Consider the following 144,179-nt stretch of genomic DNA (forward strand, 5'->3'; position numbering starts at 1 on the left):
TGTTTGGGTGCACAAGACGACTTCTCGTTTCTTTATCTTCGGTAACTTCCAGTACTCTCCATTAGGTTGTGGTGTTCTCAAGCTTTGGTAAAGAAGTGAGCTGCAGAGGAGAACACGAAAAGTATGTGTCACAATATTTGACTGGAATTCAGTCTGCATCATCAATATATCATTACCTATTGTTACGGGGAAGAGTCGGGAAATCAGATATTGAATCTGAGGTTAGGGGAGCTTTGACTCAAATAATATGCTGAAAGTGGACTCATTTTATGGCCTGGCTTGACAGGGTAGCTGTCGCCAAACAATTATTGTGAGCATCCCTAAAGAGGTGCTCTGGTTCCGCAGGGGAGCTAGAAATACATATTTTGATTGGCAGAAATTGTGTGCTCCCACAAAAAAAGAGCTTGCCTTCCACACAACTGTGATCATTCTCTTTATTCAGCTGCCTACGTTTGAACATTCAGGGGCATACAGATGACACTGGAATGCTTTATTAAAGTGTCTTAGATCCCTAGATAATTCAGATTGTTGTCTTCGGTAGCAACACAGATGGGACATAGGCAGCCATTAACTAACATGGAGGATTTTTAGGTCTGGCTGGAAAGTGCAACTGTCACCTGACATTTTACCCTACACCAATATTATTCTACGGTTCTCTGCTTCCATACAAATACATATCTATTCATGCTACTTACTTGCAATGCTTCACATTACCATACAGCATTCCATAAAGCCAGACCGTCTTCGCATTGCCAATGATTAAGGCTCCCAGTTATCCGTTTAAACAGATTTTTACATATAAATGCAGACGGAAAAGGCAAATGCTACTTACCAGTATGCATCTGTTCTTGGCATGTAGAGCTGTGGATCTACACACTGTGCATAGATCGCCATCTGGCGTTGGGCCCGGATGTTGCAGTTGTTTTTCTCTTGGAAAGTCTTTGGAAGTCACGAGGTATGTGACTCCTCCTTTTGATCGTATTGCGCATGGGCTTCGGGTCCATCCTCAGATTGTTTTTCGCCAGCAGGGAAATGATGGAGCGTAGTAATAAACAGTGAAGATGCCCATGTATGTTGTATCTGAATAAGAAATACTGGAACAGATAAAGGTAGCCGGGTGGGCGTGTGTAGATCTGCAGCTCTACATACCAAGAACAGATGCATACTGGTAGGTAGCATTTGCCGTTCGAGGCATAGGAGCTGCAGATTACACACTGTGCATAGATTGTATAGCAGTACCCATCCGTAGCGGTGACCACCAGTATCTGTTGCAGTGGTTTGAAACAATGTTTTGAGTACAGCCTGGCCCACGCTAGCCTGTTGCTTAGCCTGCACATCTACACAATAGTGTTTAGTGAAAGTATGCGGTGTTGACCATGTTCCCTAAGAATGCCATGGAAGCCCCTATCTTACGTGTAGAGTGGGCTTTAGGCGGAACAGATAGCGTTTGTTCTGCTTTGTGGTAGCAAATCTGAATGCATTTGACAATCCACCTAGCTATCCCAGATTTGGAGATAGGGTTGCCTTTATGTGGTGGTGAGAAGGAAACAGTTGTTTGGTCTTACGAAAGGGTTGTGTTCTCTCGATGTAGTAGAGTAGGGCTCGTTTGACATCTAATGTGTGGAGAGCTCTTTCTGCAACGGTTTGTGGTTGTGAGAATACAGGTAGCTCCACAGATTGGTTTAGGTGAAAAGTAGAAATTACTTTAGGGAGGAATTTTGGATTAGTACGGAGAATAACCTTGTTATGGTGCATTTGCAGAAAAGGTTCTTGAATGGCGAGTGCTTGTATTTCAGTGACCCTTCTGAGGTAAGTGATGGCTACAAGAAAGGCAGTTTTCCATGATAGGAATTGAAGTTCACATTTGTGTAGAGGTTCAAAGGGTGGCCCCATTACTCTAGTGAGAAAGATATTTAGGTTCCACACAGTTGAGGGTGGCACTCTGGGGGGAATTCTTCTTTTGATGCCTTCCATGAAGGCTTTTATGGCAGGTACTCGAAAGAGTGATAGATGTTGCCTGTTTTGCAGGTAAGCTCCTATGGCTGCAAGGTGCAGTCTAATAGACGTGTAGGCTAGATTGCATCTTTGGAGGTGTAGTAAATAGCCTATTATGTGTTGAATGGACACATCTAGGGGAGCAAAGTTATTGTTGTGGCAATAGACCACAAAACGTTTCCACTTGGCTGCGTCGCAAGCTCTAGTGGTAGGTCGCCTAGCTTCTCTAATGACATTCATACAGTCAGGAGGAAGATTCAGATAACCGAATTCTAGGATTTCAGGAGCCAGATCGCAAGGTTGAGCTGAGCTGGGTCCGGGTGTCTGATCTCTCCATGGTTCTGGGTTAAGAGGCTTGGAGAGAGAGGTGTAACTTTTGGTGCAGTACTACAGATAGTTCCAGCAGCGTGGTGTACCACAGTTGTCTGGCCCACGTTTGAACTACTAGGATGAGAGTGAGGGAGTGTTGTTGTAGTTTGCGCACCACTAAGGGAATGGGTGGGAGAGGCAGAAAAAAAGTACGCAAATCTGCCTGACCAGTTAATCCATATCGCATTGCCTCTGGACAATGGGTGTGGATATCTGGCGGCGAAGCTTGGCAATTTGGCGTTTGTGGGTGGCGAAGAGGTCTATCTGTGGATGCCCTCACATTTGAAAGTACGGGTGAAGAACTTGTGGCTGGAGTTCCCACTCGTGGATTTGTTGTGTGTGTCTGCTCAGCAGATCTGCTATAGTGTTCTGGACTCCTGGGACATGTTTGGCTAGGTCAAAGATTTTTTGGGGTATGGCCCATCTCCATATGCTCTGTGCTAGTTGAGAGAGCTGCAGAGAGTGTGTGCCGCCTTGTTTTTGTACATAGTACATGGCGGTCATGTTGTCTGTGCGGACTAGGACGGCCTTGCCTGATATGTGTGTCTGAAATGCCTTTAGTGCTAAGAATATTGCTAGTAGCTCCAGATAGTTGATGTGGAGCAACTTTTGCTGAGGTGTCCACCTGCCCTACATGGTGTGATGTAGTAGGTGAGCTCCCCAGCCGGAGAGCGATGCGTCCGCTGTCAGTACTATCTGAGGAACAGGGTCCAGGAACGGTCGCCCTTTGGAAAGGTTTTTGGTGGTCCACCACTGCAGAGAGCGATGGGCACGACCTTCTACCAACACCAGATCTGTTAGTTGACCCTGGGCCTGGTTCCATTGGCGCGGTAAGCATTCTTGGAGAGGACGCATCTGGAGTCTTGCATGAGGTCCTATGAATATGCAAGAGGCCATCATTCCTATGAGTTGCATGAACACTCGAGCTGTAAGAGAGTGTTCTGGCTGAAATTTTGCACGTAGGGCCTGAATGTTTGCTATCCTGGCAGGACTGGGGTAGGCTAGCGCTCGAGGTGTCTATCGTGGCACCTAGGTATTGCTTTCTGTGGGATGGTTGCAGATGGGACTTCGTGTGGTTTACTGTGAAGCCCAGTTGGCGAAATAGGTGTATAGTTGCATGAGTGTGTTGTACACACTGGTGGTATGAGCTGGCTTTTATTAGCCAGTCGTCCAGGTATGGGAAGACGTATATGTGTTGTCTTCGCAGATGTGCTGCCACGACCGCTAGGCACTTGGTAAACTCGCGGTGCTGTGGTGATTCCGAATGGGAGCACTTTGAATTGATAGTGTTGACCGTCCACTACAAACCTGAGATATTTTCTGTGAGCTGGGTGAACGGGAATGTGGAAATAGGCGTCCTTGAGGTCTAGGGTGGCAAGGAAGTTGTTTTGGGAGAGCAGGGGAAGTACCTGCTGAAGTGTGAAGTGGAAATGGTCTGAATGTATATAGTGATTTAGGGGTCTGAGGATCAGGATGGGCCTTAGAGTGTCGTCCCTTATTGGTATGAGGAAATATAGGGAGTATACTCCCATATTTTGTTGTTGGGTAGGAACTGGCTCTTTATCACTCTTTTGTAGGAGGGAGATTACCTCCTGCTTGAGAAGTGACGAATGTTCCTGTGATATTGGGCAGTGTTTTGGTGGAATGTTTGGGGGGATTGATTTTAGTTCGAGGCAATAGCCTGACCGAATTATTTGTGTCACCCATTTGTCTGAGGCGATAGTAGCCCAGACATGAAGGAAATTTTGTAGTCTGCCCCCGACTGGAGTGGGATGGTCTGGGGGGAGTGAAGGGAAGTCATTGGGTAGGAGTGGAGGCAGAGCGGGAGGTATTAGTTTTGCCTCTGCCTTTATTGTGGTTACCCCTGTAGCCACCTCTCTGGTAACCCCTAGAGAAGGTGGATTGTGTAGGGGCTTTATATGAGGTAGAAGCGCTGTCGGAGGAGTAGCCTCTAGATGTGCTTCGAAAGGAAGAACGGCGAAAGAGGCATCTAGGAGGGTGTGACTGTAAGGTTCCCATAGATTTTGCCACATCTGTGTCTTTCTTCATCCTCAAGGGCTACGTCTACGTTTGGGCCAAAGAGATGTTCTTGGTCAAAGGGGTGGTTAAGGATGGAAGCCTGTACCTCTGGTTTAAAACCGGAAACGCACAGCCAGGCATGCCTACGGCAGTGTCGGCAACATCGAGGGCACAGCGTATGGAGGGGTTGGTGATGGTTTTTCCCTCCTGGATTAGCTCGTTGGCTCTATTCTTGTACTTGTCAGGGAGGTGCTGCATGATTGCTTCTAGATCATAATGCGCCCTGTCGTATCGTGCTAAAAGCGCTTGTATGTTCGCAATGCGCCATATGTTGGCCCCCTGAGATGCTGTTTGCTTGCCAGAGGCATCTAGAAGTTTGGACTCTTTATCGGGTGGTGGTGCCTCGCCTGATGCCTGGGAGTTTGCACGTTTCCTTGCAGTGGAGACTACTAGGGAGTCTAGTGGTGCGGGCCCTCTGATGTAGGTGGGGTCTGTAGGGGCGGCCTAATATTTCTTTTCGATACGGGGGTTGATGACCCTGGCTCTGACTGGGTCTTTAAAGACCTCTGGCATGTTGTTTGATAACACCTTTAAGCATGAGCAGAACAGAAGTGGCCCTGTGGGTGGTATCGAAAGTGTCTAGGAGGAAGTCCTCCTCCACGGGGTCTGTATGGAGATCAACTCCGTGGTAGTGTGCAGCCCTATGTAGCAGCTGGTTAAACCCCATAGTGTCTTCTGGGGTGGGGGGGGGACGGTCTTGAAGGGTAAATGTCGTCCTGCGGGACGTTAGGGACGTCTGGGATGTTGTAGTTGTCCCATGGGTCTGGGGAGCCTGTAAGAGTGGGGTCTCCAGTGGGTTGGTCATGGGGACCCTCTCCTATGTCTTCATAGACATCGTCATCATCCTCATCTGGAGAGGGTGTGGGGGAATGATGAGGTAGGGGAGGCGGAGGAGATGGAGGAGGGGGTGAGGGTAGTCTCAATGGGGCGGTACCACAGTCCCTTTTCTTTGGAAGTGGAGCCGGGGAAGGCTTGTCCAGCGGCCTCTTTTTGATGCTGATCACCAAATGTCTAGTTTTAGGGTCTTAAGTAAGAGTTTTTTGGAGCGGATCGGGCCGAAACAGTTTCTGTGAGTGGTCGATCCGTCGACGCCGAAGTGGTCGGAGCCGGTGGTTGTTTAGTCTTGGAATCATCAGTTCGTTGTTTTGAACTGTGTGGTTTAGACATGTCCAGTTGTTTCCTCGGTTCCGAGATGGCTTTCGGCTTCGAGGTGTGGGTGTCGATGGGTTTGGCTTTCCTGCTCAGTTCCGAAGATGGCGTGGATACCGAGGAGCTAGTGGGTGTCTTCGGCGCTGACTGTTTCGGTGTGGAAGTCGGCGTGGAGGAAGCCATTTTCTTTTTGGGTGCGGATTGTTTTTCGGCACCGACGACAGGCTGACTCGAGCCCGAGCTGCCAGAAGGCTTGATGGGCTTCTTAACCGGGCCCGAAAGCGAGGTATGGGAAGCAGTGTCTTTGGTCGTGCCTAGGCCCGCGGGCGAAGGCGTGACCGAAGCCTTTTTCGATGCCGTCAAGGGTGGGGGGTGGGGATCGATAGTAGTACTCACGCCCCTCTGTGCCAGAGTGATGTCCTCGACATCTGAGTCATCTGCTTCGGAGGCGCTGACGAGGCCGTCTTCGGGAACATCGACGCCTTCTCCGAAGATGTCGTCGGGGATTGCAGTCGACACGTGTGCCATGGTTCTCCTGGCTCTTCGGTCTCGAATAGTCTTTTCGGACCGGAAGGATTTGCACGCCAGACAGTTTCGAGCCTCGTGTTCTGGAGAGAGGCAGAGGTTGCACACCTCATGGAGATCGGTGTGGGGAAATTTGGACCCACAGAGGACACTTCTTAAATGGAGTCCTTTCCATGAGCCAGGACCGGAGCGGAGGTAGGCCTGAAGGCCTGCGTCGACACCTGGAATCGAAGTTTCTTGATGAGTTGCGTCGAGTGGGGAGATCGCGATCAATACCACGGAAGGGAAGGATTGCACACCTATGAGAAGAACTGTAACTGGAACGGTTCGGAACCGGAGCGCGAAGAACACATCCGAGCCCGATGGCGGAAAAAAACAAGCTGAGGATGGAGCCGAAGCCCATGCGCAATACGATCCAAAGGAGGAGTCACATACATCGTGACTTCCAAAGACTTTCCAAGAGAAAAACAACTGCGACATCCGGGCCCAACACCAGATGGCGATCTATGGACAGTGTGTAATCTGCAGCTCATATGCCTCGAACATATTTTTCTTCCGTTTATATTTATACATAGAAACAGAATAATACGACCAAATTGGATTCCGAGAATTGTTCGACAATCCGTGCTCCAGCCCAGGGTTGCCTCCCCACACCCCTCTTCCTGATTGCCCTGTATGCCTGCCCACATTAACACCTGCTGGGCCATTAATCTTTGGTAGGCGCTGGAGCGTCTTGCCTCTGACCTGCCGACCATAGCCCTGATGACATGCCGGTTACATCCTTTTAGCCAATCAGCTGATCACTCAACATCTCCGGAGCTCTGGCTCTGTAGTGAGCACTGCGCCAGCACAGCAGTCTGTTTTAGGTCAGAGTTAAGTGAAAAGGTGGGGGTGGAGGTGAACTTGTATTCCACGGTTTGCACCACTACGGCAGTTCAACTTTGAGGAGTCGGGGGATGGTGTTTGTAGCGCGAGTATTTGGCACCAATGTAGGACTGGCAGAAATGAGTGTGACCCAAAAAGGTCAGAAAGACTGGTGGCATAAACACAGGGAAATTAGGTCGCATTAGCTTTGGGATACTTTTAGGCCTTCAATTGAAATTTTCCTCCCTGACCTGGCACCACACGAAGAAAAACAAACATTCCTGAGAGACCGAGACAGCAGGGGCACATCAACAATATTGCCAGAACGCCCCTTCGTATGCTTTCCTGGTCCTGGGTGCTAGGCTAGTTGCCACGAGGTCCGGTAGATGGGGGTACCAATCTGCCAGTCATTCTGGGAAGGGAGTGGTGTGGACCGCTGCTGCTGGCAGGTGCACCCTGAAAACCTGCATCTTAAAGCGAGAAAGTGCATCAGCAGCATGATTAAGGACACCAGGCACATGTTTAGCTCTAAATTGTATATTCAGCTTCATGCAGCTGAGAACAATCTCCTTCAAAAGGCGGAGAATCATCTTACACCGGGCTGCTTGCTGGTTGATGCATTCGACGACGGTCATGTTGTCGGACCAGAAAACCACTGATTGATTACGCAGTTGCTCTGGCCATACCATCAACGCCACCCAGATGGGGAAGAGCTCCAGGAAACCGATGTTACCCGTCAAGCCAATCTCCACCCACCATGTAGGCCACCGTTGTGCCACCCACTTGGTACTGAGTATGGCACCAAATTCCTCACTGCCCGCGGCGTCGGTCATTAAACCCAACTCCGCGGAGGCAGCGGGCAGACCGGGCCACACTACCCTGCCATTGAAGTCCTGCAGGAATGCCTTCCAAATTTGCATTATATGGATACAATGGTTCTGTCAGGGAATTACAATTGCTTTGTTTTGGAGTGTTCACAATATCAATACATTATATGTGACACGTATGCATGATTTAGGAAAAGAAGAAAAAATAAATGAAAACACCCAAGCAATACTTTTTCATTCAATATTTTTAAGAAAGAATAATAAATCAGTTGGGCTACAACAATACAGTTGAGAGAATTGTGAAGAAGAAGTGACATGTAAACGATACACTCAATACACTTATAACAAAAAACGATTGGGCAGATGCAGTTGTTTGATGATTGAGTCTATATGCTTGATCACATACGCTTCATGTATGAATTGATTATTGAACTGAGACGTTGTGTAGACTCATTAATGTACGTTGACGTTTCGACCCTATGCTAGGCGCAAAATTTAGTAAGCGTCGCGGCGGGTCTTCCTCGGGACGAAGGGGTAGATGTGTAGCCCTGCGCAAAAGTCAATATTCACTGAGCGTGCATTTAGGCTTCTAATTGCAGCAAAGGTCGTTATCAATTGACCTTCAAAGAGGCACGAGTCGTAGAAGTCTGGGAAAGTTACCAGGTGATTAATCCTTTAGTGCCAGTCGGGTATTTTACCTGATCTGGTGGAAAGGAAATCTCTCCAGCTCTCAGTCCGAAGTAGTACTACCAAATTTGCATGTCCTGCAGACCCTCAGCTGACAGCCTTGTGTGATGGTGTCTCTCCCTGAGCCCCACCATGGCCTGTGAGATGGATCAGGAAAATGGTCTTGCCATCGGAATAACCCTTAAAGCAAAATTTAGTTGCCCCACTGTCTGCTGGAGCTGGTGGAGTGTGACCTTCTCTTTGCTCAAACATAGCTGTAAAGCTGCTCTGAACTTGGTGACTTTGTCCATGGGCAACCTAAAGCACCTCTGAATGGAATCTAACTCGATGCCCAGGAAGAAACAAGTTACTTACCTGTAACTTTGGTTCTCCAGTATTGGTAACTTTCATAGATTCCCATAGCTTGTATCATTCCCCGTCGTCGGAATGGGAGTCTCGGTATCCAAAATAACATAGCAGTAGGTACAAAAGAGAAAGAAAAAAGGCCCAGGCCTTTTGTAGCATATCTACCTTTTTTTGTAAAAGAGACCAAAATAAAGCAACAACCAATCAGATTAACCTCACCCCACAGAACCTTCCTGAGAGAACCTCAGAGCCTCAGATTTTCGTAGCCGTTGTGTAACAGTACAACCAAACTTGCCGAGGGCTGAGCTTTCCCAGGGGAGGAGGGTGGGCGCATGGGAATCTATGAAAGTTACCAATACTGGAGAACCAAAGTTACAGGTAAGTAACTGGTTTCTTACTCCAGTATTGGAACTTTCATAGATTCCCATAGCTTGTATCAGAGTAGCAGTAAGAAACACATTTTGCTTCCCTTGAGACATCTCATTCTCAGTAACCATATTTCACTTTTTTTTTTTTAAATTAAGAAAACGTAAAAGTACAATGCAATCACATAAGAAAACACATAGCAAAATGTGCAAGAACCATAAGAAAGGAAGGAGGGAAGAAAGGAAAGCTCACCACTCAATGGAAGAGGTTCCTCAGAACTGCCTGGCCCACAGCCGTGTCTTCCTGTGCCAAGGTCTCCAGGCAGTAATGTCTTGTAAAGGTGTGCATGCTGCTCCAAGTCACAGCCCTGCAGATGTCTTTAATCTGGACCCCCGCAAAGAGCTGTAGAGGAAGCCATGGACCTTGTCGAGTGTGCTCTAATTCTGCCCTCTAGAGGCTTGTGCGCTGCAGAATGACAGAACTGTCTAGCACTGGAGATCCATCTAGCAATACCCTGCATGGACAGGGGAAACCCTTTGCGGGGAGCACTGATTGCAATGAACAATTGCGAAGATTTTCAAAAGGCTTTAGTGCGGTCCAGATAAAATTTCAAGCACCGCTGCACGTCCAGCGAATGAAGTGCCCTTTCCGCCGGTGTAGACGGCTGAGGAAAGAAAGCCTTTAGAATTACCGGCTCATTTAAATGAAAATTCGAGGGCACCTTTGGTATGAATTTTGGATTAGTCCGTAGAATAACTGTATTCCTTAAGAACTGGAGGAAAGGTTTCTGGATTGTAAGAGCTTGTAATTCTCCAATACGTCTTGCTGAAGTGAGAGCAAGAAGGAGTGCCAATTTCCATGAGAGGAATTTCAAATCCACTCGATGAACCGGTTCAAAAGGAGGCTTCATCAGCTGGGTGAGAACCAAGTTCAAATGCCATGTGGGAGGCGGAGGCCTCACGGGAGGAAAAACTCAAAATAGGCCTTTGAGAAATTGCTTGACAATTCTAGAGGACCAAAGAGACGGCCCAGAGGCAGTGTGTCTGTAGCGAGAAACTGCCGCCAAGTGAACCTTTATGGACGAATGAGCCAAACCTGCCTTAGCCAAGGACAGGAAATAAGGAAGAACTTGATGAGGCTGAGACAAGAAAGGATCCACACTTTGCTGATGGCACCAGATGCAAAAGTGTTTCCATTTGAGACGGTAAGTCGGGTTAGTGGAAGGAGCTCTAGCCTGAGAAAGAACATCCCTTATTTCGTCCGAGAGAGGAAGATCTAGGAATTCTCGCTGCTCAGGAGCCATGCTGAGAGGTGTAAGGAACGAGGATCTGGATGCCAGATCTGGCCCTAGGACCTCGTGAGAAGATCCGGAATCATCCTTAGAGCACATGGAGGGACCAGAGAAAGAAGGTGAAGCTCCGTGAACCAAAACTGCCTCGGCCAAGCGGGGGCTATTAGGATCATCTTGCATGGTTCCGTCTTGATCTTTGAGTATCCTCGGTATTAACGGAATGGGGGGAAAAGCGTACACAAATGCGCTTGACCAAGCTATCGAAAGCGCATTCCCCAGCGATCCGCGATGGTGAACTTTGCTTGCGTAAGACTGTCATTTTCTGTTTTCCGGGGTAGCAAATAGATCTATTGAAGGTTTGCCGCACTGGTCAAAAATGTACTCCAAGACCATCTGGTTTAGTTTCCACTAGTGGCTGACTGATGAAAGCCTGCTGAGCCTGTCTGCCTTTTTGTTTAGGACTCCTGGTAGGTGTTCCGCTGTGAGCGATATTCCGTGTATGATCGCCCATTCCCAAATTCTCTGGGCCTCCTGCGACAACGGAAGAGATTTGGTACCCCCTTCTTTGTTGACGTAATGCATGGCTGTGGTGTTGTCCGTGCGGACGAGAACCGCCAAACCCTGCAACCGCGGAAGAAATGCTTGAAGAGCCAGATTAATCGCTCTGAGTTCCAGGAGGTTGATATGAAGGAGGCGGTGCCTGGGTAACCAATGCCCGCTGACCTGCAAGTCCTGAAGCACCGCACCCCAGCCATCCAGCGAGGCATCTGTTGTGACAACTTGAGGAGCCGGATTGCTTACGAAGGATAGACCTTGGAATAAATTCTCCTCCTGTGTCCCCCACAAGGCAGCTTCCCTCATTGCCGCAGTAATCACCACTTTGTCGTCGAAAGAGCCGTGAATTTGTTGCCACTGCATGTCTAGTTGCTCTTGAAGAGATCGCATCCGCAATCTGCAGTGGGGTATCAGAGGGATGCATGAAGACATCACTCCTAGAAGGGATTTGTAACGGCGTACTGAAAGACACTTTACTTTTCTCAACAAATGAGCCAAAGACCTCAGTTTTTCGTGCCTTTCGAAGGTTGGAGAAGCCTTGTTGAGAGACATGTCCAAGATAGCCCCTAGGAACCGTGCTCTCTTGGTTGGACAGAGCGACGATTTCTCCTTGTTGAGAGTCAGTCCCAGATTGCTGAACAGAGTCGTACACGCCCCGACTGTCTCCTCCGCTATTCGCCTGGACGGAGCCTGCCGCAACCAATCGTCCAGGTAGGGGAAGATTTGAAAATGCTGCTGCCTGAGGAAAGCTGCTACCGGTGCCAGCACCTTGGTAAAGATCCTCGGGGCAGAGCGAAGTCCAAAGGGTAAAACCTTGAATTGTAAGTGGCTCTTGGCTACTGTGAATCGTAGAAACCTCCTATGGGCTGGATGAATGGGAATGTGAAAATACGCATCTTCAAGATCGAGAGTGGCCATGAAATCTCCCGGGTTGAGGAGACGCAAGATATCCTGGAGAGAGACCATCCGAAAAGATTGACTGATGTGATAGGTGTTGATCTCCCTGAGATCTAAAATGGGGCGCCATTTCTCCGGCATCTTCTTGACCAGGAAAAACCTGGGAGTAGAAACCGTCCCCCCTCTGAGACAGGGGAACCGGCTCCACTGCTCCCTTGAGGAGCATCTGATGAACTTCGAGCCTTAAAGAGACACAGATGTTTGGAAGGCATAGCGACAGGGGGGCTTCGAAGGTGGTATATGAAGAAACTCCAGCGTATGACCATCTCGAATGATGTTGAGCACCCAACGGTCTGATGTTATCCGGGTCCAGTTGTGGAGGTATTGAGACACCCTGCCTCCCACAGGTGTCAACAGGGAGGTGGGTACAGTAGGCAGAGCCAGAACGCCGCTATTGTCTCTTGGAGGGGTCCCGTCCCTGGCGATTGTTTTCCTCTGGTGTTTGAGCGAGAGAAAGACGAGGTCTGGCCATGCCATTGTTGGTACTGTGGGCAATATGCCTGAGATGTCGAACCATAAGAAGAGTACCATTGATGTTGGTACGAGCCTCTGTAGGATGTGGTACTCTTCCCTCTGGCCCCACGGAAAGGACCCTTACGATATTGAAGATTGCCTAGAGACCTCGCCGTCTCCGTATCTTTTTTAATGTCCTGGAGGGCATCGTCGACATGTTTCCCAAACAATGCCTCACCATCAAACGGAGGTCCAGGATCTTGTTCTGAAACTCCGGTCGGAACCAAGTCGCCCGGAGCCAGCCCTGCCGACGAAGAACAGCTACACCTGCCAGTGCACGGAAAGCTGTTGTGGTGATATCCATGGCACAGTCGATCACCTCCGCCGACGTAGCCTCCCCCTCCTGTAGAATTTTCTTGGCCTCCGTCTTGGCCTCCGGTGGGAGCTGGTCCAAATAAGGCGAAAGGTCGCACCACATTTGGCGATCGTACCTGCCGAGGATCGCCAACGCATTAGCTGCCCGTACTAAAAGACTCGCCATAGAGGAAAACCGTTTCCCCGCATTATCAAGGCGCTCGTCTTCTTTATCGGGAGGGGTGGTCAGTGGTGCAGAAGGATTACGTGACTTTTGTTGCGCCGCCTGGGATATTACCGAATCCGGCTTCGGCTGACCAATCAAGGACGCCGGACTATCCTCAGGCGCCTTGTACTTCTTTTCGAGGCACGGCAAAACCGGAATAACCGTAGACGGGTTATTCATCGCCTTCAAACCCTCGTCCCAGACATGGCCAACAATGGGAATGGAACAAACCACTTTCCTGTAGGGCTCCTTAAAATCATACAGGAAGCATTCCATTTGAACTGACGGCATAGGAAGCTGGAATCTACTGGAGGCTCTTTCCATCAGCTTGTGAAAACCCCCAATATCTGCCGGGGGGCGAATCCACCGGATCAGGAGTAGGTGAAGCAGGATCCGGGATTACATAGTCCTCCCACTCAGCACACTGGTTAGACGTGTTGCAAGTATCCTGATACTCGTCCGAGGAATCATCATGAACATCCGGGACCACTGGAGGTAAACCTGGACTGGAAATTTGCGGTTGTGAAACCATCCGAGATGGTTGTCACAGTGAAAACACCGCAGGAGCCGATGGAGTAGGCACAGTAAGCACTGCAGAGAAAGTCGAAGATGGAGGAGGAGGAGGAGCATGAGAAAACCTCTTCCGATAATCCTGCAACATGCCCTGGAGATCTGCCAGGAGCAAAGGAGGAACCGCAACCATACCCTGGCCTGCGCTGTCCTGACGACCATAGGATGGTTGATAGGAGTACCCAGGAGTGTAGTCGCCCTCTGAATCAGTGTCCTGACATTTGACCAATAATTGTGAGGGACTATGGGCATAGCCACAAGAATCCTGATCATCCCCATCAGAGTCCTCTTCTTCTTCGAGCAATAGTGCGGGAGGCAAGGGGGGCCACCCTCCTTGGTGACGTCATATCAGGCGTTATTCGTTTTAATGATATTGTAATCCTGTCAGTCGACGAGGTCGTCGACGGTACCGTCGGCGTTGAAAGAGAAACCATCGTCATTGACGGAAGTTGTACCGTCAATGGCTGAATCGTCGACGAAGAGATGGGCGTCGTCGACACTGCCGTCGACGAGACAGTCGACACTCCTGCCGGCGTCGTCGTCATAGTCTACGTCATCACTCTCGTGGACAACACAGTCGTTGCCGCCACCGTCGTCGACACTCTAGTCGCCGCCGTTATCATAGTCGACACTCCCGTCGACGTGTGAATAGAAGGCACCGTCGATGAGCCCGTCGATGGTGAAACTTTCTTCACTTGAGGTTTTGGAGTTTGTCGACGGAGTCTTCAGCGTCATAGTCGACGATCTAGAGACTTTTTCTGACTTCTCAGAAGATAGAGAAGAGGGCTTCTTAAACACCTTAGTGGCTTCCACCACTGCTGGGGCAGCAGATGGTCCTTCACTCTCCTTTGCACCGTGGTGAGGAGATTCACTCGGACTCCGGCTCTCAGACTCACGGGGGTCTTTTTTGAGGCCTTAACAGGACGTTCAGAGGATGGTGAAGGGGAAGCCCTACCCGTTTTCACTGACCTGCGAGAGGATGAGTCCTCACTGTCACTGGACAGAACACCCTTCCTTGACTTCACCTTCTGGAGTCAAGTGAGAAGGCGACCCTCACGGCCCCGGAGGGTCTTCGTAGAAAAGGTGCGGCAGATCTTGCATTCCGCTGCCTTATGATCCGGGTACAGGCAATAAATGCAGTCCTTATGCCTGTCCTCCACGTACAGCCTCTTTTTGCCACAGGTGGAACAAGGCTTAAAAAGGGCTTTCTTCTCCTTGTCAGACATTCCTGAATGAAACCCCAACAATTTTGAAGAAAAAATGTAGAAAAAAAGCAGTCAACAGAGTTGAAGTGAGCAGAGCTCAAAGGGGACTCCCTAAGCACAACGTGCGGTAGAAAATCTGAGGCTCTTAGGAAGGTTCTGTGGGGTGAGGCTAATCTGATTGGTTGTTGCTTTATTTTGGTCTCTTTTACAAAAAGAGGTAGATATGCTACAAAAGGGAATGAGGCCTAGGCCTTTTTTCTTTCTCTTTTGTACCTACTGCTATGTTATTTTGGGTACCAAGACTCCCATTCCGACAACGGGGAATGATACATGTTATGGGAATCTATGAAAGTTCCAATACTGGAGTAACTATCGTTGATGCTGGCCCAACTGTCTTCCCCGGGGTCAAAGGAACCCCAAAAGCCTGCATGAACGCGCAAAACTCCTGCAGCGCCCGCCCACACTCAGGGGAGCCCCTTGCCCCCAAGATAAGAAAGTCGTCCAGGTAATGCATGACCCACTGATGCTCTGTCTTCTGTCTGAACACCCATTCCAAAACTGAATCTTTAAAAATATGCGCATGACACAGAGCAGCCCATTGGCATACACATATCCATATAAAAACTTCCCTGAAACTTAAAACCAAGCAGAGGGTAAATCGTCCGGATGTACCGGAAGTAACCGAAAAGCAGATTCAATGTCTGATTTCACCATCAATGCTCCAGGGCCCAAACCCCTGAGCATCTCCACTGATTGGTCAAATGAAGCGTATTATACACTGCAAAACTCATCATCAATTGCATCCTTCAGTGAATTTCCCCTTGGGGCTGACAGGTTGTGTATGAGTCTGAATTCTCCTTCCACCTTTTTGGGCACTACCCCCAACAGGGAGCAGACAAAATTCTCAACAGGTACAGACCCAAATGGGCCCGCTACTCTACCCAGGCGCAGTTCCTTGGCAATTTTTGTGGAAACTATACCTGGATTGGCTCTCGCAGAGAGTTGATTCTTGCACTCTGGTGATCCTACATAACCTAGAGCTGGTATCCTAAAACCGTCCCTGAAACCCTCCAAAAAAGTTCTTGCAGTAAGATGGCAGGGGTACTTGTTGAGCCATGGTATCAATGCCGTTACATCAATGGGAGGGAGACCGAGCTTTGAGCGGGGTCACTGATTCACTCCTGCTTTTTCTTACCCTTATCTCTTGATTTTTTGAAGCATTTGGATTCGGGGTGAGATGGGTTGGCACAAATGGAACATGCATGCTTGAACCTGCACATTCCCTGGGTTGGTGCAAGTCCGTCTATTAAAATCCCAGCACGTCCCCTTCCTCCCCCCCGTGCCGTTCAAATTATTGGTGTAATTTGTGTTACCCTGTGACCGAAAGGAATGAAAAGGCTGAGAGGACTGGCTATTTGGGTTACTATGTCCTTCACCCCCAAAAAGACCCAACCATGCTATTGTGTCGATTCGGTCCCATGACAGCGATGGGTCGGATGCCTTAGCCACCCGGAAATTCTTATCATATTCCAACCACCCCCCCACTGCAAATTTATCATGGGCCAGACCTATCCTGTTTTGGTAGCAAGCCATCTGCGCCTGCAAATTTGGGAAACGCTCAGCCGTTACTGCCATAAATATGGAAAAGGCTCTGATCCAGTTGACGATGTTCTCTCCCACCCTGTATTTCAACATCTGACTGGCCCATTCCCTGGGAAGCATATAATCTTTGTTTTTTCTCGCTTCCTCCCGGTCTCTTTCGCAAATCAGCAATGAAAACATATTGATATATTCACCAGCCCAAATTCTATAACTCCAGAGAGACAGGTCTGCCTAAGAATACACGCTCAGAGCGAGACTCACCTACGTCCAACATTGGCAATGTTGGCAGCTTACCTGCTGCGGTGGTCCCAGGTGCCTCTTGCTGTTTCCCTGCTGCCGCACTGGAAACTGGCAATCCCTTGTTCTCCAGTGTGGTGATACTACCCCCTGTAATGATAGGTAATGGTGCAGCTGGCCCTTCAACAGTTTTTTCCACAGGCCCTGCATTAAACTGAGACACAATTCGCTTCGCCTCTGCCAAAGCATCGGTACCCAAATCCTTAGCCCCCACAGTTGGAGCGAGGATGCATGCCTTCCCCAACCATGGCAAGATTGCCGCCAAATGTGACACTACGTCTTGTGGGATTCCACCCACCCCCCGGTGGTGTCTCCCCTGTGGGCATGGGCTGTGCAACAGGGACCGGGACCCCCGTGCCAGTGGGAGGCACTCCTGTGGGGGCGGGTTGGGGCACTGGAGTCACAGGGAGAGCTGGCAGTGGTATTGGGGAATGTGGCGCCACTGGAGGCGCCAGTATTGGCACTGGAGTCACTGGGAGAGCTGGCAGTGGTGTTGGGGTATGCGGTGCCACTGGAGGTGCAAGTATTGGCACCAGGACGGGTGGAACAGGTAGCGCTGGTACTGGGACCGGTGCCATCGGAGTCTCCGGTACTGGGACCGGGGTGGGTGCCGGGCCATGAGGGACCTCACCCGGAGGCACAAGTGGCACCTGAGGAATGTGGGGGTGGGCATTTCCTTGCTCTAACCCTTTTTGGGATTGGGGGAAAAGCTGCCTCAGGAGGCACGTTGGTGCACCTAGCCCTCTCTTCTGGCCCCTCTTGCCCCTCCACTTTCTCCCTAAGGTTAGCAAGGCCATGTACTAGCTCATCCACCTTTTTCATCATTTCCTCCATCAGCCTCTCCATACGAGAGTGCTGATTTCCCCCCCCTTCACTTTTCCTGCCATTACTTACCCCACTCACAAAGGTACTCTGACCCGCAGTACACTGACCCCACACTTGTTTACTCCGATTGAAAACTATAGAAGAGTGGTGGGTTTATCACAAAAAACAACCTTGAGAGTAAGGGTATCAGCGCCTAGCCTACAAGCAAACCGTGCTATCACAATGCCCCTTGCCAGACCCTACGCAAGAAAACAACACCGTCACAGATTAGCAGTGTTATAAACTAAAAACACCAACTGCAATTAAAATGCCCCCCAAAAACAATCACTTGAGTACATGCAAGGAAACAACAAAGTAATAGATTAGCAGTGTGATTAAGATGCCCCCTTATTAATGGAGGCAGAACCTCTAAGATCCCGTATTGTTAGCACCCCCCACGTGGCGCCGACACACAAAGCTCAATTGTAATTAGATTTGGCCAAACAATGTATAATGGAACTCTTAACATGCCCCTTTGCTCTATCACCGGTGAATTTTTTGCTAGCACAAGCTCCGCCGCGCACGCTACGTTGATGCGTGCATCAAATTAACATGCGGGTATGACTTTCACTTTCCACTAAACTCATTAGACGCGCGTAGAACAATACTCTTTCGCGGCACACGGGATGTCTACGCACCGCGCACGCTAAGCAGACGGTGCGCGGTGACCGATACGCTCAGTATAATGCTACCATTGAGTCAAATTCCTGTTGCCGGCACACTCCGATGCTTAAAAACACCGTGCCCGCTAAGGTAATGAAATCCGAGAAACAGGCGGTGCGCGGTGACAATTACAATGCGGGGCTAGCGTTAAAGTGAAACCGGGGGGTGAGCGCTCTCAAACCGAACCTGCGCCACCCCAACCGGGTACCTGAAGGATACGTAGGCAACACGATGGGCCGCTTCTCCCTGGCAACCTTAGTCCCCACAGCCAACCGACGATCACCCGGCGCTTCGTCCGTCCGATCCGACAGCCAGAGATACTCTGATCCGCAGCTCGCCACAGCACAGTAACCGATGAAACGGACACGACGTGCCGTTTCTCCTCTGCAACCTTCGTCCACTTTGCTCCCAGCCAACAGACGATCACACAGCCAGAGATACTCCGATCCGTAGCTCGCAACAGCAACCTGGAAGATATCAAAACAAAGTTACAGCCTCCTAGCGAGGCTTGGGGGCAAGCTGGGGAACAAGGAGTGAAGATACAGACTCCTGTGCTCCCCAGCCCTTTATACCCCTTTGTGTGACCCGGAAGTGATACTAATCACTTCCGGGTCACGCCTCCGGGACGGGGACCTATGGGAAGGGGGCCCGCCTATCGCGTCACTACTCTGTGCGACAGGCCCGCCTCCTGTTCCGGAGGAAGCCGGCTCGACCGCCATACTTTTGGTGTGGCCGATGCCGGCCCCGCCGTTCTATCTGTAAGCCCTTTTTCAAGTTAAATCATTTTTTTCTCCACTGTGTCAGGAAGAACTGTGTCCGCATCTATTGTGTGGGATTACAGTTAATCGTTTAATTGCATTTAATTTTTTTCTGAAATGAGAGCTCCTTGCTTCAGAGGAGGTAGTTTGCTCTCTCACCTGTGGATAGTCAGCGCGCACCACAGAGAGGAGCATGGAACTGACAATAAGGAGAACGAGGTATCCAATACCTGTAATATATGAAGAAAGTAGACCGCTCTTTCATGCTGTCTTTGGCCAGGTCACTGAAAGTGCACAGGTGCACTCATCTAAATTCTAAACGTGTTTATCATGGCTAGTGAGAGTGTTTTCAATATTGTAACAGCAGCACCTGACACTAATATTACTGCAAGTAATCTCTGTGACACCCTCCCATTTCTCATATGCGAGGTCCTGTTTTGATCTAACAGAAAAGTTTTTTGTGGATGTTGCATGAAACCTACACAACATTGGCCTTCCAAATGTCTGTAATAGACTCTCACACATTGTATTGCGTTTACCTAATTTGGAGCATATATACATATAGCTAAACCTATAACCGTGTGCACTGTCTAAATAAATGTGGAAAAATACTAGTTGCAGCGTCTTTCTTTGCTTACGACAAAAAATAAATGCGGATATATACAGATAAAATGAAGAAAAAAAATATGGATAAATACAGACAAATGTTTTAAAAAAAAATTTTTAAGATACCATAAAACCGGGAGCCCTACCAAAGATGGTTTGATCTCTTCCTTACTTGTAAGGTCAAGTAAGGGTTTGTCAAAACTTAGGGGCGAATCAGGGAATTAACGTAACCATATTTTATGAAGTCCTGGAAGTGGCCTCAGTGATGGATACATGTTACAATAAGCTAAAGGAGATCTATTTTAATATGATCCTGAACACGGATATACTCTGCACAGATTCCTATCATCTGATATATTGACCTTTATGGTTGACTTGAGGTCTGGGCTTTGGTTGACCTGAGAAAGTCTTTCATGAAGCCACTGTTTCCACAGTGAAGGAGTACAGAGCTCTCCGCCAGCATTACATGTGTTTCTAATGAAGACGTTACAGGTCCAGAGGAACCATTGTATTAGGCAATTTGCCCCGGTTCACATGATGTCACTGGGGAAGCTGGAATTGGAACCCAGACCTCCTCGACCTACAGTACAAAACTACTACAATTACTCAGTAGACCACATCCACTTGTCTTCAAAGGAACTTCAGATAGAACTTTCCATTATCACTATGAGACATTCAGTACACTACAGCAACCACAAATGACTCAAAATAGGCACATTTTCTCGGTTTTTAACTATTTTATGGTTATTTATTTTAAAGAAACATTGTACAAAAAAATGAAACCTAGAGTCTGGTCTAAATCCGAGGTCATTGCTAATGGCGCCAAACCTCATTCGGCGAGTCAGACGCCCAGGATCTTCAGTCTCTGCTTTTAGTCTGTGCACCTTGGCAGAAAATAAAACAACCTGTCAATCAGCAGCATTTCACAGTACAAGATGGAACAAGGGTTACAGAAGCTCTTCCTGCAGTTAAAAGCCAAGCCTGTGGTAAGAACTGGTGACAGGCGGAGACAACTGCCACTGCCACTACCACCCACTTCCACCCCTCTTGTCCCAAAGGCATTACTATGTATACAATTGGCTTTCTAGTCACTTGAATTGGCATATGATCTGCCATCTGTAAACCGATATATGTCAGAGCATTCTCCTTGGAGTGTCTACTACATTTGACAGAAAGGCCATTTTATATTTGTATTGACATCAGCATGATGAACATTTGAACCTGGCCCTACATGAATTGAAATCAGTGGCTACGACATTACAGTTCGATCTGAAACAGATGGTTTACACGTTAACCTGTCTTCAAAGCAACATTCTCAGCAAGTCCAAAACTGGACAGAAGTCCCCATCGGTCTTGGGAATAAGAAAGAAGATGTAACAGAATCAGAAACCCATCTGCAAAAGAGGAACGGGGGTGACAGGCCTTCTAAAATGGTGAGACACGACTCCTCAACAATGCTTGGTGATGGATGGGCAGACCAGATAGATGAGTGATCCTCAATCGAAGGAGCCACAAATCGAAAGAATAAACTCCTCGGACAGTGTTCAGAACTCAAGCATCTTGAACCAGGAACAGCCATGCACGGAAGTACAGCTAAAGGCGGCCTCCACAAACACTGAAGCGGCGTAGTCATACCTGCGGAGGCTGCTGGTGCAAATGGAACTGGAACTTATCAGACAGAACAGCCCTCTGGCCACAAGCTCAGACACTAAAGGGACACCAACCCTCTGGAACCCCATCATAAGGCTACGAATTGTGGGCTCCTGTGCAAACTGCTGGACAATATAATGGAGTTCAGGCCCAAACAGCTTGGCAACAAGAAAAGGCAGACGATCACCCAAAGCCTGCTGACTACCTTCCACAGTTTATTCAAAAGGTGCCGCTTGGATGCCAGAGATGACCCAGAAGCCATGGAGGAGGACCAAAGAAGATCAAAAGTGATGCTTGATAAGAGTGACTTATGAGTACTCTAGTGCCCAACCGGGTATCATCAGCCTCACACTTCTGGATGCAATTGAAGAGCCTGGATTCCTTCAACAGTTTGATTGGTAAAGGCAGGGCCCATTCTGCAGCTGCGTTTTCAGCTTGATTAGGAATTTTCCACTTTATCCTTCATCTGCTGCATAATCTGCAGATTTTAACAAACAAAATGTGTGTAAGTCAAATGCATCAAAAGTTACGAAAATATGGTAAAATGTGTTCCTGCACAAAGGTTGACTGGTCATCGTTCAGTGTATTGCTGCATTTGGTTCTTAAACTTGCACTACTGAGGTGAAATATTTGTCCAGACAGTGTGACCATGTTTAAAAATTACAAAATATTGGAAGCAATACCATCACAAAATGTGCCACATTACGCTGCATGGTTTGCCTTTTCTTGCAGCATAATGTAGCCAAGCCTGCTGCATTAGTTTGGCCTCCCTCACTGCACACATCCAGTGGGCATGTGGATAGGTCACATAGTTCTTTGTCAGGATTGCACAATTGTAAGCCCCATCTAAATTCTTTTTGGAATCTGGTAGGACAGTGTACTCAGAAGCCTGAGGGGGCATGGCTCCAATTAATTTTAGGGACCTGAGTAAAGTGCTCATCAAAGTCTATTATAACGTCTACTCAAAAAGCAAAATATTCAGTTTTTATTGGTGTCCTTCCAGTCCCTAAAATGAACACCTCCAATGATTATGTGGAAAGTCGAGGAGTGTAAGCAGCAGATATGTTATAATATGTGGAGCCATCTTCTATGGCCTCCAGTTTAGGTTTCTAGAATTCTAGCATGTCATGACTACGTGAACCACCTCCTGCGGCTGCACCACTTGCACATCTTTACCCTAAGGAACTGGGTTCTGATCACCAGTAACAGTGTGCATCAAGCGCCGTCATGTTAGGAAAAATATTAGAGACACTTCGAGCTTCAGCCTCAGTGAGAGCAATCGTATCCAAAAATTAAGACCAAGATAGGAAGAGCACCTCAACTTCCCACGAGCAACTGGGTCTGGGTGCTTCTCGGTGGACTTTACCCTTCAGTGCTGCAGGCGGCAAAATGACAAAGAAATTAAACCAGTGGCTTCCTGTCTATAGGCTCATTGTTAGGCAACCCTACCACACACTTCACAAGGAAACGCCACTAAGGGGCCAGGCACTTGGACATAACTAAGTTTCCCTACAGCAGAAGACCGCTGGCATGAGTGCACGCCACGCTTCTTCCCACCCCAGCTATAGAATTAGAGCGGGAAAAGCCTGTGGAGGAACAGAACTCGCCGAATCTGGCTGCCAGAGGGTAGAGTTGAAACATCTCCCCCTTGCTTCGGCTACAGCACCTAAGTGGTTCAGCCCTGCCCCCAGAAGCATGAAATTCCCAAGAACCCATTAAGGCCAGGAACTAGATGTGGAACTTAACCATATTAACACCGGGTCCCAACAGAATGGTGTGGACTGGCGAGGTCTGAAACCAATGTGCAGCTAAGCTGGACTATAGGTAACCAGAGGATTTAAAACACACAAAAATAAAAATGGTGCTTGTAGAAAAGTATGGAGGAAACGGTCAGGCGGCTCCACAAGGAGTGAGACAAAAGTTGCACTTGGAAGGGGAGAGAGCGATGAACATTGGTGAATGGGTCAGTTGTAGAAAGAGAAGAAAGGCTTACTTCAAAGAGGTGATCAGAAATTAGTAATGTTCAGACCTATTGAATAGAGGGTTACCTGTCTCAGGGGAGGGCTCCTTTCCCACTCATGCAAGGTTTGGGACAAGAAGACCAACAAGGAGGTAATGGCCATTTTAGAGGTTTAGGGTTTTACAGTTCGCGGGTCTTCAATCCATGCGAGTCTTACTTGTCCCAGACTCCTGCTGCTTTGCCGGTCTTCCACTATTTGAAGAGTTCAGTTCAAAACAAAAATGGAACGCTCTCAAACATTCTACACCATTTGAGAAATAACACTGAAAAGGTGCATTCTATGTCACCAAGCTGCACGGTAATTTCAACCGATCAGAAGAATTAATCCATTGGTTTGGAGTACCAGGGGGGAGTTGCCTTATTGTATGTCTGCTGTACTAATAACACTTTAATCCAACTTGTCTTCAACAAATGGGCAGAACGAGGGTGCCGCCACAGGAAGTTCCTATTAAGAAGAATTGTGTTTGCGTATTGAATTACACTTCGCTGCTGCTAAAACTACTAATCACATGCAACAATATATTGTTTTCTTACTAGAATTTTGAAACCCGCACCACCCTATGCTGGGAGAAATTTTTGGGGCTGTGCCTCATAATGACGAGAAATTGCAATGCACGGCCTCAGTCTTCTCATAGCCGTGAGCGTTACATCTTATGTTAGAATGAATTTCTAGACCCAAACTTCAAGGAAAGGGCAACGGACGAGAGGGAATGTGGTTAAAAAAAGACCTCGTGCATAATGCACTATACATTACTTCTTAGTAACGACCGTACCGTTTAGCTCTACTGGTTCAACCTTTGAGTAAACCGCTCAGGAAAATTATGAAGGCGTTTAGAATACTTTTTAAGGGAACACTCATTTCGGAAAATGACCATACTCTGCAGGGTCTCCGATTTTGCATTAGATAGTCGTCTTCAGGGACATTTATCACCTTTGGGTGACTAATTTTGGAGGTGGCAATACAGTTAAAAGGTTATGAACGTGCCAGGTACCAACATGGTCGGGGACATCAGTTAAGAGGCCACCGCACTGCTGAGTGTCCCTAACCTTTGTAGAAGGCAGCCATTGTGTGCATGCTCACACTCCCAGAGTGGGGATGTGAGCCAGTAAGGTGATTATAGCCATCAGCACCAGTCGAGAACGCACTGTCGTTGGCCTTCGGTTTCATCATAGAGCCAATGAGCTATATGTAGTCCTTATAAAACTGTGTTTTATTATCCTTGCTCATTGTAAGCACGGACGTTCAGCAAGGCTACCACCAAGAATACCTCAGTTAAATAGTAATCGCAGTATAAACATACCTGTTGAGGCCAGTGGTTCATAGTGTGTGTAAATATTATGGTTGAGTCAGAAGGATGTTCTTCAGGAGAGGCAGACTTTGCGGAAAGACTGGTTTGGACAGAAGTTTTTTCCAAAAGTCTGGTGCCTCAGAGGTCAGTAGAACTGGGCCAACAGTGCATAATGTGCACGCTGAGACCGACAGGCTCGCCATTATATGTGCCAGCCCTTTAGGAACTCTGCTAACTCATGAGCAATGCCAACTTGCATAGATGCAATTTCGGCTCTGACATAGGCGGGTTCGCTCATTTTCTGGCGGACAACGTGTCCATAAGGGATTCTCTTGCTCGTTTGAACACGACGCAATTGGATTGTCTCCCAAAATTAGTTTATACTATAGAATGGTACAGTAACAAACTGCTGCATCACCCCGACAGGGCTTTTCCCGAAGAGATGCTGTAACAAGGGATACCCAGAAGAGAGACAAGCTTCAAAGAGACACAAAACTGTGCGGGGAGCTCACTAAGCAAGCTTCTGGTATTCTTTCATGGGCAAAAGACTGCTCAGGAACTCGCTAATATATGTCAAGTTGAAGTTTTCAGACATTTCCCACTTTAAGAAGTGAAGAATTCACTTTCAGATGCAAAATGCCCTTTAAGAACTTTTGCTCAACTCTAGTTTCACAGGGATGTGAGTGTCCACAGGCTAAAGTACAAGAGTGTTAGGACGAGTCAGACGCAAGGATTGAGTGTGATCAGAATGTTGATACCCAATACACAGCCACTGACCCAAAGAGACAACGGCAAAAAAAAAAAAAAAAAAAAATTATCTCCCAGGTTGGATGGGCTTTAGAACTCTGAAATTCAACTGAAGTATACAACGCCAAACTCTCTCTCAAAAAAACATAATGTGTTGGTGCTCTTAATGATCAATTTATGGCACCCAGCCTCCTCTCGGTACTCCAGAGCAAGACCAGTGTCTTCATCACGGACTGGGCCTTGTTCGGTCTTATGGCACTGTGCAGGCAGTGTGTGACAATTTTAAGGAGTTATAGGTTTTTTGGGTGAGTATGTACAAACAAGTCCCAGGTTTACATCAGGAATCCATAAACGTTAAGAACATTAGCAACACGGAATTAGCTGCAATGTTGACACTGAAAAAGCCTCAGACCTTCTTCTGCTGTGTGAAATGTTTGTGCTTTTTTAGCAGTCAGAACTGCTGAAGGAAGGCCTGGATGTTTCGACAGCATGATCTGCACTAAGGGTGGGCGTAGTTCGCGAAGTAGCACTTCGCGAAGCTACGCAAAGTGAAGTTCGCACTACGCGAGCTACGCGTAGCACTTCGCGAACTGCGAAGTAACATGTTCGCACTGTGCAAGATGTTGTTTTCAATGATTGCACAGTGCGGACAAGCAACCAGCACTGTGCAATCATTGAAAATGGCATCTTGCACAGTGCGAGCTGTAGTTTTCTGCTGCTCGAGTAGATTTTTCCTCGAGCTGCAGCTTTCTCAACGCGAACTGGTAGTTTCTCATCGCGAGCGGTCGCGAGCATACGCGACCCCTCGCAATGAGAAACCTGACCTTCTCGCGTTGTGAATCTCGCCGGGAGGTTTATTTTCCATGCTCGCGAACAAGGAAAAAGTCTCGCCAGGATGTCATTTTGCTTGCTCGCGGTCGCCAACTTGACGTTGAGGACCGCGAGCAAGCAAAAAATGACCGCAGCACTACGCAACACTACGCTACGCGTGTTCGCACTGTGCTACGTGCAGTTCGCGTAGTGCGAAGTAGCGCGAACTTCGCAAACTACGCGAGCGTAGCGTAGTGCTTCGCCCAGGCCTAATCTGCACCAGTTTTACTGAAGAGGACAGTAAATGAAGGAGAAGCCGAGTTATCCTTGAAAAGGTCCACTCTGCATGAACATTTAGCCTTTAGAAATCACTGCTCAGCCAGTTTCCAAGCAGGCCCAGATTTGGAAGATGAGGAAACTGGGACACAAGTGCTTTTGTGAGGCATCACGCAGTTTGGTCACGGTCTCTTGGTGCTACAGATAAAAAATATATACCACATCTCCTGACAAAGGCATGCTGCTGGAGGGTCCTTGCTCGGAGTCTGGTGGCCAAGGTTGGTGGAAGGCCTCCATGCAGTTAAAGAGGGTCTCTTAGTCACGCAGCGTCTATGGAAGCATTCCCCTGCCAATGAGGACTTAATTTGAAGCCAGAACTCTGTGCACAAACAATCACCGGATGCTCACAGATGTCAACATCAAGCTCCACTCATCTGAATCTTGCAAACTGCAATTCCACCCAGCATTCACCCCACACGAATATATATATATATATATATATATACACACACACACACACCTCAAGAAGATTAGTCAACCAGCGCCAAAGTTATTGGGAAAACAAAAAAACGCTTTTCCTATGGAAACTAGGCCCCAACTATGACGACCTGCTGGCGACCGCCAGTAGGAGATCTATATATATATATATAGATATATATATATATATACATACATATATACACACATACATATACACACATACACACATGAAGGATGCACAATGGGGTATGGCTGTACAATTCCATCGAGGGGAAGTAATAAGGTAAGGATTTCTGACAACCAAGTGCCATTCTGCCTTCTGCTATCCTGACAATGAGGACATAGTTGATCTTGAGGTCAGTCGTTAGCTAAACTTAGTACTAAAAATGTTCAAGTATTATACTGTCCAAAATATTCACAATTATATTTTCCATGCATACCTTTATGTAGAAGTGTATTTATATCATTTTAAATATATATAAACGTACAGTTTTAATTTAAAACGTGTAGTGTATAAAACTGTGCACGCTTAAGCTAGATTTAAACATACACTTTATGGATAAGTCAGGAATTAGACAATGAGTTCATATTTTAAAATGTTTATTTGCACTCCATTAAAAAAAAAAATTGATTTAAGTGGTCTCTATTAAAATTTCACCTGCAGCACTGCTTTTAGGGGCAATTGGCACCACCGCTGAAGGGCCACAGGTGACTGCCGAGAAGGAAATTGCTGCAGCCGCAGTCCAGAGAGCCACTTTAGTTTACATAATAAACACGGAGGCTGTATGGTATGAACATTTCCAGGGCACAAGGTTGGCATCAAATGAACCTAGTAAACGATTGTATTTTTTCTGTACTTCATGGCGCAAGCGATTTATGTCACAATGTTGCAAATTGGCACCTTATACTTCAATGGTTTTCATATTGCTAAAGGCACTGTTACTGTAATTCAATGGGTTAGTCTAAAACATTTGAAAAGCATCTCAGAAGATTTTATTGAACACATTGAGTTTAAAAGGTTTTGATACCAGGGTAATTTACAAAAATAATATTTGTAAATGTTAGTCACAATCTATGGTTTTGACAGTTCCTTTGATTAACGGATTTCGAAACATTGCTAATTGTGAAATAAAATCGCAAATTATGAAAAATGTTACAAAAACCCTTTGTGCTTTATTACGTTTCCAAATGTTTTAAAACTAGTCACCAGCTATAGACCATAATTACTCAGAATTATGTTTTTTCAACCTTTGGGAAAGGTGGCAATAAGAGCGGAAAAAAACACATTATGAAATATATATTTTCTGTTAGACCATGAGATATAACAAATATATAATTCTAGTATATTCCTTTCCAGAATATTGTTTAATGGCTCCTGTGACATTTACAAACCTTTCTACAATGTGTCTTGTCATTCGGACAGATCACGCCACCCAAAATGCTCCTCGCACATTTTACTCCGATTCTTGACTCCGAGTTTTTATGCTATCTTAGGGTGAGGAAAAGCACTTTATAAACTCCCATGGTAGCACAATAGCTACTCGATGGAATTTTAGAACCATCCATTTTAACCCATTACACATCTTCCATTGTGTATATAGGAACACATACAGACAGTTTGTACAATCTAATCTAAAATATATATACACATACATATATATTACACACGTTTGCCAGGAAAAATATATGAATTTCTTTGGAAACAGGGTAGCAATGTTCTCTGTAATTTCGCTACATATACATATTTATATAAATACAAGTCTTGTTATTTCCCTGTTTGCAGAGTTCAGTCCCACATCTGGAGCGCAGTACTGGATGACTATTTCTCAGGAAGTTATCAGGCAGTCTTCCACAAACTCTGTCTGGAACTTAGTTTACACAAAATAGGCAGTCAGCCGGAGAATGCACCCCTAGCTCCTTATGAAGAGATGGTTATTCCGCTTGCATGGGGAAGAACCTACAGGGGAAGCAAGCCAAAGGGGAACTTGAAGCACACAACAGAAAAGAGATGCCAAAATAATGCACCAGTAAGTCTGGTCAAGAGCGGGTTTTGTTCCAGCAAAGTCCATTGGCTGCCAGAAAGCTGCAAAACACATACAGGAATGGACCGAGAAAAATAAAAAATTAAGCTAAGCGGATAAAAATGAAATAAAATAATATACATATACTAGACTGTATTTTGTTCCATCGTGCGCCTGTTCGCCCACGGCAGTGTCTCCACTTTACCTGCTTCCCGTTCAAGCAGCAAATATTCTTTAAGACACGCAAAAAAAATAATCAAATAAGCAGAAAGTAATGTTTGAGTCTCAAGCATGGGCCTAAAACCACTGAATTTGTCGTTTCATCACCAGACAGAGGCATGTATCCAAGTTAGAAAGTACCGTGGGACCAACAAAATAAAATCAATTAAAGAAAAATAGATATGTACACTAGAATAAAAGTTTTTTTTCTTTAAACTCTAATTTCATCATCCTCTTCGTCCATAAAAGAGAGATCTTTCTCCATACGTTTTACTGGTGCCCTTTTGGTGACGTTGTTGTCCCTCCGAACTGGCACATCCCAATGCCGGTCATCAGGGGCCCCTGAGGTGCAGCTGGATACAGAACTGCTGTCCCTGGTCACGTGACTGCCGATGCTGCGGCCAGGCCCGGGGCTGTAGGCTGAGCCCCTACTGCGATCCACAAATGTGAGGTGCTCCTCCCTGGGCTTTCCAACAAGGCTCGGCTGTTGGGGAACCACAGTGGAAGTAGTGCAGAACCTTCCCTTGGAATCAATGTCGTCATGGTTGTCGTCATCACAGTGCAGGTCCAGGTCATCTAGATCCCACTCGCTCTTGTCCATTATGCCCAAGATATCACCGAGCATAGAAGGTCCAAGGTCAACATGGAAGGACATAATAGATTCAGCATGCTTCATGCCATAGCTGCCTTTCGGAATAGTCACAGGCAAGTCTGTAGGCTCCCCAAATTCCCGCTCTTGTCGGATAGGGTCTGGGGTACGACTGGCTGCATGCGCTGATGCCCCATTGGATTGCTTCTCGTGCCCAGATGCCCCATTGGATTGCTTTTCCTCGACAATCTTCTTTACTGGGCTCGAAGACAAACTTTTGGGCATTTTGCTCTTTCCCTTCTCAGCGTCCTTCTCATTGAGTTGAGGCAGCGATACAGCGTTCTTGACAAAGAGAGCAGAGTCCCTCAGGGAGCCTAGCATATCGCGTCTGTCACTGCGGGTCACAGACTGCGAACGCTTGCTGCTGCTACGAAACTTGCGCGAGAGCAGGCCGGGCTTGGGGTCTGGCTCCTCGGGCTCTGCATTGTCCCCCTTGCTGCTCAGGAAAGAGGTGTCCCCAAAGGCGTCACCTGCCCTCCCCACATGCATGGTGTGGCGGAAGTCACCCATTGGGGCACTGATCATCTCGGCCGTCAGGTCCACGCGAGAACGGCGCTTGGTACTGGCCGAATTGGCCACTAGTTGCTTCAGGATCGGCATTTTGGGTTGGCTGTATTTTTGTGCTCAGTCTCAGAAAAGGAAGTTTGAAGGTCTGAAAGCAGCCAGAAATTCTTGAAATATTTTGTAATGTCACAGCAGTTAAGAGTCCAAGACTAGCAGATCATGCACCTCTGGTCATCACCATTTCCAGATATTTCTGACAGCAGAAGTCTGTAATTCTTTTCAGGCCTGAAAGGAAGAGAAAACAGAGGTTTAGAGACAGATTCCATGTACCTCAAGGCAAGTTATTCATCTTTAAAAAAAAAAAACCACGTAATAAGCACACAGAGGGAAAAAATCATAAAACTTTTGAGAATTCATATACAGAAATGAAAATCTAGCTTTTCAGCTGAAGCTACGGTAACACATGCTCTTGGTTGCTATACCCAGTCATCAAATAGGTTCAAGTTTATGTTCAGTTATATGCGTATTGCTCACACGGACATCCTCAGAGCTCGCGGGTAGATTCCTTGCTCTCACATCAGTGGCTTTCTACACTCCAATGCGGTCTCATCTATTCCACAAACACCACCTCACACACAAAGGGATTTCATGTATTCCACTGCACTAAAAGGCAACCAAAAGTATACCCCCATCAGTAACTCAAACCACCCTGGAGCAGTCTTCACTTCCCATCACTGACTTAAGACACAACCAATGAACTATTGTTTATGGTCAAAGATTGCGTTATTTCCCTCCAATGCTTCCAAGGAATCTCGTTTATATGCTCCAACCCCAGCACTGAGCTCAGCACACTAACTCCATGACGCCCACAAACCCAAACAAAGGCATACGGCTTATTTGCCCAATCCTCCCACCATCTAGAAACAAAGCTTTCTGGGTTTACCTTGACCTCCCACTGTCATCTGAACAGTAGCCTATGCGTAGCGGATGCCCACCTAGCACAGTTTTAGAAAGCCTGACGTGAATCGTGCATGCTCTGCAGCGGCCACGCTCCTCTGGAACAAGCATCCCACCAGAATCAAAAGATGCTGCAAGAGAGCATCAACGATCTGCGTTTTCTTAAACCACACATCTCATGCAGTCCCACCTACTCTACTTCCACCGTGTCAAGAGGCCTCACTTTAGCAGATGTACAGGACAACATTAACATAGAGGCCTGTGTATATTACATGAATCCCACGCGCCTCCAGGGTACCCAAGTCATTTCAGCCCACGTGCCTGGTCTCAGTGCAGTGAATTACCACTGTACTTTGAATAGTAGCCCGCTGTGGTGGGCCTTTATCATTCACAGGGATAACCACCATTGTGGCCTTCGATCACTCAAGATGGGTTTGGACGTGGACAGGGCCCTGGGTGTGGGTAGGCCCATATTCAGAGAATCCAGCGGAGAGCACAGCCACGTGCAGCACTTCACACAACCACTGGAATCATGTTTAGCGCATAATGAAAGCTCTGACAATGCTATGAGTTGACGGTGCTGGTAATGGCAGGCTTACAGTGCTGGGCAGTCATTAAAAAAAAAAATATATATATATATTGCTTTCTGGTCGTTCTAGCCTTGCTTAACTCCAATTGTATGGACAGAACTAAAGGAACAATTTACAACTTTCTCGAAAAGTTGAGGCCAGGAATGGAAACCTCGAACCAACCTGGTACAGGGTTTTTGCATTCCTTGAACGGTGGTGGACCAATCGGGATGCATTTTGCATCCTGTGAGTTGCTGTAATCCAGTGCCAGTCCAAGCCAGGTTCCATCATCTCCCGAGCACAACAGGAGTATCAGGGCGCACCTAGGCTGTCTTCATTTTGATTTAAAAATCATTTTTGCTCGGTCTCTTAGGTGAGTTTTCAATTAAGATTAAAAGTGTGACTTGTGTGTTTACGAGGAGTGAAGGCGATAAGCAGCATGCAGCACGCCAAGAGTCAGGCCCATCCCAGTTCTTAAGCCCATGACTTGCTGCAGGGTGTTGATACTAGGGCAGTGCGTTTCAAACATAGAAAAGAAAAACAAAAGGAGAACTGGGCCGCAGCTGAGGGCGCACTAACCGTTCTTCTGGCCGCTCTCAAGTAGTCAGGGGCGGTGCCTCCTCGGAGCCAGGATACGTGCCCTCATCCTCGACCCAGGCTCCTAGAAACGGGGCTGCTTGTCGAACCACTGCTCCGTTTCCCGGAGCTAGAACTCTAATGAGGTGGCGCTGGGCCATTGGGCCGAGGTGCCTCTGGCAACAGGACGTCAAAATACTTTTTCGGGTCAGAGCCGATCCTATTGACAGCTTCATTGCGCCTTTGCCTTCTTGGCAGCAGCAGAAAGGAGCTTTGTGCGCAGGAGAAAGGCCTGCTCCAGGCGCTGACCCCCTACTGTCATCACCACAACACTGCGCCCATTTAATCCCAAGCTAAACAGTCGGAGAGGCGCAGTGACCGGGTCTTTGAAGGCCGCTCTCCCAATGAAAACAAGTGCTCTCTCAGAGTCAGCACGAGCAGGAAGACGAGCCGCGCGCCTCCCAGCTGGCCTCTCGCATCAGCATCCAGCAGGATGCTGCCGCTGCGCGGGTTTTCACTGGAAAACGGAGACGCAACCAAGGCACGTATGGCCTGTAAGAGACGTGCACCTAAAAGGTTCAACACAAGGACTACATTCAAAATATTAAGACATAGAAAACGCCCCCCACGCAGTGCGCTAGAAGTATAATTAATGTACTATTTAATTCTAGTAAATAATCGCGTTATTGCCTTATTTGGACCAATGGATGGTGTATTCCCAAGACTATACCTCTGCAGTGAGATCTTCAAGAACGAAACGGTCATTTACGGTTCTCAAGCTACTGAATACATCACTACACAAGCGAGCACAGTCGTGCACTATCATGCTGTAGCACCTCATACACTTGGTGAGACCCGGATGATGGAATGGAAAATGTTTCGTTCTGTGAAGACGACTAAAACGGCTGGGAGTTTTGAAACATCACTAATGTCTATGAGGCAAAGCAGCACCGTGAAGCGTACCTTCCGAGCCAAAATTGTTAAATGCACAAGAAAACAAAAAGGGAGTGGGAGGACTTTCTTTTTACACATTAAGAGTTTGGCACTCGGTGTTGGTGGAGCATGCCTGGAACCAAGAGGTGCAGGTAAAAGATAGATGGATTAAGGGAAGATATATACACATGAAGTGGCGCCCTGTGAACTTCTATAGGTACAAGTTTAGGGTCGATAAGGATAATCATGGGAGATCGTACTATTAAAAGTCACGTCAATATAGGAAAGAAATCCATGTGCCTGGAGCAAATATGAGGCCCTTGTGTGACGGAATGTAATCAAAGGACCTGAACGCGACCCTTTATGGAGGAATAATACACACCAATTGGGTTGCGGTTTAACAAATGAATTTAGCAATCAGAGGATCGATCTCTGGGTGAGCCTTTAAAAGGGGTTGAAGGGGCAAATTTCAAATGTGAAAACAGAAACCATAAAGCAGAGAGCCACAGTTTCTGTAAGCAGGGGGAAAGGGGTTAATATGCAGAAATATTATTTTTTTGATAGTGACGGATTTCTTAATCAAGGACTGAAAGATATGGTCTAATTGTAGATATTGGAGAAACTTGAGCCTAATCAACAATTCCAGGCTCTAAATATTTTGGCATGCAAGAAAAAAAAACAACTCTGCAAGGAATTTGGGAGATTTAGCGAACCTATGAGCAGTTAAGGACTTAAAGTATACTATACATCTTTAGGTACGGTGTAAAGTCCTCAAGTACTACTGAATGAATGTCAGTATGCGGCTTGGTGGTCTGCTCAAACGGGAACTTCAGTTGTGAGGTATGAATAAATAGGTCATTGGTAAGCATATAGAATAGGTGGTAGAAAGAATGTCAAAGCGTTAAGAAAAACATTCACCAAACGTTCTTAATAGGTGATTTTTTGTGGCCTTATGATCAAGTACAGTATTATAGCACCAGAAGAAAGAACATGAATGGATGGCACTACATAAGGAAAACCGGTCCCAAAATACTCAATATTAAGGCTTGAGATATGTAATGAATTATGTGAATGTGATTATATGAAGAACGAGGGAGAGGTGAAAATCGTAAGGGGTTATATTTCTGTCCGTGCAGGTAAGGAACTTGCCTTAAAGAAAATATTGATTTATAATAACGCAGATAAAAAAGTAATTTTAAGGTTGATATTAAGTGCCCCTAATCTGAAAAATTATGGAGTGCACAGGGGTAGCACGGGATAGGGAGATTAAAAATAGAGTAGAGGAATTGTTGATCTTATAAAATAACAATAAAATAGAGGCATATGTATCAACCAATTATAAGTACAGTAGGATTGACCCAATGATCCGGAAATATAAGAATGATCCCCAAGAAGAGGAAGCCACAGGTGAATGATTTGAAACCAAGTATGGAATAAAATTAAGGGAGGAAAAAACCCACTAAACTGTCTCCGTAGTAATGTTAATATCAAAAGAAGACACAGTCCCTAATGTGAAATGGGACACTACGTGATTACTGTTCTTAATCTCTATAGAATATCAAGATGAGGACCAAGTATGAGTATATATGAGGACTGAAAGCTGGAAGTATAAGATTCAGTGTGTATTACAATATTTTTGTTTTTAACAGTGCACTTATTGGATTCTTTATTAAGAGATGTATGTGCAATTTATGTTCAGAAAAGGATGTGGTAAACCTGTAAATCCCCCAATTAGGTGTTATGTATTTTATGTCAAGATGGGATGAAATGTGTTAATGTTTATTGTCTGAATTGCATTTATATAGCGCTTAATACTTCCGACGATGTGTTGAAGAGCTACACGGCGAGTAGCATACCCGGAAGCACAAAGTATTCTCTCCATCAGTTACTAGGGTTAGTTTTGCATGTTCATTACATGCATTTATTCTAATTTCTTTGTGGAATGTCATGGATGTAGATTTGGGCTATGCGAGTGGCAATTGCTTGCTGGAATTGATGGATCTAGTTATGCTTTCCAAAAAGAGCTTAAGGAGGACAGGCATCGGATTTAGAGTAGTTTATATACAGGAGATGCATGTAAAAAAGAAGAAGGGAAGCTGAGGTGCATTAAAAAAATATAGAAGGGATCAAAGTAAGTAAGTTTCATTTAGGTAGATTTTCTTCATGCAGGATTTTAAGGAATATAGCAGATTAAGATTTTTTGCATGCAATTTGTGGACTTGAATCTGTTGAAAGAAACAGTTTTAAATTTTGCTCCTAAGGAATGTAGCTACAATCTTTCTAGAGGCACTTAAGAGGTGACATAGAAACTTCCTATAGTGAAAAGGAAGCCCAGTGCTTGAAGTCACCCTTTTACTGTCCAGCAGTGTAACAAATAAGTATATTCTGTTACCTGCAATCACATTTTGAGACCACCCGAACACCCCAGACAGACCCATTTTACATACATAGTACAGCAGTATATTCAATAGTACTAAGTATTGTTACAGTTTATCCACATCATGCATAAACTACACACACAACATAAAACATGTTAAAAACATTTCAGCAATTGTTGGTATATTCAGTGCATGTCTGTGACCCATTCAATACCTAGTTCGGAAGGTACGGTGTCAAAACTTGCCTGGTCAGGTCCAGGGTAAGGAGGAGAGCGACAATGAGTTTCCCCCCCTTATGTCTTTCCTCTCCTTTATTTCCAGTCTCCCGTAGATGCGCCTGTGGGTCAACTGGATGATACCTTTAAGCGACTCGACTTCCTGGAATACGGGCCGTCCTACGTGACAGGGTCACATGGGCCAATCGGAAGCCCCGAAGACCCTGCGAAGGACTACATATCCGGCTCCCATCCTGAGGAACACGGGATCCCGAGTGCACTTACTTACCCCAGCATAGACAACTGGAGGAGCTCGAACTTCCGCAACGCGACTAACCCAGAGATGCATAGGAGGACTGAGGTAACCACCACAGACCCAGCAGGGAAGACTTCAGGGTGGGACACCGGACCGAGTCTTTGTCCCGAAGTAACAAGAAGGGAGCCGGACCCAACCCGCCAACATGAGAGACCCAGCCGTATTCCTGGAGAAGCGTGGCTCACTGAGGTATGTGACCGCCTCAGGGGGTTGCTCTATAAGGGCGTTTCAGATGCTAGGCCGTCTGAAGTGGAGAAGTGAGGGGGTTGAAGACGTTTTGCGTAACAGGAGCAGAGAGCATTATTTTTTTTCCAGAAGTCGATGTAATACTTTTAAAACAAGCGCAACACTGGTGGTGGTGAAACCGGGTGTTATTTTTTGTTAACCCCCACTCCTTACCCCTCATAATTCAAGCACTACAGGTTGTCCTAAAGAGTCTCTCTCTGTTTTCTCCCGTGGGACCGGCCCTTGCGTTGGACATGAAAGACCAAAGCTCCCCACACCCAAGGACAGAACAGCCGACGATAGAGACCGCATGATGTAAACTTGTGGAACAATAATGTTTTGCTTTTAGCCCCTGTACCTCTTCTTGTCATTCTTCAAGTGCCACATAGTCTCCTGCACCCACCTCAAGAGCACCCCCACAGAACAGACACCATGTGTCCAGCCGAAAAATTGTGTCCAAGGTCACCTTCACCTTCCCGCATCCACTTGGTCTCATAACACACCTGGTCCTAAACAGCTGTCTTTTAAATCAGTATATCTATGATAAGTGATGTAAAGTAGATAATTTCTAAAAGGAATTTGGAATTTCGTTGTATTGAAATAAATATTTGTTGTTACATCATTTTTAAAAACACAGAAGGGTTATTTGTAATACACAGTGGGCAAACATCAAAGTAAAGGAAAGTTTTACTTTGTGTAGGGTCTTTTTAGAACTGGGGTGGAGGGGGACTATTTTTGTTGAGAGGCCTTCCTGTTCTGGCCTTGGACACTCCTGGCAGAGGAAAGGTTCTCCAATTGCACTGCCCAGCGGTCCAAAGCTGGAATAATAATATGCGCATCAAAAAAAAAATCTGGTACACAGCCCATTGAGATACTTTAGGATTTAGACCAGGTCTCTGGCAAATTATTTAGAGGGGATTTAGAAAGAAGAGGTCTTTTAGACATTAGAGTATAAACCAAGAATGTGAACAATGTTAGCTTCTAGAATGAAGGGGGGAAAAAAAAAAAAATCAGTCCGAGAAGCAGGAAGCACAGTGGGCGGGATATTAAATTCAGTAGACACAACAGAATTAAATGACAGGAAAAGACAGGCCTCGGGAACAATCATTGTAGCAAAATAAGTGCACATGACCATGCATAGCATGGAGTCAGTCAGGAGCGCTTAGCTCTACCTGGCTTTAAAGAAACTGCGTAGGACTTTAAAAAGTCATAAAAGAGGATTCATTTGCAAAGATTCAAGGTGACGACAGTACTAAAAATGAGGGTCTCCTCTGTTTTCATTAACTCCTGCGCTCTTGGAAAAGTTGCAAAAAACAAATGCAGCATCATTTGTATTTGCTGAAAGAAAATAATGATTAGACAATCTGGTGAGATGAACGTGGTCTGTACTAGACATCGTAACACACACAATATGGAAACGAAGGCACATAACATTTGATATAATTCAGGGGACCAGTCTAGAAAGGCAACCTCCAAACCTCCTTTGGGAAGCACAAGTTGGGGAAGGTGCACCTTCGTCCCCCCAGCTCACAGAACAGCCATTTCCTTCCATGCCATGACTACAGATGCTTGAAGGAAACCTGTGTGTGCCCTTGTTCAGAAATGAGAGACAAACAAGGCAGGGTAAAGAAGCCATGACAATACTCGATGGATGAGAATTTGACATGATGGAAGCCACCCTAGAAGCATACCAAAGGGTGCCAGAGTAGCAGCAGTGCAACCAAGCACCCCTGAGCAGGGCAGGGCACCTGTGAATGGATTATGAAAGCAAAGGACAATATTGGGAAGACTGGGGAATTTGGAGGCCATACGAGGGGTAGTAATGAGCAGATTGTAGGACCGCAGAACCACCCGTCCCACATTAACAAAAACAGGCAAAGGAGGCCAACAGGGTAATTTTGCAGGCTAGAATAGCACTGAAAGGGGCAAGTCAGTTATTTAAAAAGGCAGCTGAAGCAGCACTTCTGCCTTGGTGGTCTTGACTGGTGACGCAGCGGTGTGGCAGTCTTTAAAAGTGGCCACCTTGACTCGTGCCTGCACATATAGCAAAGGGCGGTGCATTTATGTGGTCAGAAAAAGGAGGGCTGTTAAGAACTGGAGGAAAAGAGATAACTTCCCTACATTGGCCTTAATACAGGCCAGTGAAGGGCCAGCAGAACAGGGGTCCTGCATCACAGGCCTCCACATTCACAGGGTCTCGACTGGACCCAAAACCCATAGTTGCCAGGTGTCTAGAGGGCATAAGCATACCAGGTGAAGATCACACGCTGGCTCCGGGTCTCTGGAAAGGATCCACCTCCTTGTGCTCATCATTGTAGTCTACAAAATTAATTTTTGAAACCCTGCATCACTCGGAGGTTATGTTCCGAGTTGTGAGAGTTTACATAAGGAGAACATCAATAAAAGAATGGTGGTACTTACTTCCAATGTCGCAATGTGGATCATAAAGGATTTTAAAAGAAACATGAAAACCGAAATACACCTCAAAGTAAAATACAGTTCCTTTACTATTTACCGCACCAAACATTACAAACCACTCACTAGGACTTGGGACCACAGGGCACTACTTTAATCGACACGAAATACTTACTTTATCATGTATTATATAAAATACTTAATGGGTAAACTCTGCTTATATGGTGCTAAAGACGTCTGTGTCTACAGTAATAGTCAACTAATCAACATAAAATGATAATAAGCATTGGCAAAACCAATGGGTCTCGCCTTTGAGGCATATTGACCTAATTGTTTAAGTCAGATTGTACAGAATCCCTGGTGCTGAGCAGCATGGCAAAACAAAAAGCAACAGAGGGTGAGGGGCACCAACCAGAGGGCACAGGGAAGTGAAGTAGGGAGAGAGAAGAGTGTGGCGCAGAGTAAAGCAAACGGATGACAGAGGGCAAGGTGGAGCTGAGGGGGGAGAGCTACAAAGGGCATGAAATCAACATGGGGAGAAGAGCATGTTAACAAGTGCTTCATGGGGGGGGGGGGGCTAAGAGAAGCATGCAGAAAGAGAAAAAAACACACAAGCAGGGTGGAAGGTGGCATGGGGGTGGAGGGGGTGCACCAAGGAGACAGCCGAAAAACGCATATGCTCTCATGGAGGGCTTAAATAAAAAGAAGAAATAAAGTAGTTAAAAAGTGACAAGTTGAAGGACACAAGTAACTAGCCCATGCTCAAAGGGAGTGAAACTCATGAAGAGGAGCATAAGTCCACACAATCTAACAAATATCAAGCAACCAAGCAAATGAGTGGTATTAAAACCAACCAATGGTAAACAATGGACGTGTTCTAAGTTCTCTGTAAATTAAGATGATATCTAGCAACAGACCGTGCATGCGCAGTCTCCGAGGCGAGAACTAAAAAGCAGTGTCTGGCACCCGGATTCTGACCCTGGTGCTACATACAGTGTTCTGAAGCTTATGCTTGAACCCGAACCCACTCAAAGTAATCTTATCATCTGCAAGACTGAACTTTGACCCCTGTGGAGATTTGACCATAAAGCAGTGCACGCCTGCAACATATACCACTGTATGCACAGCACTGCTTACCGAAAACAAGGAGCTATGGTTCAGTCCACAAGTAAAAGGAGTAGACAGTCGCTTACCCACCTGACGCACACCACACAAACACCTGTCAGATCTACACGGGCCACGCCGTTCCACTGGAGCGGGTGACGTTTGTAACAGTATTTATAATTTATGCAGCCCACTTCACTCGGAGGGGGGTCTCCACATTTAACCAACCCCCAAGCAGATGAACGGAGGAGCCAAATATGCACGTACCCACACATGCCCGCAGGAGTGCAAGTCCACTGAACCATACATATTACCAACTAGATGGAACGTGTTAATAAGTTATCCGCAAGGCACACTGGTCCGAGATGGATCTTCGCTGCTGGGTACATTTCCTTCCTTACTGCAGGCTTTGTTAATCGCGTAATTCTCTGGCAGTGGCTGCAGGGCTCCCGTTTACCCTCTCCAGTGGCGTACATGCTCCACTTATGACTTGGGTTTTACAAAGTGCTACTGTATCAATGAAGCTTTGCTTCTTTTTATGCACGCAGTTTTTCTGGATAAGTGAATTTAGATACCAGGCATTTTAATTTAGTTGCAGTTTTGCATACCACAAACCCTACCCACCAGAACGCTTTATGCAAGAGGAAGGCAAGCACGGGGTACAGAATATGTAAGAGTTTGTGTAAATTTCCCTTTTCCAGTGCGGATTTAGCATATATCCCTACTACTGGGTTTAAAAAAATAAATAAAAATAAAAATATTAGAAGCCTTGGATTCATTTCCGAACTGTACAATGCTCGTTGTCAGTTTTGTGGTCCGTTCACATCCACTCATAATTGGAAGTGTCTTTCGACCAGCAGCATCTTTATTTTTTCTTTAAAATGTCATCCATGGGGCTGCTCCTTATTGCCTGGTGGACGGAGTTCCAGATTTTTGGAGCGTTGCCTGAGAAGGCTTGACTGAGAGTGGTGGGTTTATTGAAGACTGGGTTCCAGACAGAGAATTCGCCACTTTTCTGTGCATGACTATGTTCAAACCGGCCTGCATATTTAACAGACCTCTCGATTGAATGGGCAGCCATTTAAGACCAGTCAATATTGGGGTGCCATGCTCTAATCTTTTGGTGACAGAAACTAGTTTTGTGGCAGAGTTGAGCTTAGTGTTGAGTGGGGCCAGAAGGATCTTTGGGAACGCCAATCAGTGAGGAGAGTCTAATCTACCTGCAGAACCACCAGGGACTGGACTACGGCTCTGAAATCCTTCAGAGGTATGAGAGAGACGTGTAGCTCCTTGGGATCTGATCTAGTACAAGGCTCTCTTTGCCGAAGCATCAGTGCGAGAATGCAGATTTACTTTATTGAGTAAAACCCCTCAAGATTATCCACAACGGAGAGCTTGCAGCTGAGCAGGTTTATTGCAATATCCAGGTTTGAACTGGAGCGTTACTGCAAGGTGATGATATTAGGGGTCATTCGGTTTTCTGGGGGACTAGTTTAGGTGGTGTTGAGTCATCCAGCACTTCAGGTCATCAAGAGAACTGGCTAGGCTATCAATCTCTTCCAAGGAGGAGATTCCCAATTACAGTGGAGTGTAGACATTATATTTGAACCTCAGGAGCATGTACGGAGAGAACGGACCCGAGAGCCTCTTTGTAAGAGAAGATGGGTGCACAGGAAGGACCGTTTTACTTGCTGAGAAGTATTGATCAGGTGCGACTCTCACCAATCGAGAACGGAGACTCAAATCCCCATCTGATCCTTCTAGATTATCCGATGGGAGGTGTGATAAAGCATTAAACGCAGCTGAAAGAAGACTGCACAAGTCTCTTTTGTTCAATATTCGTAGTGCATCCTTCAGTATATGAAGCACTTATGTATACGGATATGAATCTTTGTTGTAGGCCATCGACATGCAAATTTCTTACGTTTTTTTTTAGTTGTTCAACTTTCCATACCTTTTGTTATGGAGAGGTGGCATGCTGGCCAGAACATCAATAGATATCTTGCTTCTTTAGATCTCGTCTAAAACGGTGCAGGTGCTTTCTGTTGCTAGACATTTTGGTAGCTTACAGTGGGCTTAGAACCCACCCATTGTTTACTGTTGGTTGGCCTCATTCTCAATCTAATTTGCTTGCTTCTAATTTGATGTCTTTCTAGGCCTGTTTGTTGTTTGAGGCATGTTCTCCAGCCCGTAATCGGGCCGGAGAACACATACACGGGGTGTCGGATACACTAAAGGCAACTTAAATACAGGCCCCTGAGAGAAGATAACTTTTTCTTTGGAGTAATCGCTAAAAAAAAAAAAAAAGAAAAAAAAGAAAAAACGAGAGTGTAACGATTTGGACATACCATATGTGGTGGATTTTATACATTTTATTGGTTGGATTAAGTTGAATGAGAACGGATTGGATTGATCCTCCAATATCGTACTAGATCTGACGAAGATCCCCTTTGAATCATCTGAAGTTTAGCAGCCCTGAGGAAGTTGTAAGGGTAATATTTCCACTGCGACAAAACGAGTTGGTGTATGGCTAAAAAGAAAAAAAAAAAAAAAAAACAGAAGAAGAACAAGAATACCAGCATCATTTTTTGTCTAAAATATAATTACGAATTTGAGTTGAGACTGTATTGGCGTGTACCTTGAATTTGGTGAATGGATTGTGAGACCAGTCTATGGGTCTTCAGGATTTCTACGCTACACAACCTTTCTTTGAGATCTAAAGGTCTACGATAGTTCCTGTTCCATGTGCGAGTGACGTGCAAAGCTCTGCTAGGTCACTATTTTGAAAAAAAAGTGGGTAAGCAGTACAGGTGACTTCTTGTTATGAATCCTCATGGTGCAAATTAAGGCCACCTAGGAAGACCTGATAAACTAACGAGACCTATGATAAAAATCAGGAGATGGCTTGCCTAAGGCCTCTCTGGAACTTCATTATCAGGCTGTGAAGAATTTGTATTTTGGTTAGGAGAGGCAGTGCCCTGCTTAACTGCACTCAGAAATGTCCTGCTCTGCTCCATGGATTTTCATAGGCTTGTGCAATATTACATTTTGCCATTTGTGCGCTCCCTAATACAAGGCCAACTAGGTAATGTGTCACAAGTTGCCACCCTCTTGTAGTCACACCACAAGACAGCTACCTACAGTGACCTCAATGTAGCATTGGACTTTCTCTCACAATTAACTGACAATTCAATTAATTGCTAAAGCGTGAAGCCAAAGGTTGCATTCTATAAAGGCACACAGAGTGCTCCATCGGAGACTTTGAAGTGGGAAGGTTTTACTCCCTGCTTCTGGATGTTTGGAGTAAAAGCATGTCTTATGAAGTAAAAAAAATAGGGAATCTTATTCCTGAGGAGTACATCTTTAAGTAGGCAAAATTGTAATCTTAAACCAAGGGTACATTCTCTTCACTTATCCATGCTTTTTGCAGTCTAGAATTGATTTACATAAAGAGATGCGTTTTTCAGTCTTAAACCCCTTTTAATATGAAGCACAACAACTGTAGAGTGCTTTCTTAGGCATGTCACTGTAGCCCTACATCATCCGGACATACAAGTAGGCCAGTCGAGGTAGAAGCCTGGGCAGGCTTTGGTGAATCCGTTACTTCCTTTTTTGTGCTGGAGTATTTGCTTGATCACAGAGAGTAACAAGAAATGTCAAAGCCAATAGGACTGTCTTTATGTGCTAATGCATGCACCGCAATCTTGGGGAATAAAATACAATGAACATGAATAGGCGGCACAAGAGACGTGGCAGAAAGTCATCTCACAAATAGTAAACGTTATGTATGCAAGAGCACATTAAACTCAGACCTACTGCCTTTGTCAGTGCTTGGCAAAGCCAGCAGGTAAATAGCAATATGAATAACTTTGTTTTGGAAATTTAAATGATGCAGGCCTACATTTAGCATTCGCTTCAGGCACTTTTAGTGCCAACATGTTATGTAGTGTAGTTTCTGGTGCCCACTGCGAAAAACATGCACTTCTAAACTCCAGGATCGGCAAACTTCCAACACACAGGTTACCACACCAAGAAAAGAACTCCGCTGCATAGCACATTAAATGTAAAATGTAAGGAACAAGTCACTGTTGTACTAACACAAAAATGCATATTAATCGGTCGTATTACCTCAATATTTCATAGGAGTATAGCAGACCGTAAGTGGCAGCATGAGGCTAATATACGGAAACACGTGTGTATTTCTCTCAACCCAAGGCTGGGTACAGAACACTGAACGTGCACGCACTAGTAATCTAGTTACAAACAGGATGCCCGCCATGTTGATTCTACGGATCTAGAGAAAAAAATCCTTGTAGCAAGTGTGAGCACCTTGAGGTTGTAAATGCACTCAGACCCCATCCAACCAAGAGTAAGCAGATGCAAAATGGCAATAGACAACCAGAGAAATGTGAGAATCACCCATCAAACCAGGGATTCAAAGCACTATAAACTCTACTGACCAACTAGGAGTACTGCAAGAGCCTTCACTGGCACAGTAGACGTACCATAAAGGCTGTAAAAACAAAGACCTCCTGCCACGGATGCTACTGAAGCTTACATTTTTTCAATTGAACGTTGACTATCTGCTCACTGGTGCCGGTCGTTGTGGAAAGTCTGTGGGTTGTACGCAATTTGCTTTTGGGGTCCATTCTGCTCATTGCTGTTCTGTCACGTTTTGAAAGATCGCCCTGTGATGGTTATTCTGTTGTGAAAGGTTGTAGTTAATTAGGAGGTATTCGGCCGCGCGTTACGCACATCTACCAAAGCGCTGCGCATTCTCTAGGCAACCGCGAGCGCAGTCTGGATGTAAAAACCCTAAAGTCTCAAGCAGCCCAGGATAGGCACCGCCAAGAATGGGGCGCGCGCACCATTTACCAAGGCACAGTTCAATGCAGAACTCCTGGAAGTTAACGTAAAGCAACCCGGGGGAGCTTGTGAGCAACAGAGCCTGCCGGAAACCTCGAGAAAACCAAACAATACTCTTCGTAACCGCAGAGAGCTGCTCCTCTCAGGGAAAATAAATGGATTTCCTAAGTGACATTTATTACTTCCAGGGAACGATCGACGGCCCCTCAAGGAGACGGTTGCCCATAATACGCTTTAACTCATGAGACTTAATAACAAACCGGTGACACGGGGAGATGGGCTGCAAGCCAAGATTCGGCGAAGGCGTCACAGGGCTGGCTAGATAGCTCTGCGGGTTGAAGCAGACTGCATAGATGTGTGCGCAACAGGTAACTGAATGGAAACCAAGGCTGCTGAGATTAGAGTAGCGGTCTTAACCCGTGGTCCCCCGGGGGGGCTTTGACACCATGGTGTCAGCAACAGTTTAGTATATTAAATAATATTACCAGATTGACAAAGTATATATAAACAGAAAGGCAAAATCTACAATAAAATAAAAAGTGTTCAGTAAACGTGAAGGAATTGGAGTCTAAGAAGTTAGTATCCCGAGCTAGCTTTGTGGGAATAGCGCAAGTAGAATTTAGTATGGATGATTGGTGTCCTCAATCGAAGCACGGGTGTACACTGACAAACCAGGCGTGCATTAGGACCAACAAAGATAAAGGAATATGCTAGGTTCAAGCAGATCACTTTTTATTTCTAAAAGATACCCAAATTTGTTAAAGCTCCATCCTTTTCTGATTTTTGTGCATAATTTGCTTATTTGTTTAATGTATACTAGTTCCTGCACTTGTGTATTGTTTTGAGGTTGGACTTGACCCTCTTTTAGCAGTTTCAACCCCCACATTTTTGCCTTCACACCACCTGTTTTCTGAACTCATTTTTTGTTGGCTTTTACGGCCATGTGCACTTTACCACGGCTGATCAGTGCTAAAATGCTTGTGCTCGCACCCAAAAATATGGTGCAATTGTCTTACACCCGATCGGTACATTCAATATACTTGTAAGTCCCTCATATATGGTACCACAGGTACCCAGAGCCTGTAAATTAAGTGTGACTAATGAGTGGCAGCTGTGCCAACCACCAAATGTAGCCTTTTAAACCACGTCTCAGGCTTCCAAAATGAACCTTTTGCTAGGCCTAAACTTCCCTTTGTAATACATATAAGCCACCCCTAAAGTAGGACCTCATCAACCCATAGGTCAGGGTACATGTATTTGAAAAGTAGGATATGAATTTTCAAGTTTTACATGTCCTGGTAGTGAAAAAAAACCTACATTTGTTACTACTGTCTGGCCTATCTCACCCATAGGATAAAATTGGGTTACCTTATTACATTTAATAAGTGCTAATGTTTGATTGGGAGCAGGTAGAAATATGTTTGGACTCAAATTAATTGTAATTTAAAATCTTCTTTAATGGTAAAGTTGGATTTTAGATTGCAATTTTGAAAATGCCACTTTTAGGAAGTTGGCATTTTCCTACCTTTTTAGGAGTTTCCATCTGCCAATGACTCCACCATCAGGAATGCCTATTGGTCCAAGACAGTGAACAATGGATTGGATTGGATTGGATTGGATTGGATGTGCATTTGTAGAGCGCGAATTGCTGCCCGGAGGCGTCCAAGCGCTGGGAATACCATGGATCCGCACAGTGGCCCAGGAGGGGAGAGAATGGGGGTTAATTAGACTGGATGAAATAAAAAGGTTTTCAGCTGTTTGCGGAAGGCCGTGAGATTGGGGTTGGCTCTGAGATGCAACGGGAGGGAGTTCCAGGCCTTGGCAGCATTATAAGAAAATGTCCTACCTCCGGATCTGGATCTTTTAATTCTGGGAGCCATTGCAAGGAAAGTCTGACTTGAGCGTAGGCTTCTGTTGGGCGTGTAGTGGGTAATTAGGTCCCGCGTAATCCTGGGGCCAGTGTTCCAGAAGGCCTGGTGTGCTATGCACATAGCTTTAAACATAACTCTCTGGCGCACCGGTAGCCAGTGAAGGGTTACCAGTCCGGCCCTCCCTGACTGTCTGCGGGGGAGGTCGAGTAAAATGCGTGCTGCGCAGTTCTGGACTGTCTGAAGCCTTCTCAGAGTGGATTCAGGAGCACCAAGATAGAGTGCGTTATTAAAATCAAGGCGTGACTGAATTAGACCTTGTACGGCTGCTTGTTTGGCTTCCAGGGGGAGGAGAGGGAGAATTTTCTTTAGCATCCTCATGATGCCAAAGCATGTGGCTGAGAGTTTTGTGGCTTGTACATTAAAGGACAGAGATCTGTCCAGCCAGACTCCGAGACTCTTGATACTGTTTTTGGGAGTTGGGGGGGGGGACCCAAACTAGGCAGCCACAGGGAAGCGGGGAGGCTGAGATCCGGGGGGCCTAGGAGCATAAGCTCAGTTTTGTCCCCATTCAATTTCAAGGACGATAGGGACATCCAGGTCTTCACTTCCTCCAGGCACTCTCTAAGCCCGCCCCGAGCAGGTGGATTGGCTTCCTGCATCAGGGAGACCTCCAGCTGCGTGTCGTCCGCATAGGAGATGATCTTAATCCCAAATGGGCGGACAACATCAGCCAGTGGCCTCATGTACAGGTTAAAAAGTGCAGGGCTTAGAGAAGAGCCCTGGGGGACTCCGCAATTCAAAGGTCTGCTGGTGGACACAGACTCGCCTTCGAACACACGGAAGGATCTGTCCTCTAAGAAGGACTGGAACCAAGACCAGGCTTTATCCTTAATCCCGGCCTGGGACATGCGGTACAGCAGAGTGTCATGGCTGACCGTGTCAAAGGCCGCGCTGAGATCAAGGAGGATCACTGCCACTGATCCTCCTTGATCCAGGATTTTTCTGGCTTCCTCGGTAACCATGAGGAGGGCGGTCTCGGTCCCATGTTTTGGTCTAAAGCCCGTCTGGGTGGGGTCCAGTAGGTGGTGATCTTCCAGGAAGTTTATTAGTTGTTGATTTATATATTTCTCCAGGATCTTGCTTGCCCATGGGAGCAGGGATATGGGGCGGTAGTTGCTCAGGTTGGTAGAGTCCAAATTAGGCTTTTTCAATAAGGCTCTGACCATAGCCTGCTTCCATACGGTCGGGACCATGCCAGAAGAGATGGAGGCATTTAAAACCTCCCTAATAATAGGCAGGGTGGTCTGCGAGGCTGCCATTATTATGTCTGGTGAGGCAGGGTCATCAGGGGATCCGGATTTTACTTTCCGTGCTAAGGGTTCAAGAGTAGCGAGATCCAAAGGGAGGAAGTGAGTCAGCGTGGGTAGATGTTGACTGGAGGGGGGGGCCGCGGGATGGAGAGGGGGGGCTAAGGGAGTAGGGTTTTTCGGGGGAAAGGCAGAGTAGATAGAGCTTATTTTATGATGAAAAAATTCGGCGACATTATTGCAGTGGGTTGTGGACTTGTCCGCCTGCAGGCAATAAAACCTGGGTGTAGCTGGGAGAGGATCATCCTGCCATGATGGGAGGGATGGGGTTGTTTCCTGCTCCACTTACATTTTAAAGGCTGCCTCCAGCACACTCATGACAAACTATACACCAGTCTATTGTTATCCCAGGCCCTTTGAAGGCGGGGAGGAAGGAAATTCCAGAACAAACTGTCAGGGTGAAGGATGGTGGTGGGGCGGGGGGGGGCTGGAGGAGGGGACGACTCTAGAAGTTTTTTCCACTTCTAAGCTAGCATTGGGTATAAAAATAGGACCCTCATACCCTCTTTCCTTATCATTCCAGGACCCACAGAAGACTATTGACGGACTACCGTGTACTCCAGAGGACTGCCTTGGTGCTAGAGGCCAGATTGGTTTTTAGAGGGCTGCTCTGTTGCTACCAGAGGACTAGTCTCCTGCTCGAGACCTGCCTTGTTCTTCTGAGGACTGCCCTGCTGCTTGAGGCTTGCCTTGCTGCCTGCATATTTTAACTCTGCGCGCTGGACTTTGAGAAGGTAACTTTTTCGGCTGGGCTAACCTGGTCCCTGCATCTGGCCTGAACTCCATCATGGTCGTCCTGAGCTGGTGACTTTGTCCTGATCTAGCACAACCGGATATCCACAGTTAGTGATTTGAGGTGCTATAGCTACCTAAAGACCTCCTGTTCTACCGATTGCATTTTTGCCATTTTGCTCTCATTTTATTTATTAAATGTTATGCCATTTTTCTGATTATTTTTTTTTTCCTTGTGTTGTTTTTATTTTATTTCGGTTTGTGAGCTGCATAAATACTTAACACGTTGCCTCCAAGTTAAACCCGGCTGTTTTGTTTGCCAAGCTAAAAGAAGGTCAAGGACAGATTAATTTTGAGACTTTTGTAGTTTACCCTGATAATTATTGTGGCTTTTGCTTGAGAAGGGTTTTCGTCGCCCTCCATCACAAACCCCATTTCCTACAAGGTTTAAACAGAAATCTTTTAGGTTGGGATCTACAACTTCCAGTAGTGAATCAGTGGGGTCCCACAAAAGTCAAAAAGGTTAAGAACAGCTGTACTAGTGATCAAATCAATGACAGCGTGAACCACAACCATCACTTAAGACATTCGAATTGTACAGCACTGAACACCATATACACCACACCCTTGGTGGAAATTACAGTTGAGCAGTTGCAAAATGTATCTAGTGGTTGGATTTTTGTATCTTTCTATGGTGTATGTCCCATATGAAGACAAAAAGGTGAAATCCGTTTAAAAAAAAAAAAAAAGCTAAGACTCCAAGGGAATGGGCAGTTATAAAATGTAGCAGGAATCAGCCGGTATTTTCACCTTAGCACATCAACAGATGTCCATAAACATTGCCTGCCAACAACTATATACAACAGAAACCGCTTCGGTCTGTTTGACTGGATTTTCCAGCACAGTCTTAAAGGTCCTTGCTGGCTGCCCTCCTCAGTTTGTGGCCTACCTGTTGCAAAACAGAAAAGCTATTTCAGCCTACTTGTAAACCTGCTACAAAAACACACCTGGTCCGATTGCTAAATAAATATGGTCATGCAGCTATATTTACATCAAAGGCATTTGGAGGAAAAAAGTGCAGGTGATGTCAGCATCTGCAATTAATATGTGTCGTACACAAATATGCACAAGCAAGCCCTGAAGATTTTATCAGGTCAGTTTCTTTTAAACTGTTGATGATAGCCAAGTCTGGGACCGGTCACTGCTTGTAATTGTTAACATCAATATCTACACTCTGTACCAGAAAAGGGAAGCACCTTCTTTCGAAGTTTTGTTTACAGCCCAAAACGTGATGGAACAGTTGGTGGCAGGCAAAATGATCCTTGGAGAAAATGTCTGTATCATGTGGGCAAACATTCAGCAACGACTGTCCGGTCTCCACTTTTAATTTAAAGGTAAGCAGCCATTTTGCAGCCCACCTGCATCAATGCCTGTGTCTGGTTGGTAGAGGCCAACTTGCATCCACTTCAACCCTATTACCCTTCGGAGAATCTGCAACAGGTGTTTCAAGTTTAATACGTACATAATGTCCTGGAAGAGAGGTAGGTGGTTGTAGGTCAGAACCATGTTTTGCTGAAGCCCGCTTGTCCCACCTAAGTGAGCCACAGCAGGGGAACATAGCATATCGTGGTAGGTTCACCTGAGCCACTTTGGATAGGACTATTAAGGCAGGACATTACAGACCAGAGCAGCATGGCCATTAGGACCACCTCAAACAGCTCAGCCAGGTGAGCTCCTGTAGATTCATGTATGAGCCTCAGCTGAGCCAAGCCTCCAGAGCGTCCTTCAACCTCCAGACCACGAGACCCGTCTGGTACGCAAACAGATTTCGTAATTCTTCACGGACTGGGTATCTTAGTAAAGACAGTAGGTACCCTTGAAACCATGAACACCTTGGGCACAGCATACTGGGCGCTGAAGAGGAACACTGAACTGTGTAAACTCTAGAAGGCCGCGCTAGTTCCTACTATGTTGTAGCATGTGAAAATCAAGTGCAGGTTTTATAGCAACAGTTCTTGCTCGGCATTTTGGGTTTTTGTGACCATTTAATTTGTACACTGTGAGGCCAGCCTTTGCAAGACAGTAAGTAATCAGGGCGTTGGGACCTTTAATGGAAACAACAGGGCGCCCCACGTGCAATGCCCAGTGCACCCAATCTGCCCCAAGACGGCAGAAAAAGCGGACCTTACCCCATAATTCAGGCAGGGGTCACCCAGTGCAGAGAAAACAAGGACTTAAAGTACGTATCGATGAATGTGTAGGTATGACTGTGTAGGTAGATGTAGGTACTGGTGAATGTATAGGTAGGTGTAGGTACCGATGCATGTGCAGGTAGGTGCAGGTACCGATGCATGCGTGGGTAGGCGGGCAGTTCCGTTCCCACACAGCAGAGCTCACTGGAACACATTTTAAAATCATGCGCATCGGAATCCGGCCCGGCGTTTTCTGATGAGGTGGCTGCGCTGGGTGGAAAGCCCGTCATCAGCACATGCCTTGGCGGGAGAGAGGAGGTAAACACAGCCATGTGACTGACGCTCTCTTTCTTTCTGTCAACCTAGTTTGTTCTGCCACTGGGCAGATTTCGTGCTCCGAAATCCTGGCCGTGCCAGTCACCGGGCGGCTGGCATCCGGGCGGAGTGCACAGCAAACGAGAATAACCAGGCCGTGCCCATTCCCCGTGGGTTCACGCCGTCATCACAGCCTCTCCTTAGTACAACCTGAAACCCTACACCCACCTGTGCAACACACACCACAGGCAAATTACGTAACGCGGGAAGCGACGTCAAGAAATATAATGCAAATGATGCAACCGCCATGGCGCCGAGGAGACCTGCTGGAGTCTACAACACAAAAACAAAATAATATTAAGAAGTCACCCGACCTGTGCCAAGCACTGCAATGGACCACAGCTGCAAAAAAGGCAAATAACATTCTAAAAGTGTTAGGACTCCCAATTCAAGCATTCGATCCAGAGGTACAAAACGCAAGCTTTCAGTGCTAGCATCCACAAGCATGCTAACGATGCACTGAACTAAATACCATCTTTTACGGTGCAAAGAACTGCAACTGTGTGAACATGACAACTACCACATTTACAGCACAAACTATAAGACACCGAGCAAATTAACACAAACCCAAAAAGGTACAGGAAAGCCCTCCTGACTTTAAATCAAAAAAATATTAAGAAAGCACTTCTGATAGCGCCAAGAACTACAAGTTTGAAACTCTACAAACATTCTAATGCTGCAACCCCACAGTATAAAAAAAAAAATGCCCTATCCCCCTAATTTTTCACAAATATTCTATTCAATTTGCAAAGTTAAAATAGGTCTACACTAATTTAAACATTATAGTCATGTTAAACCTTTTAAAAATTCCATCAAATACATGATCGATGAACATACTATTCTGGTTAGCTAGGCCTTACTAATGTGTGAAATAATCCACAGTGCCATGAGAAATGGGGGCGGTGTGGTTTGAAGAACATTTGAAGTCCCTTCCCTGTTGACACATACTCCCAGCCAGATATAAATGACAAAGGATGTTAGTAATGGCCCATTGCAGAGAATCTTGCCATTTGTTTTCAGCTTAAAACAAAAGCACTTTTATTAGCATGAGGCTTCTTTTAACCAGAGCTTGGCACCCGCCCCCTGGGAACAGTTAAGGCTCTGATTGGGGGCCCGCCCCCAAGTTTGAAGACCCCTGCTCTACATTTTACAATATGACAAGTAATGTAAGCGTTATGCTTTTGTGAAACATAGTTGAAAGTTTAAAAGAAAAAAAAATAACTGTGCTTTGCGTCATAGCACCTTAAAAAAAAAAAAAAAAAAAAAAAAAAAAAAAAAAAACTTGCGCAGCAGTTGTACAATATGGCTACAAAACATTAATTTTTAAAAAACCTACCCATTGACCACTTCAGTGGCTGTACTTGGAATCATTTCAGCCATATTACATAGCAGCCATGCTGCTGTTGTACAGTATGGCTTAAAAAAACAGTGATAACACCAACAGCTCTCCAGAAAAGCAAGCCAGTACAGCAACGTGGCTATAGGTTTGAAAAAAGCGCTATGAAGCGGCCAGTGCTGGCCCTGTCCAAGCTTTCCTTCTGGAGAGATAGGAGAGACGGGACAAGCAACAAAGCTAGAGGGGAGTGAGACAGGACAAGCAATGTGGTAGAAGTGAGGTAAACGACAAAGTGGGAGGGGAGTGGGAGGTTGGGACAAGCAACGAAGTGGGAGATACGGGCATGCTAAAAGAAAAAAGTTCCTCTGAAAACACCAACAACCAATCAGTGGAAGGACAAATACTGGTCAAGAAAACAGTACTTTGTTTGTCCCTTCCCTGAAGTATGGCCCAACGAACAGGACGTGAAGCCAGTAGCACGGACTAAAGAGAAGCAAGGAAAAGAGTGACGATGAAGCCAACCAATGGTAATCAACAGGTGGGCTCTAAGCCCCTTGTAAAGAAACAAAATGCCTCAGGGCCTTCTCAGGTGAGGTCTAAAACGCCTCCCACAAAGTGTGCAGAGAAGGCCATTCAGAATATCCTAGTCCTTTATAAATGTTTATAGTGACTGCCGCAAGCATTTTAAAACCAGTTCCTTTACCTCGACTCCCCAAGCAATGTTCTCTCCAGCAATACTCCTCACACCTTAAACTCTGGGCCATGTAGTAATCTTCTGCATCCCCTCACATCTTCATTATGCCCTCTTCAAAGCAAGGTCTACCATCCACCACAGCCCCCTGATCTACCATTTCCACACACACTGAACACAGCCTGGAGTGTATCAAAAACATCGTCAACTAGTATCCTTTCCTCTCCAAAACCTTTAATAATAATGTAATTGCCCCACTCCCGGCAGCAGTAACACAATCATCATCCACAAAGCCACCAACCGAGTCACCCTGCTCCCTACATTTTTCCCCATTCAGAAAGCAGAAATCCTAATTTGACACGTAGCCACTTGAGATTGTGTCTTTGCCAGCTTTCCTGCCTCCTCCTTCCAGGACAGAGATAATGGCTTAAGGCGATTATGGAGTACATCGATCCACAATAATGATCCTCACTGCAAGCTGATCATCTGGAGAGACATGGACAAACATTTAATCCTCACTCCTTTCCATCCAAAAGGCATATCCATTATCGAACTGTAAGAGTCCAACACCCATCCTTGTTCTCTTTAGTCTTTGCACATTTCAAGAAAGCATACTGCAGGGCAGAAATACCCAGCACAAGGCAGAGGTCTAATTCCAAGATCCCATGAAGCTCACTCAAGCTACCTACTTGAAAGCCCTGTTTGATGTCAAAATAATCCAGACACCCTTCTACAGACTGAAGGAGATCTACAAAACTATCCAGAATTTCCTCACACCCATATGCATAGTCTGCTCTCCCAAACCTTATGGTTCAATCTAGGTTCAGGCATTCAAAAAGGTATTGCTTGCCATTGGCTCCCAACGTACCTCCTAATTGCGGATTTACTACAATCTCTAATCCAGTCTTCTGCCATTCCCTTGACCACATCCAGATTATAGCCCTCTCACACTTTGAGATGCTCCCAACTCACATTGGGCATATAGAAACTATTCCCTTAGAATATCGCCCCACCAAATTGTTGCCATTGTCAACTACACTCCTTTCAAGCATTAATCAAGATTCACCAAAGCTTGAAACCACTAACAAACAGATCTCCTCAACAGGTCCTCTAAATTCCAGAGAAAATATTTGTCTTCCAGGAATATCCGGAGAGCCAGTGCGGGCCCTTGTAAATCAGACTTCGTCCATGCCTCGGACCTGAAAGAGTCCCCTCTTCAGCCCATTTGTGTTGACCTGGTTACCCATGCCTGCTCCAAAAAACCTCACTCATCTAATCCTTCCTGTCTGCACGGAGTCTTTTGAAAACGTTTTACAAGTTTCACTGATAGCATGATTCACCTGATCCCCAGTGGCACAGGTCCCACAGATTATTTACGTGGTTCCTCTTAGTGTGTTAAAGAATTGCTTCACCCAACCTTAAAAAGAGGGGATTCATCCACCTGTAGAGTCTCCTAAGGAACTAGACTCGCCGCATCATCACCAACATATGCATCCCCTACTGTCAACCTGCAAGTCAATCTTCGTTTTCAACTCCTTTGCTGATGAACCTGAGATCAACTTCAAGGTGGCCCACAGGAGACAGAGCAGTCTCACAGAAATGGAGCAAACGTCAATGTGTCCTGCTCATTTCCCATGGCCACTACCTTAGCCGAGCCATCACCCCACCCGCACTTCCTCTGTTCGATCTCCCACCCACCTCACCATGTTCTCAAAGTAACTTTGGGATATACTTTAACAGTGGCTGAAACATTAATACCCCAGTCAAAACCACCTCAGACAGCATGTTCTTCTGAGGAAGTCCCACCCCCTCCAGCACATCAGGCCTGCAAGCAGCAGTTATTTGAACATTGATCATTGATAACGTGACTATGGAAACTCACTCTATGCCAGGCTCATGGAATACCGCCTGGACAGATTTCAAATGGTCCAAAGGCCGCAGTCGGCGTGTCCTGGCACACAGATAACATCTCGCCAAGATTCCACAGGATCCCTGTGCGGGGACGGAAGCATTCAAGTCACACTCCTAATCCAAAAACACCTAGAGAGCACTTCAACCATCCACCTGTGTAAGTCACTGAGGTGCGCCTATGTGAGTCCCTATAGTGTGCATTACAAATAAGCGGATAAACATTTCTCTACACAAGAACTTCTTTCTTGGTACAAACTACCCCCTCCCATGAGCGCGGCTTATGACTGAAGTGAACCGATGTTGAACTTTGTACGTCGACCTGCTTGCATGCTGCCTGTGTAACCGCACCCGAGACAGTGCTGCTCCGCAAGACACAAATGTCATAAATAAATAAACTTGAAATTTGCACCATGGGCTGATAAAAGATTATCCTGTGAGTTAAAGAGTTCATTTCTTCCTTTCCCTTCACCAGGCAGGAGAGCCTTGAAAGTTCTCTACCGTAACCCGTTGCATTCTTAAATTCATACATGGCCTCCATTTTAGGTGCGTCTCCCCGTTGCTAAAGAAGATACCGTGCTTCCTAACAGATTATCAACGATTTGATAAAGAATGGTCCCCCGACTATAGTGCTAGCAAAACACATTAATTTGCAGTGTTGCCGTGCCCATGGTGTCACAGCTTGCTTTCTATTTTGGGATGTCGCTATTAAAATGGATACAGGTCATGAACACCACAAATTCAATACTAAGTGCAGTGTAAATTTCCAGGAATGTAAACGAGGCCCTTGAGGGTAGGAGGCTAAGTGCAGCACAAAGGAAATGTGATATGTGGCGAATTCTGGAATAGCCTTGAACCTGTTTTTTTCCAGGTATTTAGAGCAATACAAACAAGCATTGGCAATGCCATTAGGTCTGGCTTTAAAAGAACGTTGTTTGGTAATGTGAAGCATTACAAGTACATAACATTGGATGTCTTTGTATGGAAGCAAAGAACTGTAAAGGAATATGCTACTTACCAGTATGCATCTGTTCTTGGCATGTAGAGCTGCAGATCTACACACTTGTGCATAGATCGCCATCTGGTGTTGGGCCCGGATGTTTGCAGTTTGTTTTTCCTCTTGGAAAGTCTTTAGAAGTCACGAGGTTGGCGACTCCTCCTTTGGATTGTATTGCGCATGGGCTTCGGCTCCATCCTCAGATTGTTTTTCGCCAGCAGGGAAAGATGGAGCGTAGTAATAACAGTGAAGATGCCCATGTGTGTGCTATCTAAATAAGATAAACTGGGACAGATACAGGTAGCCGGGGAGGCGTGTGTAGATCTGCAGCTCTACATGCCAAGAACAGATGCATACTGGTAAGTAGAATATTCCAATCGAGGCATACGAGCTGCAGATTACACACTTGTGCATAGATTATATAGCAGTACCCACCGTTAGCAGCGACCACCCGTATCTGTTGCAGTGGTTTGAAATAATGTTTTGAGTACAGCCTGGCCAACACTAGCTTGTTGCTTAGTTTGCACATCTACACAATAGTGTTTGGTGAAAGTGTGCGGTGTTGACCATTTAGCTGCTTTGCAGATATCATCTACTGGGATGTTCCCTAAGAATGCCATGGAAGCCCCTCTTTTTTGTGTAGAATGGGCTTTCGGGGGAATGGATAGCGTTCGCTTTGCTTTATGGTAGCAGATTTGAATGCATTTTACAATCCACCTAACTATCCCTGATTTTGAGAGGGGGTCGCCTTTGTGTGGTGGAGAGAAAGAAACAAACAGTTGTTTGGTCTTACGGAAAGGTTGTGTTCTTTGAATGTAGTAGAGTAAGGCTCGTTTGACATCCAGTGTGTGAACAGCCCTTTCTGCAACGGTCTGTGGTTGCGAGAAAAATACTGGTAGTTCTACTGTTTGGTTTAGGTGAAAGGGAGAAATGATTTTAGGGAGGAATTTTGGGTTGGTGCGGAGAACAACCTTGTTGTGGTGCATTTGGAGAAAGAGTTCTTGAATGGTAAGTGCTTGTATCTCACTGACCCTTCTAAGGGAACTGATGGCTACAAGAAAAGCGGTTTTCCATGTTAGGAATTGTAGTTCACATTTGTGCAGAGGCTCAAAGAGAGGCCCCATTAGCCTTGTGAGAACGATATTCAAGTTCCACACAGGTGAGGGTGGCACTCTGGGGGGAGTTATTCTTTTAAGGCCTTCCATGAAGGCTTTGATGGCAGGCACTCTAAAGAGTGATAGATGTTGCCTGTTTTGTAGGTAAGCTGCAATAGCTGCGAGGTGTAGTCGAATGGACGTGTAGGCTAGATTGCACCTTTGTAGGTGGAGTAAGTAGCCTATGATGTGTTGAATGGACACGTCCAGTGGATCGATGGTGTTATGGCAATAAACAACAAAACGTTTCCACTTAGCGGCGTAGCACGCTCTAGTGGTAGGTCTTCCAGCTTCTCTGATGACGTTCATACAGTCAGGGGGGAGATTTAGGTATCCGAATTCTAGGATTTCAGGAGCCAGATCGCAAGGTTGAGCTGCACTGGGTCCAGGTGTTTGATCTCTCCATGGTTCTGGGTTAAGAGGTGTGGAGAGAGGTGTAGTTTTTTGTGCTGTACTACAGATAGTCCCAGCAGTGTGGTATACCACGGTTGTCTGGCCCACGTTGAAGCTACTAGGATTAGTGTGAGGGAGTGTTGTAGTTTGCACACCAATAGTGGAATGAGTGGGAGAGGCGGAAAAGCGTACGCAAATCTGCCTGACTAGTTCATCCATATCGCATTTCCTTTGGACAATTGGTGTGGGTATCTGGCGGCGAAGCTTGGGCATTTGGTGTTTTCGTGGGTGGCGAAGAGGTCTATCTGTGGATGCCCCCACATTTGAAAGTACGGGTGAAGAACTTGCGGGTGAAGCTCCCACTCGTGGATCTGTTGTGTCTGCCTGCTGAGCAGATCTGCCACTGTGTTTTGGACTCCTGGGACATGCTGAGCTAGGAGAAAGATTTTCTGGGGTATTGCCCATCTCCATATGCTCTGTGCTAGGTGAGAGAGCTGTGGAGAGTGTGTGCCGCCTTGTTTTTGAATAGAATACATGGCTGTCATGTTGTCTGTTCGGATCAGGACTGCCTTGCCTGAAATTTGAGTTTGAAAAGATTTTAGGGCTAAGAAGATTGCTAGTAACTCCAGATGGTTGATATGGAGTAACTTTTGTTGAGGTGTCCACTTGCCCTGTGTTGGGAGATGTAGTAGATGAGCTCCCCAGCCGGAGAGCGATGCGTCCGTTGTCAGTACTATTTGAGGAACCGGGTCCAGGAACGGTAGACCTTTGGAAAGGTTTGTGGTGTTCCACCACTGCAGAGAGCAAAGGGTGCGACCGTCTACCAACACCAGATCTGTTAATTGACCCTGGGTCTGGTTCCATTGGCGCGCTAAGCACTCTTGGAGAGGACGCATCTGGAGTCTTGGGTAGGCATTGTGGCAGAGCGGGCGTGGTTTGTTTTGCCTCTGCCTTTATTATTGTTACCCCTATAGCCGCCTCTTTGATAACCCCTCGTGAAGGTGGACTGAGTAGGGGATTTGTATGAAGTGGACGTGGTGTCTGAGGAGTAGTCTAGATGTACTTCAAAAGGAAGAGCGGCGAAAGGAGCGTCTAGGAGGGTGTGACTAAGGCTCCCATGGATTTCGCCGTATCCGTATCCTTCTTCATTTTTTCTAGGGCCTCATCCACTTTTGGGCCAAATAGATGTTCCTGGTCAAAGGGATGGTTAAGGATGGAGGCTTGTACCTCCGGCTTAAACCCCGATATTCTTAGCCAAGCATGGCGATGGAGGAGGACGCTGGTATTGATGGCCCTGGAAGCTGTGTCTGCTGCATCTAGGGCACAGCGTATAGAGGTGTTAGTAATAGTCTTACCCTCTTGAATTAGTTCGTTGGCCCTAGCTTTATATTTTTCAGGGAGGTGGTGCATTATGCTTTCTAACTCGTCATAATGTGCCCTGTCATATCTGGCCAATAGCGCTTGAGTATTGGCAATACGCCACATATTGGCTGCTTGTGACGCAGTACGCTTTCCTGATGCGTCCAGTAGCTTTGACTCTGTCAGGTGGTGGTGCTTCGCCTGACGCCTGGGAATTTGCCCTTTTACGTGCAGTGGATACCACTAGAGAATCTAGTGGCGCTGCCCCCACAGATCCCTAGGAGGATCTGTGGGGGCAGCTTTGTATTTTTTCCCCTCGATGCGCGGGTTAATGACCCTGGCCCTAACTGGGTCCTTAAAAACTTCTGGCGCATGCTTTACCACTCCTTTAAGCATAGGTAATATGGAGGTAGACATATGTGTCGAATGTGTCGAGGAGGAAATCTTCCTCCACGGGGCTGGTATGCAAGTCTACCCCGTGATAGTGTGCCGCCCTTTGCAGTAGATGGTGGAACCCCAATGAGTCTTCTGGTGGAGATGGTCTGGCGGGGTAAAGATCATCTTGTGGGACGTTGGGGATATCAGGGATATTGTAGTCGTCCCATGGGTCTGGGGATCCTGTAGGGGTGGGGTCCCCTGTGGGTAGGTCCTGGGGCACATCCTCTGTCATCATATGAGTCCCCGTGATCATCATCGTGTGGAGAAGGGGTGGAAGAACAAGGAGGTTGGGGTGGAGAAGGCGGAGGGGGTGGAGGTGGGGGAAGGTGGAGGAGGTGGGGAAGGTATTCTGAACGGAGAGGTCGCAGAGTCCTTCCTCTTTGGAGGTGGAGCAGGCTTCTCCAAATGTCTCTTTTTGGAAGAAAGTGTCAAATGTCCAGTTTTTGGATCCTTGGTGAGTGTTTTTTGCAAGGGATCCGGTGTAAATAAGTCCGGTGAGGCTGGTCAGTCCGGCGGCGTCGGGGACGTTGGTTTTTTAGGCTTTTCTGTGCCGGTTCGTTGTTTGGAACCTGGTTTGGGAACCTCCGGACGCTTGGTCGGCGCAGAGATGGGTTTCGGCCTCGAAGTGTCGGTGGCCTTGTGTGCTTTGGTCGGTGCCGAAGAGCTGGGTTTCGACCTAGAGTGCTTTGGTGCGGGGCTCGATGTCGTTATGGAGGTCGGCTTCTTTTTCGGTGCCGAAGCGTGTTTATCGGCACCAACGATAGGCTGGCTCGAGCCCGAGCCGCCGGAAGGCTTGCTTGGCTTCTTTACTGGGCCCGAAGGTGCGGTGTTGGAAGCAGTGTCCTTGGTCTTGCCTAGGCCCGGAGGCGAAGGTGTAACCGGAGCCTTTTTCGGTGCCGGCAGGTGTGTGGGGGGGTGGGGGGGGGGGGGGGGAGGGGATCAGTACGCACCACCCTCTGCGCCGGGGTGATGTCCCCCACATCTGAGTCGTCGGCTTCGGAAGCGCTGACGAGGCCCTCGTAGGTGTAACGCTCTGGAGCGTCGATGCCTTCTCCGAAGATGTCGTCCGGAATCGTCGTCGAGGAGTGCGCCATAGTTCTTCTGGCTCTTTGGTCCCGAATAGTCTTTTAGGACCAGAAGGACTTACACGCCGGACAGTCTCGAGCCTCGTGTTCAGGGGAGAGGCAGAGATTGCATACCTCATGGAGATCGGTGTGGGGAAACCGGAGCGAGAAGATTACATCCGAGCCCGATGGCGGAAAAAAACAATCTGAGGATGGAGCCGAAGCCCATGCGCAATACGATCCAAAGGAGGAGTCACCGACCTCGTGACTTCCAAAGACTTTCCAAGAGGAAAAACAAACTGCAAACATCCGGGCCCAACACCAGATGGCGATCTATGCAGAAGTGTGTAATCTGCAGCTCATATGCCTCGAACATAATATTGGTCTAGCTTAAAAGCTCGGGTGAAAGTTGCACCCTCAAGCCAGACCTAAAAATCCATGCAGGTTAATGGTTTGTTCAGTGTTATTGTGTGTGACCCTGAAAGTCCCAACTCAGGCAGGTGGATAAACAAAATTATACAGCTTTGTGGTGGGCAAGCACTTTTTGTAGAAGCACACAATTTGTAGAAGCACACAACTTCTCCCCAACCAAAACATGTAATCCTGACTCCCAACGTGTGGGTGGAGCCAAAGTCCCTCTCTAGTAATGCTCACATAATTGTCTGGCGACAGCTTGATTTATGTCCAAATTCATGGTCTCTCTTACCTCATGCTGCTGTGTGGGACTGAGACTGTGAATTTGAATCCGAGCATGCAGTTGAACAGGTACAGTACAATGGGAGCAGAGTCTCACTGCTTGGCGCGAGTCTCACACTCTGCAGCTGTACGGCCCAGGGCAGTAGCTTACATTGGTGGAATGGATGCGGGGTCCTGAGGTTCCCAATAAATACGAATTTCTACTACATTTTATAAGACAGCAACCAGGGGGCCCATATCCTTCCTTTCGACAGAGCCCAAGACACTCACTAGTAGCAGGGCCTCGCGTCTGTGGCTTGTACAGAGTTTCCCATAGACATGCGAATTATTTGTTTAACATTAACTTTTTCATGTCATGTCTAAGCGCGCCAGGGCCTCGAGATCCCTGGAAAGCCTAGAAGTCTTCCGTTCGGCGCGGCGCTGGGTTCGAGCACGGACAGGTTGCGATTTAAAGGCCACTTCGACCTGCAAATAAACACTCAATGTAGTTGTCAAGCAGTTGCTCGAGCCCACACCCTCAGAACCCCTCCCCCGTGTTTTCGGAATGAAGAGTCTTCACTCGGCGTGAATCTGAACGGAGACAGATGCGTGATTCACACACCACGTGCGAGGACGTCCAGCGCCGGAAGTGGAACATTTCTATCTCAAACTCAGCTGCATTAACCTGGATCAGAAACGTGAATGCTACAAAAGCTTCTTTTCCGTCAGACGTTTAATGAAAAGTTTTACTTCCAGACATCGGGGCAAAAGGGTAATTCTGGAGTCATGGGAAACTCGCAATCGAAATGACGGACTCAAAACCAGTGTTCTGCGCATCAACATTGAACTATAATCAGTTCCTGAAATGGAAATGAATAAGTGCAGGAACTCCTTGTCCCAGCATCACCGTTTGCTGCTGGGAAGTGCCAGTACTCTCATTTCAAAGGCATAAGAGCAGCGCGGGTACTGTCCCTTTCAAATGAAATAAGCGCAGGTACTGGAGTACCTGATAATACCCTCCCATTTAAAACACCGACTAGAACTCATGGAAACCAGTGCACCTAGAAGCCCGCAGGTTTCCATCCATGAGATTGTTATTTGGCACTTGAATAGTGTACAACTGGCACGCTTAGTGTATGCATCACAGCGCTGCCCAGGGCGATCACAGGTGGCCCTCTAAGTTTCATTTGGAGAGGTGTGCAGCTTTAGTAAATTCTATGTGGGAAGAGTCTGAAGGTGTGTGGGGTCCTGACACGTGTTCTGGACACGGCTGCTATATGTGCAAATGTATACAGAGGTGTTTGAGAGGACAAAGGGCAAGTTTCATGCAGCATTAGTCTCCGTACCTAATGAAACTGCAGTAGCATGCTCAAGGTGATATCTCACTCTCATTGACTTGGTGCAATCTAGAGTTAATAAATAAATGCAATACTGTATGTATTTATGGGGTCGCTCCAGGAGATCGCCAGACAGGTCAGTAAAGCATACATAGGGTCCACACAAACGGGGCACAGGTGAAGTCGAATAAAATCAAAACACACCTTAGCAGAGGGTCTATGGATCCACTCAAACACCTACAAAAAATCCACGGGCTCCTGCCTAAAGGATGCATGATGTCCCTCGCTCATTTGTATGAAAATCAGCGCTGCTCTGGGATGTTCTGAAAAGAAGGCAACATGTTCAAATTGCTGCAGCAGTTTCTGGCAACCAGCAGCAGACCTGGCATCTGTAGCGACTCTGAAATTAGCGGTCCTTCCCCGAGCCAGACAGCCACCGCCAGTCAAGATTTTTTTTAAAGAGTAAAAAGGCGCACTGAAAGGAATCGTTGCATGAGAAAGCATCATTGTGAAGCAGTCCTGGAAAGCACCAGGTGACATCACATTCGGGAGGAAGGACATGCACGGAGGATAGAGAGGTCTCTCAGAAGCAGGCCCAGCTGTGTCACCTTGAGCCAATTAAGGCCTCAGGGGAAGTGGTTTTAGCAGAAAAGCTGTAGAGCGGGTTGAGAGGAGCTGCTGAATGCAGACAGACAGGAATTCCGAAAACAGCAAGTGCAGCATCTCACCGTGAATGTTGAGAAGCAGCCGTGGCATAGGCCCAACATGTAATCGCGTGCAAATGAGGGTATGGAACGTTGAACCTTTTCACCTTTTAGATGGCAGACCAATGCTTCATTTGAGCCAGTGTTTGCAGGTGGGACCCACCAGCACCCATTTTGGGGGACTGGCGCTTATTTTTCCTCAATTGACTTTGATCCAGAGTGAAAAAAAAAAAAATTAAACTCGCACACACGGGACAAATAAAAAGAGCAAACAAGACAGAACAACAATGACAAAGGGAGAAAGCAGGGTTTAAAAAGAACCTGCCAGAGTGAGCTAAGGAAATGAAAGACCGAGCACTGAAACTTTTCAGACACTCACCCCCAGTCCATCATTGTTCTTTAGCTCACTTCACCACCCCAGTTCAGACACATCCATATGCAAATCAGTCTTGACCCTGTTCCTCATGGGAACAGTCCAGCCCGAACCGCCAAACCAAGTCTTCCCTGGACCGGAAACAAGTATCCTGGGACCGGTTTTGGGGTAACACCCCTCAGCCAGACTAGCTTGAATCCAGTGGCAAAGTGAGCAAGGGAACCACGTCTGGCCATACCCTGCCAACTTAGGACACAACGCAAACACAAGGAGATGCAAGACAGAACGCTAAAACTTTTCAGACACTCACCCTCCAGTCACAGATCTGGGTTGAATCCATCTTCGTTCTTTAGCTCACTTAGTCACCCCCGGTCAGACCCAGCTATATGCAGAATCAGTCTTGAACCTGTCTCATAGGAACAGTCCAGCCCGAACCACCAAGAGTGAGCTAAGGTGGAAGAGTCTGGTGTTGGATGGATGGATGAGGCATGAGGTGGAATCAAGACCACACCTCTTTAGTATTCAGCACCCGAAGCTTCAATAGCAGGGCTTCAGAACAAAACGTTGGGCCCTGGAAAGGGTTTTTTTTTCCCTTCAAATTAAGCCCTGTATGCCTGGGCATGCCCTGTGCACGGCTTGGCAGATGCGAGCGGGTGGTTCTATTGGTGACACCAGAGGGATTGTTGGCTGTGGTGTACCTGCCACTTAAATCTGAATGAGACCATTAGCTGTCGCTGTCTGTGGCAGAGAACGGCACCGAACATAGTTATGCGCATGTCCCTGAACTCAACCAGAAGTGGTGTATTGGGTCAATCAATATCAGATACCAAAGGACCTCAAATCCTTGGAAGCGTAGTAATGAGACCAGCGAACAGATCTGCCAAGAGATCCACTGGGTACAAATCAGGGTCCGGTCAGCTGGCACCAGAAGGGTAGAGTTTGGGAGCGCTGTGTATCTTGGTAAAAGTGACTTCATATCCTGGTGTCCAGGTCTCCGAGAGTCAGTGTGTCTCATCTTGGGGGATTCGCGGTCTCTGCACATACCAAGCACACTGCGGTCTCTAGGCAGGGATAAACCAAGGTCATTTACCTAAATAATTTGACAATATTCAATAATTTACCTTGAAAGGATTACTAAGTCCTCCCAAAATTCATGCCAATTACCTGGATGTAAAATACACAGGCACAAAATTTGGAACAGGGTGCTCATCCCACTGAGCTATATCACCAGGTTGTCTATTTCAAAGATGGTTGGACATCGGCGTTGGACATCATCAAGTCCATGCTTACCCAAGAGCCAAGTGGACAAGAGTACGCATGAGCCCTGCCAGGCATTTTACAAAACCAGTCCTGCCCCAGCTCTCGCCTTTGTAAAGCGTGGCATCATTACACAGGGCACAGCAGGGTTGTAGCCAATGACTCCTAGTCCGTGTAGGCCCCGGATACTGGTGAGTGCGGGTCCTCAGACACTGGGCACAGGTGGGTGCTTGTCCTCACGGGCACTCGACAGACACGCAGAGGCCAGCATAGAAACCGGGTTCAGTATGACAAAGGAGCTCAGATGCTTGCACAGGACGGCAGAGACCGTTTTGGACGCTGGACAATGGAGAACGTAGGGGGCACAAAAAGCAAGATTCGGCCAACTCCTCGGGGGTGGGGGGGTGAAAGGTGGAGAAGAAAAGGGAGACGGTCACTCTACAGCCCGGCGCTGTCTGTCGCACCTTTCTTACGGTCTCTTCTTGCCCCTCAGACATCAACGCCTCTCCGTCGCCCCTTGTTTCTCTGTTTGCCCCCCCCCCCTCCTTCTCTTCACCTACATGTGAAATCCGTGGGTTCTATCTAGGCCCACATGCTGAGGAAATGAACAGACACCAACACCGTGATCGTGGTTACTGGTAATGGCCTCAAGTACGTGCACTCGGGCCCCTTCATTAGCAGGGCACCTCATTGGTAACACCTGTGTTGGATGGGTGTGGGTGAGTGTTTTGGCCAGCCCTCGAGCGAGTGGCTAGCAAAACATACAACTGTGTCCAATAGGGCACAACACTACAGACATTTCACCCAATAGTGTGCGTGGAGGAGAAGCAACCAATATAACCCACAGCGTTCCCATGTTGCTTTGCACTAGAGGCCCCACAATAGAGCTGGTATACGACGCTCTCTCTCGCTCTTACACTTTCCCCCCCCCAAGAGGCGCGAGACCCATACTTTACTCTCGCGCGGTCTTTTCCAGTCACCTTCGTGCAAGGGATGCTGTTTAAAGCCTCATTCTAATACACCCCACAGAAGAGCTCCGCCATGTCGTTTCCTGAAGCCCATGGCGCCCCCTTTGCCGATGGAAAGAGACCGAGTCGATCCTACCAGATGAGATGCACTAACGGCGCTGCTGGGAAGAGGCCAGGCAAGGGAAGGAGGCACAAAAGGCTTCCCTTTGAGAGAGAAAAAGAAAGAAAAAAAAAAATACACGGGCCTGTGGACAGCCTGGCAATCCGCAGAGAAAGTGCGAGTGAAACCTGAAACAGCCGAGTGCCCCGCATCCCATTTAAATTGGGGCAGATGGCCGCAGCGCTTCCAGAGATAAAAGCACCCCTCGGGTATTCACAGGAGACAAAGACTTCGGGCCCAACACCCCCGGCCTGACAACTGTTCCTCCTGCATTATTAAATAAGGGCCAGCCTGCGGCTTTAGATCGGTAAGAAAATGGGATGGAAGCGACCGCCTTGCATCGAGCTGTCCTGGTGACTTTAATTCATGAAGCAACAACTCCCGAGGGAGGAATGGCCATCGGGACGTAGGCAGAGCATGCCATGCCACGCAGACTCAGAGGCCGGTAGGGCTGGGGTACAGTAAACTACGTTGGGCTCATCTGATAACCTTGTAGAGCTCCTGTCTAATAGTCATCTCAACAAAGTTGGTGTAGCTAGGACATCCAGGGGCGTAACACAGGCCCCCACAGTGCGGGGGAGACCCCCAAGCTCCTTAGGGACCCCTCAGCACAGCACTCTGGCTGCAGGACTCCTGATTGAGCCCGGAGGGGCGCCCCCCTGCTTTGCAGGGAGGTCCCCTCAAGGTTCATTACGCCAGCGAGGACATCATCAGGCTCGCCTGGAGGGCTGGGGCAGGAAGCCACATCAGTATTTCTCTAAAGAACACTGGTAGAACGGGGCTGCTGGTCATTCAGCCTCATTGTGCAAATGCTGGTACAGTGCAGTCAGGCTCAACCTCACCATGAAGAAGAGGCTGCAAGAGCTATAGATGCTGGAGGCACACTTGTGGAATGTCAGGAGGGCTGGGGAGGGAAACTCCCTGCACATGGGTGGATCGTTTGAAGCTGGACACACCTCTGAAAGGCTCTAGTCATAGTACCTGGTATCACTCGATGGATGGGAGGTAGGCTGGAATGTTCTGTGGAAAGCTGAGCTGGGGGCGAAGGAGAGGTGGGGGGTGCACAATGATTCATGCGTAAATTATAGTGATTTACCAACACACAACTACGTCACACCACAGTGAAGTATCGCTGGGAAATAATGGCAATACAAACTAAGATTGGAGGGATTATAAATAAAATATTACACAAGACTGGGTCATTAAAGTTCTGCCACGGGAATCAGTGAACCACCAGTAAGAGCAGAACGCACATCTTGGGCAGGATTCCTAAGCAGTGAGTCCCACGCAGAGGCGTTTTCCGGGAAGCTTGGAACGGACACCCCGCGTGACTCATCACTCTTAAAGCGTATGATGACCAATCCTAGCCGGCGGCTGCTGGGCACTGTGGTAATTCCTGTCTGGATAATTCCCCCGGACCGCCATTATTCGCAGCATTTGCTTAAAGTCTCAGCAGCTGAAATCGTGTGGTGCTCACTCACTTTCCACTTGTGTCTTGGTTCTGGGGTGAAATCTCTCAAGAAGGGGCTGTAGAGGGCACGTGGGCTACTTCTCAAGACACTGCAGTGGAGATATCCCAGCCACTGAATATTTCACATTTGTATCGTTGCTGCGGTCTGGGAAGTAAGTACAGGCGGTGCGAGTTATTTTCTGGCGTCCAGGCCCAGCCTGTGGCTGGAATCTGAGCCCAGTGGTTAGGAGGGGGGGAAGTTGGCTTGGGCACCGAGTACTACATTGCTTTGTGAAAGGGTTGGGCACCGGGCTTGATACCATCCTGCTCTGGCGAGTCAAGGTACGCACCTGCCCTTAGACACACAAGAGCAGCATTGCTAACCTGGCCCTCAAGAAACAGAGGGAAGCTTAAACATCAGGTACAGAAATCATGAATTAATATTTGTAAAATGGAGAGTAAAAAAATTGAGGGGGGGGGGGGGGTCAAAGGGAGCTTAAATAGTCGCTAATTTTGTACCAGCGTTTGTACTTTCTCCTTAACATCAAATCACCCCAACGCAGTTAATACAGAGTTCTATCTGTTTAACAACTTTGATGGTTAGTGCAATGCATAAATACACATACACGTTTAAAAAACAAAGTGCAAATGTTTTGCAAAAGTGAACACAAACATTTTGTCTTGATATATTGCAAAAGGGGAAATAAACTCACGTTTGACCTCGTGGCAACAGAAAGGCCTGTTATGCTTTTTATTTTGAATCCCGCACTAACTGGCTAGAGCTTGCTAAAGAAGTTTGACGTTCTTTGTAAATTCAGGTCACACAAGTAACATGTTTATATTGCCTCCACGTGCACCGATGATGCCCTCTAGCGAGGTGGCCGACTCGTGGGAGCAGTCCAGGATCTTCCAACCTCTACTTTGTCATTCCTTAATGAGGAATACCTTTTTGGGGGAGTGGTGGGGTGGTGAGCCAACTGTGGGAGGGACAGTCCCACATCAGCCAAACTGAAGTCAGCTCTAAGGGGGGGGGGGGGGGGGGGGGGAGAGGAGGGTCCGGTCCGGCACACTGCAGCAGCAGGAGGGTGCACCAGCAATCCCGTGAAGCAGACACGTCCCCTAGAAGGTTCGCGTCCTGACCAGACTGAGATCACCGTTGAGATCTAGTCACCTACAATTCTCAAGACTCCAGTACCTCTGAATTTTAATTGGTGGAACCCAATGTTGGCGATTCATTAGGCAACACTGGTTCCTTAAATCTGCTCCAATCAGCCAGATGCAAACTATACCATTCTTGGAAGGTCCAGGCCTTCCTTCCATTGGAGTTTGACTTCTGCGTGGAGTAGAAGGCTTCCAACGGGATAAGGTAGCCCGCATCCAGAACCAATTGGAACATGCCCTCTTGCATGGAGGAACCTGGCCAGAGCTGCCAGATCCCAAGAGAATGAAAAGCAGCCCAGCGGGGAAACTTTGTATCCCCAAGATGCCAACTGCAAGTCTGGTTTTGCTGGAAATAGGGCCAATTTCTGCAGTACTGGGTGGGGCTACAACGGGATTGTGCACAGGCTTACGTCTTTTGTAACCAGAACTAACATTTTCTTAAGACTTACTTTGCCACATCTTTGACGAAGCTGAGAGAACCGTAACTCCTGGGAAGGAGGCACTCCTGCTCAGCGTCTCTGCCTTACGAGGTTCTTCCCTAGCACCACATCGAGACAAATGCACTGGGACCGGGACGTCTGCCAGGAAAAAAATATTAAGCTCAGATTTAACTTTTCCTGCTGTACTCCGCCTCCGTCATGGACACCTGATCTGCTCATCACTAAGCCCCCCTTAAGCGGAGTCCTGCTGAAATGACCACAGGCTGGATAAATATTTTTTAACCAGGTTTCCATTCCAATGGTCCTTACAGGACTTCAATAAAAGTGTTTCTTACCGCTTTCCCACTCCTGACACCAAATGCAATGCTCAAAATGTTTTTCTCCATTTTACCCTAAAACATTTTTCGTAGCTTGAGTAATGAAAGTCATAATTTCAAATACATTCTTTTGCTTGGAATATTCTGTGCTTTGGGTTTAAACTCCGCAGTGACTGTTTTTTTATTTATTTCTGCTCCCTCTGCACCTCGCCCACAATGAAACCCTTGAATTTTGCCAGTGCTTCCTTAAATGTACCAAAGGTTACTGAAGGAAGTGTTAAATCTCTGGGTAACCACTCCTCCCCCTCAGCAGGATCCTTAGTTCTTCCATGAATGACACACCAGTTGTAATTTCTCTATTATTTCGCCATTTAATCATGCACAGGAAGGGCAGAAACATCAACACAAATTTGACACAATGCAAACGTTGGTGGCCATAGTGCATGTATTTCTTCCTGGCTCGGATTCAATAAGTCTATATATCTTGCTCCATCTTCCCACCACTGAATCATTCCCTCTGCCCACTTTAGATCCACACTGAAGCCACGTGACTCATGGAAACATTCAAGATCACAAGTGTACAGAACACAACAAGAGAGGTGTTGCAGTCTGAGAATATTCAGCACCACTTTCAGTTTGGCACAGGTGAGGAAAAGAAACAGCAGACATGGTATGATAGTGTGTGCATAAAAACTACAAGTTATAGCCGGAGAGATATAGTGGGTGGAATCACGGGGAGGAGTCTAAGAAGAGTAGAGAAAATCTGTACATTCATCCAAAGAGGGTGGGCCTGGGCGGGCGGACACAAGCTCAGGGAGACAGCAGATCATGCATTTTTGAGTGTTTAAAGGCAATGCACAAGTCTATAAAATTTTATTTTTTATTTTTATAGTCCATCTCTTTTGCAGATCACATAAATTTGTAAGCACAGAAAACTAATCAAGACACACCCTGCATGCCAGGAGGAGAGAATAGGCAATTTGTGGTCCTACGTCGATACCGGAAACACAAGAGCCGTCCACTTCCCACAGGAGGAGACAACCACTTCAGATCTGTGGGCACATGAAAGAACATCACATGGAGACAGGTAGTGCAGATGTGGGAAGAGAAGGGACAGAAGTAGGCAGGCATAAAACAACAATGTGGTTGTGGGTGGAAATGTACATGAGAGCAGGGTGGAGACGGGGAACGTCAGATCAGATAGTGCCTCATTGTTCTCTGCCCACTGGTACGCAAATAGGACTTCTTGGGGTTGGAGATTGTAAATAAACCAGTCACGCGCCAGCGGACGGATACCACCAGGATTACACGGCAGGTAAGAACCAGCCCCCAGAAGAATGTTAATCCAGACCAAAGCATGGAAAAGCAACATAGACAACACGCGGCCTGAAGCCCGGCAACGGTGGGGGACCTGGGATTATCAGGCAACGGTTACAGCAACATTCTCCAGAAATAGCGAATGGAGTCATAATGCTTTAATGAGGGGGTGCGGCCTGCACACCAGGGCTGGGTAAGCCTCTAGAGCCGGAGTTTGGGTCCACATCCGATCCAAGCAATTACCCCACCTCTGGATCTCACAAAGCAAAAGGATTGGAATGCCTCCAAAAATAAATTAAACAAAAAAAAAAACCAAAAAAAAAAACCACGCTGACTGTTTCTGTTATCCATATACTGTCCTGACTAGGGATGGGCCCAAGAGATTTCACGAAACGCAGCAAGCCCAAGGGCCGCAACACCATCACTACTCTGCCTCCACCTGGTGCTGCAGCCCCCAGAAATACCGACATCCTCGAGAAACATGCACCTGGGGTCAGAGGGCAAAGCGGCAGACCTCAGCTAAAAACATCTACCAACACTGGAGCCCGGATAAGGGAAGACACAGCCAGTGAGAATAGATCCTCAGATACACACCATACCCAGGTATGAGACACACTCAAAGAAGTCCGTTCAGTACTTGATGTTTCCATCAGAGGTGCCCAACAGGCCACGAGGCTCGGATCCATGCCAGGGAGGGGGGAGTGTCAATCACAGCCACTGTAATGCCAATCTCAAGCAGGTGATCTGCAAACTTGTAATGGAATCTGGTCCTTCTTTGGTCATCCCTGGTAGAAATCCTGTTAGAAGTATTTAAATCTCATAAACAACTATGTTTTGGCTACCAAGTCATGACACAGAAGCAGCACTGCATGCAATGGCAGGTCTGCCGTTTATAATGTAGCTCATGTGCAGGAGGGTGGTGTGCAGAGGATGAGGGAAGGCCTTTAAAGATACTGCAGGGCTCATGCTGAAAGCACTGAGGAGGGCACACACCCTAGGAGACACTGTAATGTTAATGCTGGGCGGCACTGCCAGCGAACAGACACAAACTACCATGCATATCATCCTGGTCACTTAACAAGTTCATACAGAAGAACAAACCACAAACCAACCAAAAAAAAATAGACGAATCAGTGTAGTAGAGCTCGCCCATTGATCTGCAGCCTGCATGGATCCAGTAAAGGAGAGCGGCGGCCATGTCCCGTTGGGCTTCTCCTCCAGTACCAGCCGAGATGATGGCGCCACCTGAGCAGTGACATGCTACAGACAAACATGCGTGCTGGAAACTCACATTTGCAAGGAGTTTAAAGACCCGCTGAAAGTCCTCTGGAGAGGGACAGGGAGCCCCAGCTGCAGTACACAGAGCCATGATGCGCAGAAGAACGCAAGAGCCACCCCGTACACCACCCTTTCCCAGCCCTCAAGCCCCGCGTCCTCCATCCATGTCGGCAGGGCACTATGCTTTGTTGTGTGCTTTTTAAAAATTATTATTTGACAAAAATACTTAAATGATTGGACGCGAGGGATGCAAGTAAGTAAGAGTTCCCAGTTTGGGGTGGCAGGTGTGATTTATTACCGGAGACAGGCTGGTCCGCGATTCCGTCTTGTATGGAAAACCAGTGGGATTCCCCAGTGAGGCGGACTTGTGTTGCTGCACTTTGATGTCAGGTGTTGCCTTGAGCCGTGAAACTGATTTTTGGGAATGTTGACGTGTGTGTAATTACAGGCATCGAATCCAACTGCTGATTAGCGTCATTCATTTCTCTAAACTTGTTTCTTGCCCGAGACCAGACGGAAGCTCTCAGCCAGTCACCATTTGACTGTTAAGTGACTTTTCCCCCCAAAACATGCAGGTTCCTCACCGAGCAGGATTTGCAGAAGTGTTCCCTTTCCTTAGGATAGGCTGGTCAGCGGCCAATGGGAGAATGTTCTTGGGACAAGGTGCCAGGCAGTGTCTTAACGTGGGTACCAAGAGTACTAGGCAAGCAAAAAAAAAAAATGGATTCCTCTATCCAGGGTCCAAGTGATACTACACCTGCAGCAGTAATTAGATAGAGCCTACCAGACACACATGTGTTGTCTGTTGCAAGCATACCGTGGGCTTACCAAGAGCCGACAGGGCATGGAAGTCATTTAGGGGGGGGGGGGTCGCAGCTGCGACCCCTGGCTTGCTCCTTGCGACACTTGGCACTGATTTTGTGACAACTGGCCTCAGAGGTGGCAGCATCATTGCCTGGAACACAGGGGCAGCTGTCCTAATGGACGTCGCTCGGGACTCCACTTCCCTGGTTTTATGTCATTTAGTAATACACAAATAGTGAATAATATTATTCACTATTAGTGTAATGGAGCACAATTAGCAGCAATATATCCGCATCTGTCAGCTGAGGTAAGTAAAAAATGCTTTGAAATGTATGGTGTATGGGTGCTGGAGGGTGAGAGTTTGTTTATGTGAGAGAGAGTGCGCGTGAATGCGTGTGTTTAAGCGTGCAAGTAAAGGTCAAACAGCTTGTGATGCCACTTCTGCTACATCAGGCATTTTGGTGAATTGACGTCCATGAGACAGGGTCTTGAAGCCCGCCCATTGCTTACCATGCACGGACTGTCTTTCCTGTCACTCATTTGCTTGCTTGCCTTGTCCACCTTGGGTCCGCTACACACTGCTCTCACCCATTGCCTCTGCTTCTCACCCCCCCCTCTGTGTTCTTTACCCCCTACCCAGTCCACTCTCCCCCGCTGCTTCTTCCAACACCTGTACTCCCCCCCCCCCTCTTGTTCGCTTGCCTGTGTGCTTCTCTGCCACCCAATTCACAATGATCTCTTGCCCGTTGCATCTTCTCCCAACCCTCTGGATTGCTTCGCCCCATCTGTCCCCTCCTCTGCCATCCCTGCATTTCTCCCTACACACCTGTGTTGCTTTACCTCCCTATCCCTCCCCCCCCCCCCCACCGGTGCGTCCTAAAAAAAAAAAAGCGCTCAAGTCATTTTGTGGGTGCACACTGGCATGGACCTCACACCTACACACCTACAAAATAATCGCCACGTCACAGTGCCCTTTTTGAAGGTACCTTTATTTAGCCATGCTATACGGCATGACTGATGCTGTACCAATGGCATCATGGATGCTGTACCAATGGCTAAAAACCATTGGCAAAGTCAATAGTTCCCAAAGGCAAGACCTATTGGCATCACCAATGCTGGTTATAGATACTGCCCTGGTGATAGGGTTTATTTGGTGTGGAGGATGTAGTTATTTTGTTTGAATGATATTAACCAATTATTCTCAGTTCAGTTTGCCGGACACGTCTGCTGTACAGTGTACAGCAAACTACAAGAATCTGCCGGATGATAAAACGAGAGTCCAGAAGTCACAGTTGAGGTTCGCAGGAGGAATGTCTGGATTAAGATGGTTACAGCACACACCACAGAGAAATCCAATAGACACAGCTATTGTTTGGATTAAATGAAGTAGGAAAGACATATATACGTGAATTACGACTGCCCAAAAAATAAAGTTGACAACCCTGTAACCAGAAGATGGTCCAGTGCTGTCAAAGGAAAATGCAATGTCACCAAAAACAAAAATGTCAGGTGCTATTCCACTTCTGCCAATTGCCTTGCTGAGCCACGTCATTTCTAATTTCACTAAAATGTCACCTGCATGCACTAAGAGCACTGGAGACAGGGCACCTTGCACCAAGACACCCCAAAAGGCTCATGCACCCACAGCTGCACTAAAAAAAATAACAAAGGGCATATGCATGCACACACTCCCACTTAGGGACAATGCATGATTGTCTGAGACTGAAAACAGGCAACAAAAAATGTGGGGTGGGCGGAAAGAGGTTGAAGACACACACAGGGACAGGTAAGATTCTGAGACTAGGAGAAATGTTAAGTGGACATTGACATCTGCACCAGGAAACAAGACCGTGAGGCGGGGAGAAAAAAAAATGAAATGCAACACAAGACTCACTGATGACAGTCATATGTTTCCTGGAAAGGTAGAAGACTGACAACCCCCACCTTTACTCTGGAATACTTCAAGAAGCCCTTCCCTCATTCAACAAGAAAAAGTCTACGAGCAGCACAAAGTTTGCAGTTTCAAACACCTCCAGAAACAAGCCCTATGCATTGGTCAATGTTGCTTAGTGGGAAAAAAGATGGCCGACAAACAATCTGCTGTGCTAGGCACTCTAAAGAAACGTGTTCCACGTTAATGGAAAATATTGCACAAAAACCCATTCTCATGCCAATTTGATGCTGCCTGTGCTATTTGGAAGTTCCCTTGGTAAAATCCCCTCAATCATCTCTTTTCACAAGTAGAGAAAATGAACTAAAATGAAGAAACCTAGTGGGCGTGGCACCTACTTTCAGTTTTATATGGTTAAATGCCCAATATTAACATACACAGTATTGAGCGGTGATCCATTCGTCGTGGACATTCAGACAATATGAATAACCGTCTGGAAAAATCACATTCAAATGACAAAAACCAGCAAGGGTGACATGTAGCCAGGGTTGCATTGAAGTCTTTATGCAGCTGCCCCCCTTGTAGGACATGATTACGGTTTTTTACATCAGAGTTGGTTCGGAGCACCAAATAATTTATTACGTTTCATCCAAGCATGGCCATGTTGGATTCCTCCATCAACCATCATTGTTGCACAACTATTGCAAGACCCAGAGCCGCACAGATGGAACGAAATACCACATGCACTCCACGAAATCCTGGGAGGCTCGTCACCCAAGGGCATGAAGTAGTCACAAAACCCAATATGAATCTGATAGAATACCAACTGTAATTAATGCCAAGATTTGTGCTGAAAGTTTAGTACTGAGAAGTTGCATGTCCAATTCCATTCAGGATTTCTGACTTTTATAGGCATGCTGATACATACAAGAATAGAGTCTGAAGTTGTGGACAAAGCTGTCCATTTACTTCAGACAGAATTTCTGCGATGAGATCAATTACAGAATATGTTACACTCTTCTTCTAAAGCCTGCGGAGAGAGATAGAGCAGCGGGAACAGGGCTAGTGACCAAACGTATCCTGCCATGCACAGCAACTCATCAAATCACTTTCTTCCCAAATAAAATTAAACAATACAAGAGTTGGAACCAGAAAGCTAAGACCACTAAGGAAAGCTTCAGCTGCTTTTAGGAGTTTTTTCCAGAAGCGGATTTAATAAAGGCAATTTATACAAGATGCGTCTCGGAAGGCCAAGACAGTCTGAATTCCTGTCATGACAGAGAGCACTACATGATAAGTTTCCCAAAATGAAGAAGCACACTCTGAAACGGCGTGTGCTAATTAAACAAGCAGGCCTCTGTGGCAATAGGGGCTTTTATGCCCTTGCCTATTGGTATGATAGTTTGAGGGAGGGGTGAGAGTCCACACCCCCTCCACCAAAATGCAGGGAGTGGGCTAGGCATTTACTTTATATGCATGGGCAATGGGACAAGCAACCTTTACGTTTGATTGGACCACAAGCCACTTCCTGTTGGTAAAGACTACAGAGTTCTTCTTTGTTACCCAATTAAACATAGACGTCTTGGGTACCAGCTAACCATCAACTATCCAAGATGATCACTCTCCATTCCAGGGTATGTTCAAGTACAGAATAACAATAACCTCTCCACCAACACTAAGGTTTGTAAGGCAACACTATCCATTCAGCATGCTCATTTGTTTTAATGGATTTTAAATTAGCTTTAAAAAAAAAAAAAAAAAAAAAAAAAATTTTTAAAAAGCAAATTCTACAATTTTCAATTGTTTCCTTTGTTGATAAATTGGAAAAAAAATTGAAAGTTAATCTACATGTTTATACTCATTTCTGAAATTATTCAGGAAGGTAAATTGAAAAGGATGCTATAACTACAATTTAGAGAATCTTAAATTTGTGCCAAATAACTTTCTAAAACAAACTCCTATATTGTATTTCTTCTATGTTATTGGATTTTGTAACGCGCACAGCTACTCCTAGGAGTGTCACGGCGCGAGCCTATAGGGTTCCGAAAAGAAGACAATTAGAACAGGAAAGTTTGAGCTGTTTCTTAAACTGACCTAGCTCTTGAATAGCGCGCAGAGCGAAAGGCAGTGAATTCCAAGCCCAGTGATCTGCCCCCCACCATTCTTTGGAGGCGCACACGGGAAATTTGCGCAAGCAGCTGAGCCGACGATCTCAGATGCCTGGTAGGCAAGTAGAAAGCAAAACGCTTTCTAAGATAAGGAGGACCTCCATCATACAAAGCGCGATGTGCTATGACCAAGGCCTTAAACTCCACACGCTTCCTCACCGGGAGCCAATGCAACACGCGCAGATGATGCTCAGTACTCATCCTGGTAGGAATGTTCAGCACAATCCGGGCTGCCGCATTCTGGACCACTTGCAGCTTTTTAAAAATATAGTCAGGAAGGCCCAGATACAGCTCATTGGCATAATCGACCCGAGAGAGGATCAGTGCACGGGCCACTGTTTCCTTCGCTAATCTCGGCAATAGTGGAAGGAATTTGAGAGATTTTAGGATCCCAAAACAACTCCTCACCAGTTTTTTGGTCCGAGTTGAAAAGGACAGCTGCTCATCAAACCAGACCCCCAAATTTTTAGCTGGAAGGCTGTGACCTGGTAGGCCTCTCTGAGGAATAATCAACGGAGGCTAGAGGGTTGCGCTGTAGGAGTGTTTATTTATTTACATATGTCTTTTCTGTGTTAGATTCCCCAAAGGTATACAGTTCCGTGGTATGCTGTAATTGCTTCTTCTCAGGGTCCGGTTGGGAGTTTGTAGGTCCTTCCTGATTCTCCTCTATGTTTCGTCACGTTCCTTTCCCTGGGCTGTTCCCTTCTTGTGATGACGGTTTCCCCTCGGGGCAAACAAACAAAGAGTCCCGCGTTAGGCCAGGGTTTGGTTGGGGTACTTCAGGGGGTTCCCGGGATAGGAGTGAGGGGGAAGGATTTCACCCGTTGTGCTCGTGAGATATTTACACAAGGTATCGGTGCCTTCAGTACTATATGTGTGGGTGCTGGGGGGGGGGGGGGCTGCTTACGCGCCTGCTTCTAGCGTTTCCCTTTGGCAGACCACCCAGACCTCCCAACGAAGCCCGCTACGCGTCTCCGTACCTGCGCTAGCCACTCCTCTCCTGAGGGGTGGCTGGGCGATTCACAGGAACGTTGGCCTCCTGGCGCTCCTTCCTTGGGCTGTGGTCTGCAGGTTTCCGTCCGCTGGTCTTCCTCGTCTGCTTCTCCGGTCTTTTTCGCTACGCGTTCTCGCTCCTCTTCTTCCGGGTTTCCCTCGGCGTAGTGTGCGTCCCCGTCTTTTCTTCTGACGTCCTCTTCGGTGATAGGTGTTCGCTCCCTTTCCCTTGAGTAGGGGGCGTGGCTCGACCCAGGTTGATTCCAGTTAAAGGAGAAGTTACTCCCGGCGTCGTCCTCTGGTCCCCACTCTACTCCATCGTTCCGCGGTGGGTCCGCCTGGGAAAGGGAAGACAAGTCAATGTAGTCCGGGTGGGGGTTCCGCCAGTTTATGTGACCCGTACTGAGTGGAGGGGTTGGTGGTGAGCACCCCTCGGTCTCCCGGTCACAAAGGCCTGTACAAGATGACACAGGAAAATCAGGTGGCCAAAGTGATTCCCTAAAGCGAGGAGGAAATTTGCCATATGGGAGGATTTCGGTCTTTTCCTCGTTGCATTTCAGTTGAGCGGCAGAGAGCCATTGGAAAACGGCTGTCAGACACTCCTGCATCCTTAAAGTGGAGAAATCCGACTTGCCCCAGGTGAACAAAAATCTCTAGTTTCCCGACTAAACTCTTCTCCTGTTTGAATCCATCAAGCCAACCACCCTTCAGCATCATAGGCACACACACCAACTACTGCTTAAAAAACATTAAAATTAAATAGTGTACAAATATCCTGTAATTTTAGCTGTACATCAACAGTACTACATGTACTTTTTCCTTCACTCCTCCCAGGTGAAGCAGGGTACTCAACTCAGACTACTGTGAAAAGCAAACTATTTTGGAAACTCAAAGGGAGCTCTGTGCCCTGCAGAGTCGGCCTAAACATTGCCCTGGCAACGCTGGTTAGGTATACCTGGATTAATACCCCTATCTGACCACAGCCTCATCTCATGTACTCCCTGCTGTAAACCCACCCAGATAGATGAGATTGTAGGAAAGTAAACCTGTATGCCGAGATTATGGGCAGCAGTATTTAAAGTACACATGGATCAACATTTTCCCTCAGAACTGTGGTGTGAAAGTTTGATTATATTTTTTTTTCTGGTAAAGCAAATACAAGTGAATTGATTTTCAGCTTACTCTACACAAATAAGTAATACCTTTGAAATACTACAATCTCTGCAGGAAATTTGAATCAGTGGCAACTTGAAGATCAAATTCCATTTCCAGGTTGTTACATGGGTGAAGCCAGCCACGCCTAGCAGGGCATAGGCCTCCGTGAGGTCCTGTGAAGGTGGGGGCCTTATCAATTTTTCGACTATGGACCCACCCACAGGGAATCAAGCGAATACAAAGGTATGCAACGTGCAGCTGCCAGCACCATGGATGGAGTCACGGTTTAAATTTCAAGTCGTAACTTGCGATGAACACAGTGATTTTCAGCAAGACTATGAATCTTGCTGTTTCCGAGTTCAGTGTGAGGATTCAAAAGCGAATGCTCTTTTATCAGAGCCCTATTCGATACTACCATAGTGTTATTATAGTCCTTAATGCCGGAGATGTGCATATTTGATGGACTGTGAATAGCATGTACAACTAACTCCGCACACAATGGTGCTCACTAAATTGACATGAAAAGAAAAAATGCTAAACTGGTCTACTGGGGTTTGAATTATTTATTTATTTAGTGATTTATAGAGCGCCTGGTGACCCGGAGGCATCCCCGCGCTATGAGATCAGTGGAGATCTGAGGGGAGGGGGAGGGATACTATTTGGGAAAAAGGAAAGTTTTCAATCTTTTACGAAAGAGGAGGTGACAGGATTCCAGACGCAGGCTGCGAGGAAGTGAGTTCCATCCTGAGGACGCTTTGACCGCAAAGCGTCGCCCACCGGTGCGTACCTTCCTGAATCTAGGGACAGTGGCCAGGCGTTCGTTGTCCGAGCGCAGGAGTCTGGGAGCTTTGTAGGGGGTGACCATGTATTTCAGGGCAGCTGGGCCTACACCGTTGAGTTTGTGGGCAGTGCACAGAGCCTTGAATTCTACCCTCTGGCGCACAGGAAGCCAATGTAGGGCCTTGAGGGCAGGCCTGGCCGAAGCTCTGGGGGGGGGGGGGGGGGGGGGGGGGGGGGGGAAGACTCATAATGAGCCGCGCCGACGTGTTTTGAGTGCGTTGGAGTTTCGCCAAGGTGGATTCGGGGGCACCGAGGTAGACGGCGTTGCTGTAGTCTAGCCGGGCAAGAATGAGACCCTGAACTAGTAGTTTTCTGGATAGGGGAGGAAGAAGAGGAAGGATCTTGCGGATGGATCGCATGAGTCCAAAACAGATTCCTGCTGTTTTGGCTGCCTGGGTGTTCATGGTCAGCTCAGGTTCCAGCCAGACTCCCAGTGTCTTAATTTCCTTTTTCGGGGCTGGCACCTCACCGAAAACGTCTGGCCAGACCGACGGGGGAATGGTTGTCCATTTCTTGCCCATGAGCATGATTTCAGTTTTCACTCCGTTGAGCTTCAGAGAGGACTCGCTCATCCAGCTGTGAACGTCCTGGAGGCAGTTCAATAGGTTGTCGGGGTGGTTGTCAAGGTGAGATAATGAGACGACCAGTTGCGTGTCGTCCGCATAGCTCACTATTTTTATCCCGTAAGGGCTAACGACATCCTCAAGGGGGGCCATGTAAACATTAAACAGGGTGGGACTAAGCGAAGACCCCTGGGGGACTCCGCTTGAGAGTGGTAGAGGGGCAGAGTGTGAGTTGCCGTCCCAAACCTGGAATGAGCGGCCTGATAGAAAAGAGTCTATCCAAGCGAGCGCAGCGCCCGCGATTCCTGCCCTGGCCAGACGATGGAGAAGGACACGGTGGTCCACCGTATCAAAGGCTGAACTGAGGTCCAGGAGGATCACTGCCACTGATCCTCCTGAATCCAGAATGCACCTTGCCTCCTCGATGACAGCGAGGAGTGCGGTGTCCGTGCCATGGCGGAATCCAGTTTGAGACTGACGCAGGAGTTTGTTGGCCTCGAGGTACTGGGAAAGTTGCACATTAACCAATTTCTCAGCCATCTTGCTGATGCATGGGAGAAGCGAGATTGGTCTGTAGTTGGCCATGTCATCAGGGTCCAGTTAAGGTTTTTTGAGAAGAGCCTTGACAACAGCGCTCTTCCAGTTCGGAGGAACAGAGCCTTGCGAAAGAGAGATGTTGATTAGTTCCATGATAGTGGGAGCTATGCTAGGGGACACTGTTTTTAAGGATCTTACAGGGGCAGGGTCAAGGGGAGAGCCGCTTTTCATCTTGGCCAGTGTAGAGACTACTTCGGTCAAAGATACTGCTCTAAATGTGGACAGCTGAGGGTGTAGGCTGTTACCCATAGGGTTAGTGGCCGCCTCTTTGTCCGTGTGGTTGAATGGACTGGTAGGTGGGAGGGAGGCTAGTATCCGGGCAATTTTGGAATCGAAGTAGGTAGCCAGTTCCTTACTTCTGTCCGGAGGAGGTGGGTGCGATGAGGGTGGCGCTGGTATTTTAAGTAGTTCTTTGGCTATGAGGTAAGATTCCCTCGCCGAGTTGGAGGAGTTTTTTATTCTGGCGTCATAGTAGGCGGCTTTGGCAAGCTTCAAGGTGGATTTATAGATTCTTACCGAGCTGCGGTAGGCATCCTTACTGGCATGGAGCCAGTCCTTTCTCCACAACCTCTCTGCTTTTTTGCACTCTTTGCAGAGAGATCTGAGTTCAGGGGTGTACCATGGGGCAGAGCCCATTTTCCCGTTTTTTTCCTCACGAGTTTTTATGGGGAGGATGGAGTCGAGGGAGGTGGAAATCCACTCCCTGAACTGTTTGTCCGCAGTGGTCGGGTCATCCGGGAGCCTAGGGGTTGTTGAGTTTAGGGCTCTGGACCAGTCCTCCGCCGAGAGTCTGGCCCATGCCCTATCCCTGGTATAGGTGGCTGGTTTGTGGGGTTTTCTGAATGCCCCTGGTAAGTGGATAGTGACCAAAAAATGGTCCGTCCACGGGAGAGAGTCTTTAATTTGTAGGGGATGGATGTTAGTGAACACTGGGTCTAACAGATGTCCCTTATTGTGTGTGGCTCCGGAGTTGGCAAGATGGAGGCCGTATGCCGCCAGATCATTGATCAAGTCGGATGCCCCTGTGTCTAGAGGGTCGTCGAAGTGTATGTTTAGGTCTCCTAAAATCGAGAAATTGGAAGTAAGATGGGCCAAGGATGATACGGATTCCAGGAGAGCGACCGCAAAGGGGAAAAAATGGCCGGGGGGGGCGATATACCAGTAGGCCCGACAGGGTACTGGTCGGGGCTAACTGGATGGTAAAGAGGCAGCTTTCGGAGTCCAGGATTTGGGCATCGCTAGCTCTGCAAGAGAGGTGATCCCGGTAGATAATGGCTAGTCCGCCTCCTCTGCCGGAGGGGCGTGGTTGGGACTGGATAAGGAAGCCCGGGGGAAGAGCCATGACTACATCCGAATTCGAATGGTCGGTAATCCACGTTTCTGTAAAGAACAGTATATCCAGGTCGTGGTCTGCTATGAGGTGATTAATGAGCAGGGCATGCATGGGTAGCGACCTGCAGTTTAATGTGGATATTTTAAGGCCCGGGGGTGGAACTGGAGGTTTGGGGAGTTGTAACTGGACTGGGTTGCAGATAATGCAGCTAGTAAAGGGTCCGTTTAGATCGTGTACATAGTTGCAAGTGCTGTCGTTAGTGGGTCTGAGACAAAGAAGGTCTCGACGGGAATAGCTTACCCTTGTGGGAGCTGGATCCGGCATAGGTTCTGGCCCTAAGCCCGGTCGTGCGCAGACGGGCTTGTCTTAGGCGCGCCTTCGGCGCGCAAACGGCGCTCCCGCTGCGCTCGTCCGCTGCGCTTGCGCGGCAGGCACATTTGTAGGGGGTGTAGGGGGCGTGGCCTCCCGTGTGGGCGTGTCTCCGCCTTGAACTGCGAAGGAGGGAATCACTGGTGCAGCGTTAAGATCCGCTGTGTCAGGGGGTCTGCGGGGGACTGCTCGGCGCGGTGCACAGTGCCCGTGAAGTGAGTAAAAAGGTTTTTTAAAAGAATCAAACACAATTTTTAAAAGAGTAAATCCTCCGGCTTTCCGCCTCAGAGGTCAGCACAATCTACTGTCGCGCTTTTCGATCGGCGCTTAAGTAGGTTAGCGGGTGGGCGTGGCCTCAGGTGGGCGTGCCCTCCCGTGTGGGCGTGTGTCCGCCTTGAACTGCGAAGGAGGGAATCACTGGTGCAGTGTTAAGATCCGCCGTGTCAGGGGGTCTGCGGGGGACTGCTCGGCGCGGTGCAATTAATGATTGCTAATTTAAACAAATGACTGCTAACAACATCACAGATTAAAATGACACGATAATGTGGATTGGGAAAAATAGCTGCAGTTCTCAGACCTTCTGTGCCTTCAAACTACAGGAACCCTGATATGAAGCACAACTAAGTAAGCAAGCAGGCAGGGCGAAGGAGGGAGAGCAGCCAAAGACACATGTATGCTGTTGCATATTTCACAATACCCCAAGATCTTAGGTGCCTCACAAGGCAAACCAAAGAATTCTTAAAAGTATCCTTGTGTAGTATGGGCAGAGCTGAACATTACACTCAGGGAGGTACAAAAAAAAAAAAAAATACAATAAAAAAATAAATTAAAAAAAAAAACATGATCATAAAAAGAATGCTCAGTTTGCTAACTTCAACAAAATGTTGGCCAAATGTTAAGTGGAACCTGGTAAACAAATAATGTACTTGTTTAAGTGTAAATTCATGGAAGCAACCTCTAACTCGAAGTCTATATAAACCAAGTTTACCCATGCTATGGAAATGTGTCAGCCTAGAGCATAAATAGGACGACATTCCTTAGAGAGCGACATGAGCCAGATAAGGCTTAGAGATGTGCTCCAGTTAGCAGGACTTCAGTCATGTCGACATCTGCCAGAGAGGAGAGTCCAAAGGCTGGATGCGCAGAAGGATCCACAGTGTTGGAGTTGCACGTCAGGTTTCCACACAGAGGAATAAAAAGCTACAGGCGGAGGATGGCACTTCTAGACTGACAATGCTGAATGTGAGGTTATCACGTGCTCTGGAAGACTCCTAGTCAGCTCCCTATGAAGTCGTGTGTAGCTTTAGCGTCACCATCCAATTTGGGCAACAGATACTGTTTAAACATGACTCTACAGCTCCAGTCACTGCTTGTGGAAGCTTCAGACAGTTTTGCTAAAGTAGAAAAAGTCAGGATCGGCTTTTGTGGGATTTCAGCCACCAGTCAGAGTGCATGGGATGCTAAGAAGTAGCCATTACCTGGTAAATTGCACTTAATTCCGACATGTGCTCTGCTGAGAAGTAAGAAAACAGGACTAGAGTAGATGTCAAAAACAATGCTTCCTTCTAGCTGTGAAAAATATTCTGTGATAATCCTTACAGGATGCTTAACAATCGGACCAGCTTTAAAGCTTATGAATATGTACTATGTTCACACTTGTTATAGGCACCTCCAATGCAAAAAAAAATACCTTTTCAGTTGCAAATATCACTGGAAATCACAAATATGACAAAACTGATCTAGCAATCCACACCAAATTCAAAAGAAAGTGGGATCACAATGTAATGGCTGCACCAATTTCACAGTAACCTTAACTTTCCACAGGATGTGGAAACGTGGCGATACATTTGCGCCAATCCAAATCAAATATGACAACGGAGATGTGCTAGCGTTGGAATAGTCGCACCATTCTACACTATATGTCACAGTACACTAGATAATTGGAAGCCTCTGAACCCATAAAACCCAAAGATCATATATAAATGGTTGAACCAGACTCCACAAAATCTACAACCATGAAAAACGGGGGCACAGATAGACTTTAAATTTCTTAACAAGTGAGTAGCAGCTTTCAGATTATGCTCCAGATGCATTTCTAATATTAGGAGTGCATTATACTTTACAATGTAGAGGTCTGCACAAAATTCACTCCATTATCCCTTTGCATTCTGTGTGCCAGAAAGACTGCTCCCAACAAGTATGGTTCGGGGACTTAGTGCCCATACTCTTCCAGTTATCCATGGGTGGATCTTACCCACCTAGGCATTACCAAAAAACAATAGGCTGAATGCCCTGTACCTTCAGCATTTAATACATTAAACAACAGCAACGATGGGCAAACTCCACAGATAAGAGTATTATACAGAAGCAGGGCTCCCCTTGAACTTCTAAGACAAAGTGTTCTAAATTATAAGCCGACCATAGAACCCCAGCATCCCCTATCATGTAACCCCAATGAAGCACTCTCCTCCCACTCTGCAAAGCCCGGCCAGCCACAGAGGTGAAGACAGGTCAAGATAATCTGCCCTCAATCACAAAGCTGCACAGGATCAGAACCATTTTTGTCACACGAGAAAGATCAGATTCTCTGCACCAGTTATTTAAAACAATGACCAACGGTAAGAAGTGCACTCCAAGGGTGGGCGCACGATTAAGAATTGACAAATGTAAAAAAAAAAAATAAATAATGAGTATAGGCTGAATTATTGCATGATTACAAGACTAATGCCTTTAAACCCACATTCTCCCTTATCAGTTTTCAAATCAAGCTTGAACAAGACCGGGAGTTAACTTGCAACATAAGACAACCCATTCCCCTATTTAAAGGGAAGGGGGGGGGGGGGTCTCTGAACACCACCACAATTCAACATATGTAAAAAAAATATTAGGCCGAATTCACAACATGTATTTTTTAAAGTGTTAAAATGTTAAAAGTGGTGCAACGTGTGAGTTTTTTAAAGTGCAGCTTCCACCAGGTAGCACCTACTCAACAGTTCGCCCCCTACATCCTGTAAAGAAATTAAAATAGACCCGAGGAATTATAGGGCAACTAAAATGGCTTCTACCATTCCTTGAAAGAGGGCATCATCTAAATAAACATATGCTGCACCTCAATTACCACTCTCAAACAGAACACGCCAATTTTACACTAAAAGTAGACTTTGCCCATAAAATAAATTGATAAATGAAATATGCAGAGCTTCACTTTGTGTTTTTCATCTTAAGACTTTTGTTCAAACTCTGTGCCCACGCATCTTCCTAATAACACCAATCAACCCTACACTTTTGGAGATGTGGCTTCCAGGGTGAGGTGCTAGCGCCACCATTTGTATTAGGATAGCCTTCCACTCCCTACGTACCATCAACGCCATACTGTACTCTACGTCAGAGATGGGTCATTGGGTTGCCACATGACATCATTGTTGACTTCAGAAGAGTTGGGGGGCAGTTAACCGTTACCCCACCATGTTCAATATTACAAGTAAAAGAGTATTTAAACATGAATCTCAATGTAACGATCTACAATGCTTAATACATATTTAAATAGTTTTAGACAATTCCATAAAAAGGTGAGTGGTATTACTCTTTAACAAGCACTTCTTAAACAAAGTGTTTACTATATATAGTTTACCATGTACAAAAGAGATGCGAGTCTAAAGTTTTCCTGTACTTCATTTCTTTACAAAAATATAGACACTTGAAAATGTTTCCACGGAAATAAAGACAACATAAGAAGCATGCTAACGTCACTGCCACCTCCTCCCGGCTTGGGGCTGCCAGGCCTAGGAACAGATGCTGGAGTTTGCAACACCCCCTTTGTGCGCCTTCTGCCTCTTTGTTCGAAGCACCGAACCCCGCCCCCCACACCTCACAAAAAAAGCAAGACACCAGCCTCAGCATTTACTTTGGCTCGAGACCCTATTGCTGGGCCTTTTGAGCCCCCTCCCCCGCTCTCAATAGCACATGATAGGCGCAGGAGCCTAAGACGAGTGTTGGTAAACCCTGCAAAGGATGGGGCCCATACATAATACGCGATAGTGGGGGAGGTGAGGCGCGTTGGGACTGGGCACATCTGAATGCAATCAAGAGAAAAGAGTAAACGAGCCACAGGTCCTACGACCCCCTTCAGACACAATGCCAGCCCATGCGCAGCCTAAAAGAGAGGGGGGTGTCGCGTACCTCGCCAAAAACCACGGCAGCAGTTCTCAAACTTCAAGAATCATTTAACCATAACGTACCCCCCCCCCCCCCCCCCCCCCCAGAAAAAACAAAAACTCCGTGATCCATTTGAACTTAGTAGACTCACTTATGAAGAACACCCCCATGTCAACTAAAGGCGCTGCAGACCAGCCCCACCGACACCTATCCAATCCGCGAGGGCAGACTGAACTTGAACTGGCGCCGGGGCAGTAAATGCAGATTCCTTAGTTCAGCCCCAGTTATCACTTTCAGCCCAAAGACTACTCGTGGATTGCAGTCCCCATGCCACCCTAGGCATGCACCTCCAACACACAGGAATCGCTCCTTATTCATTACAGAAATTAACTCAGAAACGGCACCGAACCTTCATCGATAAATACTAGACTCGCACCCCACCCCCGTCTAAACTACGACTTGACGAGATATACAAAATAAAAATCACAAACGCCAGAATCAATAAGTGAGTGAAAATAAAAACATATTGCACAGAAAAAAAACCTCTATCATAAGCCGTAGCCTAGCCCCCTCACGTAAAACACACCCATGAAACGCCGCCCTCCCAGACCCTGTACTATCAATTTTGAAATACACGTATAAACAGAATGCGCGCAACCACCCTTTAAAGACTTCCACGCGTGACCACCTCAGTTAATTAATTGAAACTCCCCACTGAATCTCACACGGTCCATTGCCGGTCACAAGAACTTCTCAGCATCATGCTGGCTCCCGCCGGGCGCCCTCTCTCCCCTTCCTGACATCCAAGCTGCCGAGTCACAACAAAGGAAATGCAGGCAGAAATCTCAGGCACCCACCTCGGAGCTACAGAGCGGCAGCGGGGGTAGGCGCCCCCGTTGTCTCCTTCCAGAACTTTCCTGCACGCCCCAGGTCAGGGGGGCTACAAAGGCACGGGCGCTCCTTTCACTGGGGGCAGAGTTCATTCCCGCCCATGCTCCATTAATCCCGGCGCTCCGGCGTCCCTGCTGCTGGATGGCGGTCACCGAAGCTCTGCTTTCGGTGCAGCGAGCCCTGGGACTCCGCTCCTTAAACTGTACAAGTTCGGAAAGGCCTCTGACGTGATCCGCCAGACTCCGGTGCGTCCCCCGGCACACTGGACCCGTCTCTCTCTGGATAACAGGCAGGACACTGCTTCCTGGCTGTAGCCCAGCCCTCTGCTGATGGCGCACTTGGCTCAGCTGCACACACAACTGAACTGCAGTAAAAAAAAATCCCAGCTCTCCTCCCAGTCCAAGCAGGACTCTCCACCCACTCTGCATTTGTTTAAACAGCACGAGGGGGACGCTGACCTCTCCTCCCTTCCTGGGCAGCCAGCAGTGCGGGCAGGGGGTCTATCAGTAATGAATGACATTAACTTTAAAGTAATCAGACACGTAAAGGTGCGAATTGGTGCCTTTTGTGTGATCAGCAGCAGAAGAAGCATCCGTTGGCCCCTCCCACTGGCACGTAAGTGTGTAACCATTCACAAAAAAGTGTCGATGGGTAATTGTATTTTCACTGGGTAGGTTTAAAAAGACCCCCTTCTGTCTCCGAGCTGCTGGCACACAAGAACACGGTCCACCCTATATGCACAAAGCCATTAATTGCCTGTCTTAGGAAGGCAGTCTGCAGCAGCGTGGTGCATTGTGCATACACACCCCGAATCCTAGCGTATACACCCCAATCTAACACTCGGAAAGACATGATGAAGTCTCTTCCAATCACAAGTGTCATGATTTTATAGTACGTCATGATTTTAAGGGCTAGCGTGTCTTCATTTAGTTATTTTTGTTAAAGGAACACAGGTTGCAGCAGTCATCTGTAAAGCACGCTATTGGCGTGTGTGATGTTGTGTAAGGCGCAACAATCAACATTTAACACGCTGAAGTCACGTTTCACTCTAATTGTTCTACAACATCTGAGCTGTCATATTTCCGTATGTTCGCGATGTTCACATTTCACATGTTCAAATCCATATTTGCCTGTGCTCACTAGGTATTTTATTCACTATGTGCAGAAGTGCACGCGCTGTACATTCACCAGGCTGTAGCGCACTGTATATGCATATACTAGAATACAGTTTGTATACTGTTCGTTCACGAGGCTATTGGTTATGTACTGTACTTTCAGCCGCTACCTACAGTGCTATGGTAAATCCTGGGTAACATCCAGATACAGTTCTTTGGGGGTGTGGGTTTTACATAAGGCGCACCTCAAACTGAGGGTGTCAATGGTAAGAGTGGGCCAGGAGGAAAACGTTCCTTGATTTGGGACCCCAGCCATCCTGCTAGCAGAATAAAATAGTTTGTGCGCTAGGGCTTTCTGTAGGAAGAAAGCTGATAATCCCAATTTGTTTTGGGATCAAACTCAAGCGAATGCATGGTTGAGCCTTATGACGTTAAAGAAAGGGGAGGGCACTCCTTACCAGCCCTGTCTGGGGGAAAAGAAAGGGGTATGATGGACTTATATTATAAAAGCATGTACCTGCCCAGCGGGATCTTGTCAGTTCAAGCATGAGTGAGCCTATAGTCAGTGGTGGCTGCCTCTGAACGGGGGTGGTGAAACGGCGAAACGGAGGAGTGGGGGTGGCAGGTGAAAAAAAGAAATTAAACTTACCTTCTTCGCCGCCACACGCCCCTCCTCTGTCTGCTGGCAGCACCGGAAGCACCCAGGCTTCGGGACTTTCCCAGCCAATCACGACGCTGCCTGAGCAGCGTTGTGATCGGTCTGAGCGGCCTTTTTGGCCACTCAGGCAGTGCCTGGGGAGGCTGGGCATGTTCTCCATGGGGCTTTGCAACACAGCCCAATGGAGAACATGGCAAGTGCGCATGATGGTTTGGTCAGCCCTAGAGGGCCGGTGAAGCCGTCATGCGCATGTAGGGAGGGAGTGCAAGGGAAGGAGTGCAAACCACTCCTGCTCCCCCTGCGGCGAGCCAGCCGCACCCGACCTGGCTGGAGCAAAGAAAAATAAAATGATAATAACTTCTTGTTATTATCAATTTATTTTTCTTTTGCACTGTTCAAGGAGCACTGGGACGACACTCCTCCGCCTTAGCAGAGGAGCCACCACTGCCTTTAGTTGGATCTCTGTACATTGCAATTGCATTTATACATCGCTTACTACCCCTGACGAGGCGTTAAAGCGCTTTTTCGGTGAGTAGCACCCTACTCCGGAACCCAAAAAGGATTAGTATAGGGAGATATGAAACTAATTTGAGCTGTGGACATGTGAGTTTGTTATCTGGATTGAAACAGGATAGTGGAAGGATAGAAAAGGGAAGGTTTGGATTTATATAGTGCTTGCTACCCCGATGAGGTGTTGAAGTGCTTTTTGCCGCGTAGCATGCTACTCCAGAACCCAAACAGTATTAGCGGGGGATTAATATAGGGAAATATGAAATTAATTTGATTCAAATACTTCAAGAAAGCTTGGATAGGGGTCCCAAGAAGCAATAGGATTCAATCAATCATGATTTATAAAGCGCTGCTAATCATACAATAGGGTATCCAGGTGCGTGCAGGTCCCATTCAAATAGACAGGTCTTGAGGGCCCTTTGGGATTCCGGAAGTGTGGTGATGTTCCGAAGCTGTGTGGGGAGGCTGTGTCAGGTCTTTGATGCAATATAGGCGAAGGAGCATCCTCCACATCTGCTTGGGTAGATGTAGAATGTGTGGGCAAGTGACAGGGAGGTGGAGCGTAGTCTTTTCTACGGTCGGTAGAAGTTCAGGTATGGGTTATGTAGGCGGGTCATTGTTTGTGTAGAGCCTTGTGTGCGTTGGTCAGCAGCTTGAATTGGCATCTCTTCTGTACAGGGAGCCAATGGCGTTGCTAGTGGTGGGGCGTGATGTGGGTTTGTCGGGGGAGGTCGAGGATGAGCCTGGCTGCAGTGTTCTGTATGGTTTGAAGTCTCAGTAGGAGGTGTGTGGAGATTCCTGTGTAGAGAGCGTTGCCATAGTAAGCAGGCTGGTGATGAGGACCTGTGTCACGGTGCGTCTCGTATGCAGGGGAAGCCACTTGAAGATTTTATGAAGCATGTGCAGAGTGAAGAAGCACATGGAGAATATGGAGCATATTTGTGATTTCATGGTGAGCTTGTTGTCCGTGATGATTCCGAGGTTTCAGGTGTGGTCGGCAGGCATGTGTGCGGGTACTAGGTCTGATGGCCACCGGGATTCGTTCCATGGGTTGCTGTTATTGCAGAAGATCAGTACTTTCCTCTTGTCCCTGTTCAGCTTCAGGCAGTTGTTCTTCATCTAGTTGGCGATGCTTGCTATGCATCTGTGGAAGCTGAGCAACTGTTTGCTAAGGCACCCCCTCAGTCAAGGTCCAGGCAATGATTCCCCGGCTAAATCTCTATCATGTTCAAACAGCCCAGAAGTTGTACTCAGGCTTCGGTTTTAGTTTCAGGATTCCAGCTCATGATATCTCAATGCCTCCTTGGAAAATTGGTGCAAGATCCTATCTGCCCTCGTTTCAATCAGTCTAACATCAAGACAAGGCTAAAGGGGGCATTTTATTGCTATCTATCTTTTATGGGGGATTGGTGGACTGAGGTTGTGCTTTCAAGAGAGGCGTTTAACTCGTCCCCCCACCGGACTTATCCCAGATCCTCGGATTTTGACATTGCCGGTCCTGACTTGATTTAATCCTTCTGCCCTCTGGACAACGGATCTCCCGCTGCTGAATTAAATCACCCCCACCTCGCACCGGCTGCATCCATAGATGTGGACTTGACGCCATACATCGCAGCCCAGCTATTTTTGAGATAGCCCTCACTCAGACAACACCGTACAGATCTAGGAATCCATTTCCTGCCTCAGTGTCCATCACCCGGACTCTCTCCCTCTCTGCCACAGTTACAGCAGAGCACTTTCCGTGAATTTGTAACCATCGTCCTGATGATGACCTTGATTTAAATAGGTCGAAACGCAGTAAACTTCACAACGCTATTCGCGGCAAACAGAGGGTCACTTATGAACCATGAAACTGTACCTATAATTGTAAATAATTTGTGTTTGACCCCTCAATTTATTGTTCTTCATTGTTTTCTTCACCGCCTCACATTGTTCTTTAATCACTTGTGTCACTGCGCCGTTCACTCACTACAACACTTCCAGTGCCCATTTGGTTGTTATGGTTACTGCAATCTAGTTGTATGATAGTGCTTCTATATGCAAACAACAACCTTTCCACCTTACTTGGTCTCCCTCGTCCCTTTGTCCCTATGCTATATGATTGAGTCACTCTCTATGAACAGCCCCCCTGTATGATATACCAGTTGAGACATTGTTCAGCTGTTTCCTAAGGCACCCTCTCAGTCAAGGTCCAGGCAATGATTCGCCGGCTAAATCTCTATCATGTTCAAACAGTCCAGAAGTTGTACTCAGGCTTCGGTTTTAGTTTCAGGATTCCAGCTCATGATATCTCAAAGCTTCTTTGGAAAATTGGTGCAAGATCCTATCTGTCCTCGTTTCAATCAGTCTAACATCAAGACAAGGCTAAAGGGGGCATTTTTTTTCTATCTATCTTTTATTGGGGATTGGTGGAGTGAGATTGTGCTTTCAAGAGAGGCAAAACCGTAGCCGAAAATTCAGACACCTCAGAAATTGAAATGTTACTTCTCACAGTTCTACTACACATGGAATTGCGTGTCAAGGCACCGCCACAAACATTAATTAGCGGAGTAAAACAATTCAATTAGGTAATAGGCCCATTCAATAATTGAATTCTAGAATAATAAAGTTAAGGGTTTTATTACAAAAATTCAAAATAGCGGTACCGAGCCAACATCAGGAAGACTCTTAGATGCAAAGTTATACACAGTATGTAGAAATCACAAATATAAACTAAGTCTCAATGGGCAGCAAAATCATAAAGAAAATTGGGCAGCACCCCTAGCGATTTAGGAAAGTCTTCTCAAACATCCCTCAAAAATGTGGGTCAGTCCGAAAATCAAATGGTTCTTATACACATTTCTTTCATAGCAAATTTGAGAAACTACACAATCATATAATTTCTTTAGGAAATCATAACACAAGAATAATACACGTCATTATCTTAACACATAAGCACCATTCCAGTTTTCAGGAAAAAAGATTCAACTCCCTCTATGCTAATATCAACCGGAGATGTTCTAACTAATATGACACACTGAACAATAAAAACTCTCAGTGAATGAATATACTAGTAATCAGAGCGGAAGGCAGCGGAAGAGATCTTGACAACCCTTACAAGTCATAAAGAACAGGGAAATGTTAATCGAAAGCAATTTAATCATGATAGTGGAAATAAACTACTGCATGTCAGCTTGACTGTGCTCTGCAGAGCCTGTGGGGAGAAGATGTGCGTGGGAGGGTGGGGGAAGCAGGAGTGAGTGACAAGAATAGCATCCAAATTGTTTTAAATTGTGTTTTGCACGAGAATATGACATAACTAAAAGACATTAATAAATACATTTCTACCCATCATATGAAATTCGTTTCAATTGCGTAAATGTAGCTATATATATATATTCACTGAGAAAAACACATTTTTCAGGGACGTTATACTTAGAAATTAGTATTGAAAAAACCTTAGATATTCACAGAAACAAAACTAAGGTTAGAGGGACGTTATAGTTATTCTGACATTTCACTCGTACGAAACCAGAGAAATTCAGCCATTATAGTTAGCTGAAGTAACTATAAATTGCGCCCCCGCAATGCGCTGCTTATGACCTCATATTTTACATCATTCATGACATGGTCAGTGACATCACTGATGGCCTTCAACCACCTCTCAGCAATCCCACTGTGTGGGGCTTACTGGAGGTACTGGTGGGCTAGTTGGCCCCTATGAACCCTTGGCAGTTCGGGCTGGACTGTTCCCATGAGGCACAGGGTCAAGACTGATTTGCATATGGCCATGTCTGAACTGGGGTGGTGTAGTGGGCAAAAGAACGATGGATTTAACCCAGATCTCTTGACTGGGGGAGAATGTATGCATTGTCAGCATTCCGTCCATCATTTGTTTGTTGTAACGCTTTTCGCCCTAAGTGGGATGGGTATTCCCAGACGTGGGACCCGTGCTCACTACGCCACTGGAGTCAAGCTATCCTGGCTGATGACGGCTGATAGCCAGAAACCGGTCCTAGGATGCTTGATTCCGGTCCAGGGAAGACATGGCTTGGCAGTTCGGGCTGGACTGTTCCCATGAGGCACAGGGTCAAGACTGATTTGCATATGGCCATGTCTGAACTGGGGTGGTGTAGTGGGCAAAAGAACGATGGATTTAACCCAGATCTCTTGACTGGGGGAGAATGTATGCATTGTCAGCATTCCGTCCATCATTTGTTTGTTGTAACCCTATGAACCCTCAGCAGCGACGGGGACATCATCCCCCAACCAAGAGCGCACCAGGAGGCGCATTTGCAGAGTAGTGGATAAAGGCGGCAGGGCCTCTGGCGAGTTGCCGTTTCGTATATATATTTTTTAATTTAGGAAAGGGGGCTGTGTGGCCACCCTTCCGTTGGCTCTTTTGGGCCCCGGGGACCCCATCCCCCGGGCCTGACCCATTTGTTTTTTAATTAAAAAGGGATGGGGGCCACGTGGCCCCCCTTTCGAGGGTGATACATGCCCCGGGGACCCCATCCCCCGGTGCTGGGCCTTTATATGTATTTTTTTTTAAAGGGGAGGGGGGCCGTGCGGCTTCCCTTCCCAGGCCGATTTCGGCCCTACGGACCCATCCCCCGAGGCCCGGCCAATTACATTTTTTTTTAAGGGAGGGGGGCAAGCGGCCCACCTTCTACATGCCATTTTTAGCCCCGGGGACCCCATCCCCCAGGGTCTGACCCATTTTTTTTTTTATTAAAAAGGGATGGGGGCCACGTGGCCCCCCTACTGAGGCCGATACATGCCCCGGGGAGCCCATCATCCAGGTCTTGGCCTCTCGTTGGGGACTGCGGGTCCCTGCTGGCACCCTGCCTCTTGCGGAAGCTGGCATTGCTTTTGGACAGAGGGAGCTGCAAACATGCAGCTCCCTCTGCCCAAAAGCAATTCAGCTCTTCCATGCTCTCGCTTACATGAAGCAAAGCAGTGTTTTCTATGGCATGGCGGGAGCAGTGCTTTCGCCATGCCATAGCAAATTGCAATGTCTCGGAGGTAGGCACCCCGGGACATTGCTAGAGCTGGGCCTGGGGGAGTGGCAGTCTTCAACGGACCCTCGCATTTAATTAATTTGTGCCCCAGGTAGTATGGGGAGCACGAGCCCCCAACACTTAATTTTTTAAGATAGCCCCGGGGAGGTGGCGGTCCCCATGGCTGCGGGGGGGGCGTGTAGCCCCTGCTTTTAATGAATAAATCCCTGGGAGGTGGCGGTCCCTGGGGCTGTGTGGGGGGGCAGGAGCCCCCCACACACTTTATAAAAAAAACAAAGAGGTGGTGTTCCCCTCGGCTGCGGGGGCCCGCCCGGGCCTCTGCATATATTTAGATAATTGCCACCGGGACCTGGCCCACCCGGGGGCTTCAAGGAAGTGAAGTGCGAAAGCCCGCGTTTCTTTAAAAAAAAAAAAAAATCGGGGGAGATTCGCGGACCCAACGCGACTCCCGCCAATTTACTTTTAACAAAATGCATTGTTTGGCCATGGGGGTCCCTGTGGGATTGCCTGAGCAGGCCTAGGGGGTCAGGGTGTTTCTGCCCTGCCCCCTTTTCTTGTTTTTTTAACCTTTTTTCTTGTGGCTCAGTTCAACCGAGTCACAAGATGGCTGCCAAAACTTCCTGGTTGGAACTGTAGCAGCCAATCACATCGCAGACTTGAGATATATGGATAGCTGAGAAATGCTTACATTTCTCAGCAACTACTCAATGGATTTCCACATTTAACAAAAAGAGTGCTTTCTGGACCAAGAGCTATCTTTTTGCCAAATTTGGTGTAATTCCGTTCAGCAGTTCGGGCTGTAGCCATGTCTAAAGTTTCCTATGGAAATTAACCTGGAGAAAACGTTTTGAGGACCCCCCCCCCTCCCCCCCCCCCTTTTCTAGGCCACGATTGACAATTCACCCCAAAACTTTCAACACAGGAGCTGACCTGACCAGTCCAATAGCTTTGGAAATTTCGCAAAGATTCGTCAAACGGCGCCAAAGATATTGGCAAAATAAAAAACGCTTTTTCAATAGAAACAAGGTCCTGACTATAACTACCTACTGGCGACCGCCAGTAGGAATACATATTTGTGAGAAGTTGGCCTGGCATATGCTGGTCACTAGTTATAGTGGCCACCTTGCACCAGTCCAATTCGACTCTTGGTAGATAGGTTTAAAGACAACCTTTTAAAAAAGCTATCCTAGTGGTAGCTGTGGAGAGCAGCCTTCAGGCTAAGTCTCTGAGGAATGTAAAGCAGCTTGTTTTATCTTATAATCTCTTGAATTACCAAATGAAAAGACACCACACAGGTATATATATCAAATATATATGTATTTATTTCTAAATATACTCTACTAATCTCTTTATGAGATTAGAGCCAGGTAAGCATTCAAAAGATCAACAGTTCTCAATAAATTAAGCACAAATATGGCTGTAGCCCTAGGGGCGTACCAGACCATATACTAAAATAATGGGTTAACAAACTCGACTTGCAAAATGAAGAGGCCTAGGGCCTTGGGAATCGCTGGGGCTTCACTTCTGCAGTGTTAGCAGGTAAGTAATCAGCCCACAGGAGACGTGTGCAGTGTCTAAACACACACACGGGTTTTCAATGCGTTTCAATGGCAAATGTCGCGGTTTGTATTTTACAGTTCTAGGGCACCTCGCAAAAGTCAACAGGCAAGCAACTTACAGGGTAAGTATTTCGAGAGCCAACACACACTTGGGCACCGGAGTGGACGAGTTACCTGACCCAGGGAAGCCGGGTGCATAGGTGTCCTTTGGTGTCGGGTCGCGATGCTGTTTCCAATGGAGATCACTGGATACTTGCTGCTTGTGACGACTGGAGAGGTGTCCGTTCGAATCCGACGATGGATTGGAGTTGCAGAAGACCTAGAAACTGAGTTGACAGAGTTCAGAGTCACTTGCCAGTGACCGGTGGCCAGCAAGATGGATGACCACAGCTGTCGTGTCTCTTCAGGTCGGTGGTGGTGTTTTTTCTCTTCGCTCACAAGGTCCAGGAAGGCTCGACGATGACCAGCAGCTGGATTCGGGAGGTCCCATGATGTCTGCAGCTGTCAACGGTGTCGGCACCCGGATTGGAGCCAACAAGCCTTGGCAGCTGCAAGTGTCGTGTGGAGTGAAGATTGGCAATGGTGCAGACCAGCAAGGTCTGATGGACTTACCCAGCAAGGGTAAGTGAGGGCAGGCCCAGAGCAACCAGGCGAGCCCTTGGAATCGATGTGGAAGTCTTCAGGTGAGTTACTAGCCAATGGGCAAGCAACCGCAAAGACGCCTTTGCAGGAAAAGTTTAACAACAGCCCACGGTCACTCGGGACGGGGTAGGCCACTGAAATTCGGTACTAAACCTGCTAGGGACTTGGACAATAAGTGGTCCAAAGCACAACTTCGTTGGACGTAGTTTAGGGCTTGCACTTGAAATCAGTGCACGGTTCCCTGGTATTGCTGTTCCTCGTCACTCGTGGGGTCCAGATGCCACAGCTTTGCTGGGGACTCAAAATGGCCGTCGAGAGGTCAGGGATTTGCTTCAGGGGATGCAGGGACTTCGGGCTCCGGCGGGAGCGGTAAAGTTTGCAACCATTGTAGAAGAGTTTTGGTGCCTGCCAAGCAGGGGAGTCACTCCTTGACTCCAAGGGAGATTCTTCAGTCTTCCAGAGATAGTGGAACGTCGAAGGGCAGGATTCTTCTTAGTTGAGCGTCGTCCAGGTGTAATCTAAATTGCATTGGCAATGTGTGGTATCTTATAGTGAAAAGATGGGAGGGACTAGCTCTATGACCACTCCTCTAGGAGGGTCAGGGTAGTGGGTGGTTACACCCACTTCCCTTTGTCCAGTTTCGCGCCAGAGCAGGGACAGGTAGCCCCTGAACCGGTTTGAGCTGGCATATGCACAGAGGAGCCTACTGCTCCCCCAGTGCAGGACTTCAAAGCACTCTAAGAGTGCACCCACCCAGCTCCAATACACTAAATCCTGTCTGGGAGGTGGTGACACCTCCCTGTGACAGGAAACCCTTTTTTGGGCTCCCTCCACTGCGAGTTTCGGTCAGCAGCTGGAGGGCAGCCCGGTGTCTGTGCTGGTGGCATCCATTTTGTGATGCCAGGGCTCTAGATGATTTCTACCATGTAGTACAGTGTGTACATGTCGTCTCCTCTAGAAGGGTGGGATCCTACTCCCACACCAGTTACTGGTGTGGGGATAGGATTCCAAGTTGTTTGACACCAAACACGACATGTTTTGATGCAGTCATTCCAAAGTTAGCATTTACTGCGAGGTTATAATGCACTTAAGAGTATACGGTTTAACAGCATCCACAAACAGCAGCAGAGAATAGACTCTGCCAGCTGCAGAGGGGTCCTGCTCAGGCAGAAGCACCCCCTCACATAGTAAACCAAGCACCCTGCCCGTGGGATTGATAGGGCCTACCATAGGGGTGACTGATAGGTTTATATGTGTGTGTATGGTGAGATATAGGAACCTATACCTCAGTGAGGAGTGCTAACACTACCTCACACAGGCTGCAGTAGCAGGCCTGTGGTGTCAGATTGTGAGTGCTTCCCAGGGGTGGTATAATACATGCTGCAGCCCCTGGTAGGCCTGTGAAGTACCAATACCCTAGGTACGTAAGGTACCATATACTAGGGGCTCATAAGGTTGGGTCCGCAAGAGGCTGCAGAAACTCTTGCTTAAATGCCAATTTATAAATATAAGAATCTGATTGGTCCAGGGAGCTTTCTTTTCCTTGGCCCAATTCGCTCCTGTGGTAGTCAGACTCCTGCAGGAATGAGTGCTCTGATTGGTTGCCAGCAATATAAGGAAAATGTTGCTGTCAGCCATTACAGGACTCAGGGCTTACTCCCCTGTCCAGAACATGTTAAAAAAAATATATATATGGGGGCAGGGTAGGGATACCCTGAGCCCCCGAAGCCCCATTGGGGGACACTGAGGAACAAACTCTGCCCCACCGGCCAAAAAACTGTCAGCAAAAATTACGGTAAACCCACGGGACTACTGAGGGAGCTTCAATAAAACAAAATGGCAACCAGGGCAGCTTTGGTTTTATTAATAGGAGGGGGCATGTGGCCCCCCCTCCCGTAACCTTACCGGGCCCCGAAGAGCCCACCCTCGAGCCGAAATGAAGATATATGGGGAGAAAGGGCCCGCGGCCCAATTCCATGAGCCATCAGAGAGCCAGGGAGCCCAGCCCCAAGGCCGACAAGTTTGTGTATGGGGAGGGGGAATGAGCAGCTTCCCTCCCCCCGCCATGACAGGCCTCGTGGAGGCCCACCTGGGGCCGAAATATGTCAAACGGGGGAGTGGGCTGTGCAGCCCCAATATCTGAGCCTCTAAAGGTCCGAGGGACCTCATCCCTGGAGCCGCTCAACCTATGTAAAGGGAGGGGCGCCACACGGCACAGGGGTATGGGGTCCTCAGAGCCTAATAACGCTCGGGAGTGGGCAATGTGGACACCCTCCCCTTTCATACAAAAAAAGCCCTGGGAGATGGGCTTTCTAGGGCCTACTAAGGAGGTGGGCACATGCCTCCCTCCCCTTTAGAAAACATATGGCCCTGTGGTCAACCACCCACCACGCTCAGCCGAAGGTTGTTTGCGTGAGGGTTTGGCTTTACATATAGTAAAAAAATATTTTTTTACTCTTAAAAAACCCTAGAAATTCACTAACAAAAAACAAAGGTTAAAGTAACATTATAGTTAGGTGAATATGTCAGTGATAACATTAACGTTTAAACTAAAAAAAGTCACACAAATTCACCAGTTATAGTTAGCAGAGCTAACTGTAACTTGCGCCCCTGCCATGCACTGCTTATGACCTCACATATCACATCACTCATGACATGTTCTGTGACATCATTTATTACATCACTCATGACATCTCAAATGACATAATTGATGACATTACTGATGAGATCACTGATGACATCATTCAATGAGTGTGTTCGTTTGTTTTATAGTTTACGTAGTGGCGGGTATCTACCATATTATTTTTCTACCAAATGATGTACTGCCTGCGTCCATCCAAACAGTATTAATGTTTACAAAATGCACGTACTACTAATGCACCACAGGTGTGTAGAGGGATTGAACATGTTATACTTCTTTGTATTGAAGAGTAACTGTGTGCAGGTGACAGTTGACAACTTGTGTTCATTATGTTCCATAGTTTCAACACACAAAGTACTGGCACAATGTAGCATACATTTATTTTTGTTCTGGAATAGGTGGAGGAAGTGTGCTTTATCACAAACCACCCACACTCATTTATATTATATTATATGGAGACAACCCATCCAGAATGCTACAAAATTAAAAATTGAGTAGGTAAGAAAAGTCAGAATGAAAGAGAATGTGAAGTCAGTCCACAAAAAGATACACTCTACAGAAACCCTCAATGATAAAGAGGTGAAAAAATGTGTAGAGAGAGAGAGAGTGCCTCACGTGCGCACCACCAGAGGAGCTACTGGTTGGTTCTCACCAGCTTGCCCATGTTTATTTCATCATCGGCAACTCTCTCTCAAGAAAAAAGTGTGCAGTGTCCAATGAAAAAACACATAACACAAAACGGTGTAGTGTAAAAAACAGAGAAACACATAAACTGTGCAGACAAAGACAGTAAAAAATGGTGAGGGTATATAGACTCTCAAATAATTGTTTTATTCTGGTTAGGAGTCTATCCCACTACTTAAAAACACAGCATGTTGCATACCTTAGTAATGACGGCCAACATATTTCATTGCCAATTAAATTTGTGGCAAATTCATCAGGGCAAGAAGGGGTCAAGGATCACCTTCTCCGGACACACACCTTTAAAACGGACTGACAAACACAAGAAGACAAACATACAGCTTAATCAGTTCGGCTGGGGATGTATTCACTGTCCATCCTAAAAATGGTTATGGTAATGAGCTTAAATCCATTACCTAGTTGGGGCTATGGGCCCACATACCAGCCACCAACCAGTCCAGAGGCGTTCTAACCTCTTTACTATCGCCTTCCTGCTCTGCAAAGCACGACCGTAGTTGGTGCCTGCACCTGTAGAAAAAGTATATAGACCATATAGACCTAGTCTAACACGGCACATTCTCTGCACATTTATTGTTCCTCGATCTCTCATAGATCTTTCACCTAACGGGTTGAGAGTTCTGCTCAACCATGTGCCCTTTCAGCGATTCTCCCATTCATTTCTGATGCCTCACGTCAGCACAACTCGTTTTCAAATATTTCTACACAACTGAGCTGGCTTCGAAAACGACACCCCTCCTATTCGTGCCACGCTTAAAAATAACCTTGGTTTTCACATACCGCGACATCCACGCAACATCCGAGGGTGCAGACAGCCTTTTCTCAGTGGCTCATGTACCCCCAGCTTACCCTGTAACTGTACACCCAGGCGGTACCTCAACACTGGAACAACTTGCAGCGCGACTGTGTCTGTTTTTCAAAACCGGCTCTTGCCCCATCTCGCGAGACTACGCGGTTTCCCGGCTCGTATCAATATACTCAGGGGAAATGAAGCGGCCATCTTAAAGTAGTCTTGGGTCCTGGTTTCAGGTAATTCAGAACTTGCTAGAAAAATGTTTCCCAACCACAGAACGGTTATTGAGTGTGTGCCATATGACTTAACAACAAGCCCGAATCCAGCGGGCTAACACCCCATATGCAGAGGACGTATTCCTTCTCACAAACAGCACCCCTCGAGTGGGAAAACAGATCTCTACTAAAGGATGAAAAACGCGGCAGCCATCTTACCAAAGATAGATATAGAAGGAAGAGACCAGTTCGAGATTCATGAAATTAAGTAAACTCCAGACTGCAAAGTGGAGCGCACATGCGGGTTCGAGGGCATGAGTGTGTGCACCATGAACATATTACACAAGGCGCCCTCAACAATAAAAAGAGAGACACAGACTCGACCCGCAAGCCACCAAATGCCCACATTGGAGAGCAGATATACCCCAAGTTTATCATTTCGGATCATACAGCTAGACTTTTCATGGGTAAGACTACACTTATTGTGCCATAAATAGAACGTCAAGGATTGGTGCGGGTAGTGGGGGAGAGCTTGCCAGTAGTTCTGACATTTGACCCGTTGTCTAATAAGATCAGACAAATAATCAAGCGACACTGGTCATTGTTATCAACTAGTGACTTTCAGATGCCCCAGCCCAGATTCGCGTTTAAAAGGACGCAAAACCTGAAGGACAGACTGGTGCATACAAGACCTGCCCATGGTCAGAAGAATGTAAGCCTACCCCCAGGACATCATCCCTGTGGTAGCTGCTCAGTGTGTGAACTGACGGAGAAAACAACTGAAATTACACTAGGTAGTGGGAGAACCTGGTTTCTCCGTCAGTTTACCAATTGCAATACTTGCCATGTAATATACAGACTGACATGTCCATGCGGCCTACACTACATTGGTCTTACATCTAGAAAGGTCAAGGTACGCATACAGGAACATCTGAGCACGATCAGGGCCGGCAAGCTCACTACACGATTGGTACAACACTATAGAGACCAGCAACATCACTTTAAATCTTTAAAGTGGGTCATTCTGGAGAAAATTTGTGGCGACATTGGCGAAATAGACAAGAGATTGGCTGTGAAGGAGGCCCGCTGGATCTACTCAGAGAAGGGGGATACCATTGGTCTTAATGACCAAATTGAGTGGAACAAAGTGAGCAGATAGGGGGATGCTAGTGTACAAGGACTCGATGTCGATGGCAGAGTTCCTCGTCAACGTCAATCCCAGGACACCGGCATTCTATATTCTGCCGAAGATTCATAAGGCCCAGCGTCCACCCCCAGGCCGCCCTATTGTATCGGGCATTTCCTCGGTACTTGAGCCCCTTTCCCAGTTTGCTGATTTTTTCCTCAGGGAATCTGTAATCACACAACGGTCATATGTTCAGGATACGACCGATATCCTTAACATCATCAATGAAATGGACTTTGATCCTTCTCAGCGGTTACTTGTGACCATCGACATCGAGTCCTTGTACACTAGCATCCCCCAGGACGCGACGCTGGTGGCAGCAGCTCGCGCCCTGGGGGCTCAGGAGTGGTTTTACGACACTCCTCAGTCCTTTGTTATGCAATGTGTGGAGTTGGCCCTTACCCGAAACTATTTCTGTCACAAAGATGCCCTGTATTTACAGATCTCGGGGACATCTATGGGCGCTACATTCGCGCCGAGCCTGGCATGTATTTATGTCGGCCAATTCGAGGAACACTACCTGGACCATCCCTCCAATCACTTCCAGGGGCACATTTGCCTCTGGAAGAGATATATAGACGATGTTCTATGTATTTGGACGGGCACTCAACAACACCTTTGTGAATTTCTGGAATGGCTGAACTCGCTTGACATCTGTTTAAAATTCACCTGGCAGTTCAGTAGAGAGAAGGCAACGTACCTTGACCTTGACATCACTGTGGTTAATGATAGACTTAGCACCAGCGTTCATCATAAGCCCACTGACAAAAACTCCTTTTTGCACTACCAGTCGTACCACCCCAGAGCTCTAAGGGACAACCTCCCGGTTGGTCAGTTTCTGAGATATCGCAGAAACTGCTCCTCCACAACTGACTATTTACATCAATCAGAGGTTTTGAGCATGAAATTGGAACAACGTGCTTACCCTAAGATAATCATTACTAGAGCTCGCAAAAGGGCTCACAATACACCTAGGGAGGCATTGCTTGAGAGGAATAAAAAGGAAGCAAGGGAGAGCTTGCCGGTAGTTCTGACATTTGACCCGTTGTCTAATAAGATCAGACAAATAATCAAGCGACACTGGTCATTATTATCAACTAGTGACTTTCAGATGCCCCAGCCCAGATTCGCGTTTAAAAGGACGCAAAACCTGAAGGACAGACTGGTGCATACAAGACCTGCCCATGGTCAGAAGAATGTAAGCCTACCCCCAGGACATCATCCCTGTGGTAGCTGCTCAGTGTGTGAACTGACAGAGAAAACAACTGAAATTACACTAGGTAGTGGGAGAACCTGGTTTCTCCGTCAGTTTACCAATTGCAATACTTGCCATGTAATATACAGACTGACATGTCCATGCGGCCTACACTACATTGGTCTTACATCTAGAAAGGTCAAGGTACGCATACAGGAACATCTGAGCACGATCAGGGCCGGCAAGCTCACTACACGATTGGTACAACACTATAGAGACCAGCAACATCACTTTAAATCTTTCAAGTGGGTCATTCTGGAGAAAATTTGTGGCGACATTGGCGAAATAGACAAGAGATTGGCTGTGAAGGAGGCCCGCTGGATCTACTCAGAGAAGGGGGATACCATTGGTCTTAATGACCAAATTGAGTGGAACAAAGTGAGCAGATAGGTGGTCATTAATAAGCTGAGTATAACACCATGGAATTATGACCCCACTACCCGCACCAATCCTTGACGTTCTATTTATGGCACAATAAGTGTAGTCTTACCCATGAAAAGTCTAGCTGTATGATCCGAAATGATAAACTTGGGGTATATCTGCTCTCCAATGTGGGCATTTGGTGGCTTGCGGGTCGAGTCTGTGTCTCTCTTTTTATTGTTGAGGGCGCCTTGTGTAACATGTTCATGGTGCACACACTCATGCCCTCGAACCCGCATGTGCGCTCCACTTTGCAGTCTGGAGTTTACTTAATTTCATGAATCTCGAACTGGTCTCTTCCTTCTATATCTATCTTTGGTAAGATGGCTGCCGCGTTTTTCATCCTTTAGTAGAGATCTGTTTTCCCACTCGAGGGGTGCTGTTTGTGAGAAGGAATACGTCCTCTGCATATGGGGTGTTAGCCCGCTGGATTCTGGCTTGTTGTTAAGTCATATGGCACACACTCAATAACCGTTCTGTGGTTGGGAAACATTTTTCTAGCAAGTTCTGAATTACCTGAAACCAGGACCCAAGACTACTTTAAGATGGCCGCTTCATTTCCCCTGAGTATATTGATACGAGCCGGGAAACCGCGTAGTCTCGCGAGATGGGGCAAGAGCCGGTTTTGAAAAACAGACACAGTCGCGCTGCAAGTTGTTCCAGTGTTGAGGTACCGCCTGGGTATACAGTTACAGGGTAAGCTGGGGGTACATGAGCCACTGAGAAAAGGCTGTCTGCACCCTCGGATGTTGCGTGGATGTCGCGGTATGTGAAAACCAAGGTTATTTTTAAGCGTGGCACGAATAGGAGGGGTGTCGTTTTCGAAGCCAGCTCAGTTGTGTAGAAATATTTGAAAACGAGTTGTGCTGACGTGAGGCATCAGAATTGAATGGGAGAATCGCTGAAAGGGCACATGGTTGAGCAGAACTCTCAACCCGTTAGGTGAAAGATCTATGAGAGATCGAGGAACAATAAATGTGCAGAGAATGTGCCGTGTTAGACTAGGTCTATATGGTCTATATACTTTTTCTACAGGTGCAGGCACCAACTACGGTCGTGCTTTGCAGAGCAGGAAGGCGATAGTAAAGAGGTTAGAACGCCCCTGCGACTGGTTGGTGGCTGGTATGTGGGCCCATAGCCCCAACTAGGTAATGGATTTAAGCTCATTACCATAACCATTTTTAGGATGGACAGTGAATACATCCCCCGCCGAACTGATTAAGCTGTATGTTTGTCTTCTTGTGTTTGTCAGTCCGTTTTAAAGGTGTGTGTCCAGAGAAGGTGATCCTTGACCCCTTCTTGCCCTGATGAATTTGCCACAAATTTATTGGCAATGAAACATGTTGGCCGTCATTACTAAGGTATGCAACATGCTGTGTTTTTAAGTAGTGGGATAGACTCCTAACCAGAATAAAACAATTATTTGAGAGTCTATATACCCTCACCATTTTTTACTGTCTTTGTCTGCACCGTTTATGTGTTTCTCTGTTTTTTACACTACACCGTTTTGTGTTATGTGTTTTTTCATTGGACACTGCACACTTTTTTCTTGAGAGAGAGTTGCCGATGATGAAATAAACGTGGGCAAGCTGGTGAGAACCAACCAGTAGCTCCTCTGGTGGTGCGCACGTGAGGCACTCTCTCTCTCTCTACACATTTTTTCACCTCTTTATCATTGAGGGTTTCTGTAGAGTGTATCTTTTTGTGGACTGACTTCACATTCTCTTTCATTCTGACTTTTCTTACCTACTCAATTTTTAATTTTGTAGCATTCTGGATGGGTTGTCTCCATATAGTATAATATAAATGAGTGTGGGTGGTTTGTGATAACGCACACTTCCTCCGCCTATTCCAGAGCAAAAATAAATTTATGCTACATTGTGCCAGTACTTTGTGTGTTGAAACTATGGAACATAATGAACACAAGTTGTCAACTGTCACCTGCACACAGTTACTCTTCAATACAAAGAAGTATAACATGTTCAATCCCTCTACACACCTGTGGTGCATTAGTAGTACGTGCATTTTGTAAACATTAATACTGTTTGGATGGACGCAGGCAGTACATCATTTGGTAGAAAAATAATATGGTAGATACCCGCCACTACGTAAACTATAAAACAAACGAACACACTCATTGAATGATGTCATCAGTGATCTCATCAGTAATGTCACCAATTATGTCATTTGAGATGTCATGAGTGATGTAATAAATGATGTCACAGAACATGTCATGAGTGATGTGATATGTGAGGTCATAAGCAGTGCATGGCAGGGGCGCAAGTTACAGTTAGCTCTGCTAACTATAACTGGTAAATTTGTGTGACTTTTTTTAGTTTAAACGTTAATGTTATCACTGACATATTCACCTAACTATAATGTTACTTTAACCTTTGTTTTTTGTCAGTGAATTTCTAGGGTTTTTTAAGAGTAAAAAAATATTTTTTTACTATATGTAAAGCCAAACCCTCACGCAAACAACCTTCGGCTGAGCGTGGTGGGTGGTTGACCACAGGGCCATATGTTTTCTAAAGGGGAGGGAGGCATGTGCCCACCTCCTTAGTAGGCCCTAGAAAGCCCATCTCCCAGGGCTTTTTTTGTATGAAAGGGGAGGGTGTCCACATTGCCCACTCCCGAGCGTTATTAGGCTGTGAGGACCCCATACCCCTGTGCCGCGTGGCGCCCCTCCCTTTACATAGGTTGAGCGGCTCCAGGGATGAGGTCCCTCGGACCTTTAGAGGCTCAGATATTGGGGCTGCACAGCCCACTCCCCCGTTTGACATATTTCGGCCCCAGGTGGGCCTCCACGAGGCCTGTCATGGCGGGGGGAGGGAAGCTGCTCATTCCCCCTCCCCATACACAAACTTGTCGGCCTTGGGGCTGGGCTCCCTGGCTCTCTGATGGCTCATGGAATTGGGCCGCGGGCCCTTTCTCCCCATATATCTTCATTTCGGCTCGAGGGTGGGCTCTTCGGGGCCCGGTAAGGTTACGGGAGGGGGGGCCACATGCCCCCTCCTATTAATAAAACCAAAGCTGCCCTGGTTGCCATTTTGTTTTATTGAAGCTCCCTCAGTAGTCCCGTGGGTTTACCGTAATTTTTGCTGACAGTTTTTTGGCCGGTGGGGCAGAGTTTGTTCCTCAGTGTCCCCCAATGGGGCTTCGGGGGCTCAGGGTATCCCTACCCTGCCCCCATATATATATTTTTTTTAACATGTTCTGGACAGGGGAGTAAGCCCTGAGTCCTGTAATGGCTGACAGCAACATTTTCCTTATATTGCTGGCAACCAATCAGAGCACTCATTCCTGCAGGAGTCTGACTACCACAGGAGCGAATTGGGCCAAGGAAAAGAAAGCTCCCTGGACCAATCAGATTCTTATATTTATAAATTGGCATTTAAGCAAGAGTTTCTGCAGCCTCTTGCGGACCCAACCGTCCAGATAACTATTATTTTTTAACCTTAATTTCTCAAAAACTATTGAACGGATTTACAACAAATCCCAAAAAGCACAATCTGCGGACCAAGATCTTGCTTCCTGACAAATTTGGTGCAATTCTGTTCAGCAGTTTTTGCTGTAGCATTGTCTAAGGAAGTCTACGGAAAATGCAAGGGGATTTTTTTGTCCGTAAATAAAAGACCGGGACTCGCCCCCGTGAGTGCTTTTCTTTTAAGCGTGGGCGTAGTGCTCCGCTCCGCCCACGGAGTGTGCATAGTGCTGGCTACTTCGCGGTCTGCGAAGTAGGCGTAGTAGGCAGGCTACGCACACGCCACGGCGGAGCAGAGTTGCCTGCTACCCGCCTCCCTCCCGCCCTCCCGGGACGCCACAGCTCAGGTAAGTCATTTTTATTACTTTTAACATGCTTTTAATTTTTTTAACATTGTAAGGGATTTTAAAAGAGGGCGGGAGGGAGGCGGGCGACGCATAGTGGGGCTACGCGGTGTGTGCGCAGTGTGCGTAGATTTGCCCCCACTCCGTGATGCTCCGCGTAGCCCCACTACGCCCAGTACGCCCAGGGTTACTTTATTTGTTGACAGTGCACAAGCATAAAAAGGGTCCCTGAAACGCTCGTCAGATGCGTTTCTTCCTTCAAATGGATTCCTCAGTGCCCGTTTCAGTTGTATCCTTGTGAGGGGTCCTTTGCTGTGGTGTTTTAACAGCTGTGACCACTCCCAATCACGTGATCACGCCCCTCCTCTGCCTCACAGGTGCAAAGCTCCTTGTGCTGTGCCTGCTCACCCACTGCATGCTGGACATCATAGTTCGCCGCAGGCACCCATGCAGTGAAGGGACCCACTGAACACCAAGTGATAATTCCAACTACCGTTGGTCGGCGTTCCACAGCCGTTGCAGTGCGAATACAGGTAACAAAGTCCTTTTAGGTTCCCCTTGTCAGGCAAACAGATTCTGCCTCCTCTCTCCCCATGCGCCGAATCCAGCACCTGGGGGGGTGACACGAATGCCGTTTGCAGCAAAATACCAAAAAGTTAGCAGGAAGGTCGCGTAGCACCAGACCTAGAGGGCGGTCACAAAGCCAGCATCTGCTGGCTGGCATAACATAGCTACCAGTCTCTCTCCCAACTTCTGGAAAAGTGTGTGACCATGCTCCGGGGGACTTAAAAGCGGCTTTATTTGTTGACAGTGCACAAGCATAAAAAGGGTCTCTGAAACGCTCGGCAGACGCGTTTCTTCCTTCAAATGGAATATATATATATTCATGCGTAAAAAACATAATTATTAGTGCATACAATAGAAACTCCGAAAAACAATCTAACCAGAGTCATGAGTGGAGCTTATCGCTTTCCTGAAAGGGAAAGGGAAGTCAGCTGCCTATGAAAGGAGGCTCTTAGTTGCCTTCTCCTGTTTTTGCAAGTCTGACTGGAGCACATGATTTTTCTGGCTCCTTTCTCATTAAGCGTGCCCTCAAGGGTTGGGAACAGATTGCAGAGGCAAAGAGTGACCCAAAAAAGCCCATCGATGTTGAAACATTGGGGGCCTCCATGGGGTTTTTGCCGTAGGGCAGAGCATTAGGCCTTGCTGCTGTGCTGCCCTATGGCATAAGAAAAGGGCAGGAATGCGCCGGATCTATTAGATACAGCGCATTCCTGTCCTTTACCCTGCGCCGGCGCACCATGGGCTGCAATGCGCCAACACAAGCACCTTTGCACCATAGTGCAAGGTGCCTGAGATGCGAGGATGATTCTTTTTATGCAGGAAGGGAAACCTTCCTGCACAAAAAACAATCACACAAGGCTTTTTCCTCTTTCTATGTGTGCTGCAGAATGCAGCACACACAGAAAGAGGAAAAACAAGGACAAATAAAGATATTTGTCCATGTTGTGCCTCCCTCACGCCTCCCCTGGGGAGGCGTAAGTTTTTGGCTCTGCCTCAGACTTCCGATTTCCCGTAAATCTGGGGCAGTGTCAAAAGCCGTGGATGTTGCTGGAAACGCCCCCAGCAACACCCATCGAATGTGCCTTTCACACAGTTTTCTACGTGAAAGGGGCACATATTTATAAGACCACGAAAAGCCACGTAACCTGACTTTACGTGGCCTTATAAATATACCAGCGACGTTCCGGCGGCGTGAAAGTGTCGGTAGGGCCTCATAAATGCGGTCCTAGGTGGTGTTGTTGCTGTTCTTCCTGGCGTATGTGATTCTGAATTTGAAGTGGCATTCTTTATTGCAGTCTGCTACTTAGCCTTTTGTGGTGGATTCAGGGTAGGCCAAAATTTATCAGGTGGGGCCTGGGACTTTGTAGTCTCTTTTGCAACTGATCCACCGCTGCCTCAGCTTGCCTACTGGTGCCGCCCTGAGGTTTCGTTCCTGCTCTTTTTTCCCATCCACCGCCTCTTGGAGTTTTGGGGTTTGGATGGATTGAAATGTTTAATTTGCTCTCTTTTGTGACATTGCCCTGTTTTCGCTTTATGTGTTCTTGTATTGGAGGGTGTTTGGACTTGTGGTTGACAGTGACTCTTTAGGCCATCTTCCCTAGAATAACACACATCATTGGCTATTTCACTTGACCTTGGGTGGTGGTACTTTGGAGCCTTAGAATGTTACAGGGTGTTTGGGTGATTGCTGTAGCAGTTGTTTCTGGCCTTTTCATTTGTCTGGTTGTTCCATTGTTGTGGGTCTTAGAGGTGATGACTCTGGGTGGTCCGGTTATCCAGCCCATCTCTCTATCGAGTGTGAGGGCCCCTCTGGGGGCTTGGATGCTTGCCTCTTCAGGGATATCTAGTTTGTGTGACAGCTCACCACGCTCCTAATTCTGTGGGTATTGAGGAATCAAGAACATTTTAGGGGGAGCCTTTCACACTACCGGGTGGGGCTCCTGATTGTTTCCAAGATGCAGGGAGTACCCGGAGACAAGTTGGAGCATGAGCTCACATTAATTGTGCTTAGGGAGAGATGGATCGTTAGGAATGTTTTTTACTGTATAGCAATTCAACTTATGTATAGTTATTTAACAAGTTTGAGCTTGTATTTTTCATTTATTGTTGTAGTGTTTTCTCTTGTTGAAAGTTATTTTGATAATAGATACGGCCTGAAATGTGTTTCTCTAACCAACAATTAATATTGACTCAGGCTTGTTTGCTCTACTCACTCGTGGTGCTCGAAAGGGTCCCCTTCCATATCTTGTAGGGCTGTAAATGTGGAATAACTTGTGGTCATTAGTGTTTCCTCTATATATACATGCATTATTATCATCAGCTTTTCTTCTACTGGTAATCTCTCATGGTTTTTCAGTGTTGCAATGTGGTATGACTAGGGTCTCATCGGTGCTGAGCACCAGCAGTTCTTTAAAGGGGGGCTCGAAACGGGTCTCTATCGGGCTCTGTTTTGTGCCCTGGCACAGGCGGTCCGTTTTTTTCCGGACTGCAGTGACAGCAGGCACATGGATGTGCGCGTGCTCACACTGCTCACTTCTCACTAGTGGAGAAGGTGCGGCATGAAGGGAAATCCTTTAAAGAGAGTCATTTTCTCTCTGTATTTCCCTTCTTGTGAAACTCAGGAGCAGCAACATTGTCGTGGTGTCACCAGGGCTTTAAGTGGAAGCTTTTTAATATTATATACAAGCCATAGTTGCTGCTTATTTATCTTATGCAACTAACAACCATTGACAAAGCCAATTTTCCTGACTTGCAGGTATGATGTTGCTTGTTGTATGATATATCAGGATGCAATGAAAGAAACGGCAAAATACAAGTCGGGCGGCACACTATGCTAAGCACAGATTTTTAGCCTATGTGTTTTTGAGCCACGCCCTTAATTACATTGGCCACGCCCCTTTGAGAGACCCCCATTTTTTTTCTTCCTCTTAAAGCCCTGGCTTTCAAGCAATCAATCAGGGGTTTATAAAGTGCGCTACTCACCCGTGAGGGTCTCAAGGCGCTGGGGAGGGAGGGGGGAGTAGGCAGTTCCGGCTCAGTCTCAGTCAAAGAGCAAGGTCTTGAGGTCCTTCCTGAAGATGTGCAGGTTTGGGGAGTGTCTGATGCTGACTGGGAGCTCGTTGCATGTTTTAGCTGCGATGTAGGAGAAGACCCTTCCTCCTGCTCTACTTCTGCGAATGCCGGGGGGTCTCTGCTAGGGTGAGGTCGGCGGATCGGAGAGTTCTTTTGGGTGCGTGGAAACAGACTCTATAGTTGAGGTTTTTGGGTCCGATGTGGAGGTGTGGCTGAGAAGCTTGTAGGTTATTCTCTTCTCGACGGGGAGCCAGGGAAGGTCTCGAAGGTGTTGAGTCATGCATGTGTGCCGTGGGGTCCCGAGGACGAGTCTGGCCACGGCATTCTGGATGGTTTGGAGCTTGTGTAGAAGGGTCCTGTTGATGCTGGTGTAGAGAGCATTTACGTAGTCCAGTCTGCTGGTTATGAGTGCGTGGGTGACGTTTTTTCTGTGTTCGGGGGGATCCATTTAAAGGTCTTTCGGAGGATGCGGAGGCAGTTGAAACTGGTGGAGGCGATGGCATTGATCTGGCAGGTCATGGTGAGAGAGGAGTCAAGAATGATGCTGAGGTTCCGAGCATGGTCTGTCAGGGTGGGAGGACTCCCGAGGGCAGGGGGCCATCATGTGTTGTCCCAGGTGGAGGTCGAGGGTCCCAGGATGAGGACCTCTGTTTTCTCAGAGATGAGCTTCAGGCAGCTGTCCTTCATCCAGGCTGCAACGTCCCTCATTCCTTCCTGGAAGCTGAGCCTGGTGTCGTCGAGATCCTTCGTGAGGAAGAGGATGAGTTGGGTGTCATCGGCGTAAGATACTATGTTGAGCCCATGCTGTCTGACAATGGCGGCGAGGGGGGCCATGTAGATGTTGAAGAGCATAGGGCTGAGCGATGATCACTGTGGTGCTCTGCAGTTGCTCTCTGTGGATTCGGAGATGAAAGGGGGGAGTCTGATCCTCTGGGTTCTGCTGAAGGGAAAGGATCCGATCCAGTTGAGGGCAGTTCCTTGTATCCCGGCGTTATGCAGTCTGGCGGTGAGAGTGTGGTGTGAGACAGTGTCGAAGGCCGCGGAGAGGTATAGTAGGATGAGGGCTGCGGTGTGTCCCTGGTCGAGTAGCATGCGGATGTCGTCAGTGTCGGCGAGGAGGGTGGTCTCGGTCCTGTGGTTGCTGCAGAATCCAGACTGGGAGGCATCTAGGATGGAGTGCTCTACAATGAATGCGGTCAGCTAGGCGTTTACGACTCTTTCGGCGATTTTGGCGGTGAACTGGAGCAGAGAGATGGGCTGGTAGTTCTTCAGGTCCGAAGGGTCAGCTGTGGGCTTCTTGAGGAGGGGCTTGACTTCTGCCTGCTTCCAGTCATCAGGGAAGGTGCCGGATTGGAGGGAGGTGTTGATGGTCTGTCCTAGTTCGGGGGCAATGGCGGTGGCGGCCTTCTGGTAGATGTGTGGTAGGCATGGGTCCGCAGGGGCTCCAGACCGGGTTTTCATCATGGTCGTGGTGATAAGTTCTACCATGGCGGGGGTCCAGGTGGTGATTGTCGGCTGGTGGTCAACGGAAGGGGAAGCGTCTGGTCACTGAAGTGGTCGTAGAGGGTCTTGATATTCTGATGGAAGTAGGCGCTGAGCTTTTTGCAGAGTTTCTGGGATGGTGTGACGTCCGTGGCCTCGCTGGGGGGTTTGGTGAATTGCTGTATGACGTTGAAGAGTTCTTTGGTGTTCGTTGCATTGGTGTCGTTGATTTTGTTCTTGATGAAGGTCCATTTGGTGTCCCTTATGAGCTGGTGGTAGTCCTTCAGGGCGCTCCTATGGTTGTTTAGGTCTTCGGTGGTTTTCTGGCTTCGCCATATTTTCCCGAGGTGTCTGTGGGTACGTCTGGCGACTTGGAGTTCGGTGATGAATCAGGTGGCCTTGTCGGCACAACTGGAGATCCATCGATGGAGTTGGCATTGGTCGTGGTGGTGGGGGTCCAGGAGGAGGGTGGAGTTGAGGTGTTTCTCTGTGATTTTGCTCCAGTTCCTTCGTGGCGGGCAGAGGGGCAGGTTTGGGTGCGGTGGTGGTGTTGAAGTTGAAATGTACGCAGTGATGGTCGGTCCAGGGGAGCTGCGTGGTGTGGCTGAAGTGGATGTTTGATCCTCCTGCGAAGATAGGGTCGAGGGTGTGACCTGCTCTGTGCGTGTAGGTGTTGACGAGCTGCTTCAGTCCGAGGTTGTCGAGGAGGGTGGGGAAGTCGGGGGTCGCTGCAGTTGTCGAGGTGGAAATTCAGGTCTTCGAGTCGGATGTAGTCCGTGTAAGTGATGGCATGGGGTTCGACGAGGTCGGTGATTGCTGTTGTGGCCAGGGAGCGAGGTCCTGGGGTCTGTAGGCGAGGGTGCCGCTGAGAGTGGTCTTGGGTGAGGTCTGGATCTGGAAGTGGAGGTGTTCTGTGCTGGAATGGGGGTCACTCATGCTGGAGGTGGAGAGTTGGAGGGAGGTCTTGTGTGCAATGGCGAGTCCTCCTCCTGGGTGGTGTGGGCGGTCCTTACTCTGGATCTTGTAACCGTCGGGGATTGTGTTGGAGAAGTCAGAACCGGAGGTAGTGTTGGTCCAGGTTTCCGTGTAGAAGGCAATGTCGGGCTTGAGGGTGTCGCTCAGGTCCCAGATCTCTACGGCGTGTCTGTGGAGGGAGCGCACGTTGAGGAGGATGCACGTCAGGCCTTCGGTGTCCCGGGCGTCCCGTGAGCCTGCGGCAGAAGCGGGGGCGCTGTAGATGGTGAAGGAACGTTGGCAGAGTCTGTAGGAGAAAGGTCCGTGGGTGGTGTTCGGTGAGGAGCTCTGGCAGTCCGGGTGTCATCCGGGGTTGAGAGCGTGGAGGGTGGTGGCATCATATCGGCGGGGACCTGGAGAGCCAGGGTTCCTGGCGCTGGTCACGGGTAGGTTGCGGACGGGCTTAACTTAGGCACGCCTTCAGCACACCCGCGGCACACATCTGCTGCACGACCCCGCAGCGGTCAGCATATGGAGGGGAGGGGAGGGATGCTGAGCTGGGAGGCCGGAAACGGGCGATGGCAGGGGGCGGGCCGCGGGTCAGCAGCGGCGAAAACAGGGAGAAGAGAACAGCGAGGGGCTGCAAGAGGGGCCGTGAACAAGGAGACTGACGGAATAACAGAAAACAGTGACAGTGAATAGGAACAGAATAACACAAACACAGTAAATGGGACACAATACACAAATAAGGAGAACAAGTACAGAAAAAAAACACCAGGAGGTCAACGATTACAGTGATGCGGCACGCAGGGCATACAGCAGCCTAGAACCCCAGGCTGGGGGTTCAGCGGCGACGTCGGAGCGAATGGAGCTGCCAGGGAGAGTGCAGGCCTGTGACCGAGGTCAAGGTCTTACAAGCGCTCCCCTGCAGTGGTCGGCATGTGTAGGGGAGGGAGGGACGCTGAGCTGGGAGGCGGGAAATGGGCGAGGGCAGGAGGGCGGGGCCGTGGGTCAGCAGCGGCGTGAACAGGGAGAAGGGAACAGCGAGGGGCTGCGAGAGGGGCCGTGAACAAGGAGAATGTCGTAATAACAGAAAACAGAGTCAGTGAATGGGAACAGAATAATAAAAACACAGTAAATGGGACACAATGCACAAATAAGGAGAGCAAGTACAGAAAAAAAAAAACAGGAGGTCAACGATTACTGCGATGCGGCACGAAGGGCAGGCAGCAGCAGGGCTAGACTGGGAACAGAAACCGGCCCTGGCAAACCTCTCAGCAGCCCCCCCCCCCCTGGGGTGAGGGGGAGTGCAGCCGAGCAGTTTGCAAGGGCCAGTTTCAGCGGATTTTGTTACAGAGGACCGATATTGCTGACCCCCGGTAACAAAAACGGCCCCCCAGGGGCCCAAAACCAGCCCCCACCAAAGCAGCCTACTGGGGAAACGCCCGGTGACCGCTCTGGCGAGTCCGGCCCTGGGCAGCAGCCTAGAACCCCAGGCTGGGGGTTCAGCGGCGACGTCGGAGTGAATGGAGCTGCTGGGAAGAGCGCAAGCCTGTGACCGAGGTCAAGGCCATATGACTGCGCTTGCACTGTTGTATATTTGCATCTCTTTAAATCTGCGGGAATGGGAAAATGTGTAACAATTCTGATGCGGCACATTTTCACCTTTGCCCCTGGTTTTTTATGAGAGCTTCATCAGGCTGCTGTATGTGCACGGTACATGCACCAAAGGGTCTGTGTGTACTGTACACACACCAGCGAACACACCCTTATACATTGCCTGACAAAAACACCTTGCTTGTAGAGAACTGCACTAAAGTGGTCAGGGCAGGTTGGTTGCTAGTGGACTACCGGAACACCCGGTGAACTGTGACCACACCCTCACGAGTGTCTTATGTGGGCCTCCATTTATTTCTTTTGGAGTTGTGTAAAATGCCCCAGTATCCAACTGATAAACACCGCGCCAATCCACCACTCCTGGACTACACTATCAAAAACACATAGCAGTTGCTATGTGAACTATGCATTTGCCATCAACACGTGTACACTTCACATTGACTTGGCTTGCATACTAGCCCTGTACATTTAACTGACAAGCAGCGTGTGTATAGTTACCAGGTAATGGAGTGTGTCCTCTATGTTTATCAGGAAGCGTGTGTGCGTGCTGCATACTAATCATACTGTATTATGCGCACTGTATATTCACCTAGCTACATGATGGGTGTTAAACAGTCACCAAACTACCTGGTTGAGCTCGGTTTAGTCTCCAGCTGCTAGTGTGCTGTCATGGTTAGCTGGTGTTATAAGGTGCAGTGTCTGCCAGTGTCTTGGCCTCTTAACGCTGAGAGCTGTCAGGTATGATAGTTTTCGAAGTGGTGTCTTGTGAGTGTGCCATTATGTTCACTAGACAAGCCCTGGTCATTAACATGCATTAATGTGTGCACTCTACATTCACCAGAGTGTGCACTTGGTGCCACTATATATTCACCAGTGGCTCGTTAAACTTCCTTTGTGCATGCTGTACATTCACGAGGGCATAGCACTAGCACACTGCACTTTCACCAGACAGCACCAGGTGTTTGCCACTAGCTACTGTTTCTATCTGTGCGTGAGCTGTACTTTCACCAGGGTATATGGTAGACAAACATATTCACTATGCAATGTGTGCAGTGAGTCACCTGTCTATACTGTGCACTAGATAGAATGATTGCCTTTATTTATGCAGCACATTCACCAGACTACATACAGCCTGTTAACACTGTACGTTCCCTAAGTGAGTGTTTGCATTGTCTGTTCACCAAACTAAAGCTTACTCACTATACATTTCACAGTCTATAGTATATTGTATTTGCAAATGTAATTCCATTGATATAGCGCTTGCTACCCTTGATCAGGCGCTGAAGAACTTTATGGCGGGTAGTACACTACTCTGAATCCGAGGTTAGTGGTTAATCAAGCGGTATTGTTGGTTATAGGGATTAGTAAAGTGCTCTCACGAAAAATATAGAGTACATTCAATATGGTGCCAGACAAAAATGTACACTACATAACTGGCATTTCACATTTATCAGGCTATATTGTGCACTCACCAAGCTGTAGTCTGTGCACTGCACAATCACCAGTTTAAAGTAGCTCACATTAGTAGTTAGGCATCTGTCTCTGTGTGCTAAGTACATTACCCAACTATTTGTGCTGTGTGCATATTACATTCAGAAAACGCTATGGTGTGTTCCACTTTAAATTCACAAGTTTATGGACAGGGCCACTGGAATTATGTGGCAACGGAAGACCAAATTATGCAGCATGGCTAGATGAATTATGAGGCAAAAAAGGTAAATTGTGCGGCATAATGCATCTAAATCTGTGGCAGTATTACTTTGCTACTTTGTCATTTCAAATTATGTTGGTGCTGTCTGAGCAAAACTTTCACCTCATTCATGCCCGTTTAAGACCTGAACACAGCAAGCAGGAAAGGCTGCCACGTAGGTTACCAGTTTATTTTTCAGGAATCTTTGATTCATTTCAGCTAGAAATTAAATAAGAGATTGAAGTCAGCACATTTTGCAGCAATTAGTAAATTATGCGGACAGTGAACTAAATACATAATTATGCAGAAAAGGCTGCAGCCTCTGAATCACATAATCCCAATTGTTTTAACTATGGCAAATGCAGTGTACTGCCACCATATACAAAACAAACCAGTCATTGGATTGTGTTTTGAAGTTTCAGTAAAAAGAGGTTATTCTCTAAAACGGTAATCCTTTCATCACCCGTGGAAGAATGAGATCTTCATCTGCGACCCTCTCTCTTGATATGCTCCCCTTAGTGGTTGCAGAGTAGAAACAGGCCCTATCTACTGAACATGCAGCACACCTCACTTTGGGTGCAACCTCCCTGCCTTTGCGGATGCTCTGTGCATACAGATCCAACAATAACTTAACATAACGTATATTTATAAAGCACGTTCACCCATAGGCATCTTGGCGCTGAATAACAGATGTTTATTGTTACCAGCTCAATGATACTCATTTTATCGACCTGCCGAGGATGAAAGGCTGAGTGAACCCACCGGGATTTGAACCTGTGACAATGGATTCCGTCCACCGCATTCTCAATGCACGACCCCTGCCTGCATTAGTGCTAGTTTAACACATGAATGCAGAAATCAGCAACTCAAAGATAACCAACCAGTCAACCTTTCCAAAATATCTGCCCCCGTGTGGAAGCATCTGTAGCAACTTCTGTTAAGTATCCTTTGACTGGTTTTAGCGAGAAACTATTTTTTGGGTGAATTCTGTAAATTATACAGTAGATGCTGGATTAGAGTGCAAATCCATGAGCATGAGGGAAACACCATAGACTCCATACTCTCAGTGGCCTTGTTCATTTCGTATCTCAGATCTAGATGACTTTGGTGGCTCTAGAGCAGAGATGGTGTCTTGGCCACAGCCGTGCATGGAGAGCAGTTAGGTTGCCCACCCCTGCTGTAAAGCTCAGGCCACCAGATGGCTGCATGTCAAAAGGGGCACCATGCTCTACTCTCACTGTTTTGTTTTCCAAACCATTGTTTTCAGGAGTGTCAGTCAAACTAGTTCGGCTACAATTAAATCCAAGCACAACTCCCAGAATGCATCAGGTTGTTAAGTGAAAAAGTGAAAGACTGAGAAAATGGTGTCCACGATGACATGACGTCATCTGGTAACCTTATGGAAATTACACTGTGTATATTGAGGCAGCATGGTGAGGTCGACATCAATCGAATGTGTAAAGTCTGGTATGATGATAATGTGACATCGTTTGCTGTAAATACTATTTATGTATAGCAGTGCAACATTAGTTTTCACATAGCAAGGTGCACACTGATGGCTGTTACATCTGGCAGACTGGGTGTCCCAGCAGGCAAGGTGTGCCATAGGTCTGCTGGGTGCATGCACCTTGAGGGACTGTCAGGGAGGTGGTTTCATTCAGATGAGTTGTGATCAGTTTCTCCCTGAGATGCATGATGCTGGCTCTGGTGTGGCTCTTCAGATGCGAAAGTAATTGAGGCAAAACATCCTCCTGTCTTCCTTTGGCCTTAACGGGATTTCACAGATAGGTTGGCCTTGACGTAGGATGGGGGGAGGGGAGCGAAGGGGGAAGAGCAATCCAGAAATCCATATGTGAGGCATATCATCTTATTGGAAATTCTGGCTTGCAAAGATGGAGGCTTAATTCTTCTATATATTCTAGGCTATATATCAGGTGAGATGGCATTTTGTTTCCGCAGAAGATAAGTCACCCATGGCACGCTGAACTTTTTGTAGGTTTTTTATGTAGGTATACTGGCTGGCTATCTCAGAGGATGTTGACTTCGTGAAGGAGTTAGTGCACCCAGGCGCCAACAACATTGGCGTGCTTTGTGGTGAGTTGAAGGGCAGGGTTTATTGAACTTCATTTTGCAGAATTGCAGCATTATTACGGCTCATGTTCTCAGGCACAGTTCATCATCAGTTGATCATTATGGATTTAAAAAATATATAGAGTAAAGAGTAGGAAAAAAAAGACTAGTTTGCTCTGTAGGTGATCCAGTGGGTGATGGCAAATGGGAAATGTGTCTCTTGGTATACAAACAAAAATGACCGGAAGTACTAGGACATGATCAGAGACAGTAGCCTGTGTTGTAAAGTGGTGCAGAAGGATGTTGTGGTCCATTGTGTCAAAGGCAACATAGATACCTGCTAGTGTGGGCATGCTGAGGGGGCCTTGGCCTGCTGCGGCGTTGTGGGCCGTTCCATTCTGATACTAGTGGAGGCAAGGGGAAAGAGGAGAGGGCATTAGGGTATCGAGGAGGGAGGGATAGAAGAATCAAAGAGAATAGTAATAATGTGTGCTCAAATATAAAGTGGGGGAGGATGTTAAGAGAGCAGCATGCCAGCAAAGAGGGTGAATGGGTGGAAAGAAAGTGACAAAGATGGATAGAATGGAAAAGGAAGGAAGGTAAGGAAAGGATAGGAAGAGGGTGGAAGCGATTTGGAAAAGAAAGAACACGGGAAGACGGACAGGCAAACTAAAAATGAAGTCATGGTAAAAGTGTGGGGAAGATATAAATGGGGAAGCAGCAAGGGAAGAAAGAAGTAATGGAAATAAAGTTTGAGAAAAGGTGAGCAGGAAGCAGAGGAAGAAAGGTAGAAATGGGAACAAGCTGATATAAGGAGAAAATGGATGGAAAAGGAAAGAGGTTGAAAAGGAAGAAGAAGGGAAGATGAATCAAAAGGTAGAAAGTGACGATGAAGGAAGGAAGGAAGAAAGAATAAGAAGGAGAACATGAGAGGCAAGAGAAAAGTAGGTGACAGAAATAAATAGAAAGGAGAAGAGAGGGAAATGAAGGAGGTGCAAGGGAAGAAAGAGAAAGGAAAAGGAAAAAAGTGAAACAAAGAGGGAAGAAGGGAATAACGCAAAGAAGGTGGTGGAAAGGAAAGGGAGTGAAGCAAGCATATCCGAGACTTGGAATAAGAAAGATGATGAAAGAGAAGGGATGAGGGAAAATTACGTTCCTTAAATAAGCCAAAGTGGAAGAGAACAGACATTGACATCACTGCAGTGCCAAAACATTGGTAACATTGCAATTTAAGGGTATGCCTATTAAATCTAAAAATATTGTTTATACTACAATAAAGAAACAGTAACATATACTTTAAAATAAACTAATCACAGAGGAAATTGTCAGAAGACACATTTGAAAACATTGACACGACGAAGCCATCAAGGGGCACTGGATGCATAAATGTACTGGTGGTCCAGTGTCTGGACTCCTCTTTAACCACGTATATCTGTCCCTAGGCTTTATAAATTCCCAGAGCAGACTTTGAATACAGTGAGACTTTCAGCAACGAGTCAGATCATATCACATCAGAGTGTTAGTGTCTTCCCAAGTCAATCCCAAGATAGAAGGTCCTTTTCCCAGAAGAAATAAGCCCCGACAAAAATAGTCATTGATTGTACACTACTTTAAGCTCGCCATTTAATAGTCAAAAGTAGTAAGAAATTGTTAGACCTGGCACCATTGGCGTGGGTCTCCATTCCATTTTTCGCTTTTGTCTCCTCTGTGTTTGCCGGTGTTAGATGCTCTGGGTGCTGTGCCACTGCCATTTAGTGCCACAGCGCGAATGTTCCCTATTGTAAATTGACTGTATGAATTGGTATAATCCTAATTGACCCAAAGAACATGATAGGAAAGTCGAATTTAGTATGCCTGAGCTCCAGATATTAAAGTGCATCTTTTAGTGACGATTATTTCTTTATTCTGTGTTTAAAACTACCACTTTTGGGAAGTAGGTATTTTCTTGCCTAAGCCTTCCCATGTGCTCTGCTGTTATGTGTATTGGCTATCTGGTTTTGGAGGGTCAGGGCAGGCTGAGACCGACCTGGATTACATAGAGAGATCTGCAGTTGGAGTATGGGGAGGGTCGTCCCTTTGATCTGAGCAGGGCTGTGCCTGGCAAGGTGAATGATGGCTTCACCTCCCACTGTGCGTCTGATAGCAGACCCCCTCTCCCTGAAAGGCAGGATGTAGCCTCGTAAATAAAGTGCTCCAGGAGGACCCCAAACTGGTTCTGGCTGGGTTCAGTGATTTGTGACTTTTTGAGAACAAAGGCTTTTGGGTATAAAGATCTGTGCAAAAACCCCTACAGGGTGTGTTGCTTCTGGATGTCAAGACGAACCTCTGTCCGTGTAACGAGAGGGAAAGGACTTTGAAACTTTTATCCATCTTGCTTGAGCAACTACCCAAGGGCCTGATTTGAGCTTGAGGTTGAACTTCACCCATCAGCCGTCCAGATTCCTATTTGAGAGGGATTCTACTCGCAGGTGAGGCCTCTATTGAGAATTCCAGAGCCTCTGGTTCTACTGTGGGGAATGCGGGCTGAAAGTCATCGCATCGCTATTGTGGGCCGCCGCAGCTGAGGAGCTGTTGCCGCTGAGAGCCCGCATTTACCTGTATTACCAAAGTCATCGTGATCGCTATTGTGGGCCGCCGCAGCTGAGGAGCTGTTGCCGCTGAGAGCCTGCATTTGCCTGTGTTACCAAAGTCATCGTGATCGCTATTGTGGGCCGCCGCAGCTGAGGAGGTGTTGCCGCTGAGAGCCCACATTTGCCTGTGTTACCAAAGTCATTGTAATCGCTATTGTGGGCCACCGCAGCTGAGGAGCTGTCGCTGCTGAGAGCCCGCATTTGCCTGTGTTACCAAAGTAATTGCATCGCTATTGTGGGCCGCTGCGGCTAAAGAGCTGTTGCCGCGGAGAGCCCGCATTTGCCTGTTACCAGAGTCATCGTTATTGTGGGCCGCCGCAGCTGAGGAGCTGTTGCCGCTGAGAGCCAGCATTGGCCGTCCTACGAGAATCATCGCTATCGCTATTGTGGGCCGCTGCAGCTGAGGAGCTGTGCCGCTGAGGGCCCGCATTTGCTGTCCTACAAGAATCATCGCTATCGCTATTGTGGGCTGCTGCAGCTGAGGAGCTGTGCCGCTGTGTGCCCGCATTTGACGTTCTACGAGAATCATCGCTATTGCTATTGAGGGCCGCTGCAGCTGAGGAGCTGTGCCACTGAGTGCCCGCACTAGTCACCACTTCGAGGATCTTGTTATCACCTGCGGGGGCCGCTGGGTGCCCGCCTTTAAGCCCTGTCCCAGGATTATCGTGAGTGCACGCCGCGTACCGCTACAGCGGGGAGCTGTGGCCGCTGCGAGTACGCCTGTCACCACCGCAGCTTCTTTGTGAGGCTGCGTGCCATGCCCCTTTAAATCTCAGGTACATTGTGCATCACCGGGTCGTGTGGAGCCCGGCCTAGAACTAAGTTCATTCCACGTGCTTTTTGAGTGCCTATATTGCTTTTGAAGTGAATCTGTAATTATGTGCATTGTGTTTTTTTTTTATTTATTTTTTTAAATATTTTTATTAGTTTCAATTTTAGTTATGCATATATTAGAATCAATATTTCAGCAATCAATGAGTAAGTATGTACAGTGGCAGGAAAAATCACATTAACGGGTTCTCTGCTGCTCGATCACCCCCACGTCTCATTTCCAGCTCCAACGTTGGGGAAATACAGAGATTACCACGGTAAACATTCCACTTGCCCCATTTCCTATCCCACTTCTTTGGGCATCCCCGGATTGTAAAAACTTCATTTTCTGCGATCATACATCTATCAACCTCCTGTAGCCATGCTCTTGTCGTTGGAGAGTTCGACGCCCTCCATCTCTTGGCTATTTCTCGTTTGACCAGGGTGTATCCGAGTGTGGCTTGCTGTTGTTCCACCTCTGTAAGATCTGTTGCCGCCCATATATTAAGCAGACACAGCCCTGGTGTAAGAGTCAGTTCTTTCCCTAGGGCCGTTTGGATATGAGTCGTGGTCCCCTTCCATATCTGTAGAAGCTGAGGGCATTCCCATATCATATGATAAAAGGTAGCCGTCTGGTTACAGGCCCTGAGACAGAGTGGGTCACTCCTGGCTCCCATCTTTGTAAGTGTTACTCCCGTTAAATACGATCTATGGAAAATTTTAAATTGTATCAATCGGAAGCAAAGGGTGATGGCCGCCTCTCTAGGGGACATCTGTGCTGCCTGCCAATCTTCATCTTCAAGTGTTCCCAAGTCTCCCTCCCATTGTTCTCTAAGCTTGTGCAGTGTGTCAGGTATGTTATTGCACAGTTTTTTGTAGGTCAGTAAAATGGCTTTGGAGTGTAGTGGCCCATCAAGCAGCCGGTCTTCCAATGGTGACGACTCCGGTATCTCTGCGGGGTTCGGCAATGCTGTGATAAGGGCATGCCGGATCTGCATATACCTAAACTGTTCCCCCTGCGCCATTGCGTATTGATCCTGAAGCTCCTTAAAACTGAGGATCGACCCCTTTTTAATCAGGTCTCCTATGACGGAGATCCCGATGGTGCCCCACCTATCAAAGCCTGGTTGATGGCAGAGAGAACCCAACTTTTGGGCATACCACAATGGCGTAGCCTTTGTGAGGACATTTGACAACCCTAGTCGAGAGTTGGCTCGGTGCCAGATATCAACTGTATGAGCGAGAGGCCCCAAATATCTCCCGCGCTTCACTTTGGAGTACAGTGCTCCTAGATATCCTGAACGCCCCGTATGATATTTGTCGAGCATATATGCAGGATCATTGGGAGAGCGGTAAATCCATTGGTTTATCACCACTAATTGCGAGGCCCAGTAGTAAAGTCGAAGATCTGGGAGGCCTATTACCCCATCATACCAACCTTTCGTTAGTTTTTTGGTGGCAATGCGGGGGCCTTTCCATCCCAGAGCAAGGTTCTAACCTCACTCTCCACCTCTGTGAAATACGCGTCCGGAACTCGGTATGGGCAATTCTGAAGGATATATAAAAAGCGGGGGAGTGCTAGCATCTTAAATAGGGCAGCACGACCAATCAATGACAGGGGCAAGGATCTCCAGTATTTAACATCTATTTTAAGCCGGGCCAGTGGAGGGGCCAGGTTACGACCATAAAAAAGGCCCTGGTCAGACGTAGCAAATATTCCCAGGTATCGAAAGCCGTCCCCCGATTGTCTCGATTGTGCAGTTTGGGGGAGACGGGGTACCTGCCCCCGGAGCATAAACAGCACCGACTTACTCCAGTTTATTTGGTAGCCCGAGTACTTCCCAAAATTCGTAAATATCTAGGACGTCGCGAATGGACCTATATGGGGAGGCTGGGTACAGCAAGATATCGTCTGCGTATAGAGATATTCGATCTTCTTGACCCTCCGCCCATTTTAAGTCCCGCACCATCCCATCTGGACGGATCCAGGCGGCCAGCGGTTCCAGCATCAAGGAAAATATCAATGGGGACAGGGGGCAACCCTGTCGAGTTCCCCTACGTAATGTGAATGTGCGTGAGGTATAGTTATTAACTCTCACTTGGCCCTTTATATCTGTGTAGAGTAATTTGATCCAGCCTAAGAATTTCGGGCCAAATCCCATCTTGGTGAGGACTTCAAACAAATATGGCCACTCAATGGAATCAAACGCCATAGAGGCGTCTAGCGATAACACCACTGCATCCTCCTCCAGAAACTCTCTCCGTGCCAGCACATTGTTAAGTCGACGGATGTTCAATGCTGTGTTGCGCCCGGGCATAAACCCAGACTGGTCAGGGTGCACTAATGATGAGAGAACCGGGGCCAGTCTGGTGGCCAAAACTTTAGCTAGGATCTTAGCTTCCGAATTGATCAATGAGATCGGCCGGTAGGAGCCACACTGATCCCCAGGCTTCCCTGATTTACGGATTACAACTATAGATGCTACTCGTTGGTCACTGGGCAACTTCCCTCACTTGTAGCTGTCATTTTACATGGCACGCAAGTGAGGGGTAACCTGTAAAGCCGTTGCTTTCAAAAATTCAATGGGGAGCCCATTGGGTCCCATGGCCTTCCCGGAGTGGATTAGACTTATCGCCTTGAGGATCTCTTTATCCGTCAAGTCACCCTCCAGTGCTTCCCTTTCTATTTCTGAAAGAGTTGCTATATTACTATCAGAGAGAAGTTGGCGGGAATCCTCTGCAGTGTATGCGGTAGAGGGAGAGTAGATGCGCTCTAGATGATCCGCAAAGGCTTGCGCTATATCTTTAGGATGCGTTATGGCACTACCATCAGACATGGTCAGGCTCGGTACCCACCTTTCCCCTTGCTCTCTCTTTTTCAACCAGGCCAGCATCTTCCCTGTCATGTCTCCAAGTTCATATAGACGATGTTGTATGTTGAGGTGCTTGGCTAACATATGTTCCCTAGTTTTGATCCTATACTCTTCACGTTTTATTTCAGGGAGATGCTCCACTTCCTCCACGGGCTTATCGGAGCTTTCTTGTTCTAAGTCACGAAGTTCGTTTTCCAATTGCGCTAACTGGCTATGCTTCTTCTTTATGTATCCTACCTTCAGGGACAAAGCATGTCCCTTTATCACCACTTTACAAGCCTCCCATAGCGTTTCCGCTGATTCTACCGAGCCTACATTTTCTTTGAAGTAATTACAAGTTTGCTGACATAATTCCGCCCTAATATCTGGGATTTTCAGTAACCACGGGTTTAGTACTATTGTGGAACGTGGCTGTCTTTCCCAGTGCGTGAGTTCAACTGTAATTGGAGAGTGATCTGAGATGCCCCTTGGCAGTACATTGGGATCTTGGAAATTGCCGATGGAGGCCGCTTGCGTTAGGAAGTAATCTATTCGAGATGAGCTTCTATGTGCATTGGAATAGTGCGTGAAGCGAGTATCTTTGGGTTTTAGAGTGCGCCACACATCTATTAGACCCATAGCTGTGGTGAATTCCCTCATCTGCACATTCGGCCTTGTCCCAGCCCGCCGGGGGTATCTATCTTTGTCTTCCTCCATGATCATGTTGTAGTCTCCCCCCATTATCAGTGTGCCCACCGGAAGGTCAATCAAGATTTCCCCAAGAGCTATCAGAGCTGCTTTACCCAACGCAGGAGGCAGGTACACTGAAATTATGTTAATCGCTCTCCATTCCGATTGGGCTTCTAGGACAGCAAATCTACCCCCCCAGGTGTCGCGATGCCAATGGCTCGGGAACAAAAACAGCCACTAACCTCGGTAGGACATCAGCAGGAACGAGGATCGGCTGATAGTTCCCCTAATTCCCCAGGGCGCAGTCCCACACAGGGCTTTGATAACACCGCCATGTGGACTGCACAATGAGGAAGAAAAGGAAAGGGACAAAGAAAAACACCAAGTCTTCCCTCGCGACTCCCAGGTCTCCATATTAGTCAGGTCGGGCCAGCCGGGAAAACTGCACGAGAAGGGAGACAAGAGGTCCAATGTCAGAAGAGAACAATGACCCTCCCCAGGTTCCTTCCACCCTTATAGCAGTACTATGGTTCCGTACCTGAAGGACAAGACTTGTTACAAGGGACTTGGGATGAGGAAGGCGTGGATGCGAAATGTAGAAGTCGAATACCAATGCCTCCCGGGCTCTGGGGAAGTTACTCCACAATCGAGACTCCAGTGAGTTGGCGATGATGAAAAGAACCAAAATCAGCAATGGAAAGAAAGAGAGGAGTATAACACGTAGCGTTGGCACGTGTATACTCTCAAAACCAAAACAAACAAACAAGCAACAGCAAAATCAGCAAAGGGGAAGTTCAGAGTGTACACAATTAGCTCCTTGTCTAGTCAGGATACTAGTGACCCACAGTTTACACACCTAAATACCTGCACGTGGATTTCATACTGAAATCAACTGTTCCGCTCTCTCCCTGCGTTTTTCTCACCGTAGGAGACGCACTGGGTGTTCGGATGTCGGACACGCTCTTCTGTGCGCTCACCAGGAAGTGAAGAGAATGGCAACACTGAGGCTCGGTGGTCCTGCGGGGAAAACACCTTCCGCCGACCGAGTCTCGCAGGAGGTTTGACAGGAACGAAATACCGGGCTCGGGGGAAATGCCGCTTCGTCGGCAAAGAGGAGCGGCGAGGTCCAAGAGCTGCTTCGTAGGAAACGAGGAGCAGCGAGGTACTGGATACCTAGCAAGAATCCGGGTGAACTTGGTCTCGGTGGCTTGGGTCGGGACTCCGGGAGATTGACAAGCCCCCAGCAGTGGGAGCGGTAAGGCTTTGTAGTTCCGGAGGTCGGGGAGTCACTTCCTGCTTCCGGATTGTATCGGCGTGGTGTTTCTCAGTATTGAAATCTCCTGGTTTTCTCCCGTTGGCGAGACATGCGTTCGTTTCTGGTTTCTGCCGGGGGAGGGATCTCCGGTGCCTATTTGCAGCCCTACATCTCTGCCGCTGACCTGTGATCGCGACACCGGGTCTGCCCATGTATTCTTTACCATAATAGCTAGGCTCTTCTTAACTAGAATCCCAGTCCCCCTGGATCCTGTAGTAAAGTCAGCGTGCACTAGTAGTTTATACCCCCATCGTGTGAGGGCTTTACTTTTGTTCCCCACCATGTGCGTTTCTTGCAGCAATACTATGTCCGGGGCCTGTCGTTTCAGATACTGCTGGACAACACCACGTTTAATTTTATACTCTAGTCCGTTTACGTTCCATGACAGTATAGAGAGCGACGAATCCATTTTACCCCCCATCATCACAAGTGGCGACAATAAAAATGCAACAGTTTAGCAGGATAACATGTTTAACCATCCCCGATGGGGATATAGCCAGGGCATAGCCTGGCTTGTCCTTCCGGTCACTAACATCTGGTGTGGACTGTACATGTGGCAGTATGCATAGACTACTTTGTGAATCCAACTTTCCTAAAGACAATAAACACCCCACCCCCCCCTCACCGCCCCCCTCCCTGCCTCTCTGCCCGTGGATTCAGAACTACCCACACCCCAACTAGGCAGAGTGCCTCTTCCCCACCCAAACATATCAATAAATTTGGGAATGCGGGCTCCCATCCCCATTTGCAGTCATCAATGGTATACCTCAATTTTAGGGGCTCCCAGCCTGACCCGTGGAGGAACAAAGTAACCTGCATCTCAAAGAGAGCCGAGCGCCAGCAGCAAATACTCTGTCAAATGCCTTTCAAATCAGTAAGTCACTGTTAAGATAGGAACGTTCTCACCAATGTCTCGAGGTATCCCTGGAGTTAGAATTCTCTGCAGTCCCCCGCATCTGTACATCTGTACAGCTGTTCGACCAAAGTTACGTCTATGGGTCTGTAGCACCAGCGGGGCCATTCTCTGTAGGTGTCTCCTCGGTCTCTTTGTGCCTTCTTGTCCCTGTATTGCGATCACGACGGTGGCCACCTCTTTTACGCCATCCCTCCAGCCAGCCCCACGCGTCTTCTGGCGAGGTGAAGAACCACGTCCTTCCTTCCGATTCCACTCTCAATTTCGCTGGAAACAACATGGCGTATTTCACCTCTCGATCCCGGAGCTCTTTCTTTACTGCCTGAAAGCTACACCTTTGGGCCTGGACCCTGGCCGTAAAGTATGGGAAGAACGTTATGTCGCTGTTTTCTACCTTTAGTGAGGGCCCCGCCCGTGCCGTTTGCAGGATGACATCTCTGTCTCTGTAGTTAAATACTCGGGCTATTAAGGGTCTCGGAGGGGCCCCAGGTTTAGGCCTCCCTCCTGGGATCCGATGTGCTCATTCAATGGAGAAATACTTGGAGAGATTTTTAGGCTGCAGACGTTTAACTGTGAGATATTCAACATAGAGGTCCGCTGCTGGCCCCTCCGCCCGTTCGGGCACACCTAAGATGCGGATATTGTTCCTGCGGGCCCTTCCTTCATACTCATCTAGCTGTTGCGCCATTTTCACGTGTTGGCTTTGAAGCTCGGCAACCTGGTTTCAGCCTTAGGTCCTTAACTTTTTCGTCCATTTTCCGAAAGTCTGCCCGCAGTAGGGATACTTCAGTGGTGACGGAGTCCAGGGAGGACCTCACTCCACCGATGGCGTCCAGCACATCTCGTATGGTAGGTTCCGACTGCGGTCCCGACTCTTTTTGCGACCCTGGGTCCTCCGGTCGCTGCATCTCACGGTCTTCCCCAGTCTTATTCCAGGCGATTTTTGCAAGCTTGCCCTGTACGCTCGCCTTCGGACCTTGCCCAGTCGCCATGGCTGACGTCGCTGTATACGGGACCGCAGCTGAGAGGAGGTACTGATCAGGGCAATATGGTGGTGCCTAGGATTAGCCCACTCCGGTCCTGTTACCGTCGCAGTCTACGGCTCCAATGGGTAGGCTTACTGTCGACTCAGATCACGAGGTCGCCCTGGCTAGGACTCCTCCCAGCCCCCTGCAGCTGTCAGGCCGACGGCTCACTATTACCTTCTTCCGCCGCAGCGAACCTCCCCTGACCTACAGGGAGGGGTCAGACCCCGATATTGGCACCCCTGGCGATAAGTGCAGCCTTTATGGTCCAGCAGTGTAGGCTCCTACCTCTTCTCAGCAGCCTCAGGGGTGAGCCTCAGGGGCGCCCCCCCTGCACGGAGGTCTGTGCAGGTCCTTGAGGGGGGCTGCAACAGGCAGTTGTCTTCCAGGCAGAAACAGTGGGAAGGGAGTGGAGAGCCCAGGCCACCCAACGTCCTCAGGCCTAGGCCCACCAACACTCTCTCCCCAGGCCCGCCGTCCCCCTAGCGCTGCCGAAACAGGCACCTGCTCCTCGCCTGGAGCACCTCCCACCGGGCCTGGATCGCGTCGGAGACACAAGGTCAAACGCGCTCAGCACGGCCCGCGAATCCACCGAAGCCCGCTCGGGGGCACAGGATCATTACCGAAGGCAGGGTCAGTCAGAGTCCCAGCAACCTCACGCGGCTGCTCCCCACCTCGTCATCTTGCGCCGCACTGGCTCCTTCTCCAACGACACCAGGGCTCGGGGAGACCTCCACCTGGGCCTGCAAAGCCGGGGCCTCGGGTATCGACGTCACCCGGCAGCTTCACGTGCACTCCTCCGGCGCTCAGTCTCTGTTCCCCGGGCCGGCTCTCACGCAACCCCGGCGCCCGGCACACCAGCTTCCGCACTACCAAGGGGAATCACCTCGAGTTATGTCTGGTATGGGGTCGCCAGAATCTTTGCTGCCTCCGCTACGGGCCCCGGTGCCGTATTATTCATCAGCCGCCATCCGCCTCTGTCATTCCCTGGTTTTGCGGGTGATTCCCGACACCCGTCGATGGTAGTGTAGCCTACTGCCTGCCAGTGGCGTCCCCGGTGGTGGGAACCGTCTTTTCTGGTAATGATGCTGCTATTATGAGGTCAGGATAGTGTCGGATTAGTGCCGGGGATGCGGAGTTCTGCTAGCCAGCCGCCATTTGCTGCGGCTGCTAGCCACGCCCCCCCGCATTGTGGTTTCTTGATCGCTTTTGAGCCTTGTGCTAAGTGGGTCGGTCGCCGCACGTGGGTAGGTGCAGCGCGCTGCGCCGTCAGGTGAGACCTATGTGGCTGTTCTGCCTAGCAGCAGGAGTTCCAGGGGGTTCAGAGGTCACCCCTCGTCGCCAGTGTTGTGTTCTAACCCCTGACCTCTGTCTGGGAGGGGTAAGGCCCTGGGTCAGCACCCTCGTGGCATGGGGAGCCCAGGGGAGGCCTCGCGCTATGGCAGCGTAATGAACAGAACACACACACAGTTACTAGGTTGGGCACGAACTGCCGCTCGCCCGCCCGTTTATTATTTATATCTACGCGCTCACGTCGGGGACTTGAGCGCAACCTGCGCGCGTTCGGCAGCGCTCTAGCGGAAACGCCAGAGCGCTAACTGTAACATCCCTTCTCAACTCAGTCCTTGACAACAGTTCCTTTATTACTTCGCTGCATCACTTACTTGGCACGCAAAGTCTCTCAGCCGACTGCTGGGCCTGGGGTTCTCCCTCAGCTCATATCTGGTGGCCCTTCGTGCGCCTGGGGCCGAGGTTTCCGGTGGTACTTCTTGCCTTGGTCCACCTCCGGTGCCATCGGCGCCACCTGGCTCAGAGTCTGTGTTGCTCCGTGGGTCGGAGCGGGGTGTGTCCCCTGAGCCGTCTCCCAAGTCGTGGTCCACGTCGAGATCTGCTGTCTCTGGGTCATCCGCGGGTCTCCTCACCACCTTGAACCACGATATGTTCCGGGTGACCAGGTCCCTCCCTCGACGTGCTGTCACCATGGTCTCTCGGCGGTCGACCACTCTCCAGTATCCTTTTTCATATCGAGTTTTAAACTTTCCTCCTGGCCGGCGCTCTTTGAGGACCACTGTGTCACCAGCTTGAACTTCTCGGGTTACGGCCCTCCGAGCCTCACAGACTCTGTCATTTCGCCTTTGGCGCCTTCGGAAAGCTTCTTCCTCACTGAAAGGTGGTGCTACCCAGCCTGGGGCTACTGGCAGCCCATCCCTGCGAGCTCCTTGGAACATCAATGCCCAGGGAGCTTGTCGGGTGGAGCAGTGGGGAGTGCTGCGGTATTCCCCTAGGAATCGCTGTAGTTCTTGCTCTGGGTCTAGTTGTTCGGACACAGCGATGCGTAGTACCTTATTGATGGTGCGCATAAACCGCTCCACCTCCCTGTTAGCTTGGTGCCATTGCAGGGTGATGCGCCTGTGTCTGATGCCGTGTGCCTTCAGGAGTTCTTCGAACTCGTGCCCTTGGAACGGGGGTCCATTGTCACTCCGCAGTTCCTCGGGGTACCCGAACATCCCAAATACCTTCTCCAGGGCAGGTTTCACATGTACGAAAGCGGTGGACGGTAGGGCCTCTGCAATGGGGTACTTCGAGTAGCTGTCCATGATGACTAGGGTGACTCGCCCATCGGGTAGGCTCCCAAAGTCCACGCTAATCGTCTCCCAGGGGGTATGCCCATGCTCTTCAGTTATGATGGGCGCTGGTGGTTTGGCTTCCCCTGTTAGCTGGCATGACTGGCAGCTGCGGACGGTGTCGGTGACGTAGTCGTCCATACCCGGGAACCAAACTTTCTCCCTCATCCGGGCTTTCATCTTCTCTGTACCTTGGTGCCCCTTGTGTGCTAACTGGGTCGCTCTTGTCCGGAGTGCTCCTGGAATGACGATTCGGGAACCTCTTAGAAGGAGTCCCCCTCTGGTCACGCTCAGCTCATGTCGTACTCTCCACATGTGTTGAAGATCCTCTCGGTCCCCACTGGCCCACAAGTTCGCCGTTTGTAGAAACGACTGCCAGTTTCCCTCGAGGATGGTGTTCTTGACCTTGAATATCACGGGGTCTTGGTCGGCTACCTCTCGGAGCTCTTCAAGCGTAATGGCCCTGGGGCACGTCAATGCCGCCACCATGTCGAGGTGTTCCTCGGCGTCGTCATCAGCGTCCCTGTGCTCGGGTGCACCGTCGTGTTCTGGGTGGCGGGACAGGAAATCTGCCGGGTTTTTGGCCCCTGGCCGGTTCACTACACTCATGTGATATTGTTGCAGACCGATGGCCCACCGCTCTATGCGTGGGGGCGGGTGTGGTGCTGTTCCCCGGAACAACGGCACCAGCGGCTGATGGTCCGTCACCACTGTGAATGGGTGCCCGCACACGTAAAGATGGAAATGGCGGCAGCCCCATCTGATTGCCAGTGCTTCCTGCTCGATTTGGGAGTATCGCTTCTCCGTGTCGGTGAGGGCCTTGCTAGCGTACGCCAGAGTTGCCCACTGCCCAGGTTCCTGTTCTTGTGTTAGGACCGCCCCTAGCCCTACGGGGCTGGCATCCACTAGGATTTCGGTCTTCTTGGTCGGGTCAAAGTAGACCAGTGATGTCTGATCTAGAAGCGCTTCTTTGATCGCCTCAAAGGCCCGCTCTTCGGTGTCAGTCCACTGCCACGCCACGTCGGTCTTGGTGAGGCGTCTCAGGGGCTCAGCTAGGGTGGCCAGATTCGGGACGAACCTTCCGCAGTATGTGGCCATCCCTAGGAAGCTGCGCACTTCCGCCACTGACGCGGGGGTCGCGGCTGTTTTGATGGCTAGCGATTTTCGAGGGTCTACTTGGATGCCCTCCTTGGTAAAGACGTAGCCGAAGAACTCAATCTTTTGTTGGAACAGCTGGCACTTCTCCCGGTGTAGGGTGACTCCGTGCTCTTGGAGGCGTGTGAGGGTGGCCCGAACGTGTCGGTAGTGCTCCTCGGCTGTCTTGGAGTAGATGAGGATATCATCACTCACGTTCAGGACGCCAGGCAGTCCGACCAGGATGTCTCTAATTGTGTTCTGAAAGATTTCGGCCGCCGACGAGATCCCGAAATTAAGGCGCTTGTATCGCCGTAGCCCCAAATGCGTGCTGAAGGTGGTAATGTACCGGCTCTCCTTGGCTAGGGTGAGTTGGTGGTACCCTGCATTTAAGTCTAGTTTCGAGAACCATTGGGCACCGTTCAGATCGGAGACAATGTCATCCATGGTCGGCGTGATGTGCCTCTCCCTTGTGATGGCCTTGTTCGGGAGGCGCATGTCGATGCATAGCCGGATCTTCCCAGGTTGTCGTGGCTTCTCGGCTATTACCATTGGTGACACCCAAGGTGTGGGTCCCGTAACCTTTTCTATAACGCCCTGTTCCTCCAGCCGTCGGAGCTCCTCCTCTACTAATGGGCGTAAGTGAAACGGGATGCGCCTGTGCCGGAGGGCTGTCGGTTGCACAGCGGGGTCTATGTGAAGTCGTACTGGTGGCCTCTTGATCTTTCCTAGGCCTGAGAATAGGCCCTGAAATGCTCCCAGCAGGTCGTCGACTTATCGGTCATGGACTACTCTGAGGAATGTGATCAGTCCTAGATCCTTGGCCGCATGGCCGCTGAGAAGTGTGTCTACTTCCTGGTTGATGACATGAATGTCGATAACAATTTCCGCCTTCTCTGACTGCACTGCGACCGTCATCTTGCCCTTCAGCGGAAGCGGCGTGTTGCTTCCATAAGCGAAGATCTTGGCCTTCGACGGTCGGAGCTCCGGCCGTGGTCTGAGGCGATTGTATTGTTGCACCCCCATTACTGTCACTGACGCACCGGTGTCTATCACAGCGTTCACCTCCGATCCGGCAATCAATATGTCGCAGCGTGGCTGAGGTCGCCGGGTGCTTTTGAGGGCTTTGGTAAATGACACGAGGTACGTTTCTCCCTCATCGTCGGACTCAGTGTCTGATTCTGGGTACTCCCTGACTGGTTCTCTCTTGGGCCGTGCTGCGACGATAAGGATGTGTGTGATAGTTGCCGTACTAGCTTCCTCATCGGCTTGTCCCGCTTGTGGCTGCTCCGCTGCATCTTCCTGCGGCAGACTGACGCGAAGTGGTTGTCGATGCCACAGTTGGTGCATGTTTTTCCACGGGCTGGGCACGCCTTGAGGGGGTGTTCGTCGTATCCGCAGTACCCACATGGCCTGGCTTGATCAGGGGCCCGCCGGTCGTGGGGCTTAGGCGGTCGTTCTTTCCTCCGGACTGCGTCCGCTTTCTCCATTTTGACCTCCACTGTGCTGGCAGCTCCTTTCACCAGGGCTAGATCCATTTGTTCTGCACGTGCTGCTGACAGGTCGTGAGTCCTGGCCAGGACGAGGATGTCGTTCATCGTGATGTTAGGTTTGCGAAGTATCATGCCTCGTAGCGTTTTACTCCTGATCCCCAAGATCAGCTGTGCCCTGATTTCCTCTTTGGCCCGGTCGCCGACCAGGTGCGTGTCCGCAAGGACCCTCAGCCTCGCGTGGAACGCGTCAACCGACTCCCCCTCGCGCTGTTTCGCTTGGCGAAGTTTGAAGTGTTCGTAATCAGGGTTGACCTGGGGGTCAAAGTGTGCGTTCAAGGCCGCAACCGCTGCTGCATAGTCCGTCGGGGGACCCGTGTCAGGCAGGTGCTTGAACAGTAGGTAGATCTCCTCCCCCGCGTAGTGGAGTAGTAGAGAACGTTTCACCGCTCCATCCGTCTCTCTGGACCCAATGAAGTAGTTTTCCAGCCTCCCCAGCCATGTCTGCCACCTCGGAGCGGCGGTCGTGGGGTCTGCGGCTTCGCTAAACGGAGGTAGCACTCCGGACGCGGGGTGACGGGGCAGTGTCCCTGCAGGGCCGGGCGTCTCATCATCACCCATCGTGGCGTCAAAACAGGGGTCGTTGTGCACTCACTTGGTGGGTCGGTCGCCGCACGTGGGCAGGTGCAGCGCGCTGCGCCGTCAGGTGAGACCTCTGTGGCTGTTCTGCCTAGCAGCAGGAGTTCCAGGGGGTTCAGAGGTCACCCCTCGTCGCCAGTGTTGTGTTCTAACCCCTGACCTCTGTCTGGGAGGGGTAAGGCCCTGGGTCAGCACCCTCGTGGCATGGGGAGCCCAGGGGAGGCCTCGCGCTATGGCAGCGTAATGAACAGACCACACACACAGTTACTAGGTTGGGCGCGAACTGCCGCTCGCCCGCCCGTTTATTATTTATATCTACGCGCTCACGTCGGGGACGTGAGCGCAACCTGCGCGCGTTCCACAGCGCTCTAGCGGAAACGCTAGAGCGCTAACTGTAACATCAAGCGGCGCACCATCTGCATTCAGAGGCATGCCCGCTCAGTTTATGTCCCACTGGCCACAAAGGAGAAATGTATGCAAACTTAAACTGCACTTCGCTACCCATGATTCAATCGCACATTGCCATGTTGTTATTTCACATAACTGCATGCATAGGTTATAGTAACCAAAGGCAATCCATTTGGTAATGTCGACTTTGTGTTGGCGGAAAGGATAATGACTCTAGGCTTGTGGTGGTTCAGGCAGAATACATTAATAACTCCACAAATGCCACCAAAAATCTGCCATTTGCTTTGCAGGACGGGTGCCTCTTTACGCGGTGGTAGCCACACTTAATCAATTAAATCCAAATGCTCCAACAGGAACAACAAGCATTGAAAATGCAATAGGTCTCGCCTTTGATTAAGTTAAAGACATTTGCTATGCTAATGGTACTGAATAGCAAAGCAAATGGCTTTAACTTAATGAAAGGCGAGACCTATTGCATTTTTAATGCTTGTTTCTTTTGTCGTGTGTATACAATTCCACGCCAGAAGTGGATTAAACCTTTGTGCCAATTGCTAGTTTTTGGACAGTATGAAGTCAGATTAAGAATCCTGAGCTCTGATACAAGAGATGTGATTGTTATTAGTGTTGCTACATTTTTATACGCAGCATGGTTTACATGCAAAAGATACTTTGCTAGCGATGCGGGCAGCTTACTTAGCAGCAATTGACATTGGTCTGGATTTTTTTTTTAATCTAATATTTTATTAAAATTTGTTTTCAATTCTAACATTTTATTCTACTAGGGTACTATATGGTCGTACTCCTGTTACAGCTCCTAGAGACTCTGCATACCACACTGAAGACCTGTTTAATGCACTTTACCTGAGAACTTTTCAACTGGCCTCTTGTGTGCAATCAAATACAATGTTAAGTTTTAACCTTATTAAGAGATACTGTATTTTAATTGTGTTATGGATTATAAATCCGAAATAAACAGACTTTGATTAAGGATGATTGATTGAATATGTTTTCTCCCAACAACTTGTCACTCAAAGTGTCACACGTTATGTCACATATAAGAAAACTGAAAACCTGGAAAAGTCACACATAAGCAAAATGCTAACTTGGCAAATATACTATGGGTTACTTAAACTGAAAGTCAATATTACATTGTATGCTCCCTCTGGCACTATGAAAAAGGCCAGCTCTGAAAAACGGTTCTGAAAAACCAACGCCTGAGAAACTCATTATTATTATGCCAACCCACTAACTAAACGTGAGATTCCCAAAGTTGTCCTTACCTTTCGACAGACGATCTTTCTCATCCAACTGCCTGTGTGATACACCAAGACGAGAGAAGATAATTAAACAGCTGGTTTCAAATAGATTGACAGGCAAAGGGGAGTAAATTGGAAGGGATTTACGACTGTATTTCCCAGAAACCCTTCCGAATGGTCGGAAAAAGCATCCCTTACTGAAACGACGGCCCGCCCATCCTCTAAGAAACTGCCCAGCTAGTGTCCCGGAAGAGCTCGCCATTCTGCCCCCGAAAACGTCACCATCTGTAAGTCAGCCAATTATCCAGGCTTGTGTGTATGGGCTGTGTCGGAATTGCCCATCACACGCTCTTCGCGACGCGCAGCCGATTACGGGCACCAACAGTTTAAGAACTACCAAGATGGCTGGCTCCCGCATCAACGCATGCGCGGGAGCCAGCCGGAGGCATAAAGAAGCTACGAACCCGGACGCTGACGCTTTGCATTCCAGCATCAGGATCGAGCTCGGCTGTTCTGGTTCACTCACCTGAATTTCCGGCCGTAGTCTTCTGCGTCGGCTTCTCTCGCGTTGGCGGCGTCTGCTACGGCATTTCTTCGATCAAGGACTGCTCCTCTCCTCATCCGCTTCCAGTCTTCGTTCTTGTCACATCTCGGTTGGTTCCTGCAAAATAGAGATAAACAAAGCTGCTTTACTGTTCTATTAACAACAGCGCTTTTTCGCTGTATTTGTTGAGCCTCATATATTTGAATAGTATACTTATCTGATATTAGAGTCCCGCGTTGTGGAGATCGGCTCTTTCTCTTGAAGTCATTCTATTTATCTTCCTGACATTTAAGGAAATACATTTCTTATTTTTTACATTAAGGAGGAGGTTTCCTAAATTCATTATTTACAAGGCAGCCTGAACACAAGTTACATGGTAGGTGGGTTAATGCGTTACTCTTACTGCCATACTTTTGCATACTTTATTTTCCACATGATACTCACCCTATTGTCTTTTCTTTATATACTTAAGCCCTCTCTTTCACCCCAGTGAATATAGTACTTGGAAGAAGGGAGTTATTCAGGTAGTTACACATGCATAAGATAGATAGCATATATACTGAGACTACATACAGAGAGAACACATACTTACCTCTTCCTCAATTATTCTTTTTAAACAGACTTCGCTGTTGACGACCAATCCTGATTCTGACTGGGGTGCGACGTGGGACCTTCTGTATTCCTTGTTTTCTTTCCCTACTTTCCCACGTTGCTATTGATACTTTGACATGGTTGGGTGAGATATGCATACTGGGAAAGTAGTGGACCTGTCTCCATTTCACGGTGTTCCTGCAGAACTGTAAGTAAGAACATTACTTGCTAAAGCTTGACAGGCTGGATCTGTTCTGCGTCCCTAGCAACGACGTGAAAGGCTGTGGCATATAAGCGGCGTCTCAGCATAAGGTCTGTTCCAGTAATTAAAGTCTATGCGTGGCACCGTGTCTAACTGTCGAACTAGCTTTCCCTTGGTAGTCTCTTTACACATGTAACTGCCCGAAAGCAGGAGTACCGCCGACGGGCGTGCACCCCCAGATCTACCTGTATGGTACTTCGTAAAGGCACATAGCTGCCAGCTTCAGCCGCCCCACTGCCGCATATTACTATTGGAATAGTTGGGGCTGTTATATATGCGCCTAGCAGCCTTTGTGTTGCACCAGGATTTCATTGATACTTGTGCACAATTCGTGTTTGCAACTGAGTGGTGCGCAGTTGCAAAAACGAGTGCATGACTCGACGAGTCTGATCTCCACCTCCATAGGATAATTAGAATAGAAAACGGCAAAGTTCTGGCACATATTTGCTTTTTTGTGACACTTTCGGCAGTCACAGGTCAATTAAAAGACAGCGCATGCTAGTGGTGTATTTGTAAAAACATGCTCCGTGCAGGCCTGCGGGGCTTCTGTATTGTGCTTTCTCCCAAAAAAAGTGCTCAGTGTGTCACGCCGCCAGTGAAGCATCCAGTCCTCGCGTGCACATCTTCTGTCCGTCCGCGTGCACGCTTTGAAATCCGTATTGATTCCAAAAGGCCCTTGCATGGCAAGGGTAGCGCATGCGCGCTGCTAACGCCAGGCGAGACATAAAAAAGGAGCTTTCACTGGCATCGCCTTTTTCAATGTCAATTACATGCAGAGTGTAACACAGTCCTTTAAATCTTACTGGACTTGTTCAGTCCTTTTCCATCTGTGCCCCAAAGATCTGGACCAACAGCGATTTACCCATCAGGACCTCCCCAGAGCTGCTCCAATTTAAGAAAGGGTTTCGTCTTTAAAGAACACTACACCAGTTACAATGCACTATTTGTCCCCAACTCAGCCACTTCTCTAATCGCTCGTTGACTGTATGCCCTAGATGAACTTTTACATGCTCTGCTGCCTTTTAGCTAGGTGTGTGCTATAGAAATACTATATCAGAAATACATATATACTAGCAGTGGCAGGAGTCCATGTCAAAGAGGATGTTTGGTGCCTGACAGGTATGAGATTTAGCATGAGAGCATCTGTTGTCAGTGTTGTCTTTCAGTCTGTCCTCTCTTCTTTGGAGGGATTTATTTGTTGGACTGTCTTTGTAATGTCTAGAGGTGAGATGCCAAAAGGGTTTACAAAATTTCTTATATATCGTCAGTATCAGTTGACGTAACGTTACATGGTTTGTAGAACTGTCTTAGACATTTGGTGTTAGGTTTACTAAGCTAGCCATTAGATAATTGCCCAACCAACAGTTGTCTATGCGTTTATACGTCTGATTCATGTTTTGGTGTAGATTTGTGTGTTGCTTTTTATTTTGGCTAGCTGTTGTGGAAATATCTAGCTACATGGCACACCTGTGCCTTGATGGGTAAGTGTGAGGTATTCTGTGTAGGTTTTACTGCTATTTGCAGAGCCGTTGATCAGTGGATGACATGGAGCCATCTCAAATTGAATGCTTCCTAAATGGAAATACTCACATGTGGCGATTGGAAAAATTATGACCCACTTTGCGCCTGGCCTGAAGATCGAGAACCACCTCCTAAAGTATCTAAGGATTTAAGAAATCTTGGAATTGTCATGGACTCCAAGTTACCAATGAATGCCCAAGTGGACAAATTAGCAAGTTCAAGCTTCATTACTATGAAAACTCTGCGACGCATCTTACCCCACCTGGGATTTCCTCACAAGGTCCAAGCCACTATCTCTCTTGTACTGGCTCAACTTGATTACTTCAGTGGCCCCTACCACAGATCATCTTCTTCAACTATTAAAACACTACAGCGGATTCAGAACTGCCAGACTAGTCTTACATGTAAAGCCACAAGCCCACATCTCCCCTGCCTTGAGGGCCCTACACTGGTTCCTAGTTGCCAGAAGATCCACATTCAAGCCGCTTTGTATCACCTGCAAAGCAATACATGGAAAAGAACCACATTTCATCAGGAATAAAGTCACCAAATACATTTGACGAAGCAATATCAGCTCCAGACTGGTATCTTGCCTCAAAATCCCACCATACAAGAAAAAAAAAACATAGGAGGCACATCATTCTCTGTTAAAGCAGCCAAACTATGGAATTCATTACCCACAAACATAAGATCCACAGATAACTATCTTATCTTCAGAAGATTACTCAAGAGTTGGCTTTTAACTACATAACCACTACACTCAAACACAAATGTATATCCCTGTTTATATAAACATTTAATTTGATTATATGTATCTAGATATGTATATAATGATGTGTAACTATGTATCTATATATTTATTACTTTACTCCTACTGTAAATAAAACTTTGCCTCTCACCAATACACTACTCTATATTTTACCCTATTCCTCTCTCAATATATCCTCTACCTCCACTCTCTGACTCATCCCAAAACTCACTCTACTACCACGATCTCCCAAAAAAAACTTTCTCTACTATCCCCTCCTGTATCCCTCCTTGGACCACCCCAAACCTCATTTTAATACTATGATCTCCCATACAACTCTTCTGAATTCTACCCTCACCTATCTCTCCTTTGACTCATACCAAAACTCATTTTACTACTATGGTATCCCTAATCAATTTCTAGAGATTCTTCCCTCCTCCATCTCTCCTTATACTCATCCTAAACCTCATCTTACTACTATGATCTCCCAATAAACACTTTCTAGACTCTTCCCTCTTCTATCCCCCATTATCCTTTTCAATCAAACTAACAGACTAACATGTCTACTGCTCAAATTACCTCAAATTTCACTTACGTAATCCACCACTAATCCTTTATGGGTTCTGGAGTTGTGTGCTACTCACTGAAAAATGCTTCAACGCCTCGTCAGGGGTAGTAAGCACTATATAATTACAATTACTTTTTGGCGTTATGTGTGTGCAAAGAGACCACATCACAACACCGGAGGTGACTACGACCGCCTAAAGAGGAGAGAAACTCCATTATGACAAATGTGTATTATATTGTGTGGTTTGAGAACTGGGAGCCCAGGTTAGAGAACCAGTCTGTTCATTTTACAAACCATTATGTAAATGTTTTAGAAAATATTCATGTTTAGGATGCCAATGTACCTCACGTGAGGTTGAAGTGTGCCTTTATGTGATCCCAAGTTTTTTTTTCAACAACACAGGTTTGAAAACACTTCTCAATCTGTTTGCATCATGTTATGGCAAGCTGAGTAAACTTTTCAGTCGGTAACAGCCAAACAGACTGAGGTAGTTCTTATGCCGTTTTCTAACCGTGTTTGAGCTACAAGTGTTGTCTGAAACCCAGCTATCTTAGAATTGTTTACAGTTGGAAATTGGTACAGAATCACAATTCTAAACAGTTCTGGAAACTAATGGTCTAAATATGCGCAAAATTAATGATTGGCCTATCTGTACAAAATTTGAAATGAAGTAACTAAGAAGGACATGTCAAAGGACAGATACAATTGGTGCAGGTTTATCAACCGGTACCAAGGTTATTAGCAAATTAAAAAGACATTTCCTACATTTGTGCACTTGCCAGTGCTCTCTCTCTCTCTCTCCCTCTCTCTCTCTCTCACTTGAAAGCAGCTACTGCGAGAACTTTCTCTATTTCTTCCTCCTTTCCATCCCCCACCACAACATTTGGACTTACTTCTGCTCAAACAAGCGTTTTCACTCCCATTTTGGCCGCAAAATACTTAAATGTTACCTGATTAACACCACATCTATACAAAGCATTTGATAGAAATCAATGACCAGGCGTAGGACAACCCTTGATAACTCCTAGTCAATACCGAACCCTGGACCCACAAGCACTCTGCCCCTAATCTGCTACTCGCAGAGCCACCCCGCCCCCTTCTTTTTTGTGATAAACAAGGTTTATTGGTTATGGTGTCACCACAGCAATGGTGAAATAATTAACACACAACAATTACAGTACAGGAGAAGAGGTGACATTGATAAAAGTCAGCGGCTCTCAAGTCATACATCATAATTGATGATAGCCCCACTGGATATTGCCCCCAACATCAAATTCAAACGGATTGACACAAGCATTTCCCCCCACACCCGGCCATGTTTGTGGGGACAGCCCTGTGCCTCATAAACCACGAGCTCCTGTTGCACACACCAGTCCACTCCACGACGCCAGACCGCCAAGGTGGAAGGAATGGCTGACATCTATCTGGCGGCAATATCATGCCTGGCAACCTGGAGAGTCGTACTCAGAAATGATCTCTCAGCTCTCGTACAACCAGAGCCCTCAAACACACCCAACAAAAGCATCAAAGGGGAAAGGGGGACTTCCTATCCAGATATGTCTGAGAAGTCCCGGGTCAGCCTTGTCCAGTAGGTGGCAATCACAGGGCACGACCATACCATATGGTATAAATCAGCCACGTCTTTACCCCAGCGGGGGCAGGAGGGACTAGAGTGGATGCCCGCCCGGTATATTAGATGTTGATAGGGCTGGGTGGTCTCAGCCCTATAATCCACCACCCATTGGCTAACATTGTTTAGTCAAAGGAAAAGCAGGCGTAAGGAAAGCAGCGATAACCAAGGTTAGCGCTACTTTTCTTACCCTTGATAATTGGAGGAATGTCGGTTAGCAACATTTCTCCAGTTATTTTGGGACAGAACACCCACTTTGCATCTCATTAGAGATGCAAAGGTGGGCGTTACGGGAAAGGGCGCTAAGGCAAGGATTGACGCGATAGCGTGACCTTGCTGATAAAGCGATAAAATTATCACCGCTTTTCGTCTGAAAACGGACGCAAATGCGGCGATAATTTTATAGCGCCGCAATGTTGATATGCCCCAGTATGTTTGAATTAATTGTAAAAGGGTAGAAATAGTGAGCCCCCTGGGGGCCATCATGGCGTCGCACCAATCCCCGTCTTTAATAGGACCCAACCTGCCCTACCAATGGAGTCTGAGATGCTGCAACGTGCCAGGGGAATTGAATATCAAGGTGCGATTGATTTGGGAAATTCTGCCCGGCCTAAATTACTTATGAGGAGCTTGGCTACAAGTAGGTTGAATTCGGGCAAG

The 144,179-nt window shown here is 47.6% G+C and overlaps 1 protein-coding gene across 1 annotated transcript; it reads right to left on the bottom strand.

The window, feature by feature from the left end:
• Window positions 1–27,462: 27,462 nt before the first annotated feature.
• Window positions 27,463–88,270, bottom strand: CDC42EP4 (CDC42 effector protein 4). Its single transcript, XM_085617347.1, has 2 exons — window positions 87,866–88,270; window positions 27,463–30,557 (listed from the first exon to the last, which is right to left on the bottom strand). The coding sequence occupies exon 2, from the start codon at window positions 30,366–30,368 to the stop codon at window positions 29,331–29,333; it is 1,038 nt and encodes a 345-aa protein (XP_085473473.1). The 5' UTR covers window positions 30,369–30,557; window positions 87,866–88,270; the 3' UTR covers window positions 27,463–29,330.
• Between the last annotated feature and the right edge of the window lie 55,909 nt (window positions 88,271–144,179).

The sequence above is a fragment of the Triturus cristatus genome, chromosome 7 (genome assembly GCF_964204655.1).
Source record: "Triturus cristatus chromosome 7, aTriCri1.1, whole genome shotgun sequence".
Classification (NCBI taxonomy): Eukaryota; Metazoa; Chordata; class Amphibia; order Caudata; family Salamandridae; genus Triturus; species Triturus cristatus.

Bases quoted from the DNA above. Each gene is read 5' to 3' on its own strand.
- CDC42EP4 (XM_085617347.1), bottom strand. From the start codon at position 30,368: ATGCCGATCCTGAAGCAACTAGTGGCCAATTCGGCCAGTACCAAGCGC.